The 144,179-nt window shown below is 30.4% G+C and overlaps 10 protein-coding genes across 35 annotated transcripts in view; 6 read left to right on the top strand and 4 right to left on the bottom strand.

Annotated features, from left to right (window-relative positions):
• LOC137807576 (uncharacterized) overlaps positions 1-3,048 on the top strand; it is a 9,681-nt gene extending 6,633 nt beyond the window's left edge. Inside the window, exons 12-16 of the mRNA XM_068608290.1 lie at positions 53-257; positions 468-586; positions 868-936; positions 2,464-2,562; positions 2,638-3,048. Of these exons, the coding sequence (XP_068464391.1) occupies positions 53-257; positions 468-586; positions 868-936; positions 2,464-2,562; positions 2,638-2,874 (729 nt within the window). The 3' untranslated portion in view covers positions 2,875-3,048. The remainder of the gene's footprint in view (positions 1-52; positions 258-467; positions 587-867; positions 937-2,463; positions 2,563-2,637) is intronic.
• Positions 3,049-28,863: 25,815 nt separating this feature from the next.
• Positions 28,864-34,146, top strand: LOC137807575 (putative clathrin assembly protein At5g35200). 2 transcript variants are annotated; one of them, XM_068608287.1, is made up of 16 exons: positions 28,864-29,167; positions 29,557-29,668; positions 29,757-29,826; positions 29,996-30,093; positions 30,636-30,777; positions 30,872-30,972; positions 31,182-31,265; positions 31,394-31,444; positions 31,528-31,593; positions 31,671-31,736; positions 31,819-31,899; positions 31,992-32,069; positions 32,595-32,753; positions 32,874-32,949; positions 33,286-33,401; positions 33,536-34,146. In XM_068608287.1, exons 2-16 carry the CDS (start codon positions 29,573-29,575, stop codon positions 33,893-33,895), a joined length of 1,644 nt encoding a protein of 547 aa, XP_068464388.1. In that variant the 5' UTR covers positions 28,864-29,167; positions 29,557-29,572; the 3' UTR covers positions 33,896-34,146. The 2 variants fall into 2 exon arrangements, with proteins under 2 accessions (XP_068464388.1, XP_068464390.1); XM_068608289.1 differs by having other exon boundaries at positions 28,871-29,391.
• Positions 34,147-38,928: 4,782 nt separating this feature from the next.
• LOC137807574 (uncharacterized) lies at positions 38,929-41,807 on the top strand. Of its 2 annotated transcripts, none has more exons than XM_068608285.1 (3): positions 38,929-39,578; positions 40,408-40,595; positions 41,169-41,807. In XM_068608285.1, the coding sequence occupies exons 1-3, from the start codon at positions 39,110-39,112 to the stop codon at positions 41,685-41,687; spliced, it is 1,176 nt and encodes a 391-aa protein (XP_068464386.1). In that variant the 5' UTR covers positions 38,929-39,109; the 3' UTR covers positions 41,688-41,807. The 2 variants fall into 2 exon arrangements, with proteins under 2 accessions (XP_068464386.1, XP_068464387.1); XM_068608286.1 differs by having other exon boundaries at positions 38,931-39,578; positions 40,411-40,595.
• Positions 41,808-46,274: 4,467 nt separating this feature from the next.
• Positions 46,275-49,297, bottom strand: LOC137807573 (vesicle-associated membrane protein 711-like). The gene is made up of 4 exons (XM_068608284.1): positions 48,738-49,297; positions 47,233-47,423; positions 46,655-46,818; positions 46,275-46,508 (listed from the first exon to the last, which is right to left on the bottom strand). The coding sequence occupies exons 1-4, from the start codon at positions 48,964-48,966 to the stop codon at positions 46,418-46,420; spliced, it is 675 nt and encodes a 224-aa protein (XP_068464385.1). The 5' UTR covers positions 48,967-49,297; the 3' UTR covers positions 46,275-46,417.
• Positions 49,298-70,503: 21,206 nt separating this feature from the next.
• Positions 70,504-72,841, top strand: LOC137807571 (36.4 kDa proline-rich protein). Its single transcript, XM_068608283.1, has 2 exons — positions 70,504-71,664; positions 72,579-72,841. Exon 1 carries the CDS (start codon positions 71,028-71,030, stop codon positions 71,658-71,660), a length of 633 nt encoding a protein of 210 aa, XP_068464384.1. The 5' UTR covers positions 70,504-71,027; the 3' UTR covers positions 71,661-71,664; positions 72,579-72,841.
• Positions 72,842-80,506: 7,665 nt separating this feature from the next.
• LOC137807570 (uncharacterized) lies at positions 80,507-87,362 on the bottom strand. 6 transcript variants are annotated; one of them, XR_011080557.1, is made up of 7 exons: positions 86,837-87,350; positions 85,446-85,532; positions 84,432-84,614; positions 84,229-84,315; positions 84,057-84,128; positions 80,829-82,831; positions 80,507-80,733 (listed from the first exon to the last, which is right to left on the bottom strand). XR_011080557.1 is itself a non-coding variant. In XM_068608282.1 (6 exons), exons 1-6 carry the CDS (start codon positions 87,038-87,040, stop codon positions 80,888-80,890), a joined length of 2,577 nt encoding a protein of 858 aa, XP_068464383.1. In that variant the 5' UTR covers positions 87,041-87,362; the 3' UTR covers positions 80,507-80,887. The 6 variants fall into 6 exon arrangements, 2 of the variants coding, with proteins under 2 accessions (XP_068464383.1, XP_068464382.1); XR_011080556.1 differs by having other exon boundaries at positions 80,507-80,720; XR_011080555.1 differs by having other exon boundaries at positions 84,057-84,131; positions 86,837-87,310.
• Positions 87,363-97,371: 10,009 nt separating this feature from the next.
• On the top strand, positions 97,372-104,522 carry LOC137807569 (uncharacterized). Of its 3 annotated transcripts, none has more exons than XM_068608278.1 (10): positions 97,372-97,762; positions 97,871-97,938; positions 98,012-98,073; positions 98,180-98,329; positions 98,912-99,088; positions 100,501-100,713; positions 101,133-102,826; positions 103,280-103,345; positions 103,434-103,503; positions 103,759-104,522. In XM_068608278.1, exons 1-10 carry the CDS (start codon positions 97,563-97,565, stop codon positions 104,440-104,442), a joined length of 3,384 nt encoding a protein of 1,127 aa, XP_068464379.1. In that variant the 5' UTR covers positions 97,372-97,562; the 3' UTR covers positions 104,443-104,522. The 3 variants fall into 3 exon arrangements, with proteins under 3 accessions (XP_068464379.1, XP_068464380.1, XP_068464381.1); XM_068608279.1 differs by having other exon boundaries at positions 97,393-97,762; positions 98,924-99,088; XM_068608280.1 differs by lacking the exons at positions 97,372-97,762; positions 97,871-97,938; positions 98,012-98,073 and having other exon boundaries at positions 98,203-98,329; positions 98,898-99,088.
• Positions 104,523-110,976: 6,454 nt separating this feature from the next.
• Positions 110,977-113,896, top strand: LOC137807567 (probable galactinol--sucrose galactosyltransferase 6). 2 transcript variants are annotated; one of them, XM_068608264.1, is made up of 3 exons: positions 110,977-111,176; positions 111,271-111,324; positions 111,408-113,896. In XM_068608264.1, exons 1-3 carry the CDS (start codon positions 111,012-111,014, stop codon positions 113,685-113,687), a joined length of 2,499 nt encoding a protein of 832 aa, XP_068464365.1. In that variant the 5' UTR covers positions 110,977-111,011; the 3' UTR covers positions 113,688-113,896. The 2 variants fall into 2 exon arrangements, with proteins under 2 accessions (XP_068464365.1, XP_068464366.1); XM_068608265.1 differs by having other exon boundaries at positions 111,133-111,174; positions 111,250-111,324.
• A 645-nt stretch (positions 113,897-114,541) lies between these two features.
• LOC137807568 (uncharacterized) lies at positions 114,542-120,301 on the bottom strand. 12 transcript variants are annotated; one of them, XM_068608271.1, is made up of 9 exons: positions 120,190-120,301; positions 120,028-120,121; positions 117,673-119,701; positions 117,420-117,546; positions 117,038-117,151; positions 116,013-116,211; positions 115,854-115,899; positions 115,194-115,269; positions 114,542-114,929 (listed from the first exon to the last, which is right to left on the bottom strand). In XM_068608271.1, the coding sequence occupies exons 3-9, from the start codon at positions 117,733-117,735 to the stop codon at positions 114,712-114,714; spliced, it is 843 nt and encodes a 280-aa protein (XP_068464372.1). In that variant the 5' UTR covers positions 117,736-119,701; positions 120,028-120,121; positions 120,190-120,301; the 3' UTR covers positions 114,542-114,711. The 12 variants fall into 12 exon arrangements, with proteins under 12 accessions (XP_068464372.1, XP_068464371.1, XP_068464377.1 ...); XM_068608270.1 differs by having other exon boundaries at positions 117,673-119,679; XM_068608276.1 differs by having other exon boundaries at positions 114,542-115,084; positions 117,673-117,757.
• A 2,328-nt stretch (positions 120,302-122,629) lies between these two features.
• LOC137807566 (zinc finger BED domain-containing protein DAYSLEEPER-like) lies at positions 122,630-128,326 on the bottom strand. 5 transcript variants are annotated; one of them, XM_068608261.1, is made up of 3 exons: positions 127,846-128,317; positions 126,144-126,739; positions 122,630-126,110 (listed from the first exon to the last, which is right to left on the bottom strand). In XM_068608261.1, exons 2-3 carry the CDS (start codon positions 126,705-126,707, stop codon positions 122,949-122,951), a joined length of 3,726 nt encoding a protein of 1,241 aa, XP_068464362.1. In that variant the 5' UTR covers positions 126,708-126,739; positions 127,846-128,317; the 3' UTR covers positions 122,630-122,948. The 5 variants fall into 5 exon arrangements, with proteins under 5 accessions (XP_068464362.1, XP_068464363.1, XP_068464359.1 ...); XM_068608262.1 differs by having other exon boundaries at positions 122,630-126,077; XM_068608258.1 differs by having other exon boundaries at positions 122,630-126,739; positions 127,846-128,326.
• Between the last annotated feature and the right edge of the window lie 15,853 nt (positions 128,327-144,179).

Raw genomic sequence — 144,179 nt, 5'->3', positions numbered from 1 at the left:
TCACTAAACTACAATTCATCTGTTAATATTTAATATTACTCTGTTCTAGCAGAAAGTTTGTTTCAAAATATACCAACACATTCTCGCATGGGTAGAAGAGCAAACTTATTGGATAGCTTTTCGGTTTCTCAATTTGGGATTTGAACTGGAACTCTACTCTGTCCATGATTATTGCATGGTATACTGGTATACTTATGTTGTGTTAATCAAGCTTGCGGAGAAGAAACATCTCCGGATGTCAATGAGCAGTGACTCTGGTATGTGACGGTAATTCATCAAGATTTTTTATCATTAGAAGTGATTTATATTTGGGAAGAGGGAATACACTGCTTTATGTTTGGCAACAGTTTAATGCCTCCTACAGTATTATGATTAAGAGTTTTTGTATTAGTGCATTTGGTTATCAGAAGAAAAAAAAAGCTTATTCTGACTCTGACTTCAATATGTATTTGTGTCCTGTTGACCAGCTAAGAAAAAGACAAAGAAAAAAAGGGATTCTTTTAAGGATGGAGAAATGGATTATCAGATCTCTGCTGCTGTTTTGTTTCTTCAAAGCCAAATATATCTATCTGAAGGGCTAAGCATGGTAATTCTGTATATATTGTCAATGGCAATGTCTTTCATTATTTCATCTAGGAATTGAGATGTGAGACAGAGACATTAGTGGCTTGAAAATTTCTTCCCAGATCTGTAGGACCCAGAACTTAGTAGTCTGTACATGAAAACTGAGAACCCTATTTTCCCAAATGAACATGGCCACATTTTATTACCTGTGTATGATAATTTACTTAGGTAGCGTATTTTGCTTTTCTTATTTGATCCAATTTAGTGGACTTACATTCTGCAGCAATCAAATTATTTTTCTAGATGTTCGCTGCTTTGAGGAATGAGCACAGAATAGTTCCGCTGCTAAGCCCTTTCAATACAGAACACGAGGTAAGGTTTTCTGTTTCCCCATATACAATTTTCAAGTGTATTAAAAACGACTTGTCTTTTGTGACTTTTGCGAAAACTAGCTGTTAGCTGTTAAGTTACTACCTAATAAACTCATAGCTAATAAGCTCCTAGTATATAAGATAATTTATTGGAATGAAAGTGTTTTTAGAACTAACTGAAGTTGATTAAATGTAAAATAAAGGACCAAACTACACTAGTTTTATCATATAAATCAAATTTATATAGACAAAAATATATTATTATGTAATCATAAATTTATATTTTAAAAAAATAATTAAATATTATTAAACTTTTTTTAGTGTTTCTATTTATTTTTTAAAAGTTCTATACGCTTTTTTAATTTAAAAAATTTATTTTATTTAAACTAGTTGATCTGATGGGTATTAATCAAATTTAATTTTAATATATTTTCATAAATTTACTATTTTTAATTGTTCAATTTAAATTACTGTGACATTGAATTTCTTTTTTTACAATCTTCATTGTTTGTAATTATAGGTAAAAAAAAATTAAAGATAACAAGAAAATGTATTAAAATAGAAAGGAAGTAATGAAAGAAAATCAAATAAGTTAAAAGCTATTTGAAGTAATTTGTATTATACCTTATAAGCCAGAAATCCCAAAGCTACTTTAAGGTATCAAATATCATTGTTTTGGTTAATCTAGTTTACAAGTTAGCTAGCTTATTTGGCCTTATCAAATATACTTTAAACTTTAGTGTTAATTTTTTTTGCGTTTAAAAATTAAGCGTCAAACTTGTAATGTTTGATTTGTTTTTTCAAAGATATCAAATTAATATAATAAATAAGATAACAACAATGGCTACTATTTCAATTAGTTTATTGTTTTCATCAGATTTTTATTAATTTCAATTTTAACATTTAATCTAGTCTCACTAAATTTCAATGATGAATCTTTTCATTACCAGTGCTGGATTCAGTTTTCAGATGGGTCCTTAATCTTAGTCCTCTTTTTTGTCCTTTAGAACCAGCAAATACTCATCTCCCATACATCCTATACTAAATTATGGTTTCATAATACCTAACATTTCATGGACGTCCTTCAGACAAACAAATACATCTTATGGATAATTAATTATTAAAATTGCATTATTTTTTTTGCCTGAGTACATGCAATCTTTTCATTGTTGATAAGAAAAAAATAGTTGAATACTTGTAATCTTATCTATAATAAGAAAAGATAGTTTTGGATATGCAAGTATATATTTTTCGAAATACAAGGAGAAATACAAGGAGAAACCTTCAATAGATTATTTAAACTGCATTAGAGTCTTTTTCTGTGGTATTCAAGTACATTTTGCGAATCAAACAGATCCAGGGATATTCAGTAAACTGAATCTTTGTTGATGCTTCACAATAGTATGTAGTTCACGCCCGATTTGTGTGGTTAACCCTCAGCAAGTCCATAATGGCACAATTGAAGTGCCGTACTTTATGAATCAAACTTTCCATTTGCAACTTAATTCATGTACAAACTTTTGTCCAGATATTTGTTCAGCAATTCGAGCTTTTACAGAAAGCGTGCGTTCCTGATCACGTCTCATATGCGACATTCAAGGAGTCTACTATGCATGCTAACTTTTCTGTGAGTATTCGTTTGAAAACTATTAGGATTCGATGCTCTTAGATCAGGTTTTTCACTTATTTGTTTCTCCTTCAGACCCTAGCAATGTGTGATTACTTCAAGGAAGCTCAGAGGATAGCAAAAGAGGTGAAAAGTAGTTTTGTCAATGACCCTGACACAATGGCTGAGCTGCGCAAAATAGAGCAAGTAGCAGAACGCAACAGCATTGCCTTGAATGTTTGCAGAGCAGGAGCCCTTGACCCGAAGTTGAAGATTTCTTTTGCATTCTGTCATCATCCTTTCTATGCTACTGCAATTGTGAAGAGATCCTGATAGTTTTTTATTCAACCAATTTTGAAACATGTTATAGATTGTTAGGAGCAAATGAGTTGTGCCATTAGCAGTTGTAACACTAGTATATTTAAACAATTTTGTGGTTCACATATTAGATTGAAATTGTAATTTTTTTTATAAAGAAATAAAAAATATTGCTGTTAGTTTTCTTTATATGGCTGCACTCGAAAAGCAGAAAAGAGAACATATTCTTAAGTGTGTCTTGACACTTGGGGGCAACTTCTTTAAAAGCTGAAATGACAATTCTGCATGCTTTCTATACTCTTTATAATGTGTGATCAACGAATTATGATAAGATTTTTGAGGCTTGGTAGAGTTGAGCCAACTTGAGTCGGTGATGGAGACCATTCTCTTAAGTATATGTTCTTCCTCTACTTGGACTTGAAATGAAAGACCACAGTTTTGCTTAAGAGAACTTATCTATTCTCTGAGTAATTAGTGTTAATATTATGTTTATTTGTTGAATAACTTTCTGTTGATTTTTCAGCTTTTAATAAATTTTAATCAATAAGAATGGGTGTGGATAAGAAGAAATGTTGTGAAAATGTATTCATAACACTGTTTTAAAAAAAATTGTGTATGTAGTATTATTTTTAATTTCATAATATTTTTTAGTTAATGAGAAAATATTTTTTTATTAACTTATTTAATTTTATATATTTTAAATTAGAGCATTTTTAACAGAAATTCTATGTGGGATTCTTCAATATGAAAATCTGTTTTTATGAAATTTTACTACTTAGAGCCATTTGCCATTACAATACAAGAATGATTATTTATGTATATGACTGATTCTAAAAAGTTGTAAGACAACTTTTAAGAGTTATTTTAATTTCTTAAAAGTTGTACACTATTAAATAAAGAAATTATTGGAATTCTTATATCTGGTGATTTTATAAAATCTCAAAAAAATAAAGTTTTAAAAAAACTCCATCATAATTGTACTATACTATTAATTTTTTGTCTTACAAAGGATAGGACAATTCATAAACTAGGACAAATGTAGCATTTACCTTAAAAAAAATGAGGAAGATGATGCAGTAGATAACCATACGTAACCTGAAATTTTGTGAAAAATGACTAAACTTTTAATCGTTCGACCAAACGTAATCCAAATAACATAATAACATGGGAGAATCCGAAGGTTGCAGAAACTTTACCCTAAGTTTCATTCCACCAAATCAAATACACTGTATGGAGCCAACAACTAAATATATACAACTGCAACATACAATAAATATTAACATATTTTATTTGTATTATAATAATAAAATTTCATTTTTAATAAAAAATATTTAATTTTATTATTTTTGTTTGAATTATGTTATTGATTAAAACAACTACATACTTATTTTATGTTTAATAAATATTATAAAATATTATATATACTAGTGGGAATTCAGACGTATTCTTAAGTCAATTTATCCGCATTTTTCATTTTTATCATTTATATATATATATATATATATATATATTTAATATTAAAATTTGAATAAACAATATTATTATTCGTACACTTATGTTAATCATATAAAATTATAATACGTTTTAATAAATATGAATATACATAAGAAGACACATAAATTATCTAAGTGTACCACTCTATTGTGCGAAGGAAACATGGTTATATATATGATAAATTTACAAATATCTTTAATTTTAAAAATATAAAAAAAATCAATTTGAAACATAAAAGCAGTTTCTAAAACAAACAGGTAATTGAGTCTAAAACAGCAGCGTGCCTTTGAGTGATCCACATCTAACAACCGTTAAATGACAATAAATGAAATTACAAAATGACAAAATAATTATAATAAATTAATAAAGATAAAATATGAACGAATTTGTGTACACCAAAAATAATTATAATGTTTTTTTTTTCTCTTTTAATCTCACTGTACATCCACGTAACAACAACCATAATTATATTTTTTTTCAAAACAAATTTGTTTATTCCATTAGTTATTATCAAGATCATGTAGTACGAAAGAACTTCTAAAAAAATTTCTTAGACAAACTTACAATTATTTTATGTTTGTTACTTATAATAAAACCACTTTGATTGAATTTTAAATAAGAATAAAATTTTAAAAATGACAATAACACTTTTCTAAAGACATTTGTTTTAATAGTTTAAATTTATTTAAAATTACAAACTTAAGAGAGAAAATAATTAAATAGAATTTGAGTTTCATATTTTTTTTATAATTTTATAATATTTTATTAATTATGGGTAAAAAATATATATATTTGATGAAGTTGTAATAATTAAAATTTATTTAAAACTACAAACTCAATAAAAAAATATGAAATAGAATTTGAGTTTCATTATTTTTTAATATTTTATTAATTATCGGAACTAAACCAATATTTTTCCATTAGGTCTATGCACAACCAATTATATATGACACTCTTAATCATTGCAACACATGTGACGTCGTTAACCAATAAATCAAAAATTCATCATCAATTTTTCAATCAACATTAATCATGAAAAATATTATATACAAAAAAAGAAAATATAATAAAATATGCTTATAATTTATTTTCCTTGGACTTGCAGAGAGACTTGGTCAAATCGTTCATATCCTTTACCATCAGTGTCAGCCACTCCCCCTTCGTATCCTCCATCACCGTCACCCCCTTCATATCCTCCATCATTGCCACCCCCTTATTCTTAACCCTCCCAATTAAATTCTAAAACCAACAATTTATTTTTCTATTCACAAGCAAAATTATCAACCTTTCCCTACACTCTCTAGTGGATGATTTCACACCGCTCTTAACAATGTTCCTTCGCATTGGAACCTTACTCTTGAGAATAATGCATTGGGGTTCAGTGTCTTCTTCTTTCTACGTTCTTCTAAATGAAGTTTCTCTCTATCTGAAGATTGTGAGATTGTGAATAAGTAATAATAAGCGAAGAAAAAAATGAAAAAAAAAATGGAGAGAAGACAAACTCAAAGGAGACGAACTCTTGTTGTTGCTTCTGAAATTTTTTCCTCTCTTCTTCCTCTATTTTGCTCTGAAATTTAACCATCTACAATTAACAAATAAAGAACAAACAAAACATAAGTATAGGATATAAAAAAGTAAAGTTAAGAAAAGAATGACATACCTTCTCTACATAATGCTATCTGGTGCAAACCCACAATTTCTATTTTGAAGGTGGTCTCTTGGATCTGAAATTTATAAAAAGGTAAGATGATTGTACTATCGAAAAGCAAAACTTAAAAGAAAAAAATATAGAGGAATAGTAGAAAGATAAATGGTGATAACAAAATAAAAAAATCATATTGGAAGTAATTTTCCTGTAAAACATGAGAAAATGATAATATATTTTAGTCACTCTCCACATTCAAAATTTAAAATTAATAACTGTTTTTTACAAAATGATAGAATATTAATTTAAAAAAATGCAATTAATTATAAAATAATTAGTTATTTATTAAATATTTAAAAATAATGAAATGATTGAAATGTTTAAAGAAAATAATAAAATAAATATTAATATAAGAATAAAATTATAAATAACGAGAATTGTCATTCATATAAGTATAAATTTATTATAAAATATTATATATATTTATTATAAAATATGAAGTATGAAGAAGGTTTAAATTGGCACGTTGGTTCATTTCAGTGTCAGTTGTAGACGCATGAACAACCCATTTTAGTTGTACATCCACTCACTCCAGTCACGTGTAACAAAAACAGATCTCATAAACAAAAAAAAATTGCCCATTTTATAGGTAAGGTTCTTCTTATAATATGATATATTTGGAAGAGTTTTCCATAAATACTTTTAGAATAATTAAAATTAAAAAAACCATAGAAAAGAACCTCAACAAATTAATTTATACATAAGTTAGTTTTAATTTATGAACAATTAATTTTGTTTCATAATTTAAATTTATAGAAATTTTATTTTCAAGTCCTTTTGCTTTATTTTTTTTAAATTATGAAAAAACTTATCCATTACAGTATTTAGTTTTAAAAGTTTTCAATTGTGATTTTTTTTTCCATAAAACCTAAATAAAATTTTATTAAATATTCTGAAGTAAGTTATTCTCATTAAGCAGATAGAACATTTTGCACTATTTGTTTATGTATTGAATTTTACAGTGTCAAACAATTAAAAATTATCTTATATTTTAAAACATAATTATAATAAAAAATAACACTTTTTTTATGGAAGGAACCACCCCTCATATATCAATTAATATTCAGGAGAGAACACCATAGACATATATAAGTTATCACAGCAAACCAAATACATAAAATTGTAGATCTAATATACTCATAAATCACTTTTTAACACATTATTTTACAAAAAAGTATGATGTTATTTGGGAAAAAGTTCGAAAAAGTTTTCAAGAAGTAATATCATATATATATATATATATATATATATATATATATATATATATATATATACTAGTTATATTTTATTCTCAATATCATATTTTATTTTCAGAATTTATTGTAATCATTGACTTTTTAAATTATTCAATTAAAGTTACAATCAATTTTTTTCTCATTGAATAATGTCATTTTTACACATTAAGTATTTTTACCAACACATCCAAAAAGTAAAATGAGGGGTACCTGAAAGCAAAGAAAGAAAGTGGTTCTGAAAATAATACCTGGACTTTCGGACTTTCAAAATTGTCATCTCTGTTTTGTATTAAATTAAATGAAAAAATTAACTTTTTTTTAGTTAGTTTGATGTAGTTTAGCATTATTGTTAGAGTTATTTACAATAATATTATTTGTTGAAAATGAGGATACTTCTTATCAATTTAAAATTAAAAACACAAAATAGAAAATATCATTTTCAGGTTTTAATATAATAACTATTATGTCTTTTTTCATTATTGTGTTATAGGATAAAACTTTACTAGTTTTTAAATGACTAATTTGATAATTTTTAACATATTTGTTCATCAATAAGATTTAAATTCAAGTTTTTGCTTAAATTTGAACTCAGTTCTTTCTATAACAAGGAAGTAAATAATATGCTTTAATTAAATGTCTTTAATTTGAGCTGCTTAATTATCAAAAGTTACCTCATGAGATTTGTTAGTCATGTTAAATTAATAATGAGTGGTGTATGATTTAGCAATATTAATATTAAAACAATAAAAAATGTTGAATACCAGAAATGTATCCCTACTTATTATCTTTTATCTACGTGACTTGAACTATAATTAAAATTTGATTCTCAACCAATCTATCAATTTAATATTCATCATATACTTCAAAATATATCATGTATTAGAGCATGTGTTTCGTTTAAAAATTATATAAAAATAATTAAATTAATTTTTTTGTTATTTGAGAGAAATATTGCTTGAGTGAGAGATTTTTGTTTGAGCAAATTCTTGAGTAAAAATATTGATATTGATTTATTTTTTTACTTGTTGTTATAATACTCCTTAAACATTACTAGAAAATCATTAAATAAAAACTAATTTTAGAGATATCAAATAATAAGATACCAATTTATAAATTATTTATCAATAATAGAAATTAATTTAAAAATCAATAATTTTTTTAGTCTCTAAAACGGTACCTAATTTAGTCACTATAACAACTAATTATTTTTTGTCTTTAACATTGATTTTATTTAATGATTTTCTTGTAGTGTGAGTTTGATTCCCTCTAACAAACAAATTGTTAGTAATAATGAAATTAATAATAAATAACAATGATAATAATAAATAAAAATAATTTTCATTTTCTTAGAAAAATAAATAAAATATAAAATTATGATAAAAAGTATAATTTAAAAAAAAAACTATTAAGATGTTTTATCTGAGTTCCTTGAAGTTTAGATTGCTCTAGTTGCTGAATTTTATAGGATTATACATGCTATGGAGGAAGCTCAAAAGATGGGGCTTACTAATGTTTGGTTGAAATGTGATTTTGCTTTGGTTTGCGTTGCGTTTACTACTAGGACAAATGTTCCTTGGATGTTTCGGAATCAATGGAATACTTGTCTTAATTACTATGAAAAATTCAGGTTTTTGGGTTACTCATATCTTTCGTGAAGGGAATGCGTGTGCTGATAAGTTGACTCATTTAGGATTTATTCATAGAGAATCATTTCATTGGTATAATAAGTTTCCATCTAGTTTGTTCTTATAATTCTTTATGTATCGATTTTGTTAACATATGAGTTTTGACCTAGTTCTTCCATATTTTTGTATTTTCTTTCTTTTTTAATAATATTTTTTTTCATGTGATGGCAGACGATTGTTGTTACTTGAGGTGTCCGCCTAACTGAGATATTAAGTTGCATATTGATGTGTAACATAAAAAACATTTTTATAAAAAAAACGATTAAGAAGATAAAACATAAGAAATATCCAAAATATAAGAAAAAACTAAAGTCAGAATATATCAATATTTAACATTTATTACTTGACTTATGAAACTTCTTGTTTGAAAGATTTTGAATCACTTATATCCAATGAAGTATAATAACATAATTCAAATATTCTCATTATAAAATATCACTTGAATGGCTAAACAAACACTTAGTGATATAAATTGTAGCAGTGATTGTATTGGAGACATGTGCGATGTTAATTATATTTGTTAGGTATGCCATAAATTGAATTGTTTAAAATAGGAAAGGAATATTAAAGATTAAATATGGCATATGGCATAAGAGAGTGTGATTAGATGCGTGTTATTGTCGATTAAAACAACAGAGTGATTTGGTTGGATGTTCAGAAATGACGTCATGAATTAAGTTAAAAGGAATATCTTAACAAATAAATACAAACACAAAGTAGTGGGGAATATTAATATTCTTTCTTCTATAATTGCCAACTTCAATCAAACAAATCAAAGCATATCATAATGAATACCTAAACATACTTCTACTTATAATTTATCCCATTTTAAAATAATACTTTTATCTTCACTTCGATTTTAATTTCTCACTATATTCCTTTCAACGTTAGATAAATAAATTCGTTTTCTCTTGATATTGTTTAAACTATTCCAATTTTTTTAAAGAAAAATATTTATATTGATTGAATATAAATTTGGGTATAGGTGATATTTATTTTTTAAAATTGGATATATGGAAGGAGATGCACATGATATATTTGTTTTGCTTCTCATCTCATACTTGTTATCTTTAGTTTATTAATTAATTTGAAAAGTTATTTTTATTGTATTTTTTTCAATTCATTTTAAGAATTATTTTTGTAATATCCAAAAATACATTTAACTATTACAATACAGGTTCTACATATTTTTATACAAGCTTATAGTTTTTCAAAAATTTCCTAATACATGATTAGGACATATAGAAATACAAATATTTACAATATAAGGTTAAAAAGAATATCCTAAAGCCCTTTAAAACCTCCAACACTTTTATGATCATCTGCTCGTGTACATAATACAATCATACATTGCAGTTCACAACACAACAAGAAAAACAATAGTAAGCTAGTGAAAATAAAATTTTATAATATACACAATTAAATCAAAAGAGAAAACCAAATTACAAGGATCAATTTCTCAATTATTTGATCTTCTTCAAATCCTAACATAAAACATTCACATGGATCTACACATCCAGGATATTCAACAAACATAATAACATTTGACGCCTTCCAGAAGACCCATATTAAGTAAGTCCTACCAGAGATTAACATCTGATCCAAAGATTACTAGCGAATCCAATATAAAAGATTAGAGTAAGTTCAATACAACCCAAGTCGTGCATCTCATATGTCACGGTGTGCATGAACTCCCCCATCAACTTCTCATCACTTGATATCTTAGTCTATGTGACTTAGATCATTAGTGAAACTCGGAGATCTCTGTTACCACATAGACATCAATATTTAATAAACAACAAACATAAGTTCATACATTATCCCAAATGTATGAATTCAATTCCATACCATTTTCATCATACAATATCATTCAAATGTGATATACAACATTCAAAAGTCTATTTAACATAAAAAAAATACTTAAATACTAAACCATCAAAATCTAATATTTCTACAAGTTTAAATAATATATAAACAAACAACACAATATATAAACACACAACATTCATGTAAGAGAAATTGAATACTGGGACCACATCCAGATCTTCTAGTCTAGGGTGCTATAAAAATTAAATTTAGCTTCCCTTACCTTAATTGTTTGTTTTACAAACAACCTCTAAAATTTTATCCTCTTAGTTTGGATAAGCTTCAATATTTAAGGGCCTAATGCAAGCTATCCAAACAAAATAAAATTCAATATATAGTAGAATAAGTTGAGAGATTACCCTTTTTAACTCCTCAGTTACAACGTGATCCAAATAGATTCTAAAATAGATGAAAATCGGAAGAGGAAATTAAGAGAGAAGGAAGAGGATTAGAGAGAGAAATAAAAGAGAAAGTAATTTTTTTTTATTCATTTCCTTCACACTCTTTTTTTCTAATTTTTATTTTCTTCTTCACTTTACTTTCTATTCTAACTTTTCTCTAAATTTCTTATATCATTTCTTATCTTTGTTTAATAATAGATCCTATAAACCAAAAGATAACAAAGGATAAAGGATGGAGTAATTCATTTATATTAGAACTCAATTAAAAGTATTTTTTATATAAAAAAATCTTACTACTTATAAATTTTTAGTTTTATTTGTAAATGTTTTGAGATTTTACTTCTTCTATGAGTTGAGAAACAATACTTTCTCAACTATAGTATAATCTTTTAGTTGGAATTTTAGATAATGAAAGTTATTTTTGTTGAACCAAGTGGTGTTCAATGTTTTGAAGAATCCAAATCCTTTGAAGGATGATGAAGCCTTTGCTTTGCTTGATGCTGCTGTGCTGGTTTTAGCCTTGTTCTGGGGTAGTTCTTTGTTGTAATCAACACTTAGATTAAATCTCAAAGCAATTAGCATCTCAATTTTAACAAAGCAAAATGTTTTTAAAACTAAGTTGAAACAACCGATTGTTTTGTCGAAACAATCGATTGTTTACACTTAGATGTTTTGAAAAAGTTTGAAAACTGTTTTTGAATGATGTATTTTGTTAAGTAACAAAACAACCGATTGATTCGAGGAAACAATCAATTTTAAATGCAATTAAGAGTTTGTTAAGATTTGATAACAAACTATATTCTTAGATATATTCTGAAAAACAGTTTTGATATATTAAGAATCTTAAAACAAAGTTTTTCATCTAAGAGTTTTTCAAAGTTTCTGAGATTGCAAAAGAGTTGAGAGATTGATCAAAGTGCTGAATAGGATTCTCTTGTATTGATTTCAGATTTCCATCTGTAACAAGTGTAATCTTTTGTAAACTGTTGAACAATTCGTTTGTGTGTGTTGCTGAGATTGGCTGTGTGTTCTTGAGGTGTTCAAGATTAACAATCTTAGTGTTGGCTAAGGAGAGTGTGTTTCTTGAGGTGTTCAAGGTCATTCTCTTGGTTGTGGTGTAAGTGATCAATGTGTGGTTGCTTAGTGGATATCCTCAGGGTTTCTGAGAAGACTGGATGTAGCTCTAGTTTGGAGTGAACCAGTATAAACAACTTGTACAATCTTTCTATCCCTAACTCTTTAATTTCAGTTTGTTTGTTGTTTGCTGGTATAAACAACTGATTGTTTCGAAGAAACAACCGATTGTTTTTTTTCTGGTATTACAGTTTTGCTTGCTGTTTTGGCTAACTGAATTGCTGAGTTAATTGGTTTTTGAAATAAGTTCATTCTAATTTAAAAAAGTTTGCGAAAACCCCTTTAAACAATTCACCCCCTTCTAGTTTAAAGTCATCTTTTCTAACAATTTTAAATATTAAGTAAAACTAATTATATTTTTTAACTATCTTTGTTTTCAGATTGAATAACACTAATTTGGAAATCTTTGAATTAAAATGGTGCATTAATACGTTTTTGTCAGATTTGAACTTGAATTTTTAAGTATAATATTAATTTTACCATGCGAAGTAGGCTTTATATATGTTATTTAGTGCAATTTATACTGGAATTAATGAATTGGTTAGTTTGGAATTCAAAGCTGAAATTTTTTGTAAAATTCTCGATTATGCATAATCTACTCAATAGATGAAATTTTGGTCAACAAATCTCACCCATCCAGATCTAGAGTTAGATTTATTTTGTTTTGATTAGCTCAATAAATTGGTTCAATGAATGAGATCATGTCCATAACGTCTTAACCAGAGAGTAATAAAATAAATTCTTATTTTGATCAATTCAATAGATCGAAATCTGCTCAACCATTTGATTTTGTTTCAAAATATTATGTTTGGTTTAATTATATGAATTTAAATAATTAAAAAAGCATGTATATCCACCACATATATGAGTATTGAGGTTATTTTTTTAATTTCACTAAATTATGCATGGTGTGTTATAGAATTGGAAAGGTTGAGTCACATATGTGAAACCATATGTTATCCTAGTTTATGATTTGTATTATTAAATTGAAAGGGGACATACCTTATTTTAGTGTGGTAAAAATAATGTAAATTAAAACATTAAGTGATGGGAGATTGAAGGAGCATTCTTTATGGAGTTTATTTTGACTTATGAGGTGATATCTATAAACAAAATGTGTTTTGTTTAAATCAAATATTAATTTGTAGTTAGATATACTTAATATAAATAATTCAAAATATATTTGTTTAATATTATTCTTGTATCTATTTTAGGCTTAAGTTCATGTATAAATCTAAAATGCTTTTAAATTGATAAGATATAATTTATTGAATTTTTGTTCCAGTTGCATATAATTGATATGAATATTAATTTTATTCAATATAACATCTCTTTCTTATATTTATCGTGTGACTTTTTATTTTTATTATATGTTATACTTAAATACATAATTTTATATAAGTCTAAGAAACACATTTTCTAGGTACACAGAACGCTTTAAATTTTATGCTCATGTTGTCAACAAATAGTGCTCAAACCTACCAACACAAACAAATAAAAAATGAAAACAAAGAACTCTCAAGAACACCTAAACGGTTAAACAAAAAATTAGTAGGAAATAAAACACACATGTTTCAATTCAAGTCTGAATGAACTTCTATCTATATCCACTATCAAAATTTTACCTAATAATAAATATTACACTTCAAGGTTTCTCTCGAAGTAAACTGTTAACTCTAAGTTAATTATTACAGTTCATACAATATCCACTTTATTAAAAAAAAATAACTGTCAAAATTAACTACAATAAATCATGTTAGATCAATTGAAAAAGACATGTGAACACTACTTCATAATAATATGAGCTCAAAACATCAAACCACACGAACTCTAATAATAATAAAAAAAATTACAACTTGTATAAAGTAGATGGTATGATATCCTCTAATATTTTGAATACATAAAAAAAGACAAATGATATAGTTAAAGAAAGAAAATCTTTTACCTCTAGATATTTTTAAACTATAATATAGTATATTGCATTAAAGAATCTAAAATCCTTAATCTAGATTTTCCTAAACCAATTTTAACAACATCTCTTTAATTACTTATGTTTGTGTAACCGGATAGTTTTATAACTTATTATTTAAATTTAACAGAAAATTTGGTGCATGTTATGAATGGGTGTCACAAAATGTTATTCATCAGAACCACCATATCAGTAAAATGGTTTGCTGAGAAGTTAGGAGAGACATGTTTTAGTTATTGAATATTTGTGCTATTTTTTAATTGAAGGTGTAATTTGCTGTCTATGTAAAATTGGATGATTAATATTAATTGGTTAAAAAGGATGAATTCCGAGTTTAAAAATCTCTATATTGTCGAAGCCACTTTTGTTAAAAGCAAAAGCTGTAGCTACATTTTTCGTTTTTCGTTTTTTAAAGAACGTGATTTCAAAGTCTCATTTTAATAGCGAAGTAAAAAAAGTTATATTTAAAAGGTGTGCCTATATATATATAACTTTTACCTTTTTCTTTTTCTTTTTTAAGTGCGGATTCATCTTTCACTTTTTTTCACCAAAATCCTTTTCTTAAGAACAATTATGCATGTACCAATTTTTATATATATATATATATGTATGTTTGGGTATAAATCGATGATAATAATATTTCAATTTGTATAACTATTTTTTTTTAACTAGTATTTTCTTCTTCTTTCTTTATCGGCAATAACTAGTATTTGCTTACAACATAAAAAATAATGACAGCTTAATATATTTAGTTATGCGTCTTACTTATTAAGGTCAAAATGAATGCATCTAATTTTTTTATATATTGTGGTTGCAATCAGGTGACTATAATTTTTTTTGCAATTTTTAATGATGTTCATATCAAGAAAATGTTGTTCAATTAAACAATAGCTCGAAGTTGCCACATAAAAAAAGTATCAGAAATTTAGATACAGTGTTATAATAATAGATACCACTAATACCATTTCTCAACCAAATTAATTTTTTTTATTTTGAAAAATATGTTGTGATTATAAAACTTTGAATCCGATTGAAGAATAATATCAACAGATAGTAAAAACACCACCATTGACTACTTTATGCTTAATATATGTATAATTTTTACATAATTTCTTTTATTTATTTTTGTTCCGATTTCAGCTAAAGGCAAAAACAAAATTCACTAATCTATATATTCTTCAAATAAATTTGGAGTACCATCTTAAAAATTAACATCCGCATTTTTAAATATACATGCAATATCTAATTAACATATAAACATATATAAATTGTATCTCAAAATATATTACTTTTCATATGAATTTTAATATATACACAAAAGTTTACAAACAAAACATTCAAAAATAAAAATATGTGTTCCTCTGGTTGCTTATTGGGGAACTATATCACCTACAACTTCATCTGCTCCTTTGGAAATTAATATTATCATCACAGATTAAAGAAAAAAACATAAAACAAAGAACAAGGTAAACTAACTATTTTTAAAAATTCTAATATAAATTTGAGTTTTAAGAACAAACATAATCCATCAAATTCTCATAATTTATACAAAGTCATTAAGTGCCTATCACATTTATCTTCCACATTATTCCTGTTAGATTTCTACTGACTCACATACTCAGACGTTTGACTTTACTTCCGAAGACTCGTGTATTGAAATTTGCATTCAGAGACCTACACCTGTCATACTACTCATTGTGAATCCACACAGTCATGCACATAGTCATCTCAATATCTCATCATCTCATCACCTCATATGACAGAGTAAATCCATTTGATTTGCTATGATCAGTTCTTTCAAACCTCAGACTCAGCCAAATGAACCTCCTTCGACTCTCACCAACTGAATAACTTCATCTATGTAATTTCATTATATCATTTGAGTCAGGATCATCTCATTCACAAGACACTCACAAATCAATACACCCTAGTAACAAATCTCATCACAGTATTTCCTTTCCTGGAAATACCATGTCTTAATCACACTTTCATATCATTTCATACCTCATGTAACATATCAATATATCATTCAATCACATAATATTTTAAACTTTTCTAAACAATCCAAATATCTCAAAAATCACTTAAACATATAATTAGGTTTCTTTAATCATATTTTTAAATAAAATTTAGAATTTCCACTTAAAAGTAATAAGCAATAATACATTAGGCTTTCAAAAGCAAAATTAAAAATTTTAAGTTTTTTTTTACAAAGAGTCTAGCTTGAGCGAGAATTCGCTCGCTTGAACGAGAATGAGTCTCGTCCAAGCAAAAAATTTCTCGCTTGAGCGAAATTCAACCTGAGAGTGGTGACTTTTTACGGTAAGTGCACCGTGTTTGCCAGAAGTAATAATTGTCCCTAAGGACGGATATCGATCCCACAAGGAACAGTGAATATTATCGAGTACAATAATCGCTAAATATAAAAACAGAACAATTAAAAGAGTTTTGAATTAATTGTGTTGGCACTAATCAATAAGAAAACAAACAAAGAATTAGTTGCTTTAATTGGAAAAATAGCGATTAGGTTTCATCTCTCCCACTCTCATGTATTTTGATTAGCATGTTAATATTGAGTTCTTTGATTGAAATTGATGCCCGTAGAAAATTCATTTATATCGATCTCTCGCATATAAAATCCTTAAGAATGTTTCCTAAATATCGATCCCTCACATATTTATAAAAACAACTTAGAATCACACTCTGACGTTAATGGCAATTAACATTTCAAGTTTATCCCTAGCACTTAAATATGCTAAGTATTGATGTTTAGGTTCAAACCCTAAAAATACCTCTAGGTCAGATTTAAGATTCTCAATTTGTTACAAAAAGTTAAAGTAAAACAACAATACCAATATCACCTCAATACTCAATACATAAAGAGTTTGAGCAGATTACTCCCGATCCCAAAGAGCAGAATTAGCTACGCATACTTCTAGCACCTTCCATTCTTCCAATTGGTTACAATTCACTCTATGGTGTTTTCCTCTCAATCTGGCACACTATAGTTGAGCCTTTAGCCCTCTATTTATCCTAGTTTTCTAGGGTTAGGTTGCTTCCTATGTCGCGCTAATGGAGTAAATGATAAAACATAAAAAAGGCTTAATCTTTCTTTGCATCTTTTTTCATTCTGGGACCTTCTATCTTTATCTTTTTAGCTCGAATCATTCATCTTTAATCCAAATCTCCAATCTTCCTTAGAAATATGCAATTAACACCAATTTTGGGAATAAAATACTCTTATTCAAATAAATATCATAAAAAATATAAAAAGGTATAAGTTCATAAATTATGGATTATTTCATATGTAAATTAACAATAAATCCTCATAAGTGCCTATATTTTAATATGAAATATTACTGAAATTAGACACTTATCAGAGAGCATCCAGAATTTCATGATATGTCTCGCTTAGGTAAGATTACTTCTCACTTGAGCGAGAATGGACCAAAGAGTACCTCATTTTTTCACTTTATGCTCGCTTGAGCGAGATATGTAGAAACATATGCATAAATCAGTTATATTGCTGAAACAAATGTCCTTCAACCCATAATTTTAATAATCTACACATTAAATTAACAATTCTTACTCATATAAGCTTTCTAAGTCAATCATCATTTAAGATCAAACAACAAATTCTCATTTCATTTTAAGTAATTCAACAACTATTCAAATCCAATTCAATTCATTTATATTACCATCCAAACACTTGCAATTATCAATCACAAAAACTTTCAATGACTTATTTGCCTTAAATCAATATATAGCATTCAAAATCAACCATTTCAGTACATATATTACTTTACTCTTAAAAGAGACAATCCTACACGCAAAAATTGAAATTGATGACCACATCACCCCCACATTTAGATCTTCTAACCTATGGTTCTATTAAATAAAATAATACTAGCTTTCCTGAACTTGAGTAGATGCTCACTAAGAGCTCCAAATCTCCAAAAGCTTAAAGATAACTTAATCTGCACCATAGAGCCCAAATAAAAAAAAATCTAATTATAACAGTAGGACCTTGAGCCAACAAAGATTAACCCTTAAGCTAAAAGAGTCACATGCAAAGCATAGACGAAGACAACCTAACAAGTTCAAAATTTGATTCAAAGAGAATAACAAAAATGAACTTACTATATTAGAGATTATGATTGGGCAGTCGTGTAGTCTTCACTGCCAGGAGTCTAATGATGGACTCCTATCGTCAAACGGATGAACAAGGAAGTCAAAATCTTATAGAGAGAAAATGAAAAAAGAAACTTCTAGAAAGATGACGCTTCTTTTGAAATGAAACCTGAATAACTGAATTTTCTATTTATATGCTCTTTTTATTTTAATAATAAAATATTCAGATTTCATAAATATATCACTTTTATTTTATTCTAAGGTTATTTTCTAGATCCTTAAAAAAAATATGTAATAAAATTTAAATTTTTAAAGTGAAATTCTAAATTTAATTTTATAATAACATAGATTATAATTATTCTAACCAAAAAATATGATGACGTCAATTACTAAAACACAAAATCTGTTGTGTTTTTTTTCTTACTATCAGAGTTATAAAAAATAGTGTGGTTTGATGATCCAATAGATCAAATGGAGATAAACTCATAAAATATTACTTAAAATAAATCGGGTTAATCTAACTTCATTCGACAAGTTAAATAGGCTAACTTAAGTCTGAAAAATGTTGGAACAAAATTATTCATAGAACTATACAATCTAATTTTATGATATATTATTATTTTATTTTATTATTTATCATTTTAAGAAAATACTTAAATAATTTTTTTTAAATATTATTTTTCTCAAATGACTCTACCAACATTATTATTTTATTTTATTATTTATCATTTTAAGAAAATACTTAAATAGATTTTTTTTTAAATATTATTTTTCTCAAATGACTCTACCAACATTATAACAAAATCCTATAAATAGAACAAGAATAAGAAAGATGAAGGGAGAAAAAATGAATTACTTCAAGTCCAAGAGATAACATTGATAGATGGTCAATCATAGCATTTGAGGTATTGTCCAGTTTGGAGGTTGGTGTTTCATCATGATTTTATCTCACTAAATTGAAGGAGAAAGAAATATATAAATTACCTTTGACCTCAACTTCTAAATTATGTGGGACTATATTAACCTACCAAAACAATGATTACATTTTTAAAATTATTTTATATATTCTTCTTTATACTCTCATGACTACTTAACTTGTCGAAGTCTTGAGTACATTGATTTAAAGACCAACAAGTAAATATATATAGTCTAAAGGTCGATATCCTATAATGAATGATCCATTTAATTGAATCTATCTAAGTATTGTTTTTTTTATTTTTTTTTATTTTACTCTTTTAAAGGTATCATCAACCAATTCACATTGACAAATTTCAATTAAAAAGAAATACAATATGAAAATTACGATGATAAGTGGAATACCTAATAAACTCAAGTGACACAATTGAAATCTAAAAGACTAAAAACGCATCAGAAAGATAAAAATATAATCAAACCAATTATTGATTAAATTTGATTCAATCGAAACACTATTTTTTTAAATTATTAATTGATATTACTTATGATTGAGACTTTGGTTATAGAAAAAAGAAGAAGCATAAACCAAAATCAATTTAGGATTGTCTTAACATAGGTTTTCGAGATTTAACATAGGTCTTGGAGATGTAACTGCGTCAATTTTAAGGTTATTGCCAAGTATAAGATGCTAGTTTCTATTTTTATTATAGAAATACTTTTTATATTATAAAGTAAATTTTCGTTGGAAACTATAAAATCACGACTTTCGATAAAAAAAAGAGATACATATATAAGGAAAAAATGCTTGATAAAACAACTTTTTTAGAGATAAATATTGGTTTTTACAGTTTATGCCTAAATTGATGTGTGTATACATATATATATATACATATATATATATATATATATGTATATATATATATGTATATAATGCACAACTTTTTTTGTCTAATTAGAAGCTTACAAGTAAGAGGAGAGTTTAATATATGAGATAAAATAATGTAGCAGTAACTATTAAATCTAAGTTTATGATGCAAATTAAATTGTACCTTCTGCAGTTACCCATGTCGCGTTAGAACTACCACAAAAATTAACATTTAGAAAATAAATAAATAGTTATTATTGCCTTGCATTAAAACACCACAAAATTAATTGCAAAATCTTAAACTTTGAAACTGGATTGGAACCTTACGTAAAGCCTAACATTACGTCAACCCAATCACACACAAATTGGTGAAAAAAATATCTCTGTTTTATTCATTTTTTTTCCAAAACACACACGATCCAAAATAAAAGGAGAAAGGAATGATCTAAATAAATATTAACATACGTACAGATAAAATTCTGATAATATATTACCCAAATATATATTTGGAATTCGAAATTATAATAATAGTAGTAACAATAATAAAACTTATGTTAATGTAGAGATAAATATTATATGATGTAAATGTCAATACATTAAAAATATAACTCTTCAACTTCTTTATCGTAACTCATTTATTCCAAAATCTGATTTGTAGCTGAAAAGTCATGAAATATTTATACCGATAAGATTTTTAAATAGAATAAGTTCATTTTTACTCTAAAGATCATTTGATCTCTGTTTTCTTTATAATTTAGCCATCAATCTTGATGGAGACAGTTGAGAAAAATGTTCATCTCAACCTATTTTATCATATACTAAATTTTGATGATGTTTGGATAACTTATTTTAGATCTCTAGATTTTAGAGAAATTCCTTTACTTGAACAAGAATTTTCTCGGAATAAGAAATTACAGGTAAGGGATTTTTTAATAGAATCTTAGATAACTAATTTAGATAATATGTTATTCTAGTAACTATATGCATGTTAGGTTATAAAGTTAGTTAAACTGAATTTGATTATGAATTTATATGAATTTGATATATATATATATATAATATTTATTTGAGAAATCTTAAATTATGTATGTATGAATGATTGATATGCATTGTATGTGAATGATGTGTTGTATGTGAATGATATGTGTTATATGTGATTGATGAAAGTTTGCATGAACTTGATGTCATACATTCGGGGTAATGTATGAGATGTTTTAGTACATTAAGTATGAGAAGCCTATGAAGAGAGATTCTTTGGCTTCACAAATAATCTAAGTCACATAGGCTAAGGTATCACTTTGTAAGAAGTTGGAGAGAGAATTCATACACAATGTGATCGCTTCTAGTCACACAATATTGATGTTAGGACCTACCCTGATCTGATTGGAGTAGATTAGATGTTAGTCTCTGGTAGACACATACTTAATGAGTCTTCCGAAAAAGAATCACTACAAGAAAATATGAAATTACATACCGATTATTACATACGGATAAAAATTCGTATATAAAGTGAAAGTTACATACGAATATTTACAAACAGATTGTATTCAATGTGCAAATAGACATTACATACATATTTTTCTACATGTAAACCAAAGATAATTACATACCGTTATAATTCGTATATAACTTTGATGCCATGAAAAGGAAATAATTACATACGTATATAATTCGTATATAAGATATTTAAAATTTAATTAAAATAAAAATTATTACATACAGATATAATCCGTATGTATGGTATTTAAAAATTTCATTAAAAAAAACTATTACATATGTATATAATTTGTATGTAACTTATTTTAAATTTAAATAAAAAATAATAAAAAATGTTACATATGAATTATATTTATATGTAATGCATTAAAAATTTAATTAAAAAAAATTGTTACATACTGATATAATTTATATGTAACTTATTTTAAATTTAATTAAAAAATAACAAAAGGTGTTACATACAAATTATATCAGTATATAATGTATTAAAAATTTAATTAAAAAAAATTGTTATATACTAACTTATTTTAAATTTAATTAAAAAATAAAAAATGTTATATATAAATTATATGTAATGTATTAAAAGTTAATAATATTAATAATATTTATAATCATTACTGAATTGATTCATGCTTGAAAGAAAATCTAAATCTTTCACGCTCTTGAATTGTTTGATGTGCCACTCATAACGAAAATAAAATAAAATGAAACCTTTTATGTTGTGTTTGGTCTCTTATATTTGGCAGTTTTGTGCTTGTGTGTTAAGTCAACCAAAGGTTCTAAGTCGCTCAATTGAATTTCAACATTATATATATCATGAACCGCCAAGTATGTTTGAAAACTTAAACTCTTTACGTAGTATAATGTGCCGACATTATCTTGAGATTTTCGGTCAAAGTAACTAAATACTAAAATAAGAATATCTCAACATCTTAAAGGCAAATAAAAAGATAAATTAGACAGACTTGTACACAATGTCAAGATTAATATGAAAATTAATTACTAAAATTATATTAATTTAAAATTTATAAACATGAAAATTCAACTCGTCCAAATAAATATTTAAATAATATTATATTAAAATATATTTATTAATATTTATTACACACTCTAATTTAAGAGTAACTTACTTTGATTCCTAACCGAGACCCGAGAAGTGAAGTGGACAATAGAAGACAGAAAACGATTTTCTACTGTTCTGTGTAAGAACAATTTAAGCATAACCTGTAAATAAGGCTACGGAATTAAGTTTTTAAGGTAATTTACCTCTTTATATTATTTTATATTATGATGACTTTTAAGTTTAATTTAATATCATTTAAGGGGTGAGGTTTGCACCCACCCACTTATATACAATGAATTGTCTTTATCTCTAGTCGATGTAGAATCTTCAACACAAATCCCTCACGTCAATGTGACAGTTCATGTGTGGGATAACATATTGTGGGTGATCCAATAACGGTCCGATAGTGGGTGACCTGATAAGTCCAACAAACACTCGATAGGATAGACTTGAAAATAGCTCTAATACCATATTATGAAGTGGACTTTAAGTTTAATTCAACCTTATAAAACCGACTCATGAGATGAAATTTGTATCCAATGAATTGTTCTCATCTCTGATCGATGTAAGATTTAAAACACTTTAGCTCTTTCAAATTCCAATGTGAGAAACACCAGTGAAAAGAGTGATGGAGTACTTTACTTTATCATCATTGGTAAATCGAAGGCATGAGGAAAAAGGCAATTAAGTTTGTATTAAACTCCATGTTTGCACGGCTGCACCTCATCAACCCCTGCCATAAAAAATGATGAGTTGAAATGTCCCCATTAATGGAGGTTGGTTGTGACATGTCCCCTGGTAGAGTTGGTAAGCAGATTTTATCAATCAACCCCATAATTTGTACTTCCATAGCATTTTCATTCAGTTCCTTTCCAATTAAGAGAAGCATTTGCTTTACATACATAGAACAAGTACTCCATTCAGATTCAACCTTAATATACATACATCTGTTTAAGTCATCATCAGCTTTTGGCAATTCATTTTTTTAATTCATGCTCTTTGTTGCATGCATGCTGTGGCAAACTTTGGCAACAACCTTTACCAATGCTGGTTATGTTGACAGCAGAATTATGTAATCATGGTTGTTGCTAGTTTCATTTTTTTATCCATGGTTATGGGTTTTATCTGATTATAATTGTCACCAGCATCCTCCAATCATTGTCTTTGCTAGGTTTGATTAACATTTTCATCAGTACCCTCCCATATATAATGCCTTTGCTGCCATCCTCTTGTCACTCTCACTGTCACTGTCTCTATTCTTTAATTTCCCATCATCACCACTCAACCTTTGCCTTTCTCATCGCCAATTAAGGGATGGATGACTCGGATTTACATAACAGCAAACAATCATAAAGCTTCAATTTTATTATATATATTTATTGAAATGTTAACTGTATTAATAGTATTTTTTTCAAATATTAGTACAAAAATACACAAGATAAATTTTACTTAAATAATTAACACTTTCCAGAACTTTGGTAAATTTATAATAGAAATTTTATATTTGTCTTTTACAAAAATATTAGTCAACAATCATTAGAACTTTTTTTAAAATACGTTGAAAATTTATATATATTTATGTTGTGCTAATAGTGATTGTCATGAAACACACGATCACGTACCTCACACCCCAGGATTAAATACACTAGTTTCTCAATGTCCAAAAGCAATAAGAAAAAATAGAGTATAATTTTTTTGTAAAAAGGAAATGTTTACCTGTGTCTCCAAACTTAACTTTAAATATGTAATATATCTATATTTAAGGCTGGTTATTTGGGATTGTTTTAATAAATTAAATAGATGTGTATTTTTTTTATGTATTTATTCATTACAAGAAAATCATGAAATAAAAATCAATTTTAAAAATAAAAAATAATTAGTTATTATAGTAACTAAATTATAAACCATTTTAAAGACTAAAAAATTATAGATCATTTTAAATGATTTAGGTTTTAACTACCAATTATTTAGATTCTAAATTTAATAACAAAAAAACATTGGTAGCTAATTAAATACCAATGTAAAAACTATTTAACAATAATAAAAATTAATTTAGAAACCAAAAGTTTTTTTAGTTTTTAAAATGATCTCTAATTTAGTCACTATAACAACTAATTATTTTTTATCTCTAAAATTAGTTTTTATTCCATGATTTTCTTGCCGTGGTCTAATTTTATTTATTATGCACTTTTGTTTATTTTCATAAACAAATCCCATTTACTTATTTCAAAATTATCTATTTTAAGTTTAAACAAAGATTAGGTGATAAAAAAATTGAAAGGTTTTCGCAATAAAGACTATAAAAGGAAAAATAAAATATTTAATAAAATAATTTACATAATTATAGTTAAAACTATATTCTTTAAAAATGATGATTGCATTCGTTTAAACAGGAATAATTATATTGTTTTCAGCAAAACATCATTTAAAGTCTACGAGGACAATGTACTTGAGAAAATAAATTCTACTGAAGTATGCTTTATGTATGTTGATAATATTAGTAAATGTTTTGTATTTATAATACAAAAAAAAAAAAAAACTATCCTATATTATAAAAAAAAATATGCTCCCAGCCAACAGGGCATTACGTTGTAGAGACACATTTCTATAAACTGTGACCATCCAAAAAAAAAAGCCTAATTTATCAAAGGAAATTCTGACATATCTCTACTGTAAATTATATTAGTAGTATCAGCATTATCTTAGTTCGAGTGAATTTGGATTTAGATAATAATTAAAAATTGTAAGGATAAAGAAAATTAATTTTAGAGTAAAATTGGTATAATTAAAATAATATTTGAATATTTTATTATTAAAATAAAAAAAAACATATAAATAGAAATTCAGTTATTCAAGTTCCATTTTAAAAAAATCACCATCTCTTAGAAAGTTTTTCTCTCTCTCTTCTCTCTAAGATTCTGACCTCCTCGCTCATTATATCAATGATTTGAGTTTGTCATTGGACTCCTGACAGTGAACTCTACAAGATTGCCCGATCAAAATCTTAGATAGAGTAAGTTCATTCTTGACTCATTTTCTTTGGAAATAGTTTTGATCGGGTTAGTTTTGATCTGGTTAGGTTTGCCCTTAGTTAATCTTGTATGTGATGTTTGTATCTTCAGAACTAGTCTTGTTAGCTCAGGTCAGGATCATAGTGGTATAGTTAGATTTGTGATCAAGACTCTTTGGTGCAAGTTAAGTGACCTTGAAGCTTTTGGTAGATTTGAAGTTCTTAGGGAGCATCTGCTCAAGTTCAGGTAAGGAAAGCTAGTCTTAATTTCCAATAGAACACTAGGCTAGAAGATCTGGATGTGGGGGTGACGCGGAAGTTGATTGAGATTTGAATGTGAAATTTGATATATGGTAGATGTTATAAAATTATATTGTTGTTGATTTGAATTAGTAAATGAATGTATTTAAATATTTTGATGAAGTTTGATGAACCACTTAAAGGATAATGTTGTTGAGTATTGGTAGTTTGATATTGATTTATAGTAATTATTTATCTACAGCAGGGACTTTGTTATTTTGGTTTGGTATATTTGATAAAATAACAATTTGAATGAAAATATTGGGTGCACTCTGGTGTATTTTAGCTCACACTAAATTTTTTCATTCAAGTCAATTTGGGTGCACTCTGGTGTATTTTAGCTCACACTAAAATTTTTAGCTCAAGCCAATTAAAAAAATATATAATTTACTATTATTATTTTAGCATAATTTATTTTGGATTATTATTGTTAAATGAATTTTTGTATATATTTGGATGGTTTAGAAAGTTTAAAATATATGTTGTGATTGAATGGTGTATTGATGTGTTAAATGAAGTGTGCAATGATGTGAAAGTGTGATTAAAATATAGCATTTTCAGGAAAGAAAATACCGTTTTGAGATTGTTGTTATGGTGTATTGATCTGTCAGGTCCCAATCCAATGAGACGATCTTGACTCTACTGATATAATAGAATCACATGGATGAAGTTATTCAGTTGGTGAGAGTCTATGGAAGTTCATATGACTTTGTTTGCGGTTTAAAATATAATATGGTCTTTCGGGTCATATGAATCTACCATGTCATACAAGATGATGAGATAATAAGATATTGAGATGTTTATGGGCATGATTATGTGGATTCACAACGAGTAGTATGACAAGTGCGAGTCTCGGAATTCTAATTTTAATACACGAGTCTTCTGGAAGTAGAATCAAGTGTCTAATGTGTTGTGAGTCAGTAGAAATCTGACATGAGAAAAATGAATATTGAATTTTTATAGACACTTTATAGTTATGTGAAATGCATGAGAATTGATGCTTTTATGTGAATGTTTAAAATAGATGATATTACAAGTGATAGAGCTCCTCAGTAAGAAGCTGGATGATGAAAATATTTTTTTTTAAATAATATATTTTTTTAAAATAATATTTTTTTTATAAATATTTAAAGTCTTATGAAGAAATATATGTTTTAAAATATTATATAAAAATGATAAAAATATGTTTATATATTTATTTTAATATTTTATATAAATTATGGTTATTAAATGTGGGAAAATATTGAGATGTTAAAAAAATCATAAAAAATCACGTAATCAATTAGATTTTTCCGTTTGAGAGATACTAAATATTAGATAAATAAATGAACATTTTAGATTTATAACACGGTAAAAAAACTTACGTTAGGAATATTGTATACTTTCTAAGTTTAAAACTAATTATTTATTTTTTAAAATAATAAATCTGCAATTCTATTTGATCTATAATTAATACCTTCTTTTCCCAAAAGAAATTAAATTTGGTAGTAATTTCCAATTCATCAAAGTTAGCATTACAATTAAAGAACTACTTTATAATTATAAATTTATTTTATAGTTGTGGTGATCTAATAGTTAATGACAGTAATAATAATTAAGATAATAATATCTTCATAAATAAAAAAACGATAGTTGACAACACCCTTTAAATAGATCAGGTGTGGCAAAACTAGCCAATACAAGTTTATAGCTAGTTGAAAGATAAAAACTTATAAATTAGTCAGCCTATTAAATTAAAAACGTTTAGTAAAATAATTGATATGCATAAAAATATATATTTATATTTTTTTTATGTAAAATCAAATTTTATTTTATAGACTAAATTATATTTTTAGTTTTGATAGTGGTTTAATTTTAAAAAAAAAATTCTAATTCTATTTTTTTAATTTTAAAAATTAAAGAAGTGTATTGAAATAGTGAAATAGAAAAGCATAACAATATTTAAAAGATTAAATTAACACAAAAAATCACTAAAAATAGCTGAAAATTAAGTACAAGTTAAATGCATTTTCTTTAAGAAAAACAAAACAAAGATAAGAAAAAAGAATAATAAAAATAAATGACACATAATACAATGATTTTCTCTATTATAACAATTATTTACTTTTTTTTCTCTCTGAATCACACAACTCAACTAAATCCAGCAATGAAAAAAAGAACTCACCCAAATATCATCATTATCATCCTAATTTTTCTTTCCATTTTTAGTACAAAACAGCTCATCAAGGATTTTTTCAAAGAATATTATTTCCAAATATTTTGTTTGTATGTGATTATGATAATGCTTTTGGTAATCAGGTAATTTGATTTTAATATATAAATATAGAAAAGGAATTGTTTAAAAAGTGAATAGAAACAATCGAAATATGTATTTTGTAATGTAGTTATTAATAAAATAGTGGAGTGATTGCATTAATATAATAACGTATAAGAATTTTGAAGAGTAAAAAAAAGGCGTTAAACAGTGGGGGCGGTGGTTGAAGGCGGTGAGGTGGCAGAAGAGACCAAGAATAGAGACGGTAGAGACAAAAGCAGGGGATCAAATCCCAATTTAACCACGGAACAGTACAACTTCTTACACTACCGTATTTTCTGACACCAAGATTAAGCCAAACCAAAATGCTAATCCTTAATTTTTTGTTGGGCTTCTTCTTTTTCTTCCTTCCAACACCAACAATAATAAATTAAAAAAAAACAATATCATATAATATTATTAATAATATAATTAAAAATTAACATCAGACGCCGACGACCAACCAAACCAAGCCTATATTGTCTGTCGACTTTTCTCTCTCTCTCTCTGGTCTCAGCTACACAACGTTACTCTCTCTCTCTCTCTCTCTCTCTCTCTCTCTCTCTCTCTCTCTCTCTCCCTCTCTCTCTCTCTCTCCCCCTCCGATTCGGCTTCTTCAGCTTCAGAGAGATTTAGTTCTAACCGTAGATCGTGCTCTTGTTTTTGTGCCGAAGAAGCTACTTCTCTACTTGCGGTTCTTCTTCTTCTTCCTCAATTTGATTCGATTCGCTTGTTGCAAAATTCTGTGAGCCCACCTTTTCTCGACAATGCCTTGCTTTTTCTTTTAGTTTTTAAATGACTGTAAGGCCGCGTTTGGCTGTTATATCTCCGTTCTTCTTCATTTTCCTTGTTAATTTTGAAGCTTGTTCGGTTATTGTCTGATTCTCCAAGTTATTCTGAGCTTTGGGGTTATTTTGTTGTCGATGAGGGTTTTGTCCTTAGTTGGATCTGAGTACAGTGATATAACAAGTGCGTTGTCGAGTTAATTTAAGAGATACTCATTACTTACACTTGATTAATTATTGATGCACCGTGTTTGTTTGGCGTCAGATTAGTTGGTTTTTGAATGAAAGGAGTGGGGTTTAGGAATGAATAAATGAGATCTTAATTTTGAGTTTTGGCTGAATTTTGTAGTTAAGTGAGGGAGAGGATGTCGGGTGGCACGCAGAAGAGTCTGAGAAAGGCACTCGGGGCACTTAAGGACACCACAACAGTCTCATTGGCTAAGGTCAACAGTGATTACAAGGTAGACTTATTTGGAGACAGATTCTGTTGGATGGGATCTTTGGATCAGGTGTTTTGTGTTGGTTCTCAATGGGTTTATTGTTTTCCAGGAATTGGACATTTCTATAGTTAGAGCCACAAATCATGTTGAACGTCAAGCGAAGGAAAAACACATACGAGGTTGGTTTTCTCCCTCTCTATGATTCTTTGCAAAGAAATAATTAGTGTGGTGAATTTACTGTTCATTTTATGTTTATGCTATTTGTTATATATTTATGGATTGTGGGAGGAATAATTGTTGGACAATTTAAGGTTTTGATTCCTCTTGTTTCTATGCTCTGTCTTGCAGCTATATTTGCAGCTATCTCAGCTACAAGACCTAGAGCCGATGTTGCCTATTGCATCCACGCTCTTGCCCGGCGATTATCAAAGACACATAACTGGGCAGTATGTGCACCTGTCTTAGATCTTGTGCTAAATATGACGTTTTTTTATATGGACATGAAATCTTGTCAGTATATTCACTCAAAGACCTGGAATGCGTGATGAAACTTTTATGAATTCATTATCTGTTGCTTTTATTCTTTTGTTGCAAAGGTTGTTGAAATGAAATATTACATTCATGAGTCATATACATGAATTATAATGCGTCCCTCACTTCTGGAGGTTGTGCTATGATTTTCACTTTTGACCTTGTTGGCAAATAAAAGTGGGATAAAGAACAATACCAAGATAGTAAATGTTAACGAAAGTTCACCAAGAATGTGTTTAATGACTATGACTATCAGCATTGTTGCAAAAACAAGATCATTTCATCTAGTTCTAAAGCTACTGTATTGTGTGCGCTATATTTGCATGGCAACTTCTGCTGTTCTCAGCTAATTCTTCAGTTGTCTTTTCAACTTCTGTGGTTGTCATGTAAATCACCTCTGAGCATCTGTGTTTTTATTTTGCTTATATTTGGTTGATTGACAAGTGTTTAACTTTAGGTTGCATTGAAAACTTTAATTGTTATTCACCGTGCTCTAAGGGAAGTGGATCCTACATTTCATGAAGAACTCATTAATTATGGGAGAAGTAGAAGTCATATGCTCAACATGGCTCATTTTAAAGATGATTCCAGTCCAAATGGTGCCACTGTCTCTTTCTCATTATTGACTTTATTTTCATTTTCGTTATTATGTTTATTGACTCTGTAGATGTCGATTATTGTTTCATTACACAGCATGGGATTATTCTTCATGGGTGCGCACTTATGCATTATTTTTGGAGGAAAGGCTGGAATGTTTTCGTGTGTTGAAGTATGACATTGAGGCAGACCGCCCTGTAAGTAATTTTTCATTTTATTTTCATAAACTTACCAATTTAACAATTCAGATTTTTCACTTTGAAATGAGTAGTTGAATTAACTGCGTATTATTTATTAATGGGTATTATTCAGTAATAATATGATGGTAAAAGGCCCTCACTTTTCATTGCTATCTCATTAAATACATAAATCTAAATTAGGAAACTTCATTTGTGAATTTTGTCAGAGGACCAAAGATTTGGATACCGCAGAACTATTAGAGCAGTTGCCAGCTTTACAACAACTTCTCAATCGAGTTATTGGATGCCAGGTAAGCTTTTGATTCAAATAGTTCAAGATAGATGAAATTTTTACCTAAAGGCTTGATTGAATGAACAAATTTTACAATGCTGGCATCATAATAATTGTTCAACCTGTTTTAACTTTTATGTGGTGCAGCCACACGGGGCAGCTGTAAATAACTTTGTCATTCAGTTAGCACTCTCAATGGTAGGTCAATTATATAACCATACTATATGCTTTAGTAGTTTTTCCTTTTCCTCCTTTCTAAACGGACTTTGTATTGCATATAGGTTGCTTCAGAAAGCATTAAAATTTATCAAGCTATTAGTGATGGCACAGTCAATATGGTTGACAAGGTATATGTGGTAATTATATTCTTGGATGTGAAGCTTGATGTTCAACTTTCTATGTATTTATGAGACTATTGTAACAGTTTTTTGAGATGCAACGCCATGATGCTCTGAAAGCTCTTGATATATACAGGAGGGTTGGGCAGCAGGTATCTGTAATGGTGTAATTTTCTTTTTCTATTTTTAACTTAATCTACACAGTTACACTAAAGATCCTTTATACAAATCCAGGCTGAGAGACTTTCAGAGTTTTATGAAATATGCCGAAATCTTGATATTGGACGTGGAGAGAAGTTTATAAAAGTTGAACAGGTTTTGGTTTGTTTATGTCTGACATTTTAGCTTGATTTTTCAATAGTTCTTTTGGAAAAACACATACTAAGTTTTTGGTTGGTGATATGAAGCCCCCTTCATCATTTCTGCAAGCAATGGAAGAGTATGTCAAAGACGCTCCCCAGGGACAAATAGTTCGAAAGGATCTGGTATGGAAAACATTGCATAACTGTTTCATGCTTTGGATGTCTCTGTGGCTTTATGTTAAGTTAAGGATGCAATCATAAAAGGCAACACAGAAGAGACACACCAGGGAAGACCCTGTTGGCTGTCTACTACTTAAAACAATGATACAATTCTTTCTGAAAATTTCATTTTCTTTTAATTAAAGTGGTTCAACCATTGTTGCAACCTGGAAAGTCGGTATATACTGAAAATTCAAAATTAATACATTTTGATTGTTCTTTGAGGTATTTATAAGGCCCAACAAAACATTTGGAAATCTTTTCCGTTACCTTAAGAAACATTCCATGTTGATTTTACACACACTACTTTTTCCACAATATTTCGTCTTTCTGCAATGGATTTCATATATTTGTTGTATTTTAGCTTTATCTGTTTGTCATCAACATACTTTTTCTCCTTCCATTTGTTTCAGGAAGCTATGTGTTGCAATGTTATATATAGGCCATATAAATATATTTTACCAACCAGTGGTTCCATATTGAACGCAGGCTATTGAAAATAAAGAAGTTTTAGCTATTGAATATAAAAAGACAACAGAAGTGCAAGAGGAACGCCCACCCTCACCTTCACCTTCACCTCCTCCACCTCCTCCTTCTGAACCTGTGAAAGTGGAAGCACCACCAGTACAACCACCACCTGATCTATTGGTAACTAATTTTTTCTTGTGTGCGTACTTGCCCTGTTTTTTATATAATTCAGATTGATGACTGGTTCTTCTAGTAATGCTTTTGCTGCACTAACAGTTTTTTCTTTTGCTTACTAACTAGAATTTGGAGGATCCAGTTCCAGCTGCTTTAGAGTTGGAAGAGAAAAATGCATTGGCTTTAGCCATTGTTCCCATTGGTAATTTGTTGTTCCTTATCTTCCATTTCTGGTTAATTAATACATTGCATAAAAGCACTTGTGAACCTTAAAAAAGAATTGACAGTAATAATTGGCTCATAGAATTGAACTGAACTCTTTTTCATTTCAAGAAGTGTGATATTTGAAATTATTAGGATTAAGCCTCTTAATATTAGTGGTAGTCATGTGAGTTGCACTCCTGCATTGTTTTCCTTTTCCTGCACTTTGTTGGCAGTTAAGACTAGAAGGTTCAATTTGATATCTACTATTTAGAATATATGTAGGCATATGTCTTGGGGTAAATGTGTATGATGTCTTGTTAATGGTGGTTTTCAGCTGTTGAACAACAACCTTCTGCTGTTTCAAATCCAACAAATGGAACTACAGGATGGGAATTGGCACTTGTTACTGCTCCTAGTTCAAATGAGAGTGCTGCAGCAGCTAGCAAATTGGTAGGCTCTCTTCTACTATGAATTGGTCTGTCTGTCTCAACATTTAATACTTCTCTAGCATAAACACACAAACTTTTTGCATAAACACGTCCTTTTGTTCTTCTGACTATGAGTGATGACCTACTTGGTATCAGGCTGGAGGTTTGGACAAGCTTACTTTAGACAGCCTTTACGATGATGCACTCAGGAGAAACACCCAAAGTGTGAGCTATAATCCATGGGAGTCAGCGCCAGCGGGAAACGCGATGCAACCAACAATGCATGATCCATTTTTTGCCTCTACTGCAGTTGCTGCTCCACATTCTGTTCAGATGGCTGCTATGTCCAACCAGCAGCAAGCTTTCATGTATCAGCAGCAGCAGCAGCAAATGATGATGATGGCCCCTCAACAACAATCAGTAAATCCTTTCGGAAATCCTTATGGAGCCACTGTTCACCCCTATGGCTCAGGTATGCCTGTTCAATCATACAATCCATATACAGGTCTAATCTAGGCATTTCCTGTGGAAAAGAAAAACAAATCCTTAATAAGCTGTTGGAAGAAAAGAAATGAGTACTCTGATTACTCCCAGCTTTTGGTTGGGAAAGAAGAAGAATTGACTTGTATCATACGTTGTGTGTGGCATAGTTAGCTAGAGTGAAAATTCTTTTTGAATAATTAGCAGAGGGAGGGTTTTGATTATATGATTTTTTATGTACAAGGTAAATTGATAATGAGCTTTGATTAAAACCACTTAGTTTCTTATGCCCCTGATTGATCACTTCAACGCTTTAGCAGAAAATTTGTTCTTGATATATTGGAACATATTGTTCTAAGTTGCCATTTCCTTTATACGGTGGTAAGTATATTCATTATGTGATTGTTCTGCAATTTGTTCAATGAAATTATGTCAAAGTCTAATAAATGTATAATTTTGGTTTGATGAACTATTTTTTTCTTCATAGCCATGTGCAATGTTATATTCTGTAAGACGTTTGTATAAATATTTAATTTAATTTATACTCATTTTTTCCTCGAAGGGTGAACTATAAAGAAATCATATCTAAAAGACTAAAACAAACAAAAACACTGGTCAATTGTGTCATGGTTTAACACAATCATACTCGTAATCTTTTCAGATGTGTTGTGATAAACTGTTCCTCAAGTCTTTGACAGCTCTACTGTTTTTTCTTGATAAAGTCTTCGCTATATCATTGTTGTTATGCCCTTTTATATCTTTTCAAAGTGAGACAGTGATGGCTTCCTCACCTATCATTGATTTGATATAAGATTAAGCTTATGAGACATCTTAATTTAAATTGAAGATGGATAAACATTTACTTTTTTTATTTCACGAGTTTTTTCAAGGAGAATATACGATATTAAAGTTTGTTATATCTACCTGATTACCACAGGATGTGCACTTTATGTTTCATTGTGAAGATGTTAGATTTAACTAATTGATTATTTAATTTTTAACTATTAATACTTATTCATATTTTTTTGGTTAATGATAAATAAATTTAACTTCTAATCACTGAAAAATTATGTTAATTGTTTGTATAAAGTATTAGTAGCTCCTTCCACATAAAATTTATTAAAATCTTTTATTTTAATTTAGGCTACTTATTTTTCGTAGTTTTCAACTACTTTTCTCTTTCTATATTAGAGATAAAAACATGGAATGGTTACTATTTAAGCTCAAATACGTATGACTTTAAACGTTGTTTAACTATTATTTTGTAAGTTATCTCAAAACCATGTTAACAACTTATTCAGCTCGAAATTTTAAAGCTAGATAGTCATCACTTAGTTGGGTTACTGCTGTAAATAGCATTTTATTGCATAACAAAAACAACAATTATATTCTTAAATATATTTCACATCTATACAAAACTTATTTGATTTAATGTTTGTAAAAAATTTATTATTTTTAGATTTTTTATATTTTTTTATCACTAATTATAATTATTATAGTGCTAACACGGTGAACAAAATGAATATTACTAATTTAAGATAGGTAATATAGTAAAAAAATACTTTTAAATAGTCTTTTTGATACATATTTCGATTAAGTAATGTATTTATATTTTTAATATTTTTTTTATATAAGGTAATCATCTATTTTTTTTTTTTACTTTTCAATTCATCGTTTTATTTTTAAAATATTGTACATTTTTTTAAAAATTATAATGTATACGCTTATAAGTTATTTCTAATACAGTACTTTTGTCTGGAAACAAAATCGCTGCTTGTAATGTATTAAAAGTAAATTATATCATAATTAAATAAAATTGATGAATTGAAATGTAAAAATAATACAAAGTATTCTCTTAAAAAACTATAAGTACCTAAGATATAATTTTTTTTAAAGGTGTAATGTTAGAAGTAAATTAAAATAATACACCAAAAGCAATAGAAACAATCTAAATAGTATACTAAAAACTAAAAAAAAAAAATATAAAAATAAGTGTATGTAATTAACCTCATACATGTACATGTGTACGTGTGTGTTATAATGTAAATATATTACTTAAGTACATTACTATATATAATTTAGTTATTTTAGTTATCTTGATTATATTATTTGTAAACACTAAAAAAGAATATTAAGAAAAATAAAAAAGGATAAAAACTAAAATTAGACAAAACCATATTTACATACATTGAAACATATTTATACCTTAATATTATCATATTAAAATATTAACTCAATTTCTTAAAAGTATACTTTACTAGTTCTTAAAGTCATTGGCCTTATGTAAAGGTTTATTACTATTAATGAAATTGCTGCCCCATGGAAAGGCATTACTATAAATTGAACTTTGAAGAACATTTTTATTCTATTAAGTTACAAATATATCAATGTTTTAAAAAAAATCATACACGACTAAAATATATATTAAAGAATATTTTTTATTATATTTAAACATTTAAAAAAAAAAAATTTCACGTTAAAAGTTAGTAAAAACTTAAAAATATAAAGGTATTTAAGTAATTGGAATGAAATTAAGTTAGTATCGAGTTACACAAGTCTTCCAAAATCCATTTTTAAGACACTTAAACTTTGTTTTGAACTTTAACTTCAGCTTTGAAAAATAAGTTATATTTGTATAACCAGTTCCATATTGGATTTTGCAATTATTTATATAGTTTGATGATTTGAGTTTATTGTAATTAAAGTAATTATTATTATGATGGTCATTTATCTTTAAACCACTTCAAACTATATTTGATTTGGTGTGATGGTCATTTATTTTCAAACCACTTAGAATGATGGTGATGATCGCTTATTTTCAAGCGACTATGATATGATGTGGCAATTGTTCAAACAATTTCAATTTATGATGATGAACTCTTATTTTCAAATGACTTTGTATTGATCTGATGTGATGATATTTTATTTTCAAGCAATCTCATGGTCGTTTTGTTTTCAAACGACTTTGTATAGTTTTGATCCAATGTAGTGACAATTTATTTTTAAACAATCTCGAACAAATTTGGATTTTTTTTCATCCGGTGATCGTTTATTTTCAAACAACTCCAGATAATGATTATTTATTTTCAAATGACTTTGTGTTATGATCTTATGTGATTGTTGTTTATTTTCAAACAATCTTAGATAATTAAATTTTTTATCCGATGTAGTGACCGTTTATTTTCAAACAATCTCACGGATTATCCGATGTGATGATTATATTTTCAAACTACCTCAAATAATTTTGAATGTAATTTTTTATATATGAAAAAAAAATTATTTCAAGAATATGTCTCATTAAAACCTTACTCGAAAACATACTCCTTAGGGACAAAATTCGAGTTAAGAAGAAAAAGTACATAATTCCATTACAACAATTTGAATTTGAATAATTTATATTACATGTAGTATTATTCATGACCTTCGTTTCATCTTCTTCATCGGTTATTGCCATGTCCCGTTTGCAGATCTCTCCCATGGCTTTTGTCATCCTTCATTACTTTATAATGTCACTTTCGCTCAAGCTTGATGAAGACCTACAGTGGGTGTCAAATGTTCTTGGTAGAGATTATCCAAATGTTCTCTACTTCTCTATTGATGGATTGTCGTGCTTTGTTCGATGAAGATCGGATCTATTATGAATTATTGTGTTTTGTTTGATGAGGACGAGTGAGTTATTCACTTATAAAAATATTCGATATTCCAAATTAATATGAACTTAAAAATGTAAGACTATCTCGATAATATGAAATATTCAATAAATTGATTACTAAATATTGAACAACAAACTAAATATATATTATATTTTCATTATTGATTTTAAAAAAGTAATCCTATTATGTTTTATATGTTATTTATATATAATAAATACAGCAAATTTGAAAAGACAATCCATTAATAATCTCTTTTTGTTGCATTGCACATCAACGTTTCATAATTAATAAATGGGATCCCACCCCTTATTATTTTCCTGTTTCTAGCTAAATAAAATAAATACAAAAGGAAATATATAAGTTTCAGTTTTTAAATATTGAAAATCTTGGCTAAATAATATTAAAATATTTTTGCTTAAAAAATATCCAAAATTGATTTAATTTAAAATAATGCATGAAAATAAAAATATAACAGTAACAAACCTTAAATATATTAAAATGAATGTTCCCAAAATAAGAAAAAAAAACGGTAAATATAGTTAGTTTACTTGATCAATCAGTTTATTGAATTCAGATCAAAATGTGAACTATCAATAACAAACTAAATAAATATTATGGTTAGAATTTGTGAAATCAATATAAGAAATATTTATGCTTATATTGTATTTTTTTTTTTCATAATTGAAAATGATTAAATTACAATTAAATAAAAAGTAAGAGCTATTAAAATTTATAATTTTCAACGAATGCATCAGAGATTATCGGTTTGAGTTGTTTAAAGTTTTTTCAGTTGAACTTTGTTGTATTTTTCTTGGTAGTGATTATTTGGAGGAAAACAAAAAAGATAATTGATACATCAAACCACAATATATTATAAAAAAACAAAAAAATTCAAGTTTTTTGTTATACACTAATATATAAAAATCCTAATAAACTATTTTTTGTTTTTCATAATTCAACTTATAATCTTATATAACAGCATTATTTTCTTTAATATAACTAAAGTCAACCGAAGTTAGAAATTAATAAAAGACATTAGGTCAAAGATATAGAAATTGAAAAGGCAGTTGCAGTTGTGCGAGATTTACGTTGTACCTACGCAAACATTTAGGTATTTATCTAATCTTAATTTATAATTCTCCCATGACAAATAGTTTAGTTATTTCAAATACAAATATTTTTTAATTGGAAAATAGTATAATTAATTATATTTTATAGAGTTCTTTTAAATATTTTTAAAAATATTTCCAGGTGTCAGAATATTTTAAAATATATTAGTTTTTTAAATAAATTTTGATATTAAAAAAACAGAAAAAATTAAAAAATTATATCACAATATTAATGATTTATCTTTTTAGATATATATATATATATATATATATATATATATATATATATATATATATATATATATATATATATTGAGCTGGAGAGATAAAACAGAAATACAGTGTTCTTATGCAAACCCTTTGAAATCGATTTCAATTGTTGAACTCAACAACTACTTCCTTGGTATCCAAAACTGAGTTACTCATCATTCTGCAGGAGAAAACAACACGAACAATTCAGAGACACAAAATAATAGAAATAAAAAAAAATGTCTTGGCTCTTCAAGTCCAACGATCCTGACCCTGAATCTTCTCAGCTCAGGGACCGCACCGTTACCCAATCTTCTTCTCCGCCGCTTCCCGCTGCCGATCTCCACGGCGTCAAGGATGACATATCCCATATTTTCCGCGGCGTGGCCAACTTCCTCGCTCCGCCGCCGTCCTCTTCTTCTTCCTCCTCCGCTGATTCCTCATCCTCCTCTCAAGCTCTGAGTGGAATCCGGAACGATCTCGTGGAGATCGGTGGAAGTTTCAAGAACTCTCTCTCGCTAATTTCCACGAACAAAGCCGTCACTGGAATCTCCAAATTCGCTTCTCAGTTGTTGCAGTTGGAGTCTGATCAGCAACAAAGTAACGACGACGCGGTGCCTGGAACGACGGAAGATGTTGTGCGTTTCGTGAAGGAGATTTCTGCGCGGCCTCAGTACTGGACCGAATTCCCCTTGCCGCTCCATAACGGTACTTCGAGTTCGTTTCGATAATAATACATGTTATTTGTTAATTGTTTTGATCATGTTTATCTGTTTTCTTAATTGAATATTATCCGTATAATATGAGAGCGTTTGTAATTTAACCGTGTGGTCATGAAGTTTGTGTGGTCATGCAGTTTTTGCAGTGGAGCCTCTCTGGCTAATTGGCTAGATCTCATGAGTCCGGTGGTCATTTTATAAGCTTATAATTGCTGTGGTAACTAACGAGTTATTACATTCATGCATGCATCGTAGGCAAAAGAAAATTGAAATTGGTATAGCTTATGGTTTTGTGTGATTTCATAAATAAATATGAATCCTGAGTAGGTTAAATTGAGTGGAGATATAGAGATTGTAAGGGATGTGTGGTTATCATGCTCTTTTACTGAGCTGGTAGGTCAGGATATTAACAAAAAAAACTCTAGTCTCTCCTATGTATATGTGAAAACCCCTTAAACGATTTCATAAAAGAAAATTATTTTGTGGAGTAATTTTTGGGCATTTTCTTCATTTATACTTGACAATGGAGGATCTATTTGTTATTTACCTGATAAGCTCTTTCCCCGTTTCTGATTTTGCAGAACTTAATCTAGTTCACACTCCCAGTCATTACGAAATCCTAAAACTTGTCTGCTAACGATAATATCTCTTTTTTAACTCTTAAGCAAACTTTCTTTTAATGAAAGTGGTTTTTGAATTTTTTATTTTTGAGATAGCATGAGTCCAAGAAACCAAAACCACTCATTTTCTTTTATTTATTCTAACCGAATTTGTATTGAGATTGGTGGACCTTAATTCTGAAATTTGACTTGTTGCAGCAGATTTTAGCATGTCCAATTCTCAGAGAGAACATGCATTGGCTATAGAACGGCTGGTACCTGAATTCGTTGCACTAAGACTGAATCTTTGCAGTTACATGAACGTGGAGAAGTTTTGGATGATCTATTTTTTGTTAATACTTCCGAGACTAAATCAGCATGATCATGAGTGCCTATCAACCCCCAAGGCAAGTCTTTCTTTACCAATATTGCCTTATTGAAGTTCCCTTAGAACTTGAAGATGTGAATTATTCATGCATGCTAGTCAGATCAGTCAATATACTTTAGGAAACCTTGTTATTTCTAAATTACAAATGCAAAACTTCTATAGAACTACTAAAAATTGTTATAGCCAAGAGAATACAGAGCAGTGATACAAGCTATACTTTATTCTATTTCTATATGCTTAATTGAATTGATCCTCTAGTCTCTCCTCCCCCACCCCCTTTGATTATACAGCTTGTTTATGATACATGAGTGAATAGCAGACCAGTATTCATGGGTCTGGTAATCTTTTTGATAAATTATGTCTTCGGCCAGAAGTTTTAGCATTTGTCTTTGTTTATTCTATGACTTTCTCTCCAGATGTGTTGGTTCTATAAACAACTTTTCAGATTATCGTTTATTGCACCCAACAATTATGGGATTGAAGATAGAGTCATGGATAATTATCTCTTTTAGTCTGTTGTACAAGTTTGGGTAGAGACAATCTCTAAATGATCGCCATATCATTCATGTTCTCCCATTTTTTCCTTTTGTAGATTGTTGACGCAAGAGACGTGCTTGTCCAGAAACTTGGAGAGAGGAAAAATTTGCAAGCTGAAGAAAGTGGAAAACATGGGACTGTGGATTCAAATCAAGAGGTTAGGGAGAACCGTGAAAGAGAAAGTATCTCGTTTGAGCAAAACCAGGTTTTGACTGAGGTTACAAATGCAGTAGAAGGTTTAGAAGTTAATGACACAGTTAGTACTGAAAAATGGTTGGAAGATACGGATATTGATGCTAGTTCATTTGCTTCCTGTACAAAACTTCAACAGGAGGAAGAGGATGTGTCATTCAGTGACCTAGAGGATGACGGGAGTTATAGCTCCGATAAATTATCAAGCTACAGGGAGACGCAGGACATCAGGGGTTCATCCCCTGAAGGTGCTACTACTAGTGACTGGGTGCAGCTGCATGAAAGTTCTGTGAGAGATGGCAGGAAGAAGGCTATTCCTTTAAAAGGTAAGGATTCAGAAGATGAGTCAAATGATTGGCTCACTATTGATGATTTTTATTAGTTAGGCTTTCTTTGATTCACCAACTTGTAAAGGTTCAATATTTTTCAGTTATCAATGGCTCTGTATTTAGGGAGTACGATTATATAAATTAAAGTATTTTTGTTTTTTTATTCACACGTACATACTTTTTGTCAGTACAAGACGGTTGTGCATTTGGTAAGACATCATTCATTTGTTGAAAGTGTACCATGCAAACAAATTAAAGATTTCAACAATAATTTTAATTTGGAAGTTTCTGTTAGTTGATCAGTAACACAAAACGTTGACGTCAAACTGTGTGTCGTAAAAAATTGGATTTGATTGCAATGAGTGTTACTTTTGAAAATAATTTATCCTTATAAAAAATTTAGATGTCACAGAGAATGAATTCTTTAACGTACGATTGAATAATACAGTAAAAATGTGTGGTGAAAGTACACTAACATGAATTTTACCACGAAAACGATGATTTGAGTTTAGTGATTAGGGAGTTATTGCAATAAAGAAATTTTAGGAAAAGTAGAGTTTAAGTCATGTTATCTGTACTTTTAAGTGTTTTATTTTCTACTTAAGAGTCCCTGACCATACTAAGATTGAGATAGAGAGAAAAGTAGAGACGAAGCAATAATAGCATAGTGGAAGTTGTAAAATACACATCCACTAATCGGAAGCACAAAGAATGGGGTTTGGTTTGAGTGTGGTACATTGCTTATATAGAAAGGCCTCCACAGAGAAACATTATGGGGAATCTGGCCCCAACAAAATCCTGCCAGAAAACATGCAAACCCCTTACCCCTTACGAAGGTCGTGCGTAACCTCCAATTCCCATGGATTTCTCCGAAGAAGGATGCTCCCTACAGATGAGACAGACATGTCTGGTCTCTCATGAGAGTTACTGCAGTTCTTAACTGATTACCATTTAACTCTGTAATTCTAGTTTATTTATAAACTTGGTATCTAATACTCTGCTCAGTCATAATAATGTAGGATCCAATTTATAATAAAATGGGAGACCAAATTCAAATTTTGGTGATATTACAGTAACGTGAAAGATGCAACTAAGCTTTAATTTCATTTCGCATTATCTTGTGGGCATCTGCTGAGTTGCTAAAACGACTTCGATTATATAGTAATAATAGATGACGTAATAATAGAAACGATGTAATTTTCTTATGGAGTAATTATTTTTCAAATGAGAGAACAAGGTAATATATATGAAGATACTAAACTGACTCTATCAGTTTAATATGCTAGGATCAAGATAGTGGTGGAGAGTTTGAAAATTTGTATGAGTTTTTAAATTTAAATATAGTTGTCACTATTCTACACACAAAACAATTTGACTGATAAAAACAATCATGAATAGTAAATACAGATAAAGAAATAACTGAAATAAAGGTCAATTGGATGGAAAGGAATTGAGTAGGTTAGAATAGAACAAAAAGAAAGTTACTATTTCATTATGTTTTAGAATGGAGAAAAACAAAATAAGTGCACCACCCAATATAAAACTCTTATGAAACCTATTACAAACCTATTTGTTTCTTTCAACTCTTACATCAGCTGAGTAATTTATGGCCATAATTTATAGCTATGTCAAATACGATCGTAGCAAAGATACAGTCATAAAATAAAAATAAAATATAAATGTGAGTTAATATTTTGATTAAATATCTAATAATAATAATGATATATCAATAGTTCAATATTATGTCTATTAAACCCATGTAATACAACCATATCATATTAATTAAAATTGAATTTGTTTAAAAAACTAGTAGTATTAAATTCAGGTTCAAATACTAATCCATATACCTCACCATTTAAACATCCTAATACATATTTTATGGAACAATCTCTCATACCTAATGATTTTATATTTATAATCGAGCATCACTTACTCTCACCCTCAATTTATTTACTATTTAATATATAAAACATCTATCGACTTTTCAGCATATGGCACATTTGTCAATTTGACTTAAAAAGTATAATTAAAATCTCAATATCTCTTTAATAACTTTTAATTTAATGCTGAGAAAAAAAACTTTTAATTTAATAGTTATATCACATCTCAACGTGTTAATTGTACTTCCATGATAACTACTAATTTATACATAATTTATTAATTATACAATATTAATTTTCATAAATATACATATTATATATATATATAAACTTTAAATCTCAATATAAAATCAAAGATATGTCACCAGAGTGATACATTCTTAACGAAATTATAGGACATTGTTTAACATGATTTTTGTTTATTATCGCTTGAGCGATACTATTATCACTTGAGCTAAATTCTCCCAGAGGAAAACAAATTATCTCAACCATTTTTCAATGAATAAATATGCAGAAAATAAATATCTCTTTAAAGTTCTAACCGTTCCAAAATCAATCAAACCATTCTAAAAAATCTCTAATCTTTTTTAACATGTTTTAAGAACAAAATTCAATACATTAATTTTCCACTCTAACAAGTGTAAAAGTCCATTCTTACTCAAAATGACTATTTGAAACCCAAATGCAACTTAACATATAGGAATATTTTTGTAACAGCATTTTTTTTAAAAATACAAGACCCCCACGGAAGGTTTCTTTCTTTTTCTTTCTTCCTTATCTCCCTTTCTCTCTCTAACTCTCTTTTTTCTATTAATTTCCTTTCTTAATCTTCATCTATTTTAGAATTTGATGTAACCACTTTTGATGTGACCACTTTTTAGCTGACAAGTTAAGAAACATTTCTATCCAATCAAATTTTTAAACAAAGTAAGTTCATTTTTGTTCTAAAAATCTTTTGTTCTGTGTTTTTTCTTAGGATTTACTTATCAATCTTGGTGGGATCAGTTGAGAACATTAATCTTCTCAACTTATTCTACTACATACTGAATTTTTGTTTTGTTTGGATAACTTGCATTAGACCCGTAAATCTTGAAGCTTATCCAGATTGTGGGGAATAAAATTCTAGAAGTTGCTTGGAAAGCAAACAATTAAGGTAAGAGAAACTAAATTTAGTTTTTAATAGCACCATAGGATAGAAGATCTAAATTTAATTGATGGTTTAGTATTTAAGTGTTTTTTTTATGTTAAACAAATTTTTGAATGTTGTGGATCACGTTTTGAATGATATTGTATGATGAAATATGTGGAATTGAATTCATACATTTGGGATAATGTATGAACTTATGTTTGTATGTGTATTAAGTATTGATGCCTATCTGATAACAGAGATCTCCGAGCTTCACTCATGATCTAAGTCACATAGACTAAGATATCAGGTAGTGAGAAGCGGATAGGGGAGTTCATGCACACCGTGACATATGAGATGCACGGCTTGGGTTGTATTGAACTTACCCTGATCTTTTCTGTTGGATTCGCTGGTAATCTTTGGATCAGGGGTTTGTCTCTAGTAGGACTTACTTAATAAGATCTTCTGGAAGACGTTGTTTGTTGAATATTCTGAATGTGTAAATTCATGTGAGATCTATGTGATTATTTTATTGTTGAGATTTGAAGAAGATTGAATAATTTGATAAAATTGATCATGTAATTTGGTTTTCTCTTTTGATTTAACTGTGTATATTATAAAATAAAATTCTATTTTCAATAGTTTACCCTTGTTTTTCTTGTTGTGTTTGAACTGCGATGACTGATGTACTACATACACGAGCAGATGATCTTACAGGTATCGGAGGGTCTGAAGAGCTTTAGGGTACTGATTTTGAAACTTATATTGTAAATATTTGTATTTCTATATGTCCTAATCATGTATTAGGAATGTTTTGAAAAACTCTAAGCTTGTATAGAAATATATAGAACTTGTATTATAATAATTAGATATTATTTTTCAGGGTGTTACAATTTCAATACTACCTCAGTCAATCTTTATGTATCAAACCAACAATTAAATTCCACTTTAATTCATAACAATAATGCATTATAATACATTTATGACAAATAGAATTCAATTCTAATGCTACCCTCATTCAACATGTAAGATTATTTTACTTCAGCTAACACCAACATTAGATAGATAGAGTAACTCTCCATCTTTCACTAAACTTATGATCCAATGAATCTAAACTCAATTCAACACAATATCTATTCAGAATCAATCTAAAAACATCCAAATATCAAAAATCAAAAGTTGATATTAATAAAGCATTACCTTCTCAACTTATAAACTTGTGAGAATTCAAAAATTCATATGAACCTATAAAAAATTAAATAGAGTTTATAAAATAGAAAAGAACTTATAAAAGAAATTTGATGAGTCATAATTAATCATTAATCATCATCTTGCTATTGTCTCACTCATTGATTTTGAAATGATCTCTACTAAACACAAAACCAGATTGTTTTAATCATGTCTTAAATTAAAAGCTTTGAACAACTTTGTTATTGGGATTTAGGTTCCAAAAGGTTCACTCAAGATGATATATTTCCTTGGTAAAGAGGTTACCTATATGCCTGATTTGATAGAATGTGGTATATAAGAAAGGAAATTGAAAAAGGCAATTACACGAGCAATCGTCAAGAGGGTAATTTGCAGAGTCATCCACAACAAAAGGCTTCATTACTTTCTAAAACATGCACAAGCCATTGACAATATCTGATGAATGATTGCATAGCAAACAAATTATATTCCCTTTTTGATTGACCCAATATTATTATTCTCAAGAACTTTATAAGCATTACAATGACTGAAAAAATAATAATATTCCCTTTTTTGTTGCCTTCACAGCTTATCTCAAGCAATTAGTCAACAAGAGACCACGGCAGAGGAAGGCGAGTATAATGTAAGATACAATGACGAACACTATAATAAGTGCAACCCTGCATCAGGAAGAGACTCATCATAAGACATTCATGTCATTTTAAATCCCTTTTTAAATTATTTATGCTCAAATTTGTTCTTAAGTTCAACATTAGCATGAAATCAATTATATATGCAAATTAAGATATGAATTTATTGTACTTACGTTAACCTAATGTTACTCCACCACAAGTTATTTTTATAACGACGGGACTGCCTTTTGAAACGAAGCGTATTGTTATTCATTGCTGAAGTTTTCTCTACCAACAGTTCCAACCTCCCACCTCTCTCCAATACTTTTTCAATGTTGTCCACCATCACAGTTCTCACCTATTATCATCACATCATAAATATTCAAAAACTACTTTACAATTTCAATATCAAATCAATAATTCTAAATCATGTTAAAATGGAACACAGTATCCGTTATATATTACATTTAGAATTCCCTAATTGGTGCCATAAACTATTTATTCAAGCATCTTATCACATATTAGTTTGAAATTTACATTACCACATCAAATACAACACTGGAATTCAAGTTTGAGTTTGTCATATCAAAATCAAAAGAATCATAAGGTAAATTAAAGTCATTCACCCAAAAGGTTTCTGCTACAGGATCAACCTAAAGAGGTGAACTGGAGCATTTGGAATTGAAAAAGTTAGACAAGAACTCCTGAAGAGAAGCAATTATAGACAAGGATCGAAGTGTATAAAAATAAAAATGTGTATATTTAAACTTGCCTGAGTCATTTCACCTTTGAGACGGTTCAATCTATCAGCATTTGGGTCATTGGAGTAATAGTCCATCTGCTGGCTCAAGATCCTTGAGAACTCATCATTCATGGCGTAGGCAGGAGATGAAAGAATCGCACGCCCATATGTCTTCACAAATTTTTTATGAATATCTTCAAGAAATGCAAAAGGGACCATTCCTGCAGTGAGTCAAAGAGAAGATTCATTACAGCTCAATGAGGAATTGCAAACTTTAGTGTACAACAAATTAAACAGGAATGTTTTTCTTGTCAACAGTCATTATCTCATATTGCATTCTGTTTCAAGTTCACCGGATTTCAGTGAGTTCAAATGTGATCTAGTTGTCATTGAAAATCATTTCACACTATTAGTATGCAAAGAAGTGTCATGTCACTGTAGCGACTAAGGACTTTCAGTCGCAATAAAAGCTTTCAATAGTTTTAAAATAAGCATGCATCATACTGTGTATTGAAAGTCTAAACTCTAAAATGATATTCTCTTACAACTCACTCCAAATAATTAGTCACATATTTTATAGTGTAGGGAGTGAATCCTCCCAAGAAGAAGGCGTGGAGGCTCTCCAGCATCACAAGTTACAAGAAACCAGCAAGTCCAAGGTGAGAATAAATGTAATGAATGTCATTTAACTGGTCAAACAGAGGTGTGACATGCATGTGTCCTTAACGTAAACCTTGGATTATCATAGTTAAGCTATTAGTATCCACCCTTCTATAAAAAAAAGTAGGGTAAGGGAAGGGACAATGAGCAAAATTGGCCCCATATGAGTGTGTGTGTCTTGGCGCCAGCAGTTTTCCACGTTCGCTTTTGCATATGGCATTCTTGATTATTATCACATCACATATAGCCTCAACAAAAGAACTGTAATTTTGGGATAATATCCAGAGTTTTAAGATCAGAGCAAAGTTCACTCTAAAAAACAAAATGGTTACCTTAGATTGTCTAACAGTTTACTCATGATTTCCTTGCCTTTCTTTACCACTAATCAAATTATGAATACCATGATTGGTTCAAGTGAAATTCCTCTTAAGCAGGTCTCAAGTTTCAACCTAGAGCCAGCCCCGCCATGGTATAGATGTTTTCCTAGCCATGTGATCTATGTCAAACAACTGACAACCTATGACCTATGTCAAACAAATCACGCGATTGCAGTATGTGCCGAGACATTCCAGACACTTTGACATCATCTACAGTTAAAGATAAATGAAAGAATCTGAATGGTGTTAAAAATAGCACCAATTCACACACGCATCGATAGATAGATAGATAGAAAAGAGCAACGAGTGAATTGATCCATTATCACCATCCCCAAAAGGCCAAAACAAAAAAGTAAAACAGTTGATCAACATTGTTTCATCATTGAATAATTAGATTCAACAAGCCAAACACAAGTAACCTAGAAAACATTATTTTAAAGAAATAACAAAAAATATGAAGAGATAGATGGATGGATGGATGAATGAGAGGAAGCTTACTTCCAAATGCATCATCAGCCATGCAAAGAACCGTGAGGCCATCTGTCCTCTTGACATGAAAAACATAGCGATCATGGGAAAAAGAAACATTGCTGTCGTTGTTGTTATTATCCCCTAGGTTCATCTTGTTGAGTATCTGTTTGGCTACGACACTAGCATTACTCTGGGTGGCGCTGAACTCAGCCAGAACAATCTGTCCCCTTGCCACCATTCCATACAAAATCCCCATTGATCCTCAAAGGGCTCCTTAATTTTTGAGTGAAAGGTGAAAGGGCTTTGTCAAGATCAAGAAGGGTAATCTCCCAAAGGCCGTTCCTTGTTTTTGTGTGGCTAAAAAAGTGTAAAGAAATTGGTTTTGGTTTTGGATTTGGAGGTGCAATTACACCAACACCAAGACAAGAATGAAGAGAAATCAAAGTGTCCATTTGATTTGATTTGGTGTCCAAAAATGGGGTAAACGACATCTGGAAATTTAAAAGGGAACTCTACCTTATCCCTTTTCATGCCTACCATGGCATTTTCGGTGCCACCAAATTTGCCGGAAAACATGGACACACATCCTACGTTAAACAAAATCGTAGTTGTAATTTCTAACAACAATTATAATCATTTTAAAGAAAAACAAATACTATTGCATGATTACTTAGATTCTTATATTATATAATAATCATAATTTATTCTCTTGACTTGTAAATTAAAGAAAATGTTAATTTCTCTCATTCATTAAATTAATACTACTTTCCTTGCAAGTGAAGAAGCATGTGTGTGAGTGAACGTTGAATCCAATACCTGGAGCTATATAATAAAAAGGGAAGATTTTTTTTTTATCAGCAAAAAGAAATTAAGTTTGTTTATGAACTAAGGAACAGAAACACATCATGATGCATTGGAAGGGCTAAGGCAAGAGGGGACACGTACACGTTGGTCTCAAGGGTAAACAACGAGTGAGTGTATGATTAGCAGTTATGGGCAATAGGGTAGGGTGCCCTTTTTATTTAAGTACATCACATCACCTGGCTCCAGAAAGGCACCTAAATGCCCCACACAAAAGATTATAACCTAATATTCATTGAATGAGTGAGTGATACTAAGATAATATAGTTTTGTGGTCGTCGTACACTTTTATTTCAAAAATCACTTTTCAGCAAGATCACGTCAGTCCACACCCGTGAACGTGACCAAAACGCGTTTAAATTTGTGTTCTAATAATTTTACATAAAAACAAATTCAAGATAGTGTGAAAATAAGTTGGACGTCTTACTTTTATTTTTTAACTATACAAGGTAGTAAATTAGGCTTTAAATACGAATAAAATTGATTTTTCAATACATAAGTGATCACTCTCAATAAGTAATTATTTGTGGTGTATTGTTTAAGTCCTCCGGATACAACAGGAATTTTTTGAAAATTTTCGAGAATCAGAACTAGCAAATTACTCTTAAAAGAGTAAGAACCCAATAAAATCCAAAAAAAATATTTATAATAAAAGAAATTAATAAAGAGGGAAGGGGAAGAGAGAAAGTGAGGAAGACAGGAAGCGTAAAGTTGTGTGTGAAAGTGAGAATGAAACCCCTCCATATATAAAACCGAATTTGATATTTCTTTGGCACGTTCTCCATATATTTTTGTAAGACCATAACCAAGCAACGTGAGTTTACAATCCCCCACATATTGCAAAAGATAAAGAAAGAAAAAATAATTCAGGGTTCATTTAAGATGTAATGCACAAAGTTGATATAACAAGCTATATGAACCAATCTTAGATTGATGAACTTAACACATAATGTAGTTGGTGTATCAAGCTATATGAACCAAGACACTTAGTATGTGTTAGAGGTTTATCAATCACAATACACCCCACATTACTTGTTATTATCGTTGTGTTGCGCTACTAGGTCATGCGCGTGCCCGGTATTCATCATGAGTGCTATAGAGATCTTGCCAAGGTCTCATGCAAGCGGCCCCACTTGACACTCATATAGGTGATTTCATCAAGTGTATGCTGCAAATCATACACCACCCATAAGGGATATGAAAATCATTAAAACTTTGTAAATCGTTAAAACTCTTTTACCTTAGAATTTTAATCATAAAGTTTATCCTCTCGATAATGCAATATCTACCACTTTCACACACACCATAGGAATGGACAAAATTGATCTTAAATCAATATTAGTGTTAGCATAACTAATAAGTGACTTGTTTTTACCCATATGAACCTTATTCATGGGATCTCCAATCACAAATGTTAGGTTTCCATCACTTGTTTGTTTGCAAGTGGCTTAAGTCTCATTCCCCTCGATGTTTTTAAAATCAGTTTTCTTCCTATGGGTTTTGTTTGCAAGTGGCTTCGGAGGAATTTTGTTGAAGGCGAGTTGTGGAAACAATTGGTGTAGGTAGAGGGTTGGAAGAGGTCATGGTTGTTTTATGAAGAAGCTCTCGAATGTATTGAGTCTAAGACAAATGCATGTCCCCTATAGAGGTATGGGTCACTTGAATTCCCAGAAAGTGGTGGATATCACCTAGATCCTTAAAGGCAAAACATGTGTTAAGACTTGAAATGAGATTATTGATTTCAGAGATAGAGGATCCAGTAATAAGAATATCATCAACATAAACCAAGATAAAAAATGATGTGGGAAGAAGTAAAACGAACAAAAAAAGAAGTGTCGCTTTTAGTAGGAGTGAAACCAAAAGCATGTAAGGTGTGACTTAGCTTAAGAAACCAAGAACGTGGTGCTTTTTACAAGCCATAGATGGCGTTGTGAAGCTGACAAACAAGTTGTGGATGGACAGAGTTGAAGTCAAGTGGTTGTTGCATGAAAACACATTCACTTAGATCACCATTTAGGAACGCGTTGTTGACGTCAATTTGCATGCGCAAAAACAAGACAAATGGTAGCAAAAATCTTGGAAGTTAATTAGATATTATTAATTTTATTTTATTATATTTATTTAATATTTACATAATATTACATTTTTTTTACATATTATTATATTAATTTTAAAAAAAATATAGATTTAAATTTAAAATATAATTCAAATTTTTTTATAAAAAATATGAATTTGATTTAGATTTAAATTTAAAATCCAATCCAAATATTTTGATATAAATTTCTAAAAATCTAAATATTTAGATCTGAATTTATAAAAATATAAATTATTTTTATAAAAAATATAAATCTTAATTTAAAATCTGATCTAAATATTAAAATTTTGATTGAATTTTTAAAAATCTAATTCATCACCACAATGTTCTAACATTTTTTTCCCAACGGGAAACAAAACCTATAATATAAAACCAAAAAAACATCTAAAATATTAAACACGACATTCATCTCATTATTGATTGATAACATAATTATACTTGAATAATAAAATTTTAAGTTTTAAACTAAATTATAGTATATCAAATAATATACAATTTCAATATTAATATTTTTTTTTATCAATAAATAAATGTAAAAAATGAAGCAGTTAATGTCTCTCCATAATTCCAAAAATCTTACGAGCATCCTTTTCTCACCAATCCCCTGCTCAACAAAAATTACAGCAGTAACATCAGACACAAAAATGGTTGACCTTAAATTCTTAATTATACAATTACATACCAAAAAACACAAGTGCAAAAGAAGCCATAACCAATACAATCATAATAAGCAGTCCCAGAATTAAAAACATAACCACAGACCAACCATGATCTGGATTCTGATTGATTAGCCCCCAAGCTGTTAGTGGGTTGCCCTGCAAGATTCGATGTTAATATCTTATTTACAAGGAATTTTCCTAGAGATATTACAATGTTTGATTGAAATTATTTGAAGTTAGGTGTTCATATGATTCAAATGAATTTATCCTAATTCAAGGATTAAAACACATCTAAAACTAAAACTTCACGTTTGATCTCACTAAAAAATACTTCACTCGTCTTTTGAAATTATATCCTCTTATCTCAAACCAAAGTGTTCCGTAAAGTAACCAGAAACTGAAAAAAAAGTTTTCATCTATTAAAAAAAACAGTTCTTTTGATCCCTCGCTAATCACTTGAATACAAACTTCAACAACACATTTTAAGGGTAATATGTCATTAGAAAATGAATTTTAGTATTTGTAAAAAAACATGAAAAATAAAATAATAGATATAAAATGGGTGTAAAACTTATTAAGTGTATAAGGTTGTATCACTTTAAGGGAATGTGATAAAACTCCAAGAGTCATATATGCTATATAACTAAAGAAAAATTATACTATGATAATTAAGGTATGAAGTTGTATATAGTTTTGATATGACAATTTTAAGAAAAAATGATAAAAAATAAATTTGTAATTAAATTATGTAAAAAATAATTAAAATAATAATATTGAGGATTATTAAAAGAATGTTGAAAAAAAAGTGTGTTATTAATATATCATACTCATAACTAAAAGTAAATATCATGGTTCATAACTAAAAGTAAATGACCTTAGAAACTTCTCAGCCACCACCAATCATACTTAGGATGCCACAATCTCCAAGAACACATTGCCTCAAAATCAGGCTACGTATATTTGTATTTGAGGTTTTGTTCATCGAATAAAAATCCACTTCTGGATTGCACACCTACATGATGTTAGTCTCATTCTCCCTGCATTCGATGATTTTGAATGGACAACAATAGCATATTTTAATGAATTTGAAAATATCTTAAGTGTATGATATGTAAACAATGTCATGCACCTAACCCTATTCTTCTTCTTCGTTTGTGCGTGAACCAGCAGCCGCAAGCGCAACCATCACCGTCAGTCACCTTCGTCTCCATTTGTTTGCTTCACAGTCAGTGACCTTCATCATTGCAGGCAAAGCAACAATCGCCACGGTCAACTTCGGAAGTCGGAGAAGGAACCATTGTCGAAGAAGTCAAGGTGTTTTTATACTTGTGGATAAAAACTTGTCGAAATTTTATCCGTAATGGAATTTTTACTTGTGGATATTTTTATCTTAAATTTGTTGTTGTTCTGCGAATATTAATATCCTGGATATGTACATCCGTAAGCCAATTTTCAGTTATGGACATGGGCATCCTGAAACAACAAACCAACCTTCCGGATTTTGACATCCATAATGCAAAAATTAGACTTTCGGATTTTGGCATCCGTAATGCAAAAATCAGACTTTCGAATGCCGATATCCGTGACCAGCTTAGTTCGTACGAAACACCAGAAACGAGTTCAAATGACTACTTACCTCATTAACTTGGCAACCACACCTTACATTGAACGTCCGTGCACAACAATGAATGTAAACCTTCTCTGCTGCAGCTCAAAGCAAAACTTCACTACAACAATGAACTTTCTCTACTTCACCATACACTATTTTTCAAAGTGAAAAAGAGAAGGGCACAATGGGAATTTTAAAAATTCATCAGGTGCCAGTCATAATTGATTGGGTGCAGGAAGTTGAACAATCTCTAAAATGAGTTTTCTTAAATATTATAAATATGTTTTTAGTGCCTCTATCTCTTACTAGCTTAAAATTTATAGTATCACATGTATAAATTCCTCCAACAAATTTATAGTATCACATTTATACTACTATCCACCCTCCAACAAATTCCTCCTATCTTCTAATCAATCTTTTTAAAAAAATTGAATTGATTATTGACTCAGTTAAATATAAGATATTGTGTTAACAAATTATTCATCCAATAATTCTAGTGATTACAAATTCTCTCATGTACTAAGTGGAGTTGAGTTTGATTCCACTCAAAAAATTGTTAATATTAACTTTAATAACTTATATAATAATAAATCATTCATCCAATAAATTAATTGAAGTTTCGTCTCCTAATTTTAAGAACATAATGATTAAGTCGCATCAATTTATACATGATTAAAGACAGAAGGGATTGAACCCATGACTAAGAAGAAAATGTGTTCTAATAGATACATTTATTAGTCATTTGTTACCTTTCTTGTTTAAAAAATCTATTGTTCATTCTATTCTTTTTTATTTAAAGTATAATCAAAGTAAAATTATATAATAAAATATTAATACAGATAAAATAATCTTTTTAAAGAAACAAATTTAAATAAGTTACACAAGAAGGTATAATTTTAAATAAAATTTATTTTTTAAAACACTTTTAATTTCATAAGTTTAACGTAATTTTCTAAAATCATACTCTAAACACTACTTTAAGTATTAATACTTTTTCATTAATAATTTTAATTTGATCACTTAATTTTAATAGAATCCAAATAAAAATTATTAATGATAAATAATGGGTATCACTAAGCATATATATCATTATATTTCACTTATTAGTAAGTAAATAATTAAAATACTTATATACTTGTGAATTTATTCAATGGGTTCACTTTTTTTATCATCCCTTGCAAGTTGCTTCTGTTAGGCTAGTTGTACCATCTATTTATGAACAAGAGATGAAATATATATATATATATATATATATATATATTACAAGAAAATCATGAAATAAAAATCAATTTTTAGAGACCAAAATAATTAGTTACAATAATAACTAAATTAAAGATCATATTAGAAACTAAAAAAAAAATCTAAATTAGTTTTTATTATTGTTAAATAGTTTTTAAATTGTTATCTAATTAGTAACTAATGTTTTTTTACCAAATTTATAAATTAAATAATTGTTAATTAAAATATTAATTGCTAATTAGATACTAATTTAGAAACTATTTAACAATAATAGAAACTAATTTAAAAATCAAAATTTGTTTTAATTTATAAAATGGTCTCTAGTTTAGTTATTATTATAACTAATTATTTTGGTGTTTATAAATTAGGTTCTATTTTGCTACAGTGACAAATTCATATACAACATTCAAAGGAGAAAAACAATAAAAAATAGAAGATAATTACTGAGAGTAAAATATTGGAGATCATAAAAACCAGAAGAAGAAAAAAAACTTATGCACACAAGTCCACTTCATCCTTCCCCAACAATTTTAAAGAGGAATTGCTTCAACCCACATTCATATGAAATTCTATTGTAAAGCATCCATTGAGCATTACAAAACTGAATTTGATTTTAAACTTCCTTCAATCCATATTGCCATTGTGATGGGTTCAACTCTCCAATCCAGGTCAAATTTTAAAACACTTATTGAAACCATTCAATGACTAATAATTGAAAACTCTACAACCCCTACACTTCTAATCCTTTATAAAAAAATCGTATTTATTATTTATATTTATGAATATTAATTGAAGCTAAAACCACTTAATTATTTACTACATGTTAAAAGTTTAATCAAGTTATTTGTAAACACTAAAATTTCAATATAATATTTTATCAAAACATAAAGGTTATGTTTTATCTTTATTTTTTAGAGAAACATGTGGATTTTTGGCAATGAGAGTTGGGAACATGGAAGACTTTTACCTTTATTACTTGGAGAAACATGTAGATTTTTGACAACTGTAAGAGTTAAGAAATATGGAAAGATTTTTAAAAACGACGAGACATGAGAAGCATGGAAGATTTTTTAACGCCATGAATCAATCATATAAAAAATTATGACACCACAATCAATACAAATATTAAGATAATAAATATGTGGATGTAATTTTATTTATATATGTTTACTCAACTTTATCATTTTTATTTAATATTAAACTCAAACCGATATTTCAATTCTTAAATATATCTAAATGTAAAAAATATTTATATTTACATTTATATTTTAATAATTATTATCAATTAATAAATAATATTTTTAAAGAAACAATACTTTATAATAAATAATTTTTTTTACTAATATTTTTTCTTTTTTAACCTAAAACATATATATTTTAAAAAATACAAATAAAAGTAATTTTAATATTATTTTTTTTATCAGTAAGAAAGAATAAATAATTTTCAAAATTTAAATTTTTTTCTATTTCAATTTTATAAATATATAAGTTCATTACAATTTTTATAAATATTTAAAAGTTAAAATAGTATTATCTGAGAGAATAAAAACAAAAATATATTAGATAAAGAAATAAAAACAAAAAGATACTTAATAAAGAAATAAAAGTGAAAATACTAATATTTGAGAAAAAAAAAAGTCTTAAACCTTTATATAAATCGAAAATAAAATTCTTAACTCTCCCCTGACAAAAATCAAAAGGAACAAACCAATAACGTAAAAACAACATTTAATTAATCTCATACAACATGAGGATGTATGTTATACTAAAATATATCAATATCCATTTAATCAATCAAATAATCTTTACTTTTTCTTTATAGTCCCTTTTGTTTCCAAATCAATTAAATGAATGACCCAGTTTCTCCTCTTTCCATCCAAGGGAAAAGAAAATCATAAATTAACGTTTGCAAATACAATCTCCCAAGCAAATACGAAAGAAGTGTATTGAGAGTTAGAAGCTATGTATTAATTCAGATGACAAGATCATATCATATATTATGGTTATCTCAAAGAAGATGAGATACATTTGCTTACTGGGGCCATATAATTCAGATATATATATGCCAAATATATACACCCATTCCATTTATAAACTTTTGTAGGTCATCATCTCACTCTAACATTTTGCCTCATGACACTTGCAGAGACAAATAATTTCCATCGCAAAAATATAATATTATATGAATCATCTCTTAGCCACTTGCACCCCATCCCCATGTGTCTATTTTACAAAGGAAAAATTTCACCAAAAATCAAAAACAAAATAAATTTTGGCTGCACTTAACCCAATTGCATGCACGGTCACTGGTAAACCACTAAATCAAGATTGAATCAATTTGAGTCTCTGTACATGGCAGTACGTACGTTGAGTCGCAAACCATTAGCTTCAGGGAAAACACCACAGCCACTAGTTTTTGCTGCAAATTTAGCATCTATATATTTCGATGCTATTTCTCTGACTTCGGAGGAGGCTCTTTGACATCACAGACGACAAATGCCAATTAATAGCTAATAAATTCAATGTCTTTCTTGTAAGAAAACAAATTTAGATTTTGTAAACGCTCAGACAACTTTCAACATCTTACTTCATTTTCAGATATAATATTAATTCACCACCCTCCATTTGCGTAACTGTTTCAGACAATAACGTATTGGTTTGCTTAGTTACCTTCCAAATTACTTAACACACTTTGCATTAGTTGGTTCTTGTAAGATAGGCTGTATAACAGAGAGAAAAATAGGGTGAGATGAGAGAAAGAAAGGTGGTTCACGGATGCAGAAAGATACAAAAAAGTAAAAGGTCTTAGAAGGAGCGAATCCCATCACGGACAGGCAAAGAGCAGCATTACACATCCCCATCATGGACATGCTGCTATCTCTCTCTCAATAATCATTTTTCTTTCTCATCCATCCCACACTCTTTTAACCACTCTTCTCACATACCTGCCAAGCTGTTCTGTTTCCCATTCCCACTTTCCCCACACTACATCCATCTCACACCACTCTGTAACCTACTTCTCATCACATCATTGCCCTTCTCTTACTCTACCACAAAAAAATTACCACTCCATTGCCATTCATCACTAACTGTTTTTTTTTATCGACAAAAAGAATATATATAAACCTAAGAACATTAAAGTTACTATGTACACTCACATTCTATAAACTAAGCCAAGTTTCTCACATCACTCTTTCTGGAATCAACAAAATATATCCTATACAAATGGAAGATTGGTTGTGATTACCCTGCTTGTACTGTTTTTCTCACTATTTTGGTCCTTTGCTCCTATATGACAGTTACCATCTTGCATACTTGATTGTTGTTATCTCCAAATCCTCCAATTGAAGTGTCAAGTACATCAAAATGGTCCTGGGAGGGGATATACAAATAAAAACTTAAAGCAACAAGTGTTGGAGAAAAGTTTTATGTACAAATTAAGTTTAATATACAGCAATGTTTTAACTTTATATAAAAAAATAACATATTATGAAAGAAAATAAATCTGGTAACTATAAAAAAAAATACAATTATTATGTTTGTTTTGGTGGTATTTTTGGTCGCATTACCTATACAACTTTTTTTTATAAGTGTTGAACATATCTGAAATAGTTCATTTAATTTTACTTATTCTTTTCTGAAAAAATGATAAAAAAAATACAAAAAAAATTAAAATTGTTGTATATATATATATATTTTTTAAATATCATTACTATAGCATGTTTACTTTTCTAGTTTTCTCCTTTTCAAATATCCTCTCTTTAATTGTATTTATTTTCCTGTATTTTAAATAAAATGTTTTATAATTACTTCTGTTAAATGGTAACTAATTTTTAAATGTTTTTAATTTAGGTTTTCACGTGCCATTCATTAACCTATATAATGTTTTAGTATTTATGAAATTGTAAATTTCTATTTACTTTCTTATTATATTGATCAAGGATGTTTATATCATGTTTTTGGGAAAAATGAATAAAAAAAATAGTGATTCAATCGGATATTTTTTTCAAGAAACAAAACTAAAAGAAAATTAGATATATAGATTAATGTTTTTTAGTTATTAACGAGTTCTGTTATTATGTTATTAAGTGGTGGTTGTTTAGGCAATTCATTTTTTCTCGGGTAAAATTTTAAGTTTTAGTTTTATATATTTGTAATTGACTATCTTGAATTGAATGAAGAATAAACTATTTGAGTTCTATAAAATAAAAGAAAGATTATTAATTTCAATCATTGATAAATAAATAAAAGTTATTGTTGGTACACTACAAGAAAATCATGAAATATAAACTAATTTTTAGAAATCAAAATAATTAGTCATAATATTAACTAAATTAGAAACCATTTTAGAAATTAAATAAAAAATTAGTTTCTAAATTAGTTTCTATTATTGTTAAATAGTTTCTAAATTGGTATCTAATTAGCAACCAAGGTTTTAACTACCAATTATTTAGTTTCTAAGTTTGGTCTCTAAAACCTTGGTTGCTAATTAGATACCAATTTAGAAACTATTTAACAATAATAAAAACTAATTTAGAAACCAATTTTTTATTTAGTTTCTAAAATGGTCTTTAATTTAGTTACTATTGCAACTAATTATTTTGGTTTCTAAAAATTAGTTTCTATTTCATGATTTTCTTGTAGTGGTATTTTAATGCATTAAAAATTTATTATATATAATATCAATTGTTAATTTTTCAATTAATAATTATAAATAATTTATTTTCTGGATTACTAGTTTGAGAGAGAAATGGAATTCTTGAATAATTGTCTCTCCTTAAAGAAATTCAAATTCGTGTCGGCAGGCATTTTTTAAAAGAGAACTTGCCAAAAAATTAGTATAAATGCTGCCCTCTTTACTACTTAAACCATAAAGGTGATAAGTCAATTTCAATTTTGTTATATTTGGTTAATGACAAAACAAAATATGGAGGAATATGAGTGGTATAATCACTCAACTTTTTGTTAATAAAAAATTATGAAAAATGTTTTCTCCTCAATTACAAAAATATTGGAAACATAAAATAAGTGTACTTATTTTATTTTTTTTAATCTCACTTTATTAAAAATATAAATATTTTATAATATATAAATGAATGTAAATATGATTCAATTTTAGTCAATGCAATTTTAAATTTATTTAATTTTTAAAAATTTTTTTTTTTTTCTAGTTATAATACCACGACCTTTTGTCTATAGAAAATGTATATATCCAGATAACTTTATCCTAAGCTCTGATTTTGTGTGATATGCTCATTCTTGACTTTATCATCTGTTCATCCATCCATCATAGGATGCCTTGAAGATTAAAAAAATATATGTATGTGAAGCGTTAAGACAAGGTTTTATTATTTGATGGAAAAAAGTGATTATGACATACAAAAATACACAGGCTAACACATACAAATATAATCAATGCAATGCATATGCAGCTTGCTAAGTTGGCAATTGAACTTTCACTTTCAATTCAAAACCACACTCTACTCTCTTTCTAAAACTCCTGAACCTTCTACTACTTTTGACATTGTCTTGCCTTAACTCTTAGCTGTTTTTCACTTTTTTCTTTTCTTTAGCCTTCTAGCCCTAAAAACCAAAGTTTTTAAATGCTTACTCTTTCTTTATGTTTATCAAAACAACTTAAATATATATCACACATTCTAATTACAAGGTGATAATTTTTTTTAACAAAAAAATAATAGGAGTATTTAAAGGATATCATAATCTGAAAAAATCAAGATCATAACATTCATAGTAATTCTTAGACCAAAAACTAAAACCAACATATATTTACCATATTCCTACAGCAAAGAACATATCACAGAAGAGGGTGATAGTTGTTATGAATGAAGTAACTTGTCAAACATTCAGTGCAGTAATATGATCTACAAAAGAAGAATGATATGAAATGATGAAATCTTTAAAATTAAAAATTACTCTAGTTATGGAACTTGAGTCGACTTTGGTCATTTAGGTAGGAGACCGATGTAAATGAATAATGTAAAGAAAATAACATAGAACAGATATTTGAATTAATTAGCATTAACCGGATATTAAAGAGAGAATCATAACGGCAGATACGGGGTTAAGACTGACTCCATATATACTAGATAAAACTTCACATATAGACATATCACAAATTAGGTTAAAAGCACACTTATTCTTAATTATCTTGAATGTTTTAGATTTAGGTACTGCTTAGAACAATTACTAAAAAAATAATTAAGTTGTAAAAGATTATAAATACTTTCACAAATAATGGTGAACAATGTCATGACAGAATTACCACACTGTCTCTTCATTTACAACATGAATGAATACAAAATTAGTATAAACAATAAAGAATAATAAGAAAACTAAAAGAAAGTAAATGATAAAAAAACTACGTGAATGTGACACACCCCATGCAGTCTTCTTCACCTCCTCAAGGCTTTTTTCCTGTCACCATCACGTGGAATGTACTTGCAGCTTTGTATGATTAAGCATGTACCATGTGAATTGTGCTATAAAACGAGTACATTTAACAAATAAATGTTTCATAAATGAACACTTACCTTTCTACCAAAGTATTCAATTCAAATCCTCTGTTTGTTGGTGCTATAGGGAACGGAACAGTGTAAAAACATTGTTCAGAAAAATAATAACCAACTCCAATCATTGCCAGTGAAAGTCCTATAATATATTAATTACAGATTATGATCTTCACTTACCATTGGCGATGATACAATACAAGATATCATTTTGAATTTGGAAGTAATGGGGAAATGAATCAAATGTACCTGTCCCATTATTTAATTTGAAAAGGCCCACACATATGACACTGAAAATAATATTTTAAGTAACAGTTATACTAAGAAAATTTGAAAATTTACTTAGATCGCAAACACTTAAAATATGGAAATGCAAAACATTTCCTGAATGCCCACCAATTCAGGGACATTCTTTTACACAAAGAAACTCAACCTCTTGCAAATAAAATCATCCCCGATATGAATCTTACGATGTTCTAGTATTGAAAATTATTACTAAAATATCAAATAATTAATTAAATAACAATATATATAAGAACTTCTATACCTAACATTCTTTTGGCTAAGTGAAAAACATGGTCACTTCTATACTTTAATGTTGTGAGAAGCAGAAGCGAAAGGAAAGGTATCAAGGGTAGGGGAAAACAAACAAGCGAGTTAACTGGCTTTAATAGTTTCATTGACTCCAATTTTTTACTTGATATACCTCTGGTTGGTAAGAAGTTTACATGGTTTAAACCTAACGGAACGGCTAATAGCAGAATTGATAGAGTGTTTGTTACTGAAGATTGACTACAGTTATGGCTCATGAGTAAGCAGTATGTCCTTCAGAGGGAAGTGTCTGACCATTATGCACTGGTGGTAAAGTCTGTGGAGAAGGATTGGGGTCCTAAACCCTTCAGAACCATAGATGCATGGTTACTGGAGAGGGGTTTTAGCAGGATGGTGAAGGATAAATGGCAGTCCTACTCAGTTCAGGGGAATGTCATAACGAAACTCAAAGAAAAGCTGAAACTCCACAAGTCTGATCTGAAATCTTGGAACATGGAAGTGTTTGGTAACCTTGACACCACCAAGAGGAGGATTCTACAAGAGCTGGAGGTTCAAGACTCCCAAGATTGCATTGGGGGATTAGAGGAAACTGAGAGGTTGAAAAGATTGGAGTTGGTAAGCCGATTGAAAGTGAATGATAAGAAACTGGAATCCCTTAGTTGTCAAAAGGCTAGAGCAAGTTGGTTCAAGAATGAGGATTCTTGTACTAGATTTTACCACTCATCTTTAAAGTGGAGAAGGCTCAGGAACGAAGTGAAGGGCGTCCAGGTGGGGGACCAATGGTGTGAGGAACCAAGTACCGTATGTCAGGAGGCGAAGAAGTTGTTCGAAGCTAGATTTAAAGCAACGAAAGATCTAGGGGTAAGATTGGATGGAGTCAAATTTAAGTCGATAACCCCGTTTGCTAATGAGAGCCTCCTAGTTGAGTTCTCTGAGGAAGAGATAAGGGACGCAGTGTGGCAGTGTGAAGGTTTTAAGAGTTCTGGACCTGATGGCTTTAACTTCAACTTCATCAGGAAAAGCTGGGACTTATAAAAGATGAGATTATGGCAGCACTGTCCCTCTTTCATAAGACTGGGAGCATCCCGAAGGGTCGTAATGCCTTCTTCATAGCTTTAGTTCCTAAAGTTAGGGACCCCTCTGAGCTTGAGCAGTATAGACCCATCTCATTAGTAGGAGCCCTGTACAAAATCATTTCTAAGGTGTTGGCTAGTAGAATGAAGAAGGTGTTGCCCTCAATTATAAACGAAAGTCAATCAGCATTTGTAAAAGGAAGAGGGATCTTAGATAGTGTGTTTTTGGCTAATGAAGTGGCAGAGGATCTCAGGAGAAATGGGAGAATAGGGTTATGCCTAAAGGTGGACTTTGAAAAAGCTTATGACTCGGTTAGATGAGAATTCTTATATAATATGTTACTCAGGATGGGTTTCCATAACTTATGGATTACATGGATCCGAGGATGCTTGGAATCTACCTCTGTGTCTGTGCTAGTCAATGGAAGTCCTACGGAGGAATTCAAGCCAACAAGAGGGTTGAAGCGAGGAGATCCCCTAGTACCCTTTCTTTTCCTAGTGGTAGCTGAAGTTCTTGGTGGGATAGTAAGGCAAGCTAGGAAGACCAATTTGTTGACGGGCCTAAAGATTGGAAGAAAGGAAATAGAGGTGTGCATCCTTCAATTTACGGATGATACTATATTCCTCTGTGAAGACTCCCTTAACAATGTAGTAACTCTAAAGGTCATCCTGAGGGGTTTTGAGTTAGCCTCAAGTTTGAAGATTAACTTTCACAAGTCAAAGCTAGCAGGCATAAATGTTCAAAGTAATGTTTTTGCTTGTTACACAAAGACCCTGAACTGTACCCAAATGGGGATATCGTTCAAATATTTGGGCCTTGAGGTGGGTAAAAACCCAAGGAAGAAGCAGTTTTGGGAACCGGTTATTAATAAGATAAAAGCAAGGCTCAGTGTGTGGAAAGGGAGATTTTTAACCATGGCAGGAAGAATTTGCCTCATCAACTTTGTTATAACTGCTATACCCTTGTATTACCTCTCCCTGTTCAGAGCACCGGACCCACTCTATAAAAGGATTACCAGCATACAGAGGAGATTCTTATGGAGATGGGGGAGTGTGAATAAGTCAATCTCCTGGATAAGTTGGAAAGATGTTTGTAGACCTAGAGAGGAAGGAGGTCTGGGTTTAAGAGAAATACATAAGTTTAATCATGCTCTCCTAGCTAAATGGATATGGTGTTATATATCTCAAGAGGTTGGAAGGTGGAAGGAGATTCTGGATTCAAAGTACAGTTTGGAGCTTGAAAGTGCTCAAACATCTGTCAAACTCCATTCTTGGTGGTGGAGAGACCCTCTAAAGTATGTAAGGAAGGAGGAGGAAAATGATGGTTTCAAGAAGAACTAGGATGGGAATTAGGGAATGGAGATAAAGTAAAATTATGGGAGGAAGTGTGGGTTGGAAATGTTGATCTCAAATCTATGTTCCCTGTTTGTACTCTTTGTCCTTAAATCAGGGTCAAACAGTGGGCAAGGTTAGCAGCTGGGTTCAGTCGGAATGGAGGTGGAGTCTGAGATGGAGACGTACCAGATTTGAATGGGAATCTTCATTGGAAACAGATCTTTTTACGCTTTTATCTAGAGCCCTTTTGAAAAAGGATGTCAAGGATGTGCAGGTGTGAGGGAAGGAAGTACCAGGGTTATTTTCTGTGAACTCTGCGTATGGGTGTCTAGCCAAGCGATCTAGAGGTCCTCAATCCGAATTTTTTAAACTTTTTTGGAAGGCTAAGGCATTCCCAAATGTGTTAACGACAGCCTGGAGGGTGTTGTTGGGTAGAGTTCCTACAAGGGTGTGCTTGAACAGGAGAGGGGTGATGATGAACTCTACATTATGTGCAATGTGTCAGTCAAAGGAAGAGTCATGCTAGCATCTCTTTCTGGAGTGTAAACATGCACAATGGGTTTGGTCTATGTGCTTCAAGTGGATAGGTATCTCCTTTGTTCAACTTAATGACTTAAATATGCACTTTCTAAGCTTCCATTTGAGCCAAGCCAGTAATAAGGAAAATCTGGTATGGAAAGGTGTCTGGGCAACTGTTATTAGATGCATTTGGGATCAAAGAAACTTGATAGTTTTCAAGTAAGGGGTAGTAGATGCGGAGGAGGTGTTCCAGAAGGCTCAACTCAAATCATGGTTCTGGATGAAGCATAAGGTGTCGTCCTTTCACTACTCCTTCGTAGAATTGGTTACTAATCCAATGATATGCATTAGAAGCTATAAGTAGGGCACAAATGCGTCAAGAAATATCATGTCACGGGTGCAGTATGATGGAATGGGCTGGTCTGAAGTAGATGCAGGGGTTTTAGTGCAACAGTTTATGTCTCATGCTGGAAATGGGATCTATGATGATGTGTATGTCGGTGCAAGTGCTGAGTTCTGGCACTAGGTTCGGAGGGAAGTGGAGAAGATGGAGACACAACACCTAGTCAGCTCTCTAGATGTATCACATGTGCGAACTACATGTGCTGCTTGTGAGGCAGATTCTGGTTTTTCTGGCTTAAGGTTTTTTCTTTGAATGAGAAGCTTATGCTTGGATCATTAGGAAGTCACAGCTGGTTATTGCATTAGGAAGGCTATCATGTTGGGTTTATGCATGTTGTGAGAGGTTTGTAGTGTTGGAGGAATGTTAGAATATACAAGGTGTCATTCCCAGCAAAAAGTGTAGGCAGTCGTGGTGTTTTGAATGTGTAGCAATAAGAGGAGATCTAGTAGTTGTCACCACACCCTCAACACGATGGACAGCAGTGGAAAATGGATGGAAGAATTCAAATTGGAAGAAGTTTTGGTTGTTAAGAAGTTTATTAAGGTGTAGACTGTTAAGGAGCATTGTGGTATCTAATATGGTACCATCGTGAGCACACATGAGTCACAGATTTGTCTGTCAAAAGGTTGGTGTGTGTCTGCAGAACAGTCGGAGTAAAGTGGTTTAAGCATAGTAAATAAGGCAATCTGGAGGCTGAGGGCTCGAAAGAGACATTGAGGATTATCAGGAGCCTATATCACTTGAAGTAGATATCTCAAGTCTGCGGAAACAGTATGAACTCATATTCCCCTGGTTTCTACCCCAAGTGGCCGGTATGTAAAGGTGGGTGGGTGCAAGGGCCATCCAGGATTTATGGCCTTGTTAAACCTGAGCCTTTTGGAGAGATCATATCAGTCTTCTAATGCTGAGAATCTAGTCCTCTATGTGCTTCTCCTAGTGGCAATGTAGGTGTGAAGACCTATGGGATCTATACTCAAGGTTGTTCTTATAGCTTCTTTTTTGCTTGCCTCTCCTTAAGTTCCCGAGGAAGGTTTGGTGGTAGTTAGTTCTAGGTTTACTTGTTAGAAGCTTTTATGTATGGTCATGTTAGTATCCATCAGGAGTGTAATAGTTTTGGTTCTGTATACGGTTTGGGATACCCCTGAAGTATCTCTCTTAATTTTATTTATTCATTGCTGATAAAAAAAATTGTCACCATCACCAATTTTCTTACTACGACACAATATTTGAAACTCCTATTTTTCACCCTTCATAAACGCTACTTCACCTCCTCTGGCATTTGTTTTGAGAAATAGATTTTTTCATATATGTACTATATTTTAGACAAATTATATCATTTATTAAAATGACAATTAGATATGTAAAAGATAGATTATTCTATTTCAAATCATGATTATGATAGGAATACAGTTATGCTTATACCTGATACATAAATGTAATTATTCTATATCTCATTCATAGTTGTAATTAAGGAAAACAAGAGTTTTTTAAATATAAAATGAGTTTTTTTTTGCAATTTCTTTTTGGAATAGACTATAAATTTGCTTGACGAATAAAAAAATACCAGTCAAGTATAGTATACTTAACTAATATTTCAAATTATTTTAAAGATTAAAATGTTTATTTTAATCTAAAGTACTTAATACTATAAATAAATATATATATATATAACTTATATTAAGGATGGTCAGAGCATTATCACCGTTACAAGAAAATTATTAAATGAAAATTAATTTTAGATATCAAAATAATTAGTTACTATTTAACTAAATTAGAGCTCATTTTATAAATTAAAAAAAATTATTAGTATCTAAAGTAGTTTCTATTATTAATAAAAATTTATAAAATAGTTTTTAATTTGGTAGTTAATCATTAACTAACTACCAAGATTTTAGTTACTTATTACTTCATATCCTAAATTAGTCTCTATATATTGCCTAACATGAAAGTTTTTTATAAAAAAAAGATATTAGTCTCTACATTAGTTTATTAGGGAGACTAATTTAAAATCTAAAATATTAGTAGATAAAATCTTGATAGATAATAATAATTTTTTACTAAAATAGTATCTAATTTAATCAATATAGTGACTAATTATTTTTTGTCTTTAAAATTTGTTACTATTTAATTATACGAATTTTCATTTTTAAAAAAAGAAAAAGATTAAAATAATTAATTTTGTGACATGAAATAAGGAAAAAAATGAACCAAATATTGTAGAAAGTCTTGCACTTAGTTCAATCAACATAAAAAATTTATTCTAACTTACAAAAACTGTCTCCAAATATTTACAATATATTTTGACAACCATCATGACATAAATGATACATTTTCTTCTAATATTATTAGTGTAAAAAATACTTTTTTATATTATTTGTATGACTATTATAAATAGAGCACAAAGTATAAAATTAAAAGAAATAATTTTAGCTTTGTTGATTTTACATTACTTTATTTAACAATTTATATAAAAAGTGGATTTCTTACGTATAAATTTTTATTCTGTACCTTTTTACATTAATTGCTAAATGAACTATAGTATAAAAAGTTTAATGTTAAATAAAAATTTTGAATTACTTTATTTAAAAAAAGAGACATAATAATATAAAATCTACAAATTCAAAACAGTAGAATTAAAGTATAAAATAATAACAAAATATATCATTATACGTAATCATGGATGAGAAGGTTTTTTTTATAACAATAAAAAATAAATTAATAAAAATATTTAAGGGATACTTAGATGCTACTTATCCCTACAAAAAGTTTTATTTACTGATAAAAAAATCCCTACAAAAAGTTACTTATATGTAGGTTGTTGTCGAAAGAGGTGGGAGAACTTTGGTTTGGTGTAGGTAGACAGCAAAGGTTTTGGGGGCAGGTTCCACTTCAAATATAAAAGATCTCAGTTTCTACATCAATTATAAAATTAATTTATGTAAATACATTGAAATAATTATAACAATTTTATTGTGTTTTTTTAGATAATTTCTAAAATAATTCATTATTGATGTGCAAGCTCACTTAAAAAATGTGAAAAGTTGTGTTGAGACAACATCCAACAACTGTTTGAACATGACTAAAGTGTTTTATTCTGGTGTCATTTTGGCTAAAGTGTGTAAAGATGTGTCGATTTTCAAAACAATACCACAACTTGTATTAATTGTGGTAGTTTAAATATTGAAATTAAATTCAAATATTTTATAAGTTAAAGAAAAAAATTGTTTTTAGTTAATAACAAAAAAATTAAATTATATCAATTTCGGTGGTAAGAAATATAAATAATAAAACGTCACTATATTTACTAAAAAGTTAATTTCAATTGATATAAATATGGTTGTTTCGCAAAGATAGGTGAAGCATAATGATATCTTAAATATGTTTCAATCAAGTTTAAAGTAAAATAAAATAAATTTAGATAAATGTCATTCATTTTCAATATAGTGTAATTATTGTTTTGAAGCATAATGATACAAATAATAGAATAAATAATATAAATAGTTAGCATACTAAAATAAAAAAGTGAAATATAGAATACTAAAATATAATAAGACAAATAAAATAAAATTATCACCTATTAATATCAATATCTTAAAATATAACTCTAAAATAAATATTATAATTAGCATAATTTTCAAAATAAAGATAGTATAAACATCAAATAAAAAAATCTATTATATTATCATTTTTTTGTGATAAATAGATAAAAAAAATGTACCTTATTATAAAGATAAAAATAATAATGTTTTATTTTTTGATGAGTGTAAGAAAAAAAATATAAAATAAAATCGTAAAATAGAAAACGATAAAAAAGAGTCTAGTAAATATTTTGAAATATATATTTATAAGTTAAAAAATTTGAAATTTGAAAAGAAAAAAAAAGTTAGATGAAATTCCGTCCTAAAACTTACTGAAATAATGAATGCAACATAACATATATTATCAATGCATTAAATGTTAATATATTATCATATTATGCACATAAATTAATTACAATGTATTTGGTTAGAGAACGATCATATATATATATATATATATATATATATATAAAGATAATATGAATTATTAATATCTTTTGATTGATAATAACTTTATTTATTTTACACCAAATGATTTTTTTTCGTGTCTGGATTGAAGTTGGATTGAATATTATCTTTACATTTGTAAATGTACTATAACGAGATAGTACTTCCGAACGAGATAATAAAAAAAAACATTTAGATCATACGGCAATATATGTAAATAACAAGAATTTAAAATTATATATCTTTAAAAAATGTCACTTAATTAACATACATATTTTAATCTTAATCGTGTTATAAGTTTTAATAGTCAATATTCATTTCTTCATGTTTAAGGGAAAAAAATCACAAAATAGGTGTCATATAGTACGAAACTGGTGAGAGACTGTATCTATACGAGAAATAGAAAGGAAACCGCGAGTAACAATTCCGTAGACACGGAAAAACAAGGTTTGTTTGTAAAAAATGGTATTGGAGATTTTATTGATTTTTAGTAATATATAATGAAATTATACAAGAGTCGCGATAGGATAGGTTGTGAATGAATTGTTTCATATTATAAGTAGAAAAAGAAATAACATTTTAACGAAATATGAATATAGAAATAGACGAAATTTTTTAAAAATTTGTAAATTTATTTTTAATTATATTATTTTGATAACTGCATAATCAATGACACTAGATTATAATTTTAATTTATTCAAACTCATATTTCAATCAAAGATTATTTCTCAGGAATTTAATATTCTCAAGTATATTTGTCTCTTATTTTTTTATATAATAAAAAAGCATAGCCGTAGCTTAAAATAATTTTGATTTTTTTTATATTAGCAAAAGAATTAAATTAATAAAACATAATCTTATAATACTAAACAGAAGACAAAAGCGTGAAGAATGTTACTATTTTTCTAACCCTATGCTTAAGATATTGATGATATAACAATTAGATTTTGAAATAGTTATATGATGATTTTCATCATTAAGATAGCATTGTAGAGTGAGATTGGATTATCTTAAGGGTGAAGTCTGAAGCAGGAGAAAGAAGACAAGAAAATAGCAGTAGGAAATATTTGAAGTTAACGCGAAGAAAGTGGTGCGGATCCCCAGCGTGAGGAAGATGAAGGTAGGGTTTTGACGGGGTTTATAGTTTCCTTTTCCCTCACGGCCACAGTCGAGTGAAGAGTGACGGCAAGTGGAAGCGGGGTTAAGTCTGTGCAGGAAGTGAAGTAGCCGTGTATGTGTGTGTGGAGTTGTAAGGTGTGCCAGCTTGCAAAACTTGGCAGCTGCCTTTTTAGTGTAGCTAGCCCCATCTTCACGTGATCTGCTCTTAGCCTCTTTTGTTTGCTTCTTCTGGTTTCTGTTCTTATATATCACCCTCTCTTCTTCTACATTCTCCACTATATCTCTTTCTTTCTTTCTAACCATGGAGTCCTCAAAGATCCATGCTTATCTCTTCCTTTCCATGCTCTTCATTTCCTCTGCCACTCCCATTCTGGGCTGTGGCTACTGTGGGAAGCCCCCCAAGAAGCCAAACCATGGTAAAAAACCAAAGACACCCGTGGTTAACCCCCCAGTCACCCACCCTCCGATTGTTAAGCCACCAGTCATTGTGCCTCCCATCACTGTCCCTCCCGTCACTGTCCCTCCCGTCACGGTCCCTCCAATTGTGAAGCCACCCATTCCACTGCCTATTCCACCAGTCACTGTGCCTCCCGTGCTCAACCCTCCAACCACTCCAACCACTCCGGGGAAGGGAGGGAACACTCCATGCCCACCACCCAACTCTCCTGCACAGGCTACATGCCCCATTGACACTCTCAAACTGGGTGCCTGTGTGGATCTGCTTGGGGGGTTGGTTCACGTTGGTGTCGGAGACCCAGCTGCCAACCAGTGCTGTCCAGTGCTTCAAGGACTCGTTGAGCTTGAAGCTGCAGCCTGCCTTTGCACCACTCTCAAGCTCAAGCTTCTCAACCTCAACATTTATGTCCCTATTGCCCTTCAGCTCCTTGTGGCTTGTGGCAAGTCCCCTCCTCCTGGTTACACCTGCTCTCTCTAAACCAGTTAAGTGCACCTCCAACCTCCAACTCATAACTCTTTTTTCTTTCTTTCTTTCCCAAAATCAATTTCACAAAATCAACCTACATCAACACTACTACCTTTTTATATACAAATACGCTTTTATTTTTCTCTATCTTCATTTTTTATATCAGATCATCATGTCATTTATCATATTGTCCATGAGCTTTTTCCTTTCCTTTTATTATGAGCTGCACTGGAGCACCAAACTTACTTCTTTCTGCAAATCGTGCTCAGTTTTCTCCTGATGAACCTTTAATTTAGAATTAGAAATTGAAGTTTTTGGTATTCAAGCATTTAACTTCTCTTTACCTTTGACCATGCAAGTATATTTCTTTTCGGAGCTAATTCCTTTATCACCATGCATGGTTATCTACTTTGTCTTCTATTATTTTTCTTTTTCAATCTCTTCCTCGGGAAGCTAATTGTCATGCATGTTATTAAGCTTGTGACCAAGAGCCTAAAGTTTTTTTTTTCAAAGTAATGATGATGACTCGATGTCGTTTTCTAAAACATTATTGGAGATTGTTGACTATGTCATAAAGAAGAAAAGTTTCCAATAACCTCCTATCCACTAAAGCAGAAACTGTTAAATTAATTAAAAGATTAATTTCAATGTTTATGATTCTGTTTGAACAATTAATTCCATAATAACATAAACCCGACATTCTTTTCTCCAAATTTTCCAAGCAAAATAATAACTTTTTTTAGTAAAGATGATTTTTACAATCTGTTTGTTGGTGTTGAGCAAGCACAGTAATTAAGTAAATCCCATGGAATTGTGGAATGGTGATTTAATTAGCATTTGGTATGAGTAAAGTAAAGATATATGGTCCTATTTTGAACCCGTGAACTTGAAAGGTTTGTCTGATTGTATGTCACGGCCTATGCTTTGCAGGTGAAAGGATTGAGGAATATATGGTCAAAATCGACATGAGAGGATGTCGAACCAACCACTCTGTCTCTCTTCTCTCCTCATTGGAATTGCTGTTGTTTGTTTTCCTATCATTTGTAAAACCATTTGTTTTCAATTCAGATTGTTATGCAAGTATGTTTTAATCCTAGGCAAGTAGCAGTAAAGATGTTTTTTGGTGACATTTTCAATTATTAATTTATATCAACTCTGCTTTGTTCAATATATCAATTTCGTGTTTCTTTCTATTCTTCTATAGCATTTGCTTCAATTACAATTCCAGATCTAGCTGCTCTTCAATCTCAAATCTCCCTAGAACAAAAACAAAATCTTAACCATGTTTTTGTGTGGACATAGATCATTTCTCGTTTTAGCGAAACTAAATAAAATATTTACCTGTGGTGTTTCATTTTATATTCGCTTTCAAAAATAAAGTATATTACATTTATTTTAGAACTAATAAAAAAAAGTACAAAGTATTAAGTAATAAAATGTATAATTTGTACGGGCATGTAATTTCCTATTCATTTTATAATATTTGATGCAAATACAAATTTGTAATTCAAAAATAAAGTATTTATTTTAATCTCAATAATGTGACACTAAATTTATTACTCTTATTTTATACTTATTATTATTTTTCCCTCCATCGGTAAATCATTGGAGAATAGAATGATACATGACTAACTCAGTCTGATGTGTGATTTGAAGTTATTTTTTTATGATTCATTTGAAGTTAATTTATGCAAAGGTTTTGAAAATCATATTTTTATGATGAATTTAAATTGTATTTTAATTCAGTATAATATTTATATTAATATAAAAGCTTTTGATGAATAGTATTCTACAGTACATGTTATAATATTTATATTAATATTATTTATTTTAAAATATAATATTTGTTTAAGTATACAATTTAAGTATATATAATATTATATTGACATATTATATCAATAAATTCAGTTTATATAATTTAGTTCTATATTTTTTTTATCAGAAAATAATATATATATATATATATATATTTAGATTTAAGAGAATATTTCTGTAAAAAGTTTCATTCGAATAAGAATATTATATATATATATATATATATATATATATATATATATATATATATCCTATGAGTAATAGCTCATTAGTTTTTTACTTGGATTTGTATCAGATCATATATAAATGTATATAAAAAAATATAAATTTAAGTTAATTTTTTCCATCGTTATTTCCTCAAAAGAAAATTATGATGAGGTTATCGTTGAAGTTTCTCAACTGATATCAGTCAATAAAGTTAAAAAATGTTTATTAAATATAAATTATTAAATATAAATTATTATTTTTTTAAATAATAATAATTAGTCATTGTTTAAATTAAATATTATTTTAATACTAAATAAATTATTAATATTTAAAATATTTTTTATTATTAATAATATTTATAAACTAGTTTTTAAATTATTATCAACTAGTTATCAAGATTTTAATTTTTTTATTTTTAAAATACTATCTAATTTATTTTATATAATAATTAATTGTTTTTTTATAATTAATTTTTATTTTTTGTGAAATTTCATCTTACTATTATTATAAACGTATGAAATGAATATTCAAAAGATAGATATTAAAGATTCAATGACTTTAAAATGACTTTTGAAAGATAATTATTAAGTAAACTCACTTGAGAGTAATATTTGATATTAGGGGTAGTTCCTGACACATACTTAACAAAATATCATGCAAGAATGTTAATCGATTTCTCATTACATACATTAAATCATCAATATCATTTGGGTTATTCATGACACGTAGATATATTAATTAACTCTAAGTATTGTAACTGTAACAGTTAATCGAATAAAAGTAATTTCCCATATAGAAAACATTGTAAATATTTAAGTTTAAAGTGTTGTTGTAGCACTCCAAACATTGATTAAGTACATCAACATCGTGGTCGATTGAACTTGTGATCTTATAACTCCAACACTCTCATTAATAGCATTAAAAAAATTTTAATGATCTTGCATTAAATCAATTTGAAGACACTATGGTACATGCATCAACAATGAGGTTCAAATCAGCCTCAAGTCATGATATTCCAAAGTACGTGTAATAAGAATGTTGCATGGCACACATTAGTTTTGCATCTTCTCTTGTGTATTCCATTATATGATTAGAGCAATTAATTTAAATCTTACTTTTTAAGGACACATAATGTTTTACATCCGTGACTATCAACAATCAAATATTCTCATACAAGGAGTTCACTACAAGAAAAATCCAATTTCTCTACGGACAAAATTCGTAGGTAACAGTCAAAATTCATAGGTAAGTCAACATTACCTACGGATTATCCACGGAAAAAAATCCGTATGTAATGTTGGGGTCGGTAATTTACCTATGAATACTATGTTCGTGGTAACGAAAATACCCACGGACTCCAAGTCCGTAGGTAATGTTAATATACTTTATTTTTAAAATTTTAATTATTATTTGAATCTTTTTTTTTTCAGTTATTATGTACAAATATTATTTTTTGTCAATTTTTATGATTATTATTGATAATTATTATATATGCTATGACAATTATAATTAATATTAGAACTAAACTGCAGCAGGTGAGACTCGAAGCCAAGTCCCTTGAGGAATGTCCATAGAAGCTTTAACCATTACACAGTCCAGTTTTGTTATCATGTTATGATTATTATTATATTTATGAGTATGATTATCAATATTAATATAATTAATAAAATAAAAATTAATAACATTCTTCATATATTTAATATCATCATTATTATTAATATTAATAATATTATTAAATATTATTAATATTATATATATTATATATATAATTATTATGATAATAGTTGGTAGGTAATAGAGATCAGTGGGTGATAGTTCGTAGCTAATAGAGATTTGTGAGTAATAGTTGGTAGGTAATAGAGATCCGTAGATAAAAGTTGGTAGGTAATGCTGAATTTACCTACGGATTCAGAATCTGTGAGTAATGTCCGTAAGTAATGTTGTTCGTAGGTAATATCCGTAGGTAATGCTGAATCTACCTACGAACTCAGATCCGTGGATAAAAATCCGTAAATAACACTGATTTTTTTTGTAGTGGTCCTGCACAACACATATTGGTGTCAAACAAATATGGACAATAACTTTACATTAATTGTTGTTGCTCTTGTAATTAGTGAGTTGCAATAAGAATGTTATTAGAGTGCTTGATATTATGATACAAAGTTAAAATTAACATTACACTCATCTTAATCTAAATTGTATTCACACTCTTTCTTTTCTTTCTTGTTTATAGTATTTTTAGTCTCTTATATTTTTTTTATTTGTTTATCAACAAAAATAAATAGATAATAGAGATATTTTAAGGATATCTCAACCCTTATATAAAAAGACATAGATAAATCTCCTTATATTCGAGAGACAAGCTTCTAAAACAAACAAAACAATATAATATAAAAAAACAAAAAAAAACTACTCTACCATAGCTTCTATTGTCGATCACATGTCTACAAAACACACAACACTAAACCCCTACAAGCCCTGCGCCTAAAGTTTTTTTAATGGATTTCATGCAAACCAGCAGCTCAAACACCAATCCGAATAAAAAATACATGTTACACGTAACTTCGTTGTTACCCATGACCATACATTCAATTGTATCATTGTAAAAACTTCAATGTGATCTATCATGTCGTTCTTAAATATCTTCTTATTACACTGCTTCCACATTCTCCTACTACTGTTATCCACAAACAACTCCAAAATTGATTAATTGTTTCACTAACATCCATTATCTTAAAGTGTGAGAAATGTTTTTTTAGTTCTGAATGACAAGCTCACTATGAGTTGAAAGATTTATTAACTATATTCTTTTAATATAATTCTATTTCAACTTCAAGTCTATTGAAATAACATTGTTAAGCTCAATCACTACATTCGAAATATTATATATTTTAAAATTTAAAGTTTTTTTAGCTTTAAAAATACCTCAAAAAATTAAAATTAAAATATATTTAAAATATCACTCTTATGGGAAACTATTTATCATACCAAAACAAAATTTATTTATTATTGATAAAAAATATTAATTTTTCTCACATTCTTTCACACGTGAATATAAAGAGAAGCATGTAAGTGTGAATTAGTAGATCTTTTGGTGAATCCGTGAGTGGATTAATTTGGGACATAGAATGACGTATGGTTCCACCTGATGGAGATAGAAAGACAAAATAGGAACCTGGTTTTGCTTTTCAATGGGCTGTCAAAGATTCCGCGGATATTCAAATATTCTATAACACGTTTAAAAATATAACAATATCTTAGTTAAAACAATTAAAAATATAAAAAAAAATCTTTAAATATGACTCGAAATTTACATTTAATAATTCTAACTAGTAAAAAGACATTGTTAACTTTTTTTATATTTTTTATATTAAAAGAAATAAAGAAAAACAGAGGGCTGTGGTAAAGGGGAAAATGAAAAACGAGAAATGAGAAATGAGAAAATGGGGTATAATTGTCCCAAGAGACTTTAAATCAATATCCTAATTCAGTGTATATGTGTGGTGTGTGTGCCCCCACACTCCCACACTTTCACTGCGCATACTCAATCTGTCTCTCATCTCACAATAATCACACTGCACTTCATGCAAAAGTCTGTGCAACTTTTTTATGCACCATTCTTCGAGATATTCTTGTCTGGATACAGTTTAAATATTCACTGTTCAACTATCTTATTCAATTATATAAATATTTAATAAATATAAAATTATTAAAATAAACATCCTGTCATCTTTAATTTATTTTAATAAAATCTATATTTTAGAGTATTTATAATTTTAATCATTGTAATTTTTATTCGTATATTAATTGCTTACATTATTTTTTATTTTCAATTATCATATTTTTATTGTATATTATACTATTTAACTTGTAAGATCTAGAAAATAAATAGTATAATTAAAATAATATTTTGTTATTAAAATGAAAATTGTATGTAAATAAAAAAATTAATTGTTTAAATTTTATTTTAATATAATCATCATATTTTTAAAAATATTTTTTTTTTAAATTTTGATCATCTTCTTTGTCAGATTGATCATATGATGTCACCACCAGACTCTTGATTGTAAATAGAACAAAATTGTTCAATTAGAGTTTTAGTTAAAGTAAAATTATTTTTATATTTTTTTTTTCTAAGCTAATTTTGAGTTTTCGTGTTTACATTTTTTAGCTTCAAGATAAAGTGATATATTTTTATTATTGATCAAAACTTTATAGTTGAGGTTAAATTATTAATGTATTTAAGAGTTGAAGTTATTTGTCTAAGGAAACTAGTTTTATTTTTTAATAAAATTTTAATTTAAAATATTTAGATATAAATATGACATGATCATAAATTTTAAATATTTTTGTTGGATTTATTATTGAATAAATTAAAATATTTTGATTGAGATTAATTCTTAAATTATACAAATGGTATATTTTGTAGATTCTATAAAATTTATGTTAATTATGATCAGATAAAATTCTTTGAATATACTTAAATTGTAGTATAAATCATTTAAAATATAATTAATTTTCATATCAGTTGACAGAACTTAGTATTAATTGAAAATCGGATAGTATTAATTGAAAATCGGATTACACTGAAATGATATAAAAGTAATACCACTTATTCATTTCAATAATTTTTAAAATTTTCTTTATTTTAATAATTAATCTATAAAATTACTCTAAAATCTTAATCTCACATACCTAAAATGACTGGTCATTTTCCAACCCATTGATGACAAGTCAATTATATACTACCAAATTATTAGAGTGATATATAATTTATTAATACACAATTAAGTATGATGATTAATCATTGTTCATTAATAATTTTGAAATTAAGTCATTAAGTTCTTGGTCTGAATTATGGAAAAAGTGTTTTCTTCTATGATACGTAATAATAACTATGCCACCTTAAAAAACAACATCTTAGCCCCACTGTCACTAGGAATTGAGCAAGATTCTTGCACTTAAAGAACAATCTGATCCAATAACTGCAGAGACAATACATTTTTATTGTTTATTTATTTATAGATAACGTGAAAATAACAATGTTTTTTTACACAAATACTTAGAAAGTTCTAACCATCTACTATTAAAATGCATAATGTATATCAACAATGCAAACTGGAGTCGCAGTAAACTTTTATATCATTAAAAAATAATTTTAAAAAGTATTCTTATTAAGCTACATAATTTATCCAAATTTTATTTTAGATATATTTCTTTTAATTGCTAAATTTATTTGGTTTAAATCTTAATATATTGTATCAAAATGAAGATATTTTTATGCAAACTAAATTTTATGATATTATAATTTAAAAAAAAAAACCTTAATTATTCATATATTATAAATTACTGCACATATAATTCTAAAATAGTTTAGTTATGATTTTAGTTTTTAAAATTTGAGGCCATTTTTTTCTTTCAGGTGCTCAAATTAAAAATATATATCTTAGTTTCTCGAATTTAATAAAAATGAATTTAATTAGAGGCTTAAAATTTGAACCAATCTAAAAAATATGATAACTAGTTTTTAATTGTAAAATTATGTAATTTGTTTATGAATATGAGACCACGATCAAATTATGATTATATTAAATAATCATAAGAAAATCACAAAATATATTTTCGTTTCACGATATTTTATTACAATATGTTAACAGTTTTTTTAATTACTTTCGTAATTTTATAATAACAAAAATCAAACCGAAAAATAATTCTATTATTTTTTTCAAATTTAGTATTAAGGACTAAATTATTTTTTGTTTATTTGGAAAGACAAAAAATAAATTTGAATAACGAAAACTAAAATTTTTCTAAATTTTAAGAATTAAAAAACATAATTAAACCTTCTAAAATATTCAAATAAAGGGTTTTGATTTTATTTATTTTGAACCTAAAACCAACTAAATAACTTATACACTTCTGAGCTTTAGAACCATAAAAAACTGGTCTTACGAAATTAAGATAGAGTGTTTCTAATTATTTGATGTGTAGTACACAATCCCCACACATACATGCATCCTTGTGGATAATACATTTGGATTTAATAGTTTAAAAGATATACAGTTACTACTTATTATCTCACAAGAAAGCATTCCAGAAACCATGGAAGAGAACAAAACAAGTTGGAAGAAAAAAGTTATCTGTTATTATTCTATTATCAGACTTTTATAGCAGCTTCACCCCAATGGTGATGAGACCAACCCTTGCCAAAATCATATTATATATATAAATATATATATATATATAATATTTTACTAGGATGAGAATAAAAACAGATCGAAGGGATATTTGCTGGCGTGTACTGAGGTTCAAGATATAAATTTCTTATGTGTATGAGTTTCTCTCGTTAGTAATGAATCAATAAATATGTAAAAGTGTTACTAAAATAATTTGATGCAAATCCAAACATTTGTATTCTTTAAAATTTCAATATCAAATTATAAAGGAAAAATACTATTACAAAGCAAATCAATTATACTCATTTTAACTGAACATGGAAAAAAATTATCTCAACTTTAGATTAAGAATTTTGCTCAAGTATATGTTAAGATAAGTAAAAGAGAAAAAAAAAACAATTACTATAAAAAAAATATTAATTTAAAAAAATCATTAATCATCATAATAAATAATTGTAAAAAATCAAAGGGGTACCAAAGGGCCACCTCGCATGGCTCATAGATATCCTAATCCAGTAGTAAAAAGAACACATTCTATACAAATAATCGTTACCATGATAAAATACGAGCGACACCGGCCAGTGCACAACATATATACATTAGCAAAAGAGCAACTGGGAAAATGCACAAGATACGGGATCATAAAACCCGCGGAGTGAGTGAGGACAAGAAAAGACGAACTCCATAGGATTGAAAATGGAATTCCGAAATAACTATCAACCTTTCAGTTTTTTCAATATAAGCACAAGGACATGACCTCTATTCTTGAATATAAAGCAAATTAGCCTCTAAAAAGTGAAAACACAATCCGAATCTGATCTACACCTCAAATTTCAAAGGTGGGCCCCAGCACTAACCAAAACACAGCCACCACCTGTAAGTGAACCCTAAATTTGAGAATTATAAGGAAAATGAATCATAAAAAATTATTCTCTGAATTGAACTTATATATGTTACAAATGCTATGGAAGGATTAAACTACCTGCTAACTAACGCTGAGACGTTGGCCAGGCACAATGACAAAACCCAAGCATACAACACTCAAGAAGATTTATTCAATGTTATTCCACTAGGAAGGAACCTAATACGGCTACAACGTTTTAATTTGGTCAGAGCTTCCTGTGGCTTACCGAGCAAAAGATCCAAATAAACTGCAGTAATTGTGGCTTCTGGACTGTTGGGTAATATGGACAATGCCTGTGTAATCAAAATACTGGATTTCTCAAACTCACCCTGCATTGCGGACATTACAGCAAAATTTGCATAAATTGTTGCCCGCGCCTCCTCTGGCTTGAGGAAAACAATACTCTGAGCACCTTCAAGAGAAGAATTGTTGGCAGCAACGGATCCTACATTCACCTCTTCAAATTCGGCAGTCCTCTCTGGTTGCCATTTCTCACAGTCGTCAAGGCTGAAAGGCAAGTCAACATTGCTTCCCCCAGACAAATAAAATGACAAGTGCTCAGCCGCTTCCTTTGGTCTGTTCAACAAGCAGAGTGCCTCTGCTGCATAAACATGACCTAGAAAGATGTAAATTCTGGAACATTCTGGAAGTTCTAAGAGAGATCTTGCAACTGATAGTGCCTTCACAGGATTGTCCAATTCCAGCTCCACATATGCTAAATTAGCAAGAACGGCTTGTTTAACCAATTGATTTTCTCTTTTCCGGACATTTTCATAATAGGATAGGGAGTTCTGAACAAGTTCCTGACTATTTCCTCCCTTTTGTTCTTTAGTGTCCCCATTTGCATTGACCTGACCTAAACCTACTCCTACTGAAAATGCCTTTGAATCAACACCATGTAAGTTTTTAAGATTTGAATTCTTTGAAGGTGACACTTCACTTCCATCGTTTTCCTCCACAGAAGAATTAGATGGCAAACCAGACTTCAAACAATTTGCATTGTTGGAATCCAGCAAGTTTAGAGCATTCAAGAGGCACTGCTGCGCAAGGGACATCGATAACTTCAGTCGCCCATCTTCACTTGAACAATCACCCCCTTCAGATGAGTCCAAATGTCCCTTTCCTGGAATCTGATCTTCCACCACAAGTTGCCTCCATTTTCCTATTCCAACAACACGCACTACCAACCCCAACTTCTCTGATGGGACCCGACTTGATTTGATAAGGCCCTTTTCTAAAGCCATCAAACAGCACTCTGACAATCTGAGCCACAAGAGAGGTTGTTTGTAAAAGACCAGACTTGCCTTCTGGAAACATCGAGCAGCAAGTATTGGCTTCCCGCAAGCTAAATACTGCACACCACAATTATAAATTATAAGGAGAGAATTGTCCTGTGAGAAAGTGGGTAGCTTTAGTGATTGATCCTTCCGCAGTGATGAACAATTGGTTAATGCCTTTGAGAAGAATAAAGAAGACGTCTGATATTTCCCAAGCTGATAATAAATGCAACCAAGATTGTTGTTGAAAATGCTTGAAAATGCTGTGTCAGTTCGATTATTTGATGCCATCAATAGCTTCACAGCTTTGCGGTGGTTTCCACGGGCGTATTCAAGCTGGGATTTCAAAAGAAGAGCCATTGATGAATCTCTTCCACGTGCAATGTTCATGGCCAGCTTGACTTCTCGTTTTGCCAGCTTCAAATTCCTAGTAAGAAGCAGAAACCTAACCTTGTAAAGTTGCAATTTAAGCTTTAAATCAACAGTGGAAAACCTGTCAACCAAGGCCCTTGAAATGTCATTTGAAGATGGGCCCATTGGCCTTGCTAAATTTTGTCCGCCCATATCCAAAATCATGGCTTCATAATCAAGTGTATCTTCAGATAAAGCTCTGGATAGATGATTTTCAGATGCATTTGCACTTGACCCCAAGTCAGAACTGGAAACATCAGCAGCTGATGCACTAATGGCAACAGCTGCAGACTTTGTAACTAAATTTGCAGCTTGTTGCTGTGCTGTGTTCCCACTATCACCTTGACTCACACTACTAACACCAAATGCTTTTTCCAGATAAGTCAACACATCCTAAACAAAAACAGATTCCAGATCAGAAAAGTGCACTAGTACAATTAGAGAAACCAAAGAACTGCTTAAGTGAAATTTTTAGGCCACTCACAAAACAAATCATTCAGGATAAACTAGCAGGGTAAGAGTTCAATAATTTATGCCAAGAAAGTTTAACATTGTATTTTATAAAAGAAAACCATCAAAAGCAAGTAAACTATACACCTTAAATTTTCAGTTTGACCCAAGTTAATAGAGACAATGGGGTATGGCTTTCAAACTGAAATTAGATTATCTTAGTTTAGCTCAAAACACGATCTCCTTCTTGAGATCGATGTTATCAATTGCAGATTGTTAAATATGTCAGAATGCCAATAACCTGCTAAATCATATAGCATAAGTCACATAATGGTTGAAATATATGATATATATATATATACATATATCAATTATATAGGTACAAAAAATTAAGTTGTATCCAAATAAAATAAAATATATAAAAAAAATGTTATAATATTAACTCAAAAGTTCAGTTGATTGGAGACTGGTCAGAGATGACAAGAGGATCAGGGCACATGTCACAACCACAACAATGATAGTGGCCACAACAGCAACCAGAGTTGCAATTTTGGATTCAATAAATTCTGCTACACAATAGCACCAATATAGTGGCTATCTAAAACTGGTTGAGATAAGTAGTAAAATACACCAGCAACTACAGGGAATGCACATTTCCTGTATAAGGACCAAATGTCACCTCCCCCATGCCTAAAGTGATGGGGATTTTATGAAACTGAAATCCTAATAAAAAATGTTACAGCCAATTTATAATCTGTAAATTAATTTCCTACCTCTGATGACCAAGCATTACACATTTAGGTACATATTCATGCATAATAAAGAAAATATTGAAATAGCTAGCTACAAACAAAGGATTGAAACAGATCAAATGGACAAATCACCATTGAAAACATTAAGTAGACATACCCAACATTGGATTGGGAAGAAAGATTTTAGTTATCATCAGATAAATGAGAGGTTCATGGTTGAACTGGTCAAGTATAAATTATGTAATAACACTCACAATATTCATTTAACATGTAACTAGCTACAGTAGTATGTAACTTAAAAAGAATAATACATTCATGAGATATGAATATCATGAAAGAGAGAAATGCATTAAGCAACAAGACTAGCAATAGTTAAAAAGTAAACCAACTAATCACACTATCAAATAGAAACTTACAGCTGATTTTGATGCATCATGGCAAGCAAGGCTAGCATCAAGCAGCAGAAGACAAATATGTAGAGCCGTTGTCTGCTTTAGAAAAGAAAACGCAATAAAGGAAAAACAAAAGCAATCAACATATCAGTGTAATATCAAAAACAAAAATAAAATCAAATAATCTGTGACATACCTCATCTATGGGTTCAATATTTTGAAAAAGAGGTTCCAACACAGACAATGCCTTAGCATAGTCATAGAGATGGAACCAAATGATAGCCTAAAAATATTGAAATAAAAAAATACGTTAACATCGATAATTAAAACACAAATACATTAAAATAAACAAAATTAGAGAAATAAATAAAATTAATATAAGGAGAAAAATGAACATACAATGTTTAGCATTGCCACAGAAGAGTCAAATTCATCTGAATACATGGTGCCAGTGATGTTTGGACCTGAAAACTGATGTGCTGAAGCACTACTTCCTTTGGACCCCAAAACACTTTTATTTCCAACATTGTTAACTGACTCCCCTTGTTCTCCCAAAGCCAGAGCAAGCTCATCATTTTTTCTCTGAATCAACTCCAGCAATGAAAAGGATAAGTACAAAATTACAAATAAATTGAGCTAAGGCTTCAAGTACAATTAATTGATCCAAAACAAAGTAAAAATAAAACCTTCTGTTTCAATGTGATCCCTACCTGACCACTTCACCAGGGGGCAAACATGAGAAATAAGAAATGAGAACTTAAAGTCAGCATAAAAGAATCTGAAGCTTAGACAAGACTTCCTGATTTTTACACTAGACTTTATTTGATAAAGTTATTCAACAAGGAAAACCTATTCAATATTCCAACCCATTCCACCACTGTTTCCTAACTTGTAATATTATTGTTGAGGTGGTGATATGTATATGTAGAGTTTCCCCCTTTAAGAATATCATAAATAAGATACCCAGAAGAAAGATTTGGGAAACAAAACTATCATCAACTATACACGCCAGGTCCAACAGGAAGTTAGATCTTATCTAAATCCTTATTCAAATGGAGACTTATCGAGAAATTATCAGAATCAAAATTTGCCTCTACAATCTTAAACACTCTCATTCACTGGCTCAAGCCAAATGCCAAGACAGCATTTCATTGACCCAGAAATAATTAAATGAATCAGTATAAAGGCTCAGAAATTAAATTTAAAAAAGCCCAAACTATGTAGGCCCAACTTCATTTTAAAATTGTTAACTTATTATAAATGGGGTCAGTGCCATGCAATTCTAGTTTTTAAATCCATAAAGGTAAAAAGAAGTGAAAATTCTCCTTCAAATATCATCCATGAAAGCTACTGCCCATAAAAAAACTGTCACTTTGCAAAATCCAAAACAAGATCAAATTTAAAATAGCATACCTTGACACCATTTATTACTTCAAGCAACCTTTTGGGATCTGAACAACAGTCTCGGAAGAATTCCGCAATTGCAATATTATGAAGTACCTGAAATATTAGGATTTAAAACCTTAACACTCAGATTTAGAAAAAAGATTGCCTTGGACAAAAAATAAAAAACAACATAGAGATAACACAACATTTGGCGGGTTATGAGCAAGAGAGGACTTGCTCATAACAGGCCTCAATAGGGATAGCATATAATTTTGTTGCCCTACAAACATAATTGCAATCTCAAATGCAATCCACAAAATAAATTGAACAGAATTTTGTTATTGTATATTTGTGCAGGAGACTTAATATGTAGAGAGCACAAAAACCACACTCGTCCTCTATGAAACACACATACAAAATGATGATAAAAGTCTAGTTATTTCCCCAATATACATCAATTTAGCAGGTATGCTTGCACATAGGACGCTCCAACTATTGAAATTTATTCATAACATGGCATATATCATCAATTATGAGAATATATAAGGAGTGTAAATTCAGGAACAAAACATTTCTAATTCCATGAAAGGCAAAACAATGTGATGCACATGGCATGGACAATGTACATCATTAAGTAAATCGTTACAGCACAAAAGGGTATTATCCAACAGCTGGCATGAAGTATACAAGTGTAAGTTCGTGAAACAATATCGTTGACTTAGTGTTGTGTGTGCCACCAGTAGCTATCCCGCTAATCATGTTAGCATCAAGAACCAAAATTACACATCATGCTACCGGTATCTATCCGGCGAATCAGGTTACCATCAAGAAACTAGAACCAAATTTAACAAAGTGACAACCAAATGTTGAACAAAGAAATATTTCCTTATCCAGAAAATGGGCAAAAAACCCCTATCTTCGTTCAAAGTTTCCTTGTTGGAACCACTCAACAGTTTCTTCTACAAGTCCAATAAATTTCTCCTGACGCCCGACACTCCAACTTGATACACACATCACATGGCGCAAATCTATTCTCATCAACGTCCACTGCAAGAAGCTCGCAACGTACCTTAAACAGCTCATTCACTTTCTAATAGAGGAAACTCAAACAAACCAGGATGCACATTCACATCAAGAATCACAGTCGTTACACTGCATCTGCAAGTGCTCACTAGCTACAGTTCCAGCAAGGTACCAGAATTGAAATTCAGCTCATAAAATAAAGAACCGAACAAACAGATCAATCACCTGACGCATAGCAATTAGTATAAAGCAAACACTAGCACCGAGCAAAGAAGCAAGAAAAAATAACACGAAGCGTCAATCGAGAACTATGAGCACGGAGCAACAGATACAGAAATGAAACGATGCCGGTCAGATCAGTATCGAGGGAAAAATGGTAAAGAGAATTCAACTACCTTGGGATCGTCCTGCTTCTTCTGCAGGAGCTGGTTCAACACCTCGACGCACTCGGCGAACTTGCCAGACTGGAAATGCAACGCAGCATCTTTGGCGAGTGCCACGGCGACGGTGAAAACACCGTCCTCGGTCTCGGTGCCGGATGAGGCGTCGCGGTTGGCGGTGGACGACGGGGATGACGACGATAAATCTCGGGATTCCATGGCGAGATCGAGTAATCGGATTGCAAATCGTTTTGGGAGAGGGTTTTGGGGAAGAGAGAGATGAAAAGCCCTAAAGTTTAGTGAAGAGATGCGAAGTGAGATGAATCTGAATTACATTTAAAATCAAAGTAAAGAGAGAGCTATAGTTGAAAATTGTGAAGTGAGAAACCCTAGGATTTGCTTGCTTCGATGGTATCTGGTTTTGCTGTGAGAGAGAGGAAAGAATGCAAGAAGGAAATGAAAACCTATTCGCCAAATCGGGGGAGGTTCAGATAGAAAGAGAGTGGAAGGTTTTTTTAATATTTTCTTTTCGGTGACTCATAAATGGGTTAAATTAAAATGAGCACATCATCATATCCGTTTATTTTACATATCTTCTTCATCTGACGTCCCCAAGGGACCATTTCACTTCTTTTTTATTAAAACAGATAAAAATGTTTTCTTATATTTAATATTTTTTATTAATATGGTATAAACACACACTGTCTCAACACTTTGTCCTGAAAAACTAACTAGTGAACTTCTCACCGAAAAAATATTTTCATCGGTAATCAAACTCGAAAAAAGTCAAAAAATAATTAGAAATTAGTAACTTTACAAATTACCTTAATTAATTACTATTTGGTTGATTCTATTCATTTTGAAAAATGGATGGATATGAACTTACACATCATATTGTTTTTTTAATTCACTGACTTTTAAAAGTCTTTTTAAGTTAAACTCAAAAATAATTGTTAGAAGTTTAAAAATATATATAATATATAAAAATCATAGAATTAAAAAATATTAATTAAAAAATATTTTGATACATTCAATATATCACATCGTTTAGGAGTGAAGGGGAAAGACAGTTTATATATTTCTTTCTTCCTTAATCTACTAAGACACATTTTAAAGATAGAATCATAACAAAGCTTCAAACTCAAAAATTGGTAATATCTCATATATTTTTATTTTAACACTAACACTTTTTTACTTTCATATTACTCAATTTAGTATTTTGAGTTTTGATTATTTTGTTTTTGGTTATTTATAGTATTTTTGTTAAACCAAAACTATTATTCACTTGTATATTTTTTTTCATTGTGAAATTATTACTTTCTTATAACTTATTAAGTATCACGTGTCAAAATAAATTTTCAATTTATAAAAACTTTTTAAAGAACAAAGTGGAACATTTAAACTAGGGGGGAAATATTACATTTGTATTTTAATATGTATTTCAATTGTTTTTAAATGATAAGTGTTTTTTTTTACCGAGTCTTTCTGAAATTATCTTATTGTCTTTGTTAATAAATAAATTTCAGTATTTTTATTAAACCAAAACTATTTTATTTGTATATCCCTTTCTCATTGGGAGATTATTACTTTCTTACAACTTATCTTATAATATGTCACGTGTCAAAATAAAATTTCAATTTGTAAAGACTTTTAAAGAACAAAGTGGAACATTTAAACTTAGGGAGAAAATATAATGTTTGTATTTTAATATGTATTTCAAGTATTTTTAAATGATAAGTGTTTTTTTGTATGAAACTATTGATAACGGATTGTTGTTTTTTATGGATTAAGAATGTGATTTCATCTTTACTTTAAGATGATTACTAGTCTTTCTGAAACTATCTTATTGTCTCTGTTGATAAAGAAGTTTCGGTATTTTTATTAAACCAAAACTATTTATTTGTATATCCATTTTCATTGTGGAGTTATTACTTTCTTACAACTTATTTTATAATATGTCACGTGTAAAAAAAATTGAATTTGTGAAGATTTTTAAAAAACAAAGTAGAACATTTAAACTAAAGAAGACAAATATCATGTTTGTGTTTTAATTTATATTTTAACTATTTTTAAATGATGAGTGTTTTTTTTTTTATGGAGCTATTGATAACGGATTGTTGTTTATTAAGTATTAAGAATGTGATTTCATCTTTAGAATGGTTACTAAGTCTTTCTGAAAACATTTTATCGTATTTGTTAATAAATAAATTTTAATATTTTTATTATTTTCTTGAATTTTTGACAATTTTAATTTAAATTGGTTTTCTGGTTTTATTTTTCTCAAATAAAAAAACTGCAATATTAAGTTTGAATTGTGCAAGAAAAAAAAAGAATTTGTGTTTAAATACTAAATAGTGAGATGAAGTAGACAAAGGTTAGAAAGGAAAATTTGATTGAATCTATATTTTAAATGTAGTTGAAATATTGATACATGAAAATTTAAAAGTGTGATTAATTAGAACAAAGGATTACAAAACAAAAAGGAATGAGACAAATTAAACCAAGTGAGTGTGTGAACCTTAAACAGTTTTGAAAGTTTTTACTGATGAATTCACAATTGTGGTTGCTTAATTTTTTTTGTTACATCATAACAAAACATGAAGATGATTGAAGCATTTGTTTGTGTTAATTAGGAAGTGAGGGTCAAATAGTCAACCTTTATCTTACTAAAATTCATTTTTTATTTATTATTATTGCATCATAAACTTTTAATGATATATTTTTCTACTTCTCTTATAATTTGTCAAATGTCCAAAATAAATTGATGGTATAATTAATTTGATTAAAAGAAGACTTTTTAAAGAACAAAGTGAAACATTTAAACTTAAAGGAGAACATTTGTATTTTAATTTGTCTTTGGACTAATTTAAAATGATAAGTGTTTTTTTATGGAACTATTTTTAACGGATAGTTGTTTTCGTATAAATTAGAATTGTGTTTTCATCTTTACTTCATGAATGTTATTGAGTGTTTTTTAAATTATCTTATCGTCTTTGTTAGTAACTTTTTTTTTTCCAGGTCTTGATTTAAGTAGGAGTAGCTGCAAAAGATTATTTGACATCCAAGCCAGTTTTTAGTAGTTAAGAGTATTTTATGTTAGAGTTGACTAGAGTTAGTTAATTAGTGTTTTAATGATTTTTTATTTATTTGTCATTTTATGTCTCTAACAAGTGTTTAACAATGTTTTTTAGATCATTTGGTATGTTAATATGTTAGTGTGGTTTGTTGAAATAACGTCGGTCAAGTATGATATCAATAAAAGTTAGTATGATATCAATAAAAGTCAGTGTCCAATATGAATAATTTCGATCATGTTTAGTACAAAAACAATTATTGGATTGAATATATTTGATAAAATATATTTTATTTTTTATGCATCTTATTGTTGGAGATCTCACATTGACTTCATAATACATATTTTAACAATTCTAAAATATTTTTAATTATTGATATAGTAAATACTTTTTTTTGACAAACTTATTTTTATTCCTTTAACAATAACAAAGAGATAGTTAACTTTTGTTATTAGGAAAAACTGAACTTACATGGAGGTCATAACAAATTACAGTTATATTTTATTTATTTAATAATATATATATATATATATATATATATACTCGTTACATTTCTAATAAAATAATACTAACGTTTCTTTCTTTTTTAAATATACTTTTATTTTTCTCATATTTTAAATAAATGACATACATCTTTTTATATTTTTAATACAGTGATACTAATTTTTTTATTTTATTAAAAAATAACATATTTATTAAAACTTAAATAAAAAAATTATGAAAGTAAAACTTAAAGTTTACAAATATTTTTTATAAAAATAATAGATTTTTTATTCATTTTTAATTTAATGGTATCAAATCAACCACAAATTAGTATCAATATCACAAGTGAGATTAGGTTATCATATAATGAGATAAAGAAAACTTGTTAAACGACAAAATATAAATATATATATATATATATATATATATTTGCAAATAAGTATTTAGCTCCTTGTATATACTTATATTTTATTTATATTTACTTGTATTGAAATTATAAATAAATATAATAATAAATTCACAAATTTGACCTCAATATATTTACATCAAATTATTTATTTGTGTATTAAAATAATATTTTATTGAAAATATAATTTTTTATATTTTTAAATATAAATTATAACCTCTAACAATATAAATTTTTATGATGTTTTTTTATAAAAAATCTGATTATATATTTAAAACTTTAATTTGTGATTTATTATTTTTAATTAAATTTTAAGCAATGTAATATTCAAAAAATTAAGAGAAAAAGTTCCATTTATCAAAATATAAAACATGCTAGTTTTATTAAAAACATATGGAATCTAATTACCCATAATTAATAAAACAAATTACAATAAATGTATATCTTTTAAAATGTGAAATTTAAAACATCCAAAATATAGGAGAAGATCATTGTAACTATTGCTCTTAAAGTCTTTAACATTCAATTATAATCAGGTAAGTTAACAATAATAAAATAATTCATATAAAGATTTAGGTTATAAGAAAATAATATAAATATCCCATCAACACATTATGTAAAAAAAATAGTCTCATTAATATTATATTTGAAAGTTGTACCGATCTGTCATCGACTGGTGATGATGGGGCCGCGTAAGGTGGATTCCACAAGCGGCATGGGTCAGTGTCTCGTGAGGCATGTGCGCCAAGGTACCGAAGTGTGGTCAGACATTGATCACCAAGATGTGCTGATGTGTCAATAGAGAGGTCGGACATTGGTGACTCGAACGACAAAGCTGGGCCACGAGAGGAGGATCCCAGACCACACACCAGTTATCAGTTAGGGAGAAGCCTAACTCGCGAGAGTTCGTGTGTGTGGTGTGGATGACGTGTTTAGGCGTAACACAAGTAAAGAGCCACTGGAGAATATACGACTTGTGAGGGTCACGTTCCAGGGGTGAGCTGCATGCATGACACGTGAACAGCTAGGACGCTCCCAGGACGGGTGACCCCAGAGATCAGGTGCACGAGGTGTCATCCCGTCAGAGGTTGCACTCCAGTTAGGGAACCCCATGCGCCAGGTTGCCTTAAGAGTGGGTAACAACGGCGTTGAAGTCCACCCTCAGAAAGCCTATTTTGGGTAATGGAAACGGTGGAAACCCTATACTATATAAAGGGAAGTATCAAACCTAGTAAGGTACGTTATTCATTTGCGTCGCTTCACACACACACATATTACACGAGATTTTTACAACTTACTTTGGTGTTTCCTAACCCTAATATTGACTTTAGCGTCAGAGTGCAAACGACCTCTAGGGCACCCTTTGTCTTTGTGATTTCAGGTGTTTGATCGAGAGAAAGACACGAACGAAGGCACAAAGAATCGAATGTGGGAGTATCGTGAGACGTACAAAGGCCCTCAAGTCAACCGGTAGTAACAAAAGTATTATCTTTTCAATATCATTCCATAACTACGAATTTATTAAATTCAACACTATACAAACACAATTAAAATTATGAAATACAACCACATGTAAACATATTCATAAATTTTTGTTAATAAACAAATATGATAAGATAAAGTCTTAATTATCCTTTTAGTTCCTATATAAAGGGCAACAATAAATTTAGTTCCTATATTTTTAAAAAATTTAACATAGTCCTAACTTTTTTTTAGAACAATTCAATGTGATCCTTAGTGTTAGATTGTATTCAACGACGTTATGTGGATAATAATGTGGCGCATATAATGACACAAATTGGTACACAAATGGATGATGACGTCAACGCCTCCCCTTCCTACACATCCCATACATCAATATAGTACAAGTCATCTCATCAAGAAAATAACCTTTCTCTGTCATCACACACAACAACTTATTGGCCTTTACCACCCTCCCCAACTTGGACCACCCAAAAATCAAAGTGTTGCAAGTAACAACGGTTGAACAAGGTGTTTTGATGTCTCCAAATCCAAGTGGAATGCATGAAGATCATTGTTGTTGGTTGTGTGTGTGTGTTTAGAGTAGTTGAATTTGTTATCCACTCTAATTGATGATCCAAGGTTGTTTGATTTTAATAATTTTGGAAAATATGTGTTTTCAAATGAAAGTGAAAAATCTACCGGTTGAAATTTCGATTCAACCAATTGTTTACACTTAGTGTATTTTGAAAAGGTATTTGTAAAGGCTTGACTTTGGTTGACTTTGCCGTCAAACCAATTGAATCGATGGTTTCGTGTTTTCTGAAAACCTTAACATAGTTATGTTAAGTGACTTTAATATGTTTTAAATGATTTAAACTGTTTTTGACTCTTGCATTAAATGCTTTAACCAACTGATTAGAGTTTAAATAAGTTGTTTTATGCTTCTAATCTAAATGAATTCAAGAGAAATTATTCAAAACAGTTTTCCAAGATTGCTAAAAGCTTTAAATCTTTTTCCAAGAGTGAAATAAAATTGTGTTGTATTCATTTTGCTTTAATCTGTGATTGTACATATGTGTACCCATTCCTTTCTCTCTTGACTACTGTATTTTTGTGAGAATTCTTGTTGTGCATATTTAGAGGTTGTTCTGAAATATGTGGTTTATTTGCCAAAGGTGGTGTGTTTTCTTGAAAGGTTCAAGATCACTACTTTGGTTTGTCGTGTGTAATAAAGGTTTATGGTTGCTTCTCAATTCTCAGTGGTTACTGAGGACTGAATATAACTCTTGATAAAGAGTGTACCAGTATAAAACTCTCTGTGTTAATTTCTCTATCATTTCTCTCTTTTAAAATTGTTTTTGCTTTGTTTTTAACACTACTGGTATAAACAACCAATTGTTTCACAAAAACAACCAATTGATTTTTTGCAATCACGTTAAAAACAATTTTGAAATTGAATGAACTGATTTCTAATTCATTGATTCCTAGTTGACTTTCTATCTACTTTCAATATTTGCGAAAATCTTTCATAACACATTTCATTCCTCCTCTTATTTAAGGCCTATAATTCTAACAATTGACATCAAGAAGGTGAAGGTTGGAGAGAACATTATTTGGAAGCAAATTCTTCTATTTCCATGTCGAGTGCAATATCATGTGATAATATTCCTTCCCTATGCATGGAAGAAATGTTCCTTGACCAACAACTACTACATTTCACTCTTTCATGTTATTGGATGCAAAGCGGCAATTTAGAGGTTGCTATTAAAAACTCACAAATTATTGTTTCTCATGTGACAATCTCATTACATGCATCATGGGGGATGTAGATTTTTAAGTTGAGCCTCATATCACCAAGGTGATCACAATGGTTTAATGAAAAAAACATTAATTTTTTTAAATGTCATTAATGTGAATGATTTATAATAATATGGTAAGGTCATCGTCAATAATATGGTAAAGATCAAAATCCTATAAATGATAATGATGATGTTGAGAATATCATACCCCAAATCCACCATGATTCACGTATACTTTTACAAATGTGAAGTGGTATTTAGGGGTTATAAAAATGATTAAACAATTTAAACACAATGTTTACAAAGATTTTGACAAGGTATGTCTTAGGGTTTGAGAATTAATATGTTAGATGAAAGTTTTGATTAATTATAGGACTTTTTAGAATGAGCCAACATGTTTATTTATTTTTCATTTCAGTTATTATAATGTAACTTTTTATTTTTATGATATATTCTTATACTTTTGTACGTCTAATTTTAATTACGCAATTAAACACGAAACATCAATTTAAGTTGATTATTTCAAAGTTTAATTCATTTAAATTTTTGTATTAACATTTTGAATTTTTTAAATATAATTTTATTTCGATTTCAATTTAATTTAATTTAATTTAATAAAAGTTTATTTTTTTACATTATTAATAGCTATAATTTTTTTTCTTAATATTAAATCCAAATTTACCTTTAAGCAATGATAATAAGGTAAATTTACAAATACATTAATTGAAAAGATAAAATTTAATCTATCATAACAATCAAATCATTAATAATTTTTTTACTTCTTCTCTCTCAATTTTTATTTATTCTTTAATCTAAATAACCTCTTTCATTTTTTTTCCATCCCATCTTCCCTCCTCGTTATTATGGGGGTTTATTATTTTTTATGTGGAAGAAAGAAAATTCACCGACGTTTAAATAGTTTTTTGGTGGATATAGAGATATTTTTAAAGTAAAAATCAAGTTTCAATAGTTATCTTAACCCAGTTTGGCCCAATTGAGAGACTCACGGACTAGTATGTCAAACAATATTTTTTTTTTTAAATAACTTATTTAATAAGATTAATTTAAAGAGATCGTTTCAATTAAGCGATGAGAAATATATTAATAGTTTAGTTTTGATTTTATTAAAATATCAAATTTTATCGTACTATAGAAATTGAATTTATAAAATAAATTATCAACAATAATAACTAGTGGAAAATTCGTCTAAAGCTTCAATGAAGAATTATATGTTGGACTTCAACGTGATTAAGTTTTTCGGTATTAAGACTCGTAGTGGTAAAGTTCTCCGTCCTCTTCCTATTAGATGGGAATTTCCTTCACCAGGTTGGGTCAAAATTAATACTGATGGGGCTGCTAGGGGTATCCTGGTCTTGCTACTTGTGGATGTATTTTTCGTGGGAGTATGAGAGAATTTATTGGTGCTTTTTCAGCGTTTCTTGAAGTTCAAACTGCTTTGGTTGTTGAGTTTTATGGAGTTATACATGCTATGGAGGAAGCTCAAAAAATGGGACTTACTAATGTCTGGCTTGAATGTGATTCTGCCTTAGTTTGTGCTGCGTTTACTGCTAGAACTAATGTTCCATGAATGCTTCATAATCGATGGAATACTTGTCTTAATTTTTGTAGGACAATCAGGTATAGGGTAACTCATTTTTCGTGAAGGGAATGCGTGTGCTGATAAGTTGGCTAATTTAGGATTTATTCATAGAGAATCATTTCATTGGTATAATAGACTCCCAGCTAGTCTGTTCTTAGAATTCTTTATGAATAGGTATAATCTACCTATGTATCGTTTGTGTTAACATATGGGTTTTGGTCTAGTCCCCCCATATTTTTGTATTTTATTTCTTTTTTCTTTTTTAATAATATTTTTTTTCATGTGATGGCATATGATTGTTATTAATTGAGGTGTCAGCTTAGCTGAGATGTCAAGTTGCATAGTGATACCTAACACGAAAACTTTATAAAAAAAAAAATAAAAAAAAAAATATATTTTAATTTTTTAGGAGTAATAAAAATCTAGAAAAGCTTTATAGTAACTTTAAACTTAAAATTTAATGTATATTTTTTTTTCAATAAAAATATTGTCTAACCATCTCACATTAACCACATTATTAATCTAAAATCAGTTAGATTGAAGGATTTTGGTATTGAACGACCTAACTTAAGTGAAAGAATTTGTTTCATTGAACCACTTAACTTAAGTCATAAGTTTTCAGTAGGTGATAAATAACTTATGGAGTTTAATTTTTTAACTTGAAAAATTTATAACTTTGGCCAATGTCACATTTTCCTTTTTTTTTTTTCTAATGTTCTTTTGGTTTTTTATATTGATTCTTAGTTTCTATTGTGTTTTGATCCGAGTGTTTTGTTTAAAAAATATCTATATTTGTTGATTGAGAATAATAAATATTATTAAATATATAATTGTTTTACTATATATATTTCAATCCTCAAATTGGTGGATTTACATTAACACAAATATTATAATTAATATTTTTATTAATCTAACATAAAGTATATAAAGTGACCTTTGTCTTGGATGTTCTATATGTTTTTGACATGAAAATGATATATCGATCCTATGTAAATCAAAACTTGTTTTTTTTTTTTCAATTTTAAAGTAAAATGTTTTACAAGAATTCAAAATAGCTAGAAATATGAACTCGTTTGTCATGTTAGTAAATATGTTTATTATATTTCAAGTACAAAGAACATCCCTTTTAATTTGTTTATACTACATATTAAATTTAATTCATTCAACTATTTTTTTTATTGTACAAAGTTGTTAAGAACACATTTTTAATTGTCAGGATAACTTAAACAAATAACAAAGCTGTTTAAACATGTATGAATATATGAACATTCTCTATTATTTTTATGATGTAATTATATTATTTTGTATTTTATGTTTGATTTTTTTTTCTATTATTCTGTAATACATTATTACTGAACTCTAACTATCTGTAATTTTTTTGTTTTATTTGTAATGTTGCAACAAGTTATATGTATCTGATTTTTGTTTGTTTGTTTTGCATCTTATATTTCAGTTATCTTTAAAAACCAGTTCATATTTTTAAAACTTAACTCTCCAAAAATTCTCAATTTTTTTTTTCACCAATCATACTTTTTATATAGTTTAAGAAATACAGCATAAAATATTCATTTAAAAATATATTGCTGAAATCCATTTAAAAATATTTATTACATAGAACCAATCATTCATTCATTTATTATTACTAAGAAATAAAAAAATATTCAATAAAAGAGTGTTAGTAAGTACCACATTTTTTAAATACTTTTTTTTCACATAAGAGAGCGTTTTCAGAGTGGTGTTTTTCTGATAGCATTTTTAATCGATTAAACCGCATTTTTCAGTGTAAGGGTTTACCGCGAAACCGGGTTTTGGCGCGAAAGATTGGTTTCTGGCGTCTTTCTCCGGCGACGCCGATGAGGTAGTGTGAGACTGCGAGTGAGTTGTTTCTTCCTTCAGAAAGCTTTGCAAGGAAACAATGTCAGAAGAGATTCAAGAAATCCGCAGTATAATTTCTTCAGATAACAAGTTCAACAAATCATCAGGCTATTCATCCCTCTTGCAATTTCAGCAGCATTCTTGCGTCAACGCTTCTGCGCTCCAATCCCTTGCTCACTCCGCCCAATCCATAATCTCCTCCATTGTTTCCGACCTCTTCGACGACCATGACGAAGAAATGTGAGCATCGACTTCCGCTTTCTCACCATTTAATTGTTTTTACCTCTTTCTACGTTCTCTCTGCAGAATTAGAATTTCCATTAATTAATCTATTTGATTATCCGTCAGAGCCACTCAAGCGTTGAAGTGTTTGGGGTTCATGCTTTATCACCCATCCATCGTTTCCGTCCTTCGAGGTATCTGGTTTCGCTGTTGTGTTTCAACTTATCGATTTGGTTTTGCAAAGCTGATTTTCCCTTGTTTTTGCAGTGAATGATGCCAATTTAGTTCTGAGTGCATTGCCCAAACTTATCACGACTACAAAATTAAAGGCTAGTTTGATGTTCTTTTTACTCTTGATTAGTGTTTTCAGTTTTAGTAGAGTTTTTATGTATTATGTTTAGTTGTTTACATTATTTGTCTTGACCATTGCTACAGTCTGCTTGTAATTTAGGGGTATGGTGCTTGTCTGTCCAACAGTTGGGTGCACCATTTCTTGTTACTCACTTTCATTATTTGTTACGGGCAATTGTTCACGCGCTAGACAATCCCATGGGTTCTTTGTCAACAACATTTGAAGCTACACAGGTAGAGTTTCCTTTCTTTATTGTTTGTTGCTTTAATAATTCCATAATAAAAATTGTATTTAAAGTCAGCACAGTTGCATAAGTCTCTAAGGTGAAACTTTAATTTTGTTTATAGAATAGCTTTAAAAGAACCTAAGGAACTGCTTAAAAGTTTTGTCAAATAAAATTAGGAACAAAATAAACGAACTCCACACTTCTAGTCATTTTTTTTAAATGGTTCATAGATAAACCAATTCCCCCTTGTAGTGTTTTTCAACAATGCTTACCAAGTTGACGGACATTCTTCCCTTAAAATATATTGCAGAGAGGATAAAAATAATCAGTTTTTTTACTCAGCTCAAAATATATATCTTGTCAGTATCAAATGTTACTAAAACCTTGAAAGCAAAACTGTGCCCAATGTACCTTATTTCAATTTTTTTAATGTTATACTAGCTTCTTGCTCATTCTTTTAAACACTCACTAACTAGAGATGATGTTCTTTTATGCATGCCTGGCTGGTTATAGTGGTCTGAATCTCGTGATATTTATTCTTGAAATTCATGGCAGTTTTCTTTTGATACTCTTAGCCTCTGAATTACAGGCTGTAATGAAGCTATCAGGTCAATTAAGCGAGCAAATGAAAGGCTCATCCCCTATATGGGCACCCCCAATATACAGAAGACTTCTCAGCACAGATAAGAGGGAGAGGGATGCCTCAGAAAGGTGCCTGTTGAAAATCAGATCCACAGTCATTCCTCCTTCTCTGGATCTTTCTAAGGTACCAAAACATTGTGATTTCAATATAAAGTGATGGTTCGTCCTCTAGTGGCATTGACATGATTATATTATGGCTATTTAAGCTGTTAAGACTACTGTTGCTTTAGTGCTTATGCAAACGATAACAAACTACACTATTTTTATCTTGTCAAGGTTGTCACTTTGTGGTACTTGTAATCCCTACTGCCTATAAGGTGTGTACAAAAAATCCAAATATTCAAATTGAATTCATATCATACTGATCTAAATTACTTTAAGACCATTTTAATGGATCCGTTTCAAATTCAAATCCATATCTTTGGATTTTTAATCCAATCCACTTAATTGGATTTGGATTTAAAAAGAACCAAAATCAATGCTCATCCTAAGAAATCATTTGGTCAAGTAATTTTTTGTTGGTTTCGCCTGATATTTTTTTACTCTATGCAAACTGTTTCTTTGGTTTAGAACATAGTTGGGATGTTGTTGGGTTGACCTTGGATGGGACATCCTTGGCTCGGTATCAGCCAAGGCGACCTCAACCTTGGCCAGGGCATTATTGACCTATTTACCTATTACAAACCTCTTTCAAAGCCTAAGTGTGGTCTTTTAGCAGCCTGATCTGACCTAAAAGTTTGTTAACATGACCTGAGTTATAGAAAAACCTACAAACAAGCAAATAAGCTTAACTAGGCCAACCAACTTATAAAGGCCACTAGGTCTTGTTCATCGCATAAATAATTCATTGTATTTTAAAGACTAATATTAAAGGAAATAAGAAAATTTCTGCAAGCAAAAGTCATTATATTAAAATTAGATAGACACATAGTGCTCATCATATTGCCACATGATCAAAATATGAGAAAAACATTTATATGCAAAAATAATTAAGCAGTGAGAAAAAGTAATACACAAAGGAAAAAAGGGAAAACTTCAATTAGAATCACCAAATACATGTATCTTTTTGTTGAGCCATCGTGCTATTAACAATTGTATATGATCACTCTCTTTCCCAAATTTACCAATTTAATTTTGAAAAATATCTTCATTATTTTTAGTAAAAAAATAAATTAATTCAAATAAAACAGAAATTGAATTTATGAACTAAATTTCCTGGTTTTTTAGTGCCAATTTTATTCAAATTAAATGGATATGAATTTAAATCCAAGTTTAAATTATATTAAATAAATAATCATCAATTTTATACAATTAAATAGATTTGGAATCCAATCAATTTTATTGGATTTGGATTGGATATAAAAAATCCAATGCCCACCCTATACTATATTTTTATATAAATTACTTTTGTGGTACTGCAAAATGGAAATCAAATTTGTATTGTCCATGACATATCATGCCTGGTCTGTAAGGTTTACCTAAGTTTAAACTCGTGCTCTTTGGTGTCATTGTCAACTTACCTTTTTTGTCCATTAGGTCATTGTCAAAGATCTGAAGATAAAATTGCTCAGTGGGATGAAGGTTTTGCTAGACAATGGTATGAAGACGCAGGCTGTTTGTGCATGGGGATGGTTTGTCCGAATGCTTGGATCCCATGCTTTAAAGAGTAGGCATCTCGTTAATGATATGCTGAAAATTCCTGAACGTACATTTACAGATATTGATCCTCAAGTTCAAATAGCTACGCTGGTATTATATACGAGTTGCTGGTTTACTTTTATCTCATCCATGATTCACAAAGATGAACTATGTCTGGCATGTAAACCTGTTCAATATTAAAGTGACATGATAGAAAGTGGCTTAAAGAATTATGGTTGACATTCATGCTGTATTTGGTTTTGAGGAAATAAACGGAGGAAATGGAAATAGAGAAGAATAAAGTTGAGAAAAGAGAAATAAAATTGCATATTTAGTTTGATCGAGTAGTGATTGTGAAACAATAGTGGGTTCTACAAATTATTTTTTCTCCCTCTACTAAACAATCAATTCTGTCCCTCTCCATCTCTACCAAACACGCCCTTAGATACCAATGCACAGAACACTTATTAGGTGTTAACATCATTTACTTATTGTTGCTTATGTGACCCTTTCATGTGCCTTCTGTACAGGTTGCTTGGGAAGGTCTTATTGACGCTCTTGTTCACTGTCCAATATTGGTTTCTGAGAAAAACGCATCAGCAGAGGAGAATTCTCTATTAGGAAGGAAAAATTGTGATGATCAAGCAAATGGATTTTCCAAAAGCATAAAGCTAATAATGATGCCACTGATTGGCATCATGTCCAGTAAATGTGATTTATCAGTTCATTCATCCTGCTTAAACACGTGGTGTTATTTGCTACATAAGCTTGATATCTCTGTCAATGAACCATCAATGATAAAAATAGTCTTAAAGCCTATACTTAAAGCAATATTTCAGAATGGACCCGATAGCAAGAACATCTGCTTATGGAACCTGGGTCTTGATCTGCTTACTGATAGTATTTCACAGAAGAGTAGGGAGGTCCTTTACCAGTCAACTGGCCTGGTAAGCCACAAAAACTCTGAAAACGGACATTCTCAATCTGGAAAATGCTCTTGGAAGCAACACCTAATTAGATGGATGCCCTGGAGTATCAATCAATTGGACTTTTATCTGAGTATGATTTTTCATCTTATCCATCAAGCATCGCTGCCAACTGTCACTTATGATCATAGAAGTCATGTTTATGATGCTGCTTTGAAGTTATTTATACATACTCTGAAAGGAGCCAAACTGCATGTGGAAAGTCCATCTACTAATTATGATGGTATTATGCAGTGCTTGACCTCATCAATAACATTCATCAAGAAAGTATGTGAAGATTTATGCTCGGATGTTGGAGAAAATTCCGATGTTTATTGTACTTCCATTCAGTTTATAGATGCCATCACAAAGGAGTTAGGTCCTTCTATCTTGGGATCACCTCTGTACAAAATTTCTTTAGATCTGAAGTACATTGAAGACATGCAATCAGTTGATCATAACAAACATATAAAATTTCTTAGTGTCAGTTGTGTTTCTTATATGGATAAGGTTTCTCCATTGGTTTATTTGATAGCACTGTACTTCTACATGATGGTTCAGTTAACCATGAAATCCCATCAAACAGATCACGTATCACAAGGGATGTGTGAATATTTTAAATTTATGTTTTCTTCAAGTGATCCCCTGGAAGATCTCCTCACCAGTATTAGTTTCTTGTACAGACACGTTCAACCAATTTACTTAAACATATGGGTAGCATTGGCCCAAGGTCTGGACTACTGTGTATCTGTTGCAAACTGCAAGTCACTACAGGATGCCTTGTCTGACAGCACTGTATATTCTTCCATATGCCATCTTTTAATTTACCCCATCTTGGCCCTTTCTGAAGTTCCAAGAAGGACCGTGACAAATGCTACCGCATGTTTTGATAAATATCCTGTATCACCAGAAAGAATGCCGAGGTTTGAACAGGTTATTCAAACATGGAAAGCACTTCACGGATCTCTTTGTACAGTGTTCACTGGATGTTCATCAACCACCAATTTTTCTGGGGACCTGTGCTTGCTCTTTAGCAGCTACCTTGATGAAAATAGTGGCATGGTTGAGAGCGGTGCTGATTTTGACTTCGCATGCAATGATGTGGATCTTGGTTTCCTTCATTTAACTGGCAATTTCTTGATTTGCATTCTAGAACAGATTCAGACTTTGGAATTAGTTTCGGAATTGGACAGAAGTAAATTTGACCGTGATAGGAAAATTTTGTTCTGTATAAAGAACTGCTTGAATTTTGTTGCCAAGTAAGTTTCAACATGCTTTGTAAGGATATGAGGAGCCTTTCTAGTTGTTTAATACGTGATTGCCATGCCTCTTTTTGATTGTGTGGGGGTATCTGTGTCATATCTTTGGATAATATAAGTTGAATGGTAGAAACAGTGCATCTTCAAAATGGATCTACTCTTTTTATTAGCCTGATATTGCTATCGTCCCGTGTTGAGTTGGGGATGTAAAAGCAATGTCACTGGCATTTCGACATATACTAGTCCTTTTGTTTTTAGTTTTATAAATAGGCGTCTATTCTATTTCTTGGGTCACAACTTATTCAAGTAATTAACTTGCTAATTTGTATTTTGCTGCTTTACTTAGCCTGTATAAGTATTATTTTGATCATAACACTACCTTTGGGTTTAGGGTTTACCTAACCTACTCTAATTGCTGTTATTTCTACTGATAATTTTCATGTCACATTTCAGGTATATGAATTTATTGAGGATAAAAACGGTTAGAGACCCGCTGCCTGGATTTGTTGGGACCTCTAGGTAAGTCAATATAAGCTGTCTCCTGCAATGCATTCTTGGTTGTTTAATTAGTAACTCTACTTGACTGTTACTTTATCATAAATGTCAGGCTATATTCTGCGTTGGCATGTTTTATTAGTTGCCTTCACTCGAAGCAAGATATTCTTCATTTTCTGAAGGTTTGTTCCTTCTATTCTTACTTCTCATTCTCAGTTCGTTGAAGTAGCTTTTATGAAACATGTGTATTTAATTATATGCTGCAACTTCGGAGGGTGGGGGTTTACTTCAGTACTAATAATTAGTCCATGATAGAAGGTTCAACTCAGTTATGATACCGGCTTAGGGGGAGGGGGGCAGATGCGTTTAATTTGCCATTACTCGGTATTTTTCGTTTCATCAAACAAGCCTTTAATCTTCCGTATACTTGGCTGCAGATTGTTTCCTTCCCACTACTTGAATGGCTATCAAATATGGGAATGCAGGATGATAGAACAAACTTCCAACTCCAACTTCTATGGACCGAAATTCTAAGCTGCTTAAGAAGAAGTCAACCTCCTATAAACTTTGGTTCCGCTTTGCTCAAACTTCATGAACCTCTATTTGAAAAAACTCTCAATCACCCACATCCCTCTATTTCAGAACCAACCATCAACTTTTGGAATTCTACATTTGGTCAGCAAATTATTTTGGATTTCCCCTCGAGTCTTCTTTGTGTCCTGGACAGGCTATCCAGAAATGGAAGATTAAAGGTCCAGAAGAGAAGCCTACCATGTCTTCCGAAATGTCATTCTCCTGAGGAAGCCAATGATCCTGTACAGGGATATAGGGTCTCTGCGAAACATAACAGGACTTCTAAGAGGGTGGAACTAGTGTTGGATAAACTAAAAGAGGCACCTCCATTAAGTAGTAAAAAGAGGAGGCTAGAACTGACTGAGCATCAAAAGGAAGTTAGGCGAGCACAGCAAGGAAGGGAGAAGGATACTGGAGGACATGGCCCAGGAATTAGAACTTACACTAATGCAGACTTTACACAAGGTCACGATGATTCGCAAGAAAGCCAGGAGGAGATAATAAGAGATCCTGAAGCTATATTGCAGATGCTGATAAAAACTATCTGACTTGCTTTGAATGCTGCTTATAGATGCCATTATACTCATAGAAGCCTGAATTATTATTTATTCAGATAAATTTATTTTAACTTGTCTTGATTAGCAATTTTTAAATCGCAAAAAACTAAGGAATGTCAGAATATAATAACTTCTAGTAAGTAATCAATTACATATGTGGCGGTAGGCTATTCACCAGAGATCATATTAAATCAATGTTAGAGTTAATTTAACATACTGTTTTTATTAATGGAAAAACACATCATGTACCCGAAAAAATGCATCAAATTAGTTTAAGTAATGTCATGTCTACTACGAATATTTTCATTCCAATAATCATATAAAGAATTATAAGTTTAAGAGTTAGGTTTTATAATTTTTTTTTATTATTGATATAAAACAAAATTATTTGTCATAAAAATAAACAATGTATTTATGCCTTAAAATAATATTTTTACCAATTACTAAATAAACCATTAATTAGGATGCAAGTGTTATAAAATGTTTATATCAGTTAAAATTGAAAAAGAAATTAAAAATGATATAAAGCAGTAAAGTTCATAAAAAATAAATTAAAATCTTATAAAGTAACTTTAGAATGGAGATGCCATAAGATGATTACTTAATGCACCTTGACATGTCTTTCGGATAGGGCGAGCTATAAGTTACCGGTTTTTCTCTCACCACTCTAGGCTCATCCACAATCCACAACTTTCATTTTCAAAGGTAATCCATAAGGTCTTAAATGAGTTGTGCTATTCTCCAGTCAAGAAAGCAACATTTGATTTTAATGAAATTAATTTAATTTTAAAGAATTTAATCCCTACGGAAAAAAAAATAGTAAAAATAGGAGGAGCGTTTGAATATAAAAAGTCCAAAAAAATTATTGACACCAGTAATAATGTTAAAAAAAGGAAAATAGCATATTAAAATATTTATTTCACTAGTTTTATTATGTAAAAAATAATATAAAAGCCCATTAGTGATGATTGTAATAAAGTTATGCATAAATATTAAATACCATTTACCCAAACTCCAAAAGCAACTATCAGTTAATTCCTTTAAGAATCCATGTTTAGTAGGCTTCTACTCTATCAGTACCAGTCTATTGGTAAGGACTCTATTAATTTTACATCTTAATTCTATTATTACTTACTTTTAATAAAATTATAATGACTTAAAAATACAAGAGAAAAATCCAACTCAAAAGACTAATTCTCACATAATAAACTCTCAAATATTTATTTAAAAATGTATTAAACATTTTATTTTAATTACACACTGTTTATTTCTGAACGTTGAGAGTTTGTACGCTATGAAATAGAAGGAAAGACTTAAAAAAACAAAACAACAAAAAGTGAAAAATGAAATAACTTACGAGGATTAAACTTATGACGTAAAAGCGAGTAGATTTTCATTTTTCATTATTAAAATTGGGTTAAGTAAAATATTTCAAAAAAACTTATAAAAAGAAAAAAAAAACTAAACATCTTTATAATCTATAAACTAATTTATAAAATTTATTTGAATTAATTATTCAAAGATGTTTTTTCAATTTATTAAACTAATTTTATTTTATTTTCTCTTTTCGTAATTCTTTTTTTTTTAATTTTTTTTAAAAGTTATAATTTTATAATTTAAAAAAATACAATGATTATAAAAATTAATTCAAGGGTTTCATAAAAAGTTAATAAATTAAGTGGTAAAAAAGTTGTTTAAATTAAGACGTAAGAAGAAAATACACGACACAAACTTTTCTTGGTTGAGTTTAAGATGTTTCAATTTCATGATATTAGGCTCACCCTTACATTCTTTCCAATAACTAATGTTTTTGTTTCTTATTAACGTTATATGGCTTGCCATAATTCTTGCAAATACACATTGCATTGTCATGTATCATATTCTAATGAAACTTAATCTTTGAAGAGGGTTGGTCGGGGAGAATTTTTCATAATTCAATCTAGATGCAATAAAATGGATGGATTTGATGATCAAATTTATTTGGATTTTTTTAAATCTATTTAAAATAGATTAAATCTATATTAAATCCCCTTTATCAATTATATAAAATTCATATTGATTTGGGTCTTGACTGCCTCTGCTCGACATGAGCTTGGGTCCACTCGGCTCAACATGGTATTTGGCCCACTCGACTCGACATGGAACCTAGTCGACTCGACTCAACAACGACCCAAATCGACTAGGCTCAATCTAGGTTTGGGTCTACTTGGCTCTACATGGGCTCGGTTCTGACTAAATCTTGGCCCGGGACAACTCAGTTCGACATGGGTCTGGGCCGAATCGGTTCGACATCGGCCAGGACCGACTCGGCTTGACATCAGCCATGTCGACTCAACTCGACATCAACCCATACCGACTCAGCTCGACATCGGATCAACATGGGCCCGGGTCAACTTGGATCGACATGGGCCCGAGTCGACTCGGCTCGACATCGACCCGAGCCGGCTCGGCTTGACATCCGCCCGGGCCGACTCTGCTCATCATTGTCTCGGGTTGATTAGGCTCTCCATGGGCCCAAGCCGACTTGGCTCGACATGAGCTTAGCCCGATTCAGCTCGACATCGACCCGGGTCGACTCTGCTCGACATCGGCATGGGTCGATTCGGTTCGACATCGACATGGGCCGATTCGGCTTGACATCGACCCGGGCTAACTCGACTCAACATCAGCCCGGGTCAACTTGGCAAGACATGGGCTTAATGCCGACTCAACTTGGGCTTTGAACCACTAAGTTAGAGTTGGGCCCAGGTTGACTCGTTTCAACTTTGGCCTGGGCCGACTCGACTCGACTTTAGCCTGGGCCGATTAGGCTCGACTTGGACCTGAACTGACTCGGCTCGACTTTGATCCGAACCGACTAAACTCGACTTGGGCTGACTTTGCTCGACCTGGGTCCGGATTGACTTGGCTCAACCTGAGCCCGGGCCAAGTCAAAATCCAACCCAAAATCCATTTTGGATAATCCAAAAATGTATTCAATCTATATCTAATCCATATCTAATTAAATGGATTGGACTTAAATTTGAAAATATAGATTTAAATTTGAGATAAATCCATTTAAATGGATTAAAAGTACTATGAATTTGGATAATTATGAATTGGATTTGGCAATTTGGATTTTTTGTCCACCCTTACCTTTGAAGGAGTTTTTATAGGTTTTCTCTTGAGACCTTGGCATGAATTATAAATGAGTTTGGTTCTATAAGAACCTCCACCACTAATGATGATTGAGCTTCAAATGATACAAATTGAGTATGACCATTAAAGGATATTACTGGTGTATAAAACTTTAGGCATCATACTTCCCCTGCCAGTGATAAACCCAGTACAACTAATATTTTTCATTTGTGAGAACACTTAAACAACTATAAATTACCATAAATAATTACAAATCAACATTGTCACCACCCACCCACCCTATCCACTCAATTAATTGCAAAAAAACACATTAAAATCATGCAAAACGATGCTGGTGTGCTTTCTGCAACTTGTTTTGTGTAAATTATTAGCAAGACAATGACAAAGAGATAATAATGTTTTCATGTAAAAGAAGTTAAAACTAAAATGCAAAATATTTTGCTTGAAAAACAGAGATCAAATATGAGATTGTGTTGAAAAAGACGCAACAAAGATGAACGACAAAGGCAAACTGATACAAACCAAGCCAACAAGAAGATTACTAAGGATGCACATTACCATTCACACTATGAGAAGTCATCTCATCAATCAAGTGAAGACCTCACTAAGGATCTAGCAGACCTCACCAAAGGGAGAAATGGACACAAACCAGAGCATCAAATGTTCTTCCTTTTGGTCTTGTTAGAATAAAACAAGTTGTAAATAATTTGGACTCTCTTTAGGGGTCCAAATAGCAAGATAGGATAGAATAGACGCCTTTAGCATAAATAGGAGTTGTGCTCATAGTTGGGCTTGATCCAAGCCCACTTTTTCAAGACAAGACATCTAGAATTATGATTTTTGACCTAATTTCTAGAAGGAGAGCCTAAAGGTGCGATTTTGACCTTAGTCAACCCTCCTAGGTCGCCCCTCCCTTATTTTCCATCCTACCCTTGCCCTTCTTGGCCACCCAGGCACCCATTCTTATAAATAGGGTGCCTTTACTTCATGTATTACATGTTAATTTTGAAGCGAAAAGTTACTCTGCACAAATTGTGTGAGAAGTGTGTGAGGTTTGAATCCTCTTGACTAGGTCTTATATTGAGTGGTGTGAGAAGTGGCAACCCTTCACTCATCTAGGTGGCTACCACACCCAAGCGACGTGAATCCCTCTCACAACCACTCCATAAGCTACTCTTCTTCCACTCTTCTCAATTCATTTCCATTTCATATATGTCTTTGTCGAACTCTTACTCTTGCTTTTGCTTTTTGTTATATGCTTATGGTTCATCATTTGGTTTGGCCATGACCACCATTGATGCTTACCTTATTGCCATTTCCATTCCACATTGCATTCCATCTATCACTTTATATTGATTTTTCATCTTTGTCTTTGTGAAGTGAACCTTCACACTTACTTAACCATCTAGTTAAGTTCGTGTCCAGTGAGAATCTTCCTTAAGTTTTCACCATAAATTGTTAAAATCTCAACTCTATGTAAAAGTGTCACCATAAAATGAAACCATCTAAAAATCAACTCACATCACAAACAAAGTTGAGAAGAGTATAACTGATGTAAAGAATGTTTAAATTTGTTTGTTTGATGTTAGGGTTGAGATGTGGTGGAGACAAATGACAAAGATAAACAACAAAGATAAAAATATTAGGGTTGATAAAAAGAAGAAGTAGTGCCATGAGAATGTTTATGTTTATCTGTATGATGTTAAGGTTGAGACGTGACATAGGTGAACATCAAAATACAAAGACAAATAAAGATGCACCATCATTGCTAGATTCGCCTAAAGTTATATGAAATGCAAGTGAATGTGAGAGAAATATAAGAATGTCTTAAGTTGATCTTGAATCACCTATACTATACCAATCACTCAACTCATTTTAAAAGTAAGTTAGTGATTATGTCGATTTTAACTCAAACATAAATAAAATTGAATCCAATATAATTTAATTAGATTAGGTCAGATTGAGTTATTGAATGATCAAACCCAACGAGCAACCCTATTTTGAGTTATCTCGATAAGTTATTAATAAATAGATAAAATTGCAATAATAACCAAATTATTGTACTGTGTGCAGACTATACATAAATTCTATTTGTTTCACGCGATTTACTGTTTGTGCAAGTTGAAAAGTGATGAAAGCACGAAAAATAAAACAAAACAAGAGTCTATACTGATAAACTTTCCGTTGTAGCGAAAATTTATGAAAAAAATACCTACATAATCAATTATATTGAAAACGATTGACTATGTTTAAAAATGTTATTTTATTATTTACATTTATGTATTGGGATATTATAATTAAATATAAAATAATCAATTTTTCTTAATAATAACATAATTTCACTTTCCATTTTCTTTCTCTTCCTTTTTTTTCTTTTCAAGTTTCTTTTAATCGAAACAGAAAATAAATGTTAAAATAACACTGGATTAGTGAACGAAAAGAGCAAGTACCCTGCATCTAGTTATTTTGTAGATTGCATCTGACATCCATTGAACATTGAAGTAGAAAAATCAGCATATTGCTTGAACCTACACCTACTCTCATCAACAAGCCTCAAAACCTTATCATCTCAGGCAAAGATCAGACATGCATGAATAATTTATTCGAATGATTGAACTAAATATTCATAACTAAAAACGATGAAATGGTTCATTGAGTCTGGAACTTGTACCGTATGCAGTAGTATCCAACCACTAGCCACTTGTACAAGTGGAGGGACCGTTCCATCTTCCCAAGTTATTCCCAATTATGTTCTGCAAAATCACGTTAACTCCACCTCACCTCGTTAAACTATGACAATGCCCTTTTTAAATCAAAAATACGTATCAATCAATGGGCTATCTGATATCAGCAGCACCACTCGTGGCATACCCCAATTATGGACAATGGCCCAATAGCAGTTGGTCACTTGCAATCATTTTTTCCAATAGAACTTATGTTACATTAACTATATTAAATTAAACCTAATAGCTTCATTACCACGACAAGACAGCAAAATATTAAAACCAATTATAGAAATTCTTATACTTAACCCATACATAAACCCTAACAAGTTCAGGCCAAGTAACGCGGTTGTGTATTTGAGCTTCACAATCCAAAGGGTAGGCGTAAGCAACAGAGATTGGTAGCCCTTAAAACCAAAAATTTTGTTTTGTAAATTTTAATTTTACCCAACGAAAATCGCACAGGTGTGCAACATAAGAATATCGTGTCGTATCACGTTTTCCAGTTTTACTTCGTTTTATTTCTTTCTTAATTATATAGTGGAATTGTGTGGGCGTGGATCCAACGTGGCGACCCCATCCAACATAAAAAGAGAGCAAGTTGGACCAGCCACAGTTTTTTTTTTTTTTTTTTTCTGCGATGAGATATTATATTATTCAAGACAGTTAAGAATATGTAAAGAGAGGATGGTATGTTAGATGAGAGTGATAAGGAAGAAGATGTTAACAATGGTTTCCAATCTATGCCACACTCCATCCTTTCCTATAAATACCAAATCCCGATTTCTTTCAACTCATCCACACACTATTCTTTCAGGCATTCATCTAAGATCGCCAAATAAGAAGCACCTTCCAACTTCTGGTATATACCCCTCATCATCATCTTAATCTTATCTCTGTTTTTTAATCTAAATTTCGTTTTTTATGTTGCTAACAGCAATGGTTTCCTTCTCCATGTTTTCGAATTCGCAGAAATTTCTTGAATAGAGTGTTTCCGGTGGTATCATTCAAGGTATGAATTAATAAAACCCCTAAATTCCAAATGTTATTTCAGTTTCATTGGATTGACGAAAAATTTGTTTGATTTAATTGCAGAGGAGAGTAGAGGGAGCTGAAGAGATGACAATAAAACCTGGTGTTCGCGTTTCGGAGGGGAAGCTGGTGGTGAAGGAGCGAACGATTCTGATAGGAATACCGGAGAACGTGGTGGAGACATCTACGGTAGAAGGAATGTTTCTGGGAGTGGATTTTGAGAAGGAAGATAGCAGACACGTGGTTTCGTTGGGAACATTGAGGGATGTGAGGTTCATGGCGTGCTTCCGGTTCAAGCTGTGGTGGATGGCGCAGAAAATGGGTGACAGAGGGAGTGAAATTCCTTTGGAGACTCAGTTTCTATTGGTGGAAACCAAAGACGGGTCCCACCTCGAATCACAGAACGACGCCAACAACCAGAATCAGATCGTGTACACAGTTTTTCTCCCTCTTGTAGAAGGCTCCTTCAGAGCGTGTCTACAGGGGAATTCCAACGATCAGCTCGAACTATGTCTCGAGAGTGGTGATGCAGACACCAAAGCGTCGTCGTTTAGCCATGCAATCTTCATTAGCGCCGGCACCGACCCTTTCGCCACCATTCATCATGCTTTCCGTGCCGTCAGGAACCACCTCAACACCTTCCGCCTCCGCCACGAGAAGAAGCTCCCCGGCATCGTGGACTGCTTCGGCTGGTGCACCTGGGATGCGTTCTACCAGCAAGTTACTCAGGAAGGAGTGGAGGCCGGAATCCAATCCCTCCGCGGCGGCGGCACGCCGCCGAAGTTCATAATCATCGACGACGGTTGGCAGTCCGTCGGCGGCGACGACGACGACGAGAAGGTGAAAGAAAAGTCGAACTCGTTGCAGAGGCTGACGGGGATAAAAGAGAACGCGAAATTTCAGAAGGAGGAGGAACCGGAATTAGGGATTAAGAACATCGTGGACATAGCGAAGAAGAAGAACGAGGTGAAGTACGTGTATGTGTGGCACGCAATCACGGGTTACTGGGGCGGGGTTCGTCCAGGGGTGAAGGAGATGGAGGAGTACGGTTCGGTGATGAAGTACCCGAAGGTGTCGAGCGGAGTGACGGAGAACGAGCCGACGTGGAAAAGCGACGTGCTTGCGGTTCAGGGATTGGGACTTGTGAACCCTAAGAAGGTGTTCACGTTTTACGACGAGTTGCACAGTTATCTGGCGTCTGCGGGTATAGACGGCGTTAAGGTGGACGTGCAGTGCATTTTGGAGACTCTGGGTGCGGGTCTCGGGGGAAGGGTGGAACTGACCAGACAGTACCATCAGGCACTGGACGCTTCGATTTCTAGAAACTTCCCTGACAACGGGTGTGTCGCCTGCATGAGCCACAATACGGACGCGCTCTACTGCTCTAAACAGACGGCGGTGGTGAGGGCTTCGGATGATTTCTACCCGCGTGATCCGGTGTCGCACACTATCCACATTGCGTCCGTGGCGTACAATAGCGTCTTCCTTGGGGAGATCATGTTGCCCGATTGGGATATGTTTCATTCGCTTCATCCTGCAGCGGAGTACCACGCTTCTGCTAGGGCCATCAGCGGTGGGCCTCTCTATGTGAGCGACGCGCCGGGGAAGCATGATTTTGCCCTGCTTAAGAAGATGGTTTTGCCCGATGGGTCGGTGCTTCGGGCCCGTCTTCCCGGGAGGCCCACTAAGGACTGCTTGTTCAGCGACCCGGCCCGTGACGGAGTGAGTTTGTTGAAAATATGGAACATGAACAAGTTCGGTGGAGTGTTGGGAGTTTATAACTGCCAAGGGGCTGCGTGGAATGCTGCTGAGAGGAAGAATGCGTTTCATGACACGGTTTCTGGTGCCATCACTGGGTTTGTGAGAGGTGGTGATGTGCACCTCATTTCGGAGGCTGCCGGTGATGGCGATTGGAACGGTGATTGCGCGCTCTACGCTCACCACTCTGGGCAGCTCATTGTGCTTCCGCGCAATGTGGCTCTGCCGGTGTCCCTTAAGGTGTTGGAACACGAGGTGTTTGCTGTTGCGCCTGTGAAGGTTTTGTGTCCAGGGTACAGCTTTTCCCCTCTTGGACTTTTGAACATGTTCAATGCTGGTGGTGCCGTTGAAGGGCTGGTGTATGAAGTGGGGGATAGCCAGGTGTTGGTTCGGGTGGAGATGAAGGGGTGTGGTAAGTTCGGGGCTTATTCCTCGGCAAGACCAACTAGGTGTCTGCTGCAAAACAATGAGGTTGATTTCGATCACGATACTGATTCTGGCTTGCTAACCTTCAACATAGATCATTTGCCGCAGGAGGGACACAGGGTTCATGTGGTTGAGTTAATTTATAGTTTATCTAGTTAGTTCTTACACTATACCTTATACTTATTGAATTTGAATTGGGGAGAAGACAATTGGTATGTTGTGGTATTTCTTTAGTTAGAGGGGAGGAGAGACGAGAGGGTCTTCAACAATTTGCCCTTTCTACTAGATTTAACTTTTACCATTGGAGCGACCTTCTTGTGTTTGAAATTTGATTGAAAAATGAATACATATTTCTACCTTTTTTCTTTTTTTTAGAGTTATTTAAACACGTTTTATCTTATGTTGCTCACTCCTCACAAAATCATATAAAATATAGATATTACTTAAGATATTGAATTGCCATACAGTATGCGTAACATAACCAAAACCGAATTGATCCAAGTCTGTGCACTTGCTTTCCAAAATTGTACGTCTTCTCGAGATTGAAGTTTGCTTTGCCTTTGCAGTGGTTCTTGTAGATTATTTATGTAGCAGAATTTTCTTGCCACAATTTCATTACCACCGTGTTTATTACCTGTTTCTACTGTGGTTTTCTGCCTCTTCAAGAAACTACCAAATGACTTTTTCCGTGTGTGCCTTTAACTCGCACTTCTTGGTTTATTACTAATTCACATGATTTGCACAGTGCGTTCAAGACAAGACACACTTTAACAGAAGAGTTTCCTCCCACGTAAAAGGTCATTCATGCCGAAACCAATGCCTGAGACATGCTAGTGCATTCGACGGATCATATTTTGCACAACCCATCTAACTATAGGCAACGTTCGGATATTTGATTTAATAATAAATCAATCAAATAAAAAATATTGCTACTATTTGGACATTTTATAATATAAGTATATTTTTGTGTAATTATTTGAGAAGGGAGCTGACGAAATCTAAACCAGTGATCATACTCCAAATTAACATAGAATAATTAAAATGAAACATTATACTATCAATTTTCATTTCATTCTCTTGTTTAAAATAACGATAACTGGAAAAAAGTAAAACACATTACTTCTTTGAGACTCCCTATGAATTCCCCAACCATATGTAACCCCTCCTACGACTCAAATTTTTGTCAATCTTGGTTAGAATCTCCATTATGTGGTTGCTGATCTAGAAGTAATTGCTCCAGTTCCTTCTCATATTCATCGTCCTCCCCCAATCCTGTTTGTTTATAAAATGTTTGTTTCTGGGCATGCCAGTCATTAGCAACCTTCTCCACTACATCTCCAATCAGATGCTTATCTTCTTGTATGTGCTTTATGTTTTCAACGTCTAAAACCCTGCTTGCCTCTAATGAAAAACGAGGACATAGAATTACATAATTGACAAAATTAATGATCATGTGTTGGCAAATTGAAACAGCCAGACAATAGTATCCAAAAACATCCCCACCCTCCCCTTAAGGTCGAGAATTCCAGAAGTCTGAGGACAACATTTTGTCCTTCCTAGTATAAAAAAAAGAAAAGAAAAAAGGAAGCAATTCAATTTGGAATGAACCCCCAATGATATAAGTTGTCCTTCTTAAATATGTAAAATAGGAAAGGAATAAAATACCTTGAATGGCCACACTCTTGGCCGCAGCATATCCCGATGACTTGTTCTTCAGCAAACTGAGGTCAACTTCCAAGCCCTGGCATGTGGAAAAGAGAAAGGGAGTTAAATGCAACAAAATCACAAACAATTAAAAATACAGTCTATAGTAGGAGTTTGCGTGTGAAATACATCTCAAGACTGATTCATTAGCTTCTGAAAATACAGATATCAAAATATACCCTGCAAGGATTGAATGACATTTTGAATGTGTATAATATAAAGAAATTGCATGGATCGTGCGGCCACTCCTTCATATTTCAAATAGGCTAAATCAAGTACCAAAACCCCAACCAAGTTATTAAGCACGAGATATAAACCCCAAGCAGCCTCCACCCCACCCTCCCGCAAAACAAAAAATGAAACATGGTAACTAGAAACATAAAATTGAGCAATAGGTGAAAGATTTTCTTTTGGAGCCATTAGTTGGTTCCAGAAGGGATGTTACAATTTACATAACAGCACTTCATGTTGCATAATACCATCAGAACCCTTGTAAATGTAAATGGAAAAGATCAATACAATTTTCACATAAACTTATCATCAAGAAATCTGACAGCAAATCAGTGTAATTAAGAGAATAAACAAATCATTTTGTAAGTCACAGAGCATTAAGATGCTTACAAGGTCCATCTGAATATATTTATCAATTGAAGAGCTCTCAAATAACCTGTCATTCACAGTGAACAGATGAAAACAATAAGCTGTTGAGCAAACTTCATTATCATGGCCACATGTTAAGGTAAGAAGGATCTTGGATATAAACGTAATTTGGTGGTTTACTTTTCATATGCAACTTGAATACGGGCATTCTGTAATTGTTGTAGTTGGTTTACTGTCTCTGCGACACAGCCTTCAATCAAGTCGACAGAGCCAAAAAGGAACACATTTCTTTCAAGCATTCTCTTTACTAAAGCAGGTACCACTTTAATATCATTGGCTTTTGCATCAGCAACAAGGATTCTAAGTTTCTTTAATTCCCCTGTATGAACACATAAATTTAGTTTTCATGTCAACCATCCTTACATTCGGACAAATATGAAGCATCAAAGTTGGGATGAAAAATGAAATGAGAATAAAGAAGATAATTTCAGTACTAACTACAATAGTGACGCTATAAAGCAAGTCAGGGAGTGCCACAGCACAACACGTTAAGAAAGAACAAGTCACGTAGACAGGTTAGGCTTTTAAAAAGGTCATTCTTAGGCTTAAAAAGAGGTATATAATAGACAGATAAGCCGACACCATGGTCAAAGCCTAGCTGACATCGTCTCGACTAAGGTCATGTAGATGATACTTAGATCAGGTCCAAGTCGAGGATGCCTCAGCCAAAGCTGACCCGACAATGCACTGACTGTAGTCCAAACTAAAGAGGCACTTTGTAGATTGAGTAAAATGTCTCAGACGAAACCAACAAAAAACTTGTCTTGAGCAATCCAATCGGTATTGGATTTTAATAATAGGATTTTTTTGCACACCCCTGCTACCTATAAAACCTAATTTTTAAGCATATAAGAGAAGACTTACTTTCATTGTATGATAATGGCACATTATGGATTGCAGCTACTGAATCACAAATTAGTGAGGTACGCCTATGGAGCACATACTCAGATATATACAGGTATGGGGTTAAAACACTAAATTGAATCAAGGAAAAAAATCAAAATTAAAGCAATTATGAACAAAATGAATCTAGTTCCCTTCACACACCTCAAACTATAAGTACAATGTAAGCATGACAATGCAAAAAGTATCCAATAACTGTATAGTTAAACATAGCTGTTTTATCAAGTGGAAAATTGTTATACCAAGGGATAGGTAGACTTTAAAAGAAGGATTAAACGGTTGAGTCTCATAGAGACAGTAGAGGCAATAAAAGCCGCCTAATCTCTGTGATAAAGAAGCAGTACCAACAATGTAACCTGCATAGGAACATAAAGGAGTATTTATACTGAAATAAAAATATAAAGGCTAATAAAGTAAAACTTCAATGGCATACTACATACTCATCCGATATTGGTAAATTTTCACAAATATTACGAGCCTTTTGGATTGGATCAGTAGTACTTCTATACTTTTGGAAGTATTTTTCAGCATAAATAAACCGTTCAACGTGCGAATTGCCCAGAAAAAAAAAATCTAAACTCAATTGAGTTATCATCACAACTGCATATACCAGCTATACATTACCTATACATTGAGCATACAATGATTGCATAAAGAAGGCCAGGTTGGTAGAAGGACAAGCTTCGTAAATGTATGAGAACTTCCTTGAAAACCATATTCTTTTCATATCAGCCAAAGTTGTTGACTCATCCTGTCACTCACCAAAATTGAACATCAAACGTGGATTGTTAATTCCAAACAATGGCAAGCAAGCTCCTTGAATTAAAAAAAAAAAAACAGAATGAGAAAAACCACTGGCCATTGATGTTATCGATACCTGAGTGAATTCACCAATAAGTTCATCAATGTCCAACTTGAAATAATCGATATCAATATTCATGATTAAGAACCCTGCTTTGCACCTGAGAACTCGGTACCATCAAGTTGTCAAAGAAAACATAAAAATTCACATTGTAACAATAAAAAAACAAGAAAAAGGACATTAATCTAAATACAGATAAATCAAGATTTCTCTAATGAAAACAGCGGAGAAAATAAAACCCATTTTTTTATTGGCTAAACCCACACCATGAAGTCATTGAATAAATAAGACCCATACAATTTTATGTTCCTTGTTTCTTCAAATTTCACAGTACTGAATTTATGAAATTTTGATTTGGGAGCGATAACCTCTGGGCAAGGAGATAGATGGATGTAATATTTCAGAGATGAATAAGAAAACTCAAGCAGAAGAATAAAAGGATGACAATTGAATCAAATAACTTACAGGCATCACACCAATGTACACAACTTTTCTCAATCCTTGCCTAATACATGGGAGATAATCTAGGTTTGATTTTATCCAAACCCAACCTAATATTATAAATCATGACCTGACTAAGACTAGCTAATTCAGTAGTTTGTACTGAGTAAGCATCTGCGGCCAGTCAGTATTCATAGGTAGCATTTACACAAAAGAAAGATTATTTAGATTAAAAATCTTAATCATCAATTTTAGATGCCACATTGAACTTTTTATGAATTTATAATAGAAGTTGGTACATATATGTTAACTGTATTTTTTTTTATAAAAATGTCCTTTTATTTATGTTATAAAATATAGATTTTGTTTTTCTGGAAAATCTATTAAGTCATAATGAAATATGTTATCCACCACATTACTTTTCAAGGCTAGTAATCTACAACCACTGAAGAAGAACGCTCTGTTGTCTAGCTAAGACAAGGCAAGAAAAAAAATATAGGAAATTATGGCAATAAGAAGAGAGAATTTTTGTCTTCAAGTTCAAGATGTTAATCCCTTCTATATTGTTTGTAGGTTTGTCCCATAACCAAATCAATATATAAGGAAAGCAAATAAAGTCATAATTGCAAATGCAGTCTGCAATAACCTTTGAAATACCAACAACGAATTATGAAAAGAAAAATAAACAATATTAGAATATGTTTTGTCTAAGAGGAAAAATACAATTATCTTCATAATATACAAAAAGCAAGATATGAACTAACAAAAGGAACTAAGAAGCAGGGACTAAGGAGAACCTTTGAGCAGTCAGAAATCAAACAGCAAAAAGCACAAATGAGAAAGAAACCAATGAACAAACAATCCATTGAGAAGCTAGGAGCAGTGTTATCAGTTGTGACGCAAAATACGGAGAAAGTCCAAAATTTCTCCATATAAACTCACCATTGTGATCTATGGCACCAACATATGGGTCCCCCTTAAGAAATTACCTATGGTGGTTGGCAAGCATTCAGCCGCCATTCCACCAAGGCAATTCCATTTAACAACAATTCCTAGGAGTGGTTTGCAATTAGTTGAGTGTCAAAAACAATAAAAAAGTTAGGGCTCAAAATCAGGACCCCCATTTGAGTTTAGAATCCTGATTCAGCAAAAAGAGATTGAGTTTGTGATTTCAAATGACATTTGGGAATATGAAATAAGGTGAGTGTGATGGAGGAAGGGTGCGGTTTCCAATTGCGTGTCACCAAAGATGAGAATCAAGAAAAGGTAGTGGTTATATACGCTATCCATTTTATCAGTAACTCTCCCTCCCTTTCTTTTAATTTTACCCTCAAATTACCTCCTAAACCAACATACCCATACTCATCTCTTTTCCCTTTCATATAACTTTCTAATTGACGAAAATCAGACAGCTAAAATATACAATAATGCACTATGTGAAAATACAGAAAACTGGATACGGTAGAATCTATTGCATTCGGCGACTTGTAACTTCTAGAAATAGCACTTAACTAACTTCTCAGTATTAGTCACTTTTTAAATAAACTTTATCTGGATTTGGATCTTCTCCGAGTGCGGGTGCTGGAGAGAAATGAAAGGAGAGCTGTGTAAACAATATGTGAATTTCAGTATGACAGAGAAATATAACTTATAAGTGATAGCTACAATGGACAAAAACGAACATAGAAAATGTCCTAGTCCTATGAGATTGTGGAACTTTCTTCTTATGAACAAATCTCAATCTCGGTTGAGTGAACCATCCCATTATTTGAAGCCATCTGAACACTACCAGTTAATTTCAAGCATTCCAATGAGTCCTTTCTTATTTTACTCCAATATGATGAAACTTTCGAAGAAAACAAGAACGAAACGACACCCACAAACGTTTTATCATGAAGCGAAGTTTTTGAATAGGAAAACGACACTCACCTGAGTGCAAGCGCCTACAATCGCATCAAGACCATCACCGAACTCGTCCTCCGAAAGCTTCTGAAAGAGTTCAGTTTAGAACTTTGAGGGTCTCCTGCGATATATACTCATATAATACAATCAATATAAGGAAAATAATCACAGCAAAATGCATGCACTTACCGAATCTGCAAATTCGGGAATTGGGTCAGGGTACACGTGCTTGTAGTTGGGTGAGTATCTGAGACCGAAGTGAAGAATTTTCAGGAAATGTATTTATATGGAGCTAAATTCCCTATCTAGCACCATTTACATCTTTATTTTTCTATCTAGTACCTTTTTATTTTTATTTCCTTGCACCCTTTTCTTTCTATTTCCCTATCTAGCACTCTTTTATTTTTTATTTCCCTATCTAGCACCATTTTAAAAATAAATAAATAAATAATAAATTATTATTTTTTTTAATAATTTTAATTTTGAATGCATTAAAAAATAAATATTTTTAATATTTAAAATAATTAGAAATATAATTAATGAATAAATAAATGAGTTTTTACAAAATAAAAATAAAAAAGTAATAAATTAAAAATGTTTAGTTTAAAATTATTTTTTTTAAAATGAAGAAAATAAAAAATTAAACTTTACAACAACATAAAAGTTGAATCTATAAACATAAATTACTATTTATTTTGATTATTATTGATGATGTAATCATGTTAATTTCAAGTAAAAAATACAGGACATATTTATAAAAAAACCAAAGTCAATTAGTATTAATTAATAGTGGACACATAAATAATATTGAAGTGTTTACCTAAATGCAAAATTCTAAAAAAAACTAATACAAATGTTACACTTAATGCTTAAAAATGAGAAGAAAAAAATACAAAAACAAATAAGTCTAGAAAATAAAAACAACAATAAAATAAGTGTAACATTTGTAAAAAAAAATAATTTTAAACTAAATATTTTTAATTTATTACTTTTTTATTTTTATTTTGTAAAAACTCATTTATTTATTCATTAATTATATTTATAATTATTTTAAACATTAAAAATATTTATTTTTTAATGCATTCAAAATTAAAATTATTAAAAAAATAATAATTTATTATTTATTTATTTTTAAAATGGTGCTAGATAGGGAAATAAAAAATAAAAGAGTGCTAGATAGAGAAATAAAAACAAAAGGGTGCTAGATAGGGAAATAAAAACAAAAGGGTGCTAGATAGAGAAATAAAGATGTAAATGATGTTAGATAGAAAATTGAGCCTTTATATGGTAGTCTGGGAAAAAAAAATCTTAAATACTCTGTAAAAATATTCTGGAAATGTAGGTCTTAATTTCACTGTAAAAAAACTATTTACTTAAAATTAAAAATTACCATATTTTGATCCTAGCATTACAATAACACTAATAAACTATGTATTAAAAAAAATAAAAAAAATCGAGGTAAGCTTAAGATAATGTTGTAATATATTGTCTCAAAAGTATTTTTAATATCTGTAGAATAAATATTATTCATTTATACTAAAATGAGTATAAAGATAATTATTTAAACTTTTGGAAAAATAAAATATATATTTTATAGGATTTGAAACAAAAATTCACATATTTATTAAAAACAATAAAAATATATATAAAAATGAAAAAAAAATCAAAACTTATTGTTTAGGAAAGAAAAATATATTTAAGTAAAAAAAAACGAGAATGAAAATAGCGTCTGCAAGTCCAGTTTGTGGATAATTGATTATTTTTCTTTGATTTGAATGAGCTTTTCTGCTGTGTGGGTCTGGTATTTTCGGCTTTGTGTCGAATATGTAATTATATTTACAATATTGTAAACATTATTGCATCCAAAATATAATTATACCATATTTAAACTTTTCATTTACATCAAGTTTTATAGTTTGTCATTATTTTATTTTTTTAAATTCAGTAAAGTGACTCTAATTTATTTTGGGCCAATTTGAGAAATAATTCTAATTTAAATAATTTTTTCAATAAACACCCACTCTCAAGAAAAAAGAGAGTACAATACAACTAATTGATATTTGCCCCTAAAAATCATAATTAAATTAGGCGTTTCTACTTTTGAATAAGTTTTAAGAAAAATATTCATTTTATTTTATATTTTAACTTTCTTTTCTGATATAACTAATTAACATTAAACTTATTTAAATTAAAACTAGTTCAAGAAATGATTAAGTAAACTATTTTTTAGCTTTACTTTTTCCTGATGTCTGTTTGAACTCATTTATTACATATTTATTTTCTACGTAAATATTTAAAATAAAAATTAGTTGCAAAACATTATTGCTTTTGATGACCAAAGCAAAAACAAAAGTTATACGCACAAAAACATTAACATGATCCAAGAACCTTAACGGCGGACACGAAGGTTACCGAGTCCAATGGAATAGTGCGTAAGTAGTTATGAACATTATACATCAGCTTACGGAGACAGTTTTAAAGTAGTCTTTTTCACTTTTCATGTGTGGCCTGACGAACACATGTATCAGAATAGGCAAAAAAAAGACAGACCTGAGAAGGGAAATAGAATCCTACCTGTAAGCGACATGCATAAAACTAAAGGGCTAAAACCAGCCCCGGCCAGACCAACTGCAGCCCCTGAATGGTAGTGATTGAATATTGAGTTATAAATTATTACATCAACATATCACCTTAAGGAGGGCATCTGTTCTAGCATCTAGTCCAGAAAAGTAAACTAGAATATAGGCATTCAGGTCCAAATCTACACATTAAAGGTCACCAACATAGCCTAACATATAACTAGGAACTACAAGTAAAATACAAGAACCTACCATCATAAAGAGTACAACCACCTAAATGAGAACGTGCAGGTTCATCAAATATTGCGACGCATGATGCGGTCTTTCTTTCACACCCTCTACGTAAACCAAAATTACAAGAATAAAAATCTAGAATTCCATTTTCACGAGCGCGTGGGAAGCTTCGGCTGCTCCGTACTGCATCCAATCTTTCGCGCATACAATGGCCTCCACTGTCTCTGGCCGCAAGGAACTTCGATACTGATCCATCTCTTTCACTTTTGTATCAAAGACAGATTCTGGAGGAACACTTGAGACCGGAACAGATAATATATCCCGGGCCATTTTGGAAAGAGTAGGGTACTTGATTTTGTTTAACTTCCACCAACCCAACACGTCAAAGTCCGGAACACGTGGCAACAGTGATTCTTCCAGATACTGGTCCAGTTCAGACTTCGTCTGATGGCTACTGGTTTCCATGATGTAGACATCAAAATCTGTTAATCCATTATCTGACAACAGAGTTCCTCCTGGAGACCCCTCTGTCTTCACATGGCTTCCAGCATCTTCTGCATAAGCAGGGGTCAGTGGCAGGGGAAGGGTCACATACTCGTGGAACAGCTCATGAATCCCATCATCAACAATCTTGACATATACATGGGCATCCTCGCCATAGATTTTTGTGAAACTAAACTCAACAAGCTTCATCTTGAAACGAGGATCCATAACTACTGCAATTGCCAAAACCAGACTACAATCTTTCCAGTACTTGTCAATTTTTTGTTGCATGGGTTTCGTAAGGTTGCTGATGAAAGGATCCTCATTCACAACAGCTCGAGACAGATCCAGCTGCAACTTCCAAACTTCATGGAAAAAGGTGACAATAGTGGGATGAGTTGCTGTGGTAAGAATGTTTGCTGCATCAAAAAGGGGCTTTAAGTACGTGCAGAGGGTCTCAATCAACTTCCAATCTTGCATTGATGGGGCACCCTTGTAATCAGGATCAGAAGTGTCCAAACAAGAAAACACTTCCTTAAGTTCAGAAGCTGCCACCAGCATCTGATATGTAGTATTCCATTGGGTTTGGTCATCAATAAAAAGGTTCCTTTCACTGGGGACCTGAAGATGCTGCTTGAGCTCCAGGAACTTTTCCTCATGTGAATCTGAAGTCTTCACATATTTTACACTGTCTCTGATCTTTTTTACGACAAGATGCACCGAGCTCAACAGTTCATTTGCAACATTGCTGAAGGTTCGGGAAATGCAATTTCCTACCAGCAGCTGCCCATTGAGGATAAGTGGATTCTTTACAGAGAGTAATGGTCTGAGATTCCCAAGGGCAACTTCACTTGGAGTCTGATCACAAGTGATAGAAAACAGCCTGCCATCCAAATTCCAATCAGAAATGCAAACAGATACAGCATGGCTGAGAGCAGAGTCAGAATTAGGATATGGTTCCATCACAACATTAAGAATTCTCCTCTGCAACTTCCAATCACTATCAACAAAATGTCCAGTTATAAACACATATCCTACAGATTGGCTTGAGGTCCAAACATCCAGTGTCAAACACAAACGTCCAGGTAATCCCTCAAAATACTTCATAACACACTGCTTTTCCATCAGGTAAGTTGCAACACAATCTCCTTGAACCGTGTTAAATGTTACCATATTGAACTGGGGCTGCAGGTTTTGGACAAATGCAACAAATCCCGGATGCTCAACCATGTGAAGGGGGTAATCATGCATAATGATCATCCTAGCAATCTCATGGCGGCAACGATCTTGATCAAAAATTATGTAAGGAGTATTAGGGGACCTATAACGTCGCTTTGGTGCACTGCTAGCATTGCCAGCATCACTTCCCCTTGAACGTGGAGTATACGGACTGAATTGGTTATGATCTTGGCTACGCAAAAGAGCTGGGCATGTCCCCTTGGCAATGTGGCGTTTAAGGTGACTAGTACCAGCAACCTTTGAACCAGTACTGTAAGCAAAACTTTGCTTGCATTGCTTGCAGCATGCTCTTCTACATCCAGGACTGACTGTTTCTATGGTGAAGTGTTCCCAGACTATAGACTTCTTTTTTCTCCTCTTGCTTGGCTGAGTTTCCGGAGTAGGTTCCTCACTGTTCAATGGAGTTTCAGCATTGACTATCTCATAGCTGGGTATGTTGCTAGCGTTGACTATCTCATAGTGTGGTTGAGAATTGACTAACTGATTGTCGAGCAGTGTTTCACTATTTTGCAGCCCATAGTGTGGCAACAAATGAGAATTGCCCATGTGTTCATGGGACAATGCCTCAGAGTGAGCTAGTTCATGGTTGGCCACTGCCTCAGAATGGTGCATATGACTGTTGGGCAGTGTATCATACTGTGCAAGATGATTATGAGGTATCGGTTTGATGTCTATGAGATGACTGTCTGGCAGTGGTTCAGAAGTAGGCAGTGAATCAGAATTGGGCAGTGGTTCAGGTTGAGGCAGCTGATCTTCAGGAATCATATGTAGATTAGTAAAATGATGATTCTGAGAAAGAGATTCAGGATGAGAGAGCTGATTGTTGGGATCAGCTGCAGAATGTACCGTCTCATTTTCAGACGAAGCTTCAGACATTATCACATCATTGCCGGTCTGTGCCTCATGTATGACAATCTCATTGCTGGTCTGTGCCTCGTGTATGACAATCTCATTGCTGGGCTGTCTCTCAGGTATGACCGTCTCACTGCTGGGCTGTGAGTCAGATACCATTGGCTCACTGTTGGGCTGTGCATCTGACATGATTACATCATTGCTGGGCTGAGATTCAGAAGTAATCATCTCATTGCTTTGCTGTGCTTCAGATAAAAATGCCTCATTACTTTGCTGATTTTCAGATAAAACTGCCTCATTGCTTTGCTGTGTTTCAGATAAAACTGCCTCTTTGTTTTGCTGTATTTCAGATAAAACTGCCTCTTTGCTTTGCTGTATTTCAGATAAAACTGCCTCACTGCTTTGCTGTGTTTCAGATAAAATTGCCCCATTGATTTGCTGTGTTTCAGATAAAACCGCCTCGTGGCTTTGCTGTGTTTCTGATAAAACTGCCTCGTGGCTTTGCTGTGTTTCTGATAAAACTGCCTCATGGCTTTGCTGGGTTTCAGATAAAACTGCTTCATCGCCTTGCTGGGTTTCAGATAAAACTGCCTCGTCTCTTTGCTGGGTTTCAGATATAACCACCTCATCTCTTTGGTCAGTTTCAGGTAAAACCACCTCATTGTTTTGCTCTGCTTCAGGTAAAACCACCTCATTGTTTTGCTCTGCTTCAGGTAAAACCACCTCATTGTTTTGCTCTGCTTCAGGTAAAACCACCTCATTGCTGCGCTGCGTTTCAGATACAACCACATCATTACTGGTCTGATGTCCAGAATCTACCACGCCATTACTTGGAAGTGCCTCAGAATTGACCAGCTGGTTGTTTGATGGTGACTCAGACACAGGCTTCTGGTCAACGGGAGCTTCAGAACTAACAAGCTTATCATCAGCTGCAGCTTCAGAGCTTTCTGATGGATTCTTGAATGGTGCTACAGAATCAACATGCTGATCGTTGTGTGGGCCCTCATCATTGCTTGATAGGTTGTTGGGTTGTGTCTCAACATTCTCCAACTCACTGCTAGGAGGTTCTTCTGCACTGGGCAACGTATCTCCATTTTTATTGCCACTAGAAGCCTGGATTTCAGATGCTGGAAGTACTTTGTTAGGCTCTGCCTGGAAATTGGAGAGATCCTTATCAGGCTGAGGCTCGGAAATTTCCACACTATGGTCAGACTGATTTTCCGAATTTACCAGATCATTGCTGGGTTGAAAATCAGTACTGACAGGTGCATTTTTCACATCAGGGGTCGCAACCACCTTATCTTCTTCAACAGTAACCATATTCTATTTTGATATATACCTTCCTGCTTCACCTAGAAATAAAATTGCTAATTAATGGTAACTTCCCACCAGGAAATGTTTTCCAAACAGATACATTAATACAATACTATAGATATGAAGAGAACATGAGATCCCTGTCCTATCAGATATCAACACTCCCGTGCAAAATATACAGGATTTAAACTAACAACAATAAACAAACATTACAGTTGTCTGCATAAGTGACACCTTGGAGAGCCAAAGAGCAAGCAAGAGAATTAAAAAGCAATAAAGTATATATAGCATTCATTTACGTCGCGCAGTTAAGAAAGGGAGAAGTGAAGGCCAAAACTAAGCACCTGTTTAACATGTGCGTATAAGATTGAGTTGAGAATACAAGACATAGTGTATAAACAACTGAATTTCAAAGTGAAGTTTCAAAAGAAGGTTGTACACTAGTGCCAATAACAACAAAATGGATGAAACAGCATATCAGTATTGCACCCAGCGTCCTATTTTGCTGGCACGATCATGGTTTAAAGACTTTATGGAAGGCCCTTCGTCTTACTACTGTTCTGCATCCTACTTTGTGTAAGAATCAAATGGCCCAACTGATAGTCCACAGCCATCCTACTACATACAACTCTTTAATATTCAGTGAGCCTATAGGCCTGGGTTAAATCAACCACTGTCGACGAACTCAAAGAAGGCACGGGCCCACAGTTGGGTCCAGCTCAATCACAACAATACGAAGTGAATGAACAACATTCATCAGTGAAAGAAGCTCATAGCAGATTCCCTCCATCAACCATAGCTCACAGAGCCCACACAAACTATGTACAAAGTCAAACTAAAAGTCAAAGATGGAACATCAGATCTCTAATGGTATACCACTGCAAAAACTGTCAAGGACGACAGATAATACCGAAAAAACAAAAACACAGTCCAGATCAGGAACTCCATCACAGAAATGGCCAATCCAGTGACACGAAACTGAAGAAACACCACCGAGATCGACAAATCAAAGCATAAAACGCAAAACAGGAAACCTAATTACAGGCAAAAACGACTGGTCGCACAATAAAAGCAATATCGAAAGGGTTTGGCCGGAAGAAAAAATTGAAAAGAGAGAAATCGAAGTGTTAGGGTTGGGAGGTACCAGATATATATATATATACGTGAAGAGGATTGGAGTGTGAAAAGCGGATCCGGAGCGGAAAGCGAGGCCTTAGGCTCACCGGAGTGAGATCTAGGGCTTTGCAGAGAGGAGAGAGAAAGAGAGGGCTCACCGGAGAGAGATGGAGATTGGGCCTGGTAGCGAACCCGAGGAGCTAATTGGACCTTGGAGTTGCAGGGTTTCTGATATTTGGAACGTGGTTCGTACAACAGGTTCGGGAGATAAGGTTTTTCTCAAACACATTTAAAATAGGGCAAATCTGTTGGATTTGGAGTTTGGACTTTTGAGGTCCATTATTATTATTTATCGAATTCAATTCATTTTATTTCTCTCTTTTTTTTTATTCTCTTTTCTTTCTTGCTTACTTTCTCGTCATCACACCACCACGCCACACCACACCACCCCGTTTGATATGAAATAGGAGAATGCGAACGGACCACAAGCTCCTAGCCCACCCCTTGACGAATACAGAAAAAGTGGTTTTTATATTTACTTGGTGAATGGGGTTTTGATGAGATAGGAGCGTACGTGTAGGGCGTGCGTGCGAGTGAATAGCCCACCCAATGAAGTGGACTATTAATCAGGTGAGGGCCCCCCTCGCTTTGCTTCCTTTCTTAGCCCAATCATCTTTTCTCAACCCTTCATCGCACTTCCTTTGCACTCATCAATTCGATCCAACTACCAATCTCACTACCCTTGCATTCTTATTTTCCCCCTTCCACCCCCTAAATCTCGCATCATACTTTTTCAATAACAAACAATTCGTTAATTTTGAATTCAATTTTGAGTTTCATTTTGGATGATAAAGAAAGACTCATGGGCCTTGCGACCGATATAAACAACAATCAACTTAAAAATACAACTCAATTAATATGAATAAATGTATTATATAACTAGTATACAGTATTTCACATAAATCATTTTGATCATTTCAAATTTCAAGAACAATTATCAAAAATAGCTTACTCCTTCTATTTCAATTTAACTTAAATCAAAATACTAACTCTAATTCTCATATCAAAATTAGACCTTAACTAAAAATGTATTTTACTATCATATGCAATTATACCAATTGTAATTCAATATGATTATAAATATTTGAAGCTCTCATTCAAACCTAACATGTAATTTTCAACTCATCCACAACAAAATTTGCAACTCAATCAATTTTTAACAAGATATTATTTCACTAGTAATTCACCTTATCAAAAGCTTAATAATATTCCAAAAAAATAATCTCTTACCTTAATTCACGTGTTATAATGAATTGCTACGAAAAATAATAAAAATTATCAAAGTCTTTGTCAAAATATATAATTCACAAACTAAACATATATTACATACCTAATATAACATAGATTTCAAATCTATTCAATTTTTTATGTCATATGCATTAGTGAAATTCCTTGATTGAATTTTTATTGGTCATAACTAATCCTCACTAGATCATCCTCTCACTAATACTCTTCTTTGACCATGAAAAGAATAAGAATTAGTTAACTAAAGAGAAGTCAACAACTCAACACAATTATAATTTATCTTTTTTCTAAGAAACGTCTCTGGACTAAAATTGGGCTTTACAAAAAGAGGACAATAAAAAATAATTAAAATATTTTTTTAAGTAAATATAAAATAATAAAAATATATAGCATCTCATAACAAAATATTGATTTGATGAGTGACCCTTGCTCAAACTAACAAAATTTTATTATATACAAATTTTGAACTTATATTATTAAGTTTCAAAATGTTTCAAAATACATTATAACTTACATGTAGACAAATATATTGTAAAATAATGTTGGTCTTGTCACTTGTGGATGTATTTTCTGTGGGAGTATGGGAGAGTTTATTAGTGTTTTATTTGCGTTTTTTGAAGTTCATACTATTATAATTGTTGAGTTTTATGGTGTTATACATGCTATGGAGGAAACTAAAAAGACGAAGCTTAATAATGTATAACTTGAATGTGATTCTGCCTTGGTTTGTGATGTATTTATTAGTAGGACTAATGTTCCATAGATGTTTCGTAATGGATGAAATATTTATCTTAATTACTGTGGGAAAATCAGGTTTAGGATTACTCATATTTCTCGTGAAGAAAATGTGTGTGCTGATAAGTTAACTAATTTATGATTTATTCATAGAGAATAATTCCATTGGTACAATAAGCTTCTATGTAGTCTGCTCTTATAATTATTTATGAATAGGTATAGTCTACATATGTATCGTTTTTGTTAACATATAAGTTTTAGTATAGTCCCCCCATATTTTTTGTATTTTCTTTCTTTTTTCTTTTTTTAATAATATTTTTTTCATGTAATGACAGATAATTGTTGTAACTTGAGGTGTCAACCTCCATAGCTAAGATGTCAAGTTGCATAGTGATGCCTAAGATGAAAGTTTTTATAAAAAAAAACTAATATATTATTATTGTTCATCCACATATCCATAATATTTACTTATGTACAAAATATAATCATAATATGTTATCATACAAGCAATAAACAAAAGGATAAGTTGTTTGAGTTTAAAGAATGATATTATAAACAATGAAAGGTTATATAATCTCTTCACAACCACACAGATTCATATGTACAATAATAGATCATATGTGGATCTATGTAACAAAAAAAAAATTCACTAAAGAATATCTATTGACGCTTCTTGATCAACTTGTATTAAGCAAGTCATATTAGAAATTGAAACCTTTACCATTTAAGCATAATTAGTTTCAAAGGTTCAATTTAAGTTTAAGACATCCAAAATTTAGAACTCATAACATTTGAGATGTGCAAAAAATTATTCTTTAACTTTTCAATACTTTAGGTTTTAATATATGTTATTTAAATACTTAATATTAATATATGTGGTTTAAACACTTGATGTAATCAATATATCTCTTTATATATATCTCCCTACTTAATACACAAAGTCAATCCAATCAATGGTGCACATGTCATCCTATATTTGTGACCTCAAATTTCATACATTTCATTCATATAAATCGTTTAAATTATACTTATTCCATCATGAAAAAAATACTAAAAAAATTAACAATTCACCTACATCACACTACAACAATATTAAGTATAATATGTTGCTAAAATGTAACAATTTATGCATTTATAATTATTTAAAGTTTAGAAAAAACTACTTTTACTCAACCACAAATTTTGCTTGCTAAACAAATTAAACACGTGTTTAAATTTGCTCAACCATTAATTTTGCTTGCTCAACAAGCAACCTGCCCAAAATGACTTGTTAGTCGCACAACAAACAAAACTCTTAAGTTTTAACTAAAATGATTTTTTTCACGTTGATTTTATGGTCGTCCAAAAACTAAACCTTTGAAATTTTCAAATAAATAAATTCCGCTTAGCAAATAAAATGGTCTTCCAACAACAATTGTACATAAATTAATTATGCGAAAATTCATAAATGATGCCAAAACTTATAATTCTAACTAGATTCAAATGCTTAACTTCATTAGACAAAACTTAACTTCTAGAATCATATTATTCCACACAACATAAATAATATAAAGTACGATCTACAATCCAAAACAAAACAATAAATTCTTAAAATGAACTTATAACACAAATGTTCAATTAATATATTACAATACAATATTTATCGAATTCTAATACTCTTAACAAATCACAATTTTCACCGAAATGGTTTTTTTCTACATGCATAGTTATTAAATCAATTTAAAAATCTCTTTAAATTTTCTCTCAACCCTAACAATGTATTGTAAGTCCTATGTTTTCAAAATAAAACAAGTATAATTAAATTTTATATTCAGATTGAATAATATAAAAACTCATATTGGAACTAAATTTATCATTTACTTCAAATTTCACACTAACAAGTTGATAAATTCACTTTATTCGTCAACCAAACTAAGATACATATCTATCACAACAAGAAAAAGAAATAAAGGATTTTCATAACAAAAGACACTCAGTTTTAAAAACTAATTGAGTGATCTTACCAAAGAGAAAAAGATAAAAACTGAAGAATAAATTTTTTTGGAATGGCTTCTCGCTTCCATCATCATTTTCTCTTTAGTGTTTTGTTCGTTGCTTTGGATCTAACTGTAGTAGGAGAACCAGATTCAGAACCAGCACTAGATGATGGAATATCAATTGATCCAATATCAACAGCAAACTGCATAGACAGTTGCACTCCAGGTTGAAGGCACGCTTGCTTAGGATTCAACATTAAAGATAGTTTCTGTTTCCCGAATGGAAATCGATATCAATGTTGTTCTCTATGATTAACTTATACTTCTCTTATGTCTATTTTATAAAACTTCAATAAAATATGTTTCAATTTTTTTAAAAAAAACTAATTGAGTAGAACTCACTCCCTAGTGAATTTTTTTAAAAAACATGAGAACTAAGGTAAAAAATTTAAGTAAATGTTGAAGGAAAAAAACACTTACTAGAAAAAAGTTACATACATAATGGAAAGAGAATGATAGAGTTTTAGAGTATCCACTGGAATAATTTAGTGTCAACCAACTATTTCGTAAAAACAAGACTCAAACAAATTCTAAATAAAAGAAAAATAGAAAGATAATCACTTTTAAAAATCTCATTAAGTCTTTTAAAAACTTCAATCAAGAATGAAAAAAAGAAAGAGAAAGAAAGGATAAGATTTTTAAAAAAAACTATAATTCACTATAATTCTCTAACTCACATCCCACATTTATCTACGTAACTCTAATCTTATATAGCAAATTCATCTATTTGGATCTCCTTGTGAAACTGTTATTTTTGTAATCTATATACTTTCACATTTTATATATTGAAGCAATTAAAATTAACTGAAGCTTAAGCCCATGGCTTTTAGTTTGCACGACCTTACATAATAAAATCACCAATTCCATCATTATTTTCAACAAAGTTGTCATCCTTTTTATTCTATTATTAAATTTATAATATCTTAAAATATTTTTAATTAACTTTAAAATAATGTAAGAATAATATTTACTTAAGTAAGCATTATATATTTATTATCTTAATCAGTGTAACGATTCAAATAGAATATTAAAAATAATAGAATAACTAATATAAACAGTGTAATGGTTAAAACTAACAACATAATATATATATATATATATATAAAAACTCAATATATAATAAGAAGCAAACCTATCATATATAAGTATCGGTATTCTTAAAGTATAATGTTGAAGTAGTAATGGATGTCTTAAATATTTCAAATAGTGTAATATAAAAATACAAGAACATAATTAATGAAACGAAAATATATATAAAAAATGTTATCTATCATTTCCGTGTCTTGTATAATATAGGGCTAAAAGAAGAAAAATATTTCGTATATAAAAAAATTAAAATAATAAAAGTTTTATCTTGTAAGTGGAACAAGAACAAAGTTATATCTTACGCAGAAAAAGGTAAAAACGAAGGAAATTTAATTATTATATTTTAAAAAAGAAAAGAAAAATACAAAATAAAAGACTTAACTAGAAGTTAGAGATTTAAGAAGTGTTATTTAAAGTAACATATGAATAAATGTTCCAAGTTACTTAAAAAGCATGCAAAAACTATTAAAGATATGTTAGACGGACTAACTGAAAATAAAAGAAGTTAGTTAGTAATAAAAATAGATAATTGATAATTTAGAGTTATTGACTATTATCTTTTAAAATAACTGAAATGAAAAAAATAATATATTTTAAGTGATATTATATACCAAAATGAATTTTATTAATTAAAATATATGTTATTGTTTATGATTTGATTTTTTTTTTAATTTAAAACTCTTATAATTTTTACTTATATATAAATTATTTTAATTATATTGATTAATTTCAATATTATATTTGTATGGTATTATATATTCTACTATTAATCTTATATAATATCTTCCAATATTTCAATGAAGTTTAAAATATAAGAAAAACCTCGGACGGTAAATAAGACAATGTTGATAAAAATATATTTTGGCATTGATGATTTGTTTTTTTATTTCATTTTAAACTCTGGTAATTTTACTCATAGATAAAATATTTTAATTACATTGTGTAATCTCAATATTATATATTTTGTTCATATTGCATATTCTATTATTAATCTTATTATGCAATATTTTTAAATTTTTTTTTTCTAATAGGGAGATGAGACCTAGAGAACTATTGAAATCTTTTTCTTTTTTTTTTGACTCTCAGTCTCGGGTGAATATCGAATGGGGGTACCTGCAGAAGGCACTTCGACGTCCAAGTCAGTAAAGCGGGTGATCGGCACTCAACACTCAGTAGGTGCACAATAATAAATGACGTACCTTTCTCCTTGAAATGTGTGCTATTTATATTATTTTAATGGACTTACCTTATTAGGTCTGATTAGTGGAATGGATCACACTTATGGATGCATTACCTAATCCTTAATGACAGATTAACTTCATTGACCTTGATTTGAATTTTAATAGATTTATGTGTCGGTCGACCGGACCGTCTGTGGTGGTTTCCCTAATCTCGATCAGATTTCCATTATATCAGTTAGGTAGACGAATCTCGGTGTCACTTGAGACAATTTTAATCAAGTATAAAAAATCATACTTAGGTAAATCTAATGTGATCGTACTGTTTTTTGTTGTGTTTAAAATTGAATAAAATAAAATATGCTTTATTTGAAAAGGGTTAAATATAGTTTTGACAAGTATCATATAGAAACTCAAATATAAAAAGTTATAAACGGCCAATGTTTTTCTAAAAAATGTTTCTTTAAATAGAATTTTAAGAAACAGGACAAACTATTAAAACAAATATTTATCACACAATTTATAATATCAATCAATTTTTTTCGTCATTAAAAAGATTGACTTTTTTTTTACCTTTTAAATCAAATCATAATAAAAATATATGTTACTTAATAACAATATTTAAGTCTTTGTGATCCTTCTTTAAAATTATACTTCTATTACATATTAAAAAACAATATAAATAATCTAATATAAAACACATGTTCCAATTGAAAATCAAGTTTATTCTTACCATCCAACTTCATTATCACACCATGTTATATATCCTCTATAAAAAAAATGTAGAACACAAATATTTGGGGTCTGGGTTGATTTGATTTAAAAGTTTCAAACTTTAAATTGATCCAATTTGTTTGATTAAGAGAAAAATATCCAAACAAATTTAAAAACATATAATTTTGATTAGTTTTTGGTTTCCTAAATCAAATTTTTGTTTTTTTAGATCAGTTTAGTTTTCAACCCCTTTAATCCCAACAACTAATACATACCCATCATCTCTTATATACAACGACACTTTTAATATTCTAATATAATAATATTTCATATATTGATAAAATATTTAACTAAAATAGAATAGTAAATGAATAGACAGTCCTAGCACACCATCAATCAAAGCCTTTAAAACTCCTACAAAACCAATTCATAAACTTAAAACTGTATCACGATTTTTTTTTTTTAAAACAATCAGTTTTGAAAATGACGAAGAAATACAATTAAAGAAATTAAGATCGAAGATTAGGTAGGAAAAAAGTCTAAATAAAAAAATTAAATAATATTTTAAATTTAGAAAATATGATTGAAAACTAGCATATTCTGATATTTACTGGAAAAATAGGAGACTTGAAATTGTTTACTATTTCTTATTTGATATCTGGGCTATATTAAAACAAGTCTGTAAATGGGCTAGTAATATGAGACTTGGATTTGCATTAGACTTTTGCTTCCTGCACCACATCACTGCACCCAATTTCAGGAGATAAGACGAAAATGCCCTTAAAAAATGGGTACATGTATAAAAATACATTCTGGAGTCCCTTTTCCGGAACACAATAATCTTTTCTGGATCTACTTTTCTGGAATGTATTATTTTCAGTTCCAGATTTTCTTATCGGGAATGAAAATTTGATTTTTGTTTTTGAATTTTTATTTTCAGAACACAATAACTTCTTTCAGATCTACTTTTTTGGAATGCATTATTTTTAATTCCAGATTTTCATTTTCAGAATAAAGGATATTTTCGGATTTTGAAAAAAAAAATGTTGGGTGTAGGAAGTCTTTGCCATTTCAAAATTAACTTTGTAAATGCCACCTTAAATCGTTTTTTTAGTCTTCATCATTTACTCCCCTTTCTTTTAGTAGGCGCCAGTCTTCTTCATCTGGCCGCATTGCATCAATATGGATCAAATAATCCATTGGGTGTACATTCAGAGATGGATCAAATTTCTCTTTACCCTTATTTTTATGTAAAGGATCTAGTAGGTTGGGTAGCTTTTGCTATCTTTTTTTCCATTTGGATTGTCCTCTGACACTGCTTTCCTGGGACTTGCACTTGCTTCTTTTAGAGAAGGCTTGGCTCTATTTATGCTATTTCCATCCACTTGGCTATGACTGTTCTTCCATTCTGAATTGAAAAATACGATTTTTGAAAAGAAAATCCATAATAGGCTCTTTGCATCTTGAAAATGAAAATTTGAAATAGAATTGAAAAAAAAAATCTCATATAGAAAAATATAAATAATATATCACAGAAAAAAATAAAATGTGGAAACATATTCTAAAAAAGAAATTCTGGAAAACAAAAGTCACAAACATATTTCAAAAAGACTATTATGAAAAATTGTTTCAAGAAACCTAATCTAGAAAGGTGTTTTAGAAACAAAATCCAAAATTTTATTTCAGAATACGTTCTGACCTCCACCCACACCCCTACTTAGAAACTGAAGAGGATATTTTTATCATTTTACATCATAGGGTGCACCTTAGAATTGATTGGGTGCAGGAAGAAAAGGCCTTTGCATTATTTTGCTAGATGGGCTTCCCTGATTTTGGGCCTCTTGATTTCAAAGAAAAGCCTATGTCTAAATTTTGAAAACTTATTTTTAATATAAGAAAAATTTAAATTATCTTTATCAGTTCTGGTTGAGACGGGATCCCAATCCAATCACAAAATGGGTTCAGACCATTTTTTTCAATATTGAGTTAAGCTGACATATTCTGAAACCATTAAATTTATAACGGAAAATATTAAAACATTTTGTAAATACAATTATTATTTTAATATATATTAGTTAAATTAGAAATTATTAATAAGTAAATGTATAATTTAAAAAAAGACATGTTTCCATGAGATCCTCCCTAAATAGGGTTTGGGTTTAACTTCTTAAACTTCTTTTTCTTTTATTTTTTTTAAATAAAACTTGTATATAATTTTTTAGATATTTTTCCATCCTATTTTTAATTAATTGAATAATGTATATTTTTTTATCCATATTTTTGTTATGTGAATTATCATAATTCTAATTTAAGAACAATTCAAATAACACTTACAAATTTATTTATTTTTTTTAAAATCGATTTTTTATTTATTTTTACTAATATGATTTCTATTATATATATATCATTATCTTTTTAAAGAAAAACTTTTTTTTTAAATGAAACATTTGATTTAGATAATTATTTTATATTTCTTTTTCTCCTTAATCCTCCATTTTCTGTTTAAAAATATGCAGAAGCATACACAGATTTTTATTTTAAAATATGAAGAAAATAATAATAATAATATCAAGGTAATGATTGGAAAATTATTTTCAACTTTCGTTATCGGTCAATGCATGACTTAAGGTTGATCAATGACCTAACGTGGTACTACTGTTGATCTACCAATGAAAATTCACCAACACGTGCATCACTCTATTTTTTTATTTTTATTTTTATATTCTGATAGCTAAGCCATTAACTGAACCAATTAACTTTGAAATATGTTTTTACATCACATTTTTTATTATTTTTTAAAACGGAAACAAGATAAAACGAAGAAACCAAATCACAAAGATATAAATGCAATTTTGACATCTCTAATTTCATCTTGCAAGAAGATTTTGTTATCTTATTTGGAAGCATGAAAAAAAAAGTCACAGGAGTCCTTAGCCATGGCACAAAAATTCTTTGACCTGGGTCACCAAATGAAATCAAATGCTTCTTGATGAAGGGTTAGAATTGTCAAAGGCTCCTCTACCTAAAATGAAGGTACCTTTATAAAATTACCAGGGAAAGAGTGTATTCTACAAACAAGAACCTTATATACACCCTTATAAGTTACATTGCAAAAAGAAAGTTTTATGGCTGAAACTCTTTAAATCGTAAGAGGTGGTCTTGTTTAGAATTAATACAATAAATGTCTCAAGTAAAGGTCTACCAGCATAACAAGAATTTTTCTTTAACAGTTCTACAGAACTACTTGTCCACAATGTCTAGAATTTCAAAAGAAAAATAAAAATAAAAGTTTATGACAACTTTTCTAACTTTTTTTTTTACACTGTGTTTGTTTATGAGAGAGTATTTTTCAAGTGGATAAAATTGAAGGTGATTTGTAAAGAAAAAAAACAAATTTGCAAGGGAAAATCATGTTCAGGTCCTTTGCGTAAGACAAGTAGTCTCTTCCACCCCACTTTCTTTTATTTTTCTTATCTCTCCCCTTTCTTTATATCTCTTCCTCTTCCTTCTCTTCCATACTCATTTATTTCAAAATCTGATCACACTTGCTGTAGCTGAGGAGTTAGAATACATTTTTATCCGAGCAGAATTTCAAATATAATAAATTCATTTTACTCTAAACATCTTTTGTTCTCTATCTTTCTTTATGATTTAAGGTTTAGGGTTTCAGGTAAGAGAAATTAATTTAACTTTCAATAGTACCCTAGACTATAAGACTTGAATGTGGAGAGACGTGGTTCCAAGTTTCAATTTCTCTTGTAAGGATGTTATTTGATGGAATTGTTTGATTTTATGTTGTGTGAACATATATAAATATTATATTTTGATAGTTTAGAAATCAAATATTATTTTTTATGTTGGCATGGTTCTGAATGTTTGAATTTTTAAATGTTATGTGATTGAATGATAAGTATTGTACGTGAATGATAAAAATTGTATGAAATTGATGATGCATTTGGGATAATGTATGAATTATTGTTTAATGTTACATTAAGTATGAAAAACTTATTTAATGTGATCCTCTAACTTTACTGATGATCTAAGTCACATAGTCACATACACTAAGATATTAGGTTGTGAGAAGTTGATGAGAGAATTCACACACCGGATTCCACTGTAAACACTCGATATTGGATGTTTGGACTTACCCTGATCATTGGTGTATGAATTACATGTTAATCTATGGTAAAGACATACTTAATGAGTCTCCTGGAAGACGATAGATCAATGTGTAGTTAATATGATTGAAATGAAATCAATGTATTTGGGATTGAAAGGAAATCAAGGTACTATGATTGTAAATGGAGTCATGTGTAGTCAATATGATTGAAATGAAATCAAAGTAATTTGCATTGAAATGAAATCCAATAATTGTGATTAAAAATAGATTCATGTGTGGTCTATTTGAATGATGTAATTGGTATTGAAATTTACTATGACAACATTTTAATAATTTTGTTATGAATGATTAGTCTGATTGGTTTGTATGAATTAAGTATATTATGAAATTTCTTTTCATTAGCTTACCCTTACATATGTTTGTTGGTGTTGTGAATTGCAATGGTTGTACTATGTATTTTTGTGTTTCAAGAAAGCTACATGTGGTGTTGTTGTGTTTAGAACCCTCGTTATTGGACTTGGTATGAAGATCAACAAGTAAGCTCCCAAACATTCATACTTCCATATATGCGGTTTTATGGGTGGAGTTCATACATAAACTTTTTTTTCCTAGAATAAAAGCGATTCATGCAAACCTGAAACCAATTGATTACGAGAAGGGATAATTGATTATGCTTCAAAATGAAGCACACAATTGAACATTTAGTATAATCAATTATGTGCTTTCTTTTAAAACATAATAGATTATCCCCTCCCATAATCGATTATGCTAAAAGTTTTTTTTTGTGTGTTTTATAATGTTTGTTCTTTCCTCTGCGTGGCTTGGAGTTCCTTTTAATGACATGTATACAATGAATGGAATAATGTATTGTATGTTTTACGGTGACGAAGTAATGTGTTGTTGTATGTTCCTAGTTGTTTTAATGGCGTCCTTATTGTTGTATTTTGATCATCAACGAGTAAGTTGTTGGAGATCCCACATCGACTAGAGATAAGGACATTTCATAATATATAAATGGGTGCAGACCTCAACCCTATGAGCCGGTTTTATGGGGTTGAGTTAGGCTTAAAGTCCACTTCGTAATATGGTATCAGAGCCATTTTGAGCCTATCCTAGCGAGTATTTGTGTTGGACCTATCGTGCCACCCGCTATCGGGCCGCTATCGGACCACCCAAAATATATAGTCCCACGCACGAGCTTCTATCTATCACTCTCGGCGTGAGGGGGGTGTGTTGGAGATCCCACATCGACTAGAGATAAGGACATTTCATAATATATAAATGGGTGCAGACCTCAACCCTATGAGCCGGTTTTATGGGGTTGAGTTAGGCTTAAAGTCCACTTCGTAATATAAGTCTCAAACAATTTCACTTCCGTATATGTGAGCTTCCTTGGCATCATCCATGGTTAGATGAAAGTTATATGGATTAATAGTATAGGTTTCCATCTACAATGAAAAAGAAAAATAGATTGGATGTTGATTTAATAATTTCCTTTAATTATTTGGAATATATGATTAAGTTCAACCCTTGAGATATGTTGTTTGTGTATATGGCAAGTGACATTATATATGCCTTAGAAATAAATAAAATTGGTTATAAAAAGGTCATTGGCGATGTCCAATTATTGGTTGGAATTGGAAAATAGGTTAAGAAACATAAATAAACTTTTTATACATCATCTTGCAATTTTTATTTTGAATTAAAATTTAATTTAAATAATAGTTAAACATGTTTATGTATATATTTTGAAATTATTATACAGTAATTAAGATTAGGGTTTCAACTTTAAAGAAACAGGTAATTTTTTTTTTATATCCTGAAGTTTAACTCAGGAAATATTAATGTTGATACTGAATTTTATGATAAAATATATTAATGAACCACAAAATATTAATTATGATTGTAATTGCATATTTACGTTGATGTTAAATAATTTTGATATAATTTATTTAATTTCAAAATGTTAAATAATATACTTGTTAATTGTATATTTACATTTAAATGAAACAATTATAGTTAAATTTATTTAATTACAAAATATTAAATATTATGAATGTGACATTTTTACATAACACATCAAAAAGATATTTTACATCTGGACAATAGAGACATGATAAGACTCTTACAGGTGTAGAATTTAATTTAATTACACACTTACAACAACAATTAAAATTAAAATATATACAAAAATAAAAATAATTATTATTTTTATGTCATTACTTATAAATTAAATATCTTGTGTATACGACAACTACGAAAAAAAATTGTAGGTGATCTCATATTTTGTCTGCACATTATTGAACAAAATCTTAAAATATCTATAAACCAAGTCCATATAAATAACTAAATTTCTAGCTATATATAATTTTTTGAATAATGTATTTTAAATGTTCTATTAACTTCTTCTTTTTTTATAGAAAGTAATTAAGTTTGAGTGGAATATAATTATTATTAACAACACTCTTTCAATGTTATCACGTTTATATATTTAAGATTGAGTTATAAATGATTGATTAATCTTAAAGAATTATATATTTCCTTTACATTTCTTTTTGTTTTTTAGAAAAAACAGAGATGAGTAAAAATATAGAATGAAAAAAATATCGTGATATTGTCAAACAACATACCAATTAAATACAACCATAATGTTCACCTAAAAAGACTAAAATGACCATTTATCTTCACTTGTTTAACACTTGCTTCACTTGCTTGCTTGATAAAAAAAAATCTTACACTTGTTTAACCATATCAGATTAAAAAAATTCAAATATAAATATTAATGAACTGTGATAAATTTAGTTTCTTAAACTCCACACAAATTCAACTTTAAGAATTTCACAAGAAATTTGACAGACACATTATTTAAAATTTAACTCTTGTATTTAGATTCTATAAAATAGAGTATAGTAATAATCATTCATTAAAGTAACTTTTTTTTTGTTAAATTATTTAAAATGTAAGGATATAGCATTAACTATTATTCACAAACTTCATTTTTTTAAATTCAGCACAAAAATAGAGAAGAAAAGTTAAAACTTTGTGAATGAAATTAGTTAGTTTAATAAAGATTTATGTATGATTTTCCTGAACGTGCTTCTAACCATAATGAATGAGAATGAGAAATGAAATTGGAATGAGAGAGGTAACAGTAGAATAAGGAATGGGAATAAGAAGAGAGAAGAGTAATTGGATAATGGGGAAATGGGAAAGACAAAGTTGTGGGTTAAATCAAAATGACAAACTTTCTCTCATGGTGTCGGGCATGTGTGTTTGGTAGAAGGTGTCAGTGATACACTGACAAAAGAGTACATGCATTTCCATGCAATTGTCGCAAAACCTGTACACGTGCATTACACGCCTCTTCACTCCTGACGCTGGACAAAACAAAACCACCCACAATGCTGTTGCCAAATTCCAACCAAGAACAACTAATTTTCTTTTGTCTTCCTATTCCTGTTCACATTACCATTATTAACACTAATGTGTTTCACTTCTATACTCAATGTGTCAGTACTTAAAGCTTAATTCATTATTCTATTATAATCCCTTTCTACTCTAATTTATTGCTTATCTGGTTCACTGAACTGGATATGGTTTTATGCTTGTCATTTAGAATACACTATCATTTCAATTTCTGATTTATTATGTATATTAGTGAAAATACATGTGTATATGTATTTTCTTATGATCATAAAAGATCTTTTTTTTATAATTATTAAAATAAAAAATTCTATTAAATTAAAAAAATACATTCATACAAACAATTGTGAAATAAATTGTGGACAATATTTTAATTATTTATAAAAACAACTACAAAATATATTTTGTAGAATAATAAAGACATGTGTACACCATAATAAATATATAAATAAAAAAAAATGTTCAAAAATACAACAGCCCATGCAGATCTCGAATCTGCAACCTTCGCGTTATAAGCACGACACTATAACTAACTCAGCCAATAGGTCCAATTGTTATATAAAAAATAATGTCTATAAAAATATATATATATATTAATTTATTTATTTATATTTGATATACTAATATATAGAGCAAAGTCTATTTCTTTATTTTTAACTTTTTACCTTAAAATATGATTTATATACAATCAGAATTAAAAGTAAAAATATATCAATTCTAATATAAAAATTATATATGCTCAGCAATTTATAATACTATTAGTTTACATTTACATTTTTTTTTTATTATGACTCACTTGTCAGTATCAAAAATTTATAATCAGAATACCTTATATGAAAAAAATAGTTTTCCATTAAATATATTTGAATTCATAAAATAGTATCAGTTCTTATTAATTAATTATACATAGGTATAACAAGTGACAAGTACAATAGGTTTTCAAAATTGAACTAATAAAAAATAATTAAGTATTATATCAATATGAAAATTTGCAGGACTTTTAATAACTAACTATTTTTCTCTTAAAATGTCAAATATTTCATAGCATTACATGTCCTAATAATTTTTGGAACTTCAACCCAAAAAAACTTATAAGCATCGAACAGGGCACAAACTCAATTTAGTAAATACTAAACCAATATTTGCGTTTTTAAAGTAAAATAGCTTCTAATTTGAAAAAGAAGAGAAGAAAGCTTATAGTTTGAATTAACTCTAAACTAAACAACTTTTATTATTATGCATTCTTTTTATTATATGAAAGTTTTTTTTAAAAAATTTGCACTTATCTAATCTAATGTTATAACATTGATATTCCTTTAATTTTAAAATATACACTTATTTAATTTAAATTTTAATAAAATATATATACTCCCCTTAATTTGTTAATGATATTCATTTCTATTATGTTTTTAATAAAGTAATATCTCTATTTTATAATTTAATAAAATAATATTTACCTCTCAATTTATTTTAAAAATAAAATACTGATATTCACTAACATTTAAATAAAAAATATATAACTAAGAATTAAAATTTTAAATAACACAAATAAAGCCTTAAAAGCATAAGAAAACAATAGATTTCCTGATGATTAAAAACAAAGCAAGCGATATTATAAAGATAAATATAATAGTAAATACTTACGTTTAATACTTTAAATATATAAATAAAACCTTCTAAAAGATTTTTATCTTTAATAAACTCGTATAGTTTGATTTTTTGTTTAGAGAAATATAAAGAAAAAAAATTGGATTTTTATTTATTT

The sequence above is a fragment of the Phaseolus vulgaris genome, chromosome 3 (genome assembly GCF_000499845.2).
Source record: "Phaseolus vulgaris cultivar G19833 chromosome 3, P. vulgaris v2.0, whole genome shotgun sequence".
NCBI lineage: Eukaryota > Viridiplantae > Streptophyta > Magnoliopsida > Fabales > Fabaceae > Phaseolus > Phaseolus vulgaris.
This window is presented reverse-complemented; position numbering and strand designations above follow the sequence as displayed.

Bases quoted from the DNA above. Each gene is read 5' to 3' on its own strand.
- LOC137807575 (XM_068608287.1), top strand. From the start codon at position 29,573: ATGTCGGGTGGCACGCAGAAGAGTCTGAGAAAGGCACTCGGGGCACTT. The intron at 31,900-31,991 runs GTTTTGGTTTGT...GGTGATATGAAG, and splicing joins AGTTTATAAAAGTTGAACAG to CCCCCTTCATCATTTCTGCA. The intron at 32,070-32,594 runs GTATGGAAAACA...TATTGAACGCAG, and splicing joins AAATAGTTCGAAAGGATCTG to GCTATTGAAAATAAAGAAGT.
- LOC137807574 (XM_068608285.1), top strand. From the start codon at position 39,110: ATGTCTTGGCTCTTCAAGTCCAACGATCCTGACCCTGAATCTTCTCAG. The intron at 39,579-40,407 runs GTACTTCGAGTT...GACTTGTTGCAG, and splicing joins CCCCTTGCCGCTCCATAACG to CAGATTTTAGCATGTCCAAT. The intron at 40,596-41,168 runs GCAAGTCTTTCT...TTCCTTTTGTAG, and splicing joins AGTGCCTATCAACCCCCAAG to ATTGTTGACGCAAGAGACGT.
- LOC137807573 (XM_068608284.1), bottom strand. From the start codon at position 48,966: ATGGGGATTTTGTATGGAATGGTGGCAAGGGGACAGATTGTTCTGGCT. The intron at 46,819-47,232 runs GCAAGTTTAAAT...TGATGATAATAG, and splicing joins TCAAAGGTGAAATGACTCAG to GTGAGAACTGTGATGGTGGA. The intron at 46,509-46,654 runs GTAAGTACAATA...TTCCTGATGCAG, and splicing joins TGGAGTAACATTAGGTTAAC to GGTTGCACTTATTATAGTGT.
- LOC137807571 (XM_068608283.1), top strand. From the start codon at position 71,028: ATGGAGTCCTCAAAGATCCATGCTTATCTCTTCCTTTCCATGCTCTTC.
- LOC137807570 (XM_068608281.1), bottom strand. From the start codon at position 87,040: ATGGAATCCCGAGATTTATCGTCGTCATCCCCGTCGTCCACCGCCAAC. The intron at 85,533-86,836 runs GTAGTTGAATTC...CTAATATTTCAG, and splicing joins AGAAGCAGGACGATCCCAAG to GTACTTCATAATATTGCAAT. The intron at 84,615-85,445 runs GTATGCTATTTT...GAGTTGATTCAG, and splicing joins AAGTAATAAATGGTGTCAAG to AGAAAAAATGATGAGCTTGC.
- LOC137807569 (XM_068608278.1), top strand. From the start codon at position 97,563: ATGTCAGAAGAGATTCAAGAAATCCGCAGTATAATTTCTTCAGATAAC. The intron at 97,939-98,011 runs GTATCTGGTTTC...TTGTTTTTGCAG, and splicing joins CATCGTTTCCGTCCTTCGAG to TGAATGATGCCAATTTAGTT. The intron at 103,504-103,758 runs GTTTGTTCCTTC...ACTTGGCTGCAG, and splicing joins ATATTCTTCATTTTCTGAAG to ATTGTTTCCTTCCCACTACT.
- LOC137807567 (XM_068608264.1), top strand. From the start codon at position 111,012: ATGAGAGTGATAAGGAAGAAGATGTTAACAATGGTTTCCAATCTATGC. The intron at 111,177-111,270 runs ATATACCCCTCA...CCTTCTCCATGT, and splicing joins AGCACCTTCCAACTTCTGGT to TTTCGAATTCGCAGAAATTT. The intron at 111,325-111,407 runs GTATGAATTAAT...ATTTAATTGCAG, and splicing joins TTCCGGTGGTATCATTCAAG to AGGAGAGTAGAGGGAGCTGA.
- LOC137807568 (XM_068608271.1), bottom strand. From the start codon at position 117,735: ATGAATATTGATATCGATTATTTCAAGTTGGACATTGATGAACTTATT. The intron at 116,212-117,037 runs GTATAACAATTT...GTGTTCATACAG, and splicing joins TAAAGTCTACCTATCCCTTG to GGGAATTAAAGAAACTTAGA. The intron at 114,930-115,193 runs GTATTTTATTCC...GTTTTTCATTAG, and splicing joins CAAGAGTGTGGCCATTCAAG to AGGCAAGCAGGGTTTTAGAC.
- LOC137807566 (XM_068608258.1), bottom strand. From the start codon at position 126,707: ATGGTTACTGTTGAAGAAGATAAGGTGGTTGCGACCCCTGATGTGAAA.